The sequence below is a fragment of the Loxodonta africana genome, chromosome 9, assembly GCF_030014295.1.
Source record: "Loxodonta africana isolate mLoxAfr1 chromosome 9, mLoxAfr1.hap2, whole genome shotgun sequence".
NCBI lineage: Eukaryota > Metazoa > Chordata > Mammalia > Proboscidea > Elephantidae > Loxodonta > Loxodonta africana.
This window is the reverse complement of record NC_087350.1, coordinates 25,460,554-25,604,732: the sequence shown is the minus strand read 5'-3', so window position 1 is coordinate 25,604,732 and position 144,179 is coordinate 25,460,554. Positions and strand designations below refer to the sequence as shown.

Below are 144,179 nucleotides of genomic sequence, written 5' to 3'. Positions count from 1 at the left end.
ACGCAAATGTTTTGCTAATAAGTTCAAAGTCATTGACATTTCTTCCCTACTAGATCCAACCAGCATAAGGTTATCATACCAGCGTGATGTCTTCTGGAAGGGAAAGGCAGTTGAGGTCCCTGAAGATTAAATTACAATATATATATATATTTTTAAAAAAGGGCTGGTGAATTGATGTATATCTTAGGTAGGACATTAAGGTGCATGGCTGGCCTTGCCAGCTGAAGGAAAACTGCATGTGATGAGCTTTTGAAACTGGAATCAAGAAAAAAGCATTGGCCAGATCAATAGCTGCATACAAGGTCAGGAGGTTTATTAATTTGCTCAAGCAATGAAACCACATCTGGAACAGTAGCTGCAATTGGAGTCACCACTTGGTTAAGTTTACGATAATCCATTATCATTCCAATTTCCATCTCTTTTTTATGCAGGCCAAATAGGTGAGTTGAATGGGAATGTGGTGGAAATCACCACCCCTGCATCCTTCAAGACCTTGATGGTGGCAGTAATCTCTGCAATCCCTTCAGGAATGCAGTATTGCTTTTGGTTTACTATTTTTCCTAGGTAGAGGCAGTTCTAATGGCTTCCGTTTGGCTTTTCCTACCACTTACTCCATTTGTGGGGGCTCTGTCAGTTGCTGAGTATATTTATTCCAATCGTGTATTGTGGAACTGAGGAAATCACTACAGGATGGGTCTGGGGACACACTGGGCCACCAGTGAAATGAAATCTGAGCTAAGACTCTAAAAATAACCTCATCTACATAAGCACCCACTCTGACTGGTGGGCCACAGCAATGTTTTGGGTCTTCTAGAATTAGTGTTAGTTAGGAGCTAATATCTAGTAAACCCGGAAAAGTCTGATTATTTCCTTTTCCCCAATGAAGAGTCGCCCTCATAAAAGACTGTAGATCCCTTTGGGGAAGGCTGGGAGAAATATTTACAGTATACATTTTTGGCAGTGCAGTGGGGTCTCTCCTCAAGGGGACCCAGACTCCCCTTCATTCAAGGTATTCTGGATCTATAAACTGGCTTAAGTCTGGGAATTAATTGAGGGGCTGTGACTCTCTATTCTGGCAATTCAAGTTAGACTTTCATTCACTTGACCTAGAATTCTTCTGCTTGTAGAGATCAAGCAATTATTTAGTAGATTTCACATCTATTTGACTCTAGGGATACCATGACTAAGTAGCAAACACCATAAGTCCATATTAGTCAAACTTTTCTGATTACAGCTTTGACTGTGCTGTCCATTAAGGTAATGACATCCACCTCGTCTTTCTCAACTGAGTGTTGCCACTCGGCCCCTACCACCACGGGATCCAATCAGCTCCATTGTAATTAGGCATCTTAATTCAGTTACTGCAGTTCTCACTGTCAAATCTGACTTACATAAAACAACAATCACAGCAGTCTCTAAGGATGCTGGAGCTCCCTTTACAGATTTGTTTCTCACCATTGTAGTAAAAGATTTGCTATTATCTGGGCACTCCATGTGTTGGTCTAACCTGTAAAATCCACTCTAACATACCAATTTCCCCAAGCTTTCAGATATCTTCTTCTAAAGTATACCAAGGCAGGTCTGCTACTTCAGCTTTATTTAGTGTAGGCCACTGTGTAATCCATGCTTCAGCAAACCAACCAAATAAAATCTTAGATCCTTTCCTAATTTCTCAAGACAAAACATTAAATTAAGAATCTGTGCTTTAGTGGAGCTATATCTATAAACTCACACTGATCCAATTTTGTGTTCCTTGCACCATTATTCCACAACTTTAGTAGTCATTCCCACACATATTCCCCAGAAAAGTCAAGCCATTTTTGAAGTGTAGCATACCTCCTCCTGAGTCACACTTTGCACTTCACCTTTTGGAGTTCACTGGAACTTGATTCTAGCTATAGGTTTAGAAGCAAATATGGGTGGTGAGGGTGCATCCTTGGAATATTCCATAATGTCTTTTAAGGCATCTACCTCAAGGTGATGTAGCAGGCAACACCCCAAGCGATATGCCAAACACTCTTCTGGCACAGCTGGTTTAATCTCATCAGATGGGGTCCAAGGGAAAATGGGGAGGGTGGCTTAGGAGACAAAGATGGAGTGATTTCAGATGACAGTAAGGGGGCTGGTTTTGTTGGCAGGAATGATTCAATGGAATTTAGGGGCTCAGTGTCCCCAGCTTCCTGACTATCTTCTCATATCTACCCATCTCAAGTTTTAGGATCCTGTTTCTTCCCAATCAATGCCCTCACTTTAACTTCAGACACCATTCAAATTTGGAAATTCAGTTGGCATTTTAATTCATCCACCTTTATGATAAGACTCTATGTTTGGTGTTCAGCATATCAGATTTGATACTACAAGAGATAAGGCTTTCTTTCAGGGCACAAGTGGCAACTTGCAGGTCTTTTATATGGTGCTTGAGCTGTGACTCTGAAGCCTGAGCTTATCTCTTTCTTTCACTACTTTGTCTAGCAAAAGTAGGCCAACCAACCAGCTTCCCTATATTTCTCATTCTGACAATATTATAAAAAGTGTCAGATGTGATCACTCAGAGCCTAGTTTTTACACCAGTACTTTATCTATTGGTGGTGATATTTTGTGTATTAATATTGTCATCTCACATCATGGATTAGCAGTGCCCTCTTTACTACTGGAGACAGAGTCATCAGTGCCTTTACGACTAGTCAGACTTGAGAACCAATTTAGAAAACACATCCTTATTGTCTTGTTTCTGTAGAACTACTCTCAGTACCTAATGTCTTAGGCTGGGTTCTATAGAGAAGCAAAAACAGTGAAGCGTATATATAGAGGAAGAGAGAGAGATTTAGCTCAAGGAAGTGGCTTGTGTGGTGGTAGAGGCTGGCAAGTTTGAAGTCTGTGGTCAGGCGTCAGGCTGGAGGTTTTCCTGACTCATGCAGCTGCAGGGGCTGACAAACCCAAAATCAGCAGGTCAGATGGCAGGCCACTGGCTCGCAGGCTGCAGGGGCTGACAAATCCAAGATTAGCAGATCAGACAGCAGGCTGCCCCTTAAGTCCCAAGAATTAGAGGTTAGAAGATGACAAGCTAGATATAGGATCCATGTGAGTGAGCTTTGCTGAGCGTCCATATATATTGGATGCAGGCCACTCCCCAAGGAAACTCCCTTTTCAACTGATTGTCTGCTCACATCAGGTCACATCATGGAGGATAACTACATCATTACATAACTGCCAAATTATATCATTATGTAAGTGCCAAACTACATCATTATATAACTGCCAAGCCACTGAGAATCATGGTATAGCCAAGGTGACACACAACCTTAACCATCACAACTCCTGGGTCAGAAACAAAGGACGTTATTACTCACAGCACAGGGTGATGTAAAGCAGGCCAAGTGATGTCTCCACATTGCATTACAGGGGAGAAATCTCAAGCTTGGGGAATCTGTATCTCTTATAACCCTACCTGCCCTTTACTCTGGAAGAAGACACAATTTCTGTTGAACAAGCCCACTCACTATATAAACATCCTTGAAAAGACAGGCCAAAACAATGGCAGTGTATTATTTTCCAATCACTGCCATGAAAACAGTACACAATTTTAGGAGTTTAAGACAACACAAATTTATTATCTTACAGTTCTGGAGTTCAGAAGTCCAATATGGGTCTTATGGGGCTAAAGTCAAAGGCTGTATTGCTTTTGAAAGTACTAGGGGGGAGGATCTATTCCTTGATTTTTCCAGCTTCCAGAGGAAGCACACATTTCTTGGCTTGTGCCTGCATCACTCCAACTTCTGCTTTCCCTTGTAAGGACCCTCGTGATGTCTCTGGGAACACCTAGATAATACAGGATAATTTTCTCAACTTAATCGCATCTGCAGAGTCCCTTCTGCCATGTAAGGTAACATATTCACAGGTTCTGGGGATTAGAAAGTGGACATCTTTGGATGGTCATTATTTAGCTTACCAAAGCAGTCAGTGCCTCTGTTCACAAGATGTGCAGAAAAATGACAGACCCATGAAGAACTGTCTGCCAATAATATCTGCTCATTTTTTCTACACTGCTTTGGCTTCTGGCAAATTTTCCCATAATCACGCCACTTTGTTGATCACTGTGATTAATCTAACCACCAAAGGTTGGGACCAAGTCAGTTCAATTTGTTTCACATAGCGTTTAATTAAGGCTACACTGTACAGGATTCCAAGTAGTAGGATGAAGCCAACAGGCAGTATTGACCTCAGCCACATTTCCCAGGGTGTGGGATCCCACATATCATTAGGGTCTCCTCTAGCCATTTCTTAAGTATTGTTTCCATATTGACCTTTCTGCTTAGCCTGTCTTGGATTGAATTGTGTCCCCCTGAAGTATGTGTCAACTTGGCTAGGCCATGATTCCCACTATTGTGTTGTTGTCCTCCATTTTGTGTTCTGATCTAATTATCCTACGTGTTGTAAATCCTAACCTCTATGATGTTAATGGGCAGGATTAGAGGCAGTTACGTTAATGAGATAGGATACAATCAACAGGATTAGGTTGAGTCAATCTCTTTTGAGATATAAAAGAGAGAAGTAAGCAGAGAGGAGAGGGACTTCCTACCACCAAGAAAAAAGAACTGGGAGCAGAGCACTTCCTTTGGACCCAGGGTTCCTGTGCCAAGAAGCTCCCAGACCAGGGGAAGACTGATGGCCAGGACCTTCCCCCAGATCCAACAGAGAAAGAAAGCCTTCCCCTGGAGCTGGCCCCCTGAATTCAGATTTCTAGCCACCTAAACTGTCAGAGAATAAATTTCTGTTTGTTAACGCCATCCATTTTTGGTATTTCTTTTATAGCAGTACTGGATAACTAAGACATGGTCCAAGGCATTAATTCAGGCACAGCAAGATATATAAGAAATTGCACAGATTTTTGCCACAGCCTGCAAGGAGGAAATTTAGGCAATTATATAGGTAATGAGTTGAGGCTGACTTATATGACTTCAAAGGCCTATGTTACATCATTGGTCACTTTGGCTAAAGTCAGGACAAATTTTGTTCTACCTCTTATAACTGGATTATTCTCTTTGCAGGGATAACTTCCCACAGGGTGCATATAAATAGTAACACTTATCCCTTTGAGAAGCATCTCCAAGTAATCAAGAGTAGCCTCATTTTGGATAGTTCTCTGCAGTTATATGAGGGTTACATGATCTATGTGTGGTTTTTCCTTAAACACTGGAAGATGTCTATCCCCTGAAATCTTAAAACCAAACAATACATTAGCTTAACTAGTAAAAAAGCCTGCCTTGAGCATTATGCTCTTTTAAGATTTATCTACAGGGGATCAAAATGATAACAGCAATTAGAAAGATTAGATAGGCACCTTAGGGGGCAGTGAGTTTATATTAATGGGGGAGAAACAATTCAGAGGAGGAGGGTGAGAATGGTTGCACAACTCGAAAAATGTCATCAATGTCAATGAATTGTACATGTAGAAGCTGTTGAACTGGTATATGTTTCGCTGTATATATTCTCCACAACAACAACAAAGTAAATAAAATTATTTTAAAAAGAGAATTCATAGAGCATTCACCAAAAAAAAAAAAAAAAAACCATTTTTGTAAAGAGAAAACTGTTGAAATTTTTCTAAAAAGAATTCATAGAGAGGATGGTCAGGAGAAAGCAGGCTCAAAACGAAGATCAAGGTCCTTTAACGTTCATCTTTAAACTAAAAACAGTTGAGCTAAATTAATAAAGAATGTTCCTCTTGAGCACTGTGCTGTATTAAAGAATTAACTACGTGAGATCTAAAGCATAGATGAGAAGTTTAGGGGTTGGTAAATCTAAGTCAGTGATGGTGAGACAACAATACAGGAAGAGAGCGAGAATGATGATACAACATGAAGAATGTAACCAGTGTTATTGAACCGTACATGTAGAAATTGTTGAATGGGTGTATGTTCTGCTGTGTATATTTTCACCAAAAATGAAATAAATTAAAAAAAAAAAACAAACACTTGAGGGTATCTTATGACTGCCCCTAAGATATAAGTCACTGTGTTTTCAAGAAGGAGGTAAGTTAATGCCTGGCTCTCATGCTATGAACTAGAGTTCTAGGGTGCAGATGGTGCACCTCATGACATAGTGTCTCCTTCTAGAGCGAAGGGAAGGTGTGCAGAACTCCATCAGGTCTCAGCTTCGCCAAGCCCTCAATGAATCAGGCCCAGGTGTGTAGGTGAAACTCTGTGGATTGAGAGCCCCATTGAGCCAGAGGCTTTCCTTCAGGCAGAAAGGCCACGGGGTGAGGGTGGGAGGAGGATAAAGTTTTTTCCAGATGGGTAGCTCCCACTTTTTAATATAAAGCCAAGATGCCACCAGGGCCAGAGTAGTGGCATTCCTGAATATACCTTTTCCATCAAGAATATATCTGTTCTTGAATATACCGAGTGAGGCTTATTAGGCTTGGTCACCTTGTTAGTCATTGAGTACGAGTTGATTCACCCTAAAATGGGAATACCAGGCTGGGAGTCACAAGGCCTTTATCAGTCAGGTATTCAGTTTTAATAAGAGCCCAGTAGCAAATTCATACCTGCTTTTCAAACCATATGTACCTGGTAGCCATGTCAGTGAGACAACTAGTCAAAACCCCATAGGTTGCCTCCAGGTGAAGACTGCCTCCCTCTGTCAGAGGCTCCAATGGGCAGAATCATCAGTCACACAGACTTGTAGCTCAAAGTGTTCGTTAGAATTGTGGGGCCTCAAAGGCACGAGCACTTCTCTATCTGCAACTCTTCCCAGTCAGGAGAATTCCTTCTAGCATTATGGGATGAGGAAACACAAGCACAGAACACATCAATGCCTACTATACATTCAGACGTTGAAGCAGCTACAACAATACATTGAATTGGCCCAAACAGCCCTACCATGGTATCTGCTTTCCCAAATGAACCCTGCCCAAACCCCATTATCTGAATCTGAGTGCTAATTCCTCCTACAGACTGGGCAGAATGGTGACTTGGACACCTGTATCCAGCAGAGCTATTAGAGTCTCTCCCCTCCTGGAAGTTCTCCCACATATCTAACAGGTGGGTATGGCCTTTGGGCTCCCTTGATGACAGGGAGACCTTGGACCCTCCCCAAATCATCTTTCACTTAAATCAGCTGAGGCTGGGGTTCAGTGGGAGGGAGAAATCAATGAAAGGAGAGAGTGAGTATGTGCCAGTAAACAAGGTGTGTTTACTTTGTTTCAAGCAGTGCAATGTGTGACCACCGTTTACTCAAACTTCCAATGTTTTCAGTCCACCCAAAGCCCTAAAAAAAAAAAAAAAAAAAATTTTTTTTTTTTTTTAAAGCCCTATGTTAGGCAACAAAGTCATTATTTACTGATTATTTTGGCCTCCAAACCCATTGCCATAGAATCGATTCTGACTCACAGTGATCCTATAAGATAGAGCAGAGCTGCTCCATAGGGTTTCCAAGAAGTGGCTGGTAGATTCGAACTGCCGACCTTTTGGTTAGCAGCCAAACTCTTAACCAGTGTGCCACCAGGGCTCCATTTCAGCCTCAGGAACTGAAAAAAGTGCTAAACTCAAACAAGTGCAAATAAATAAATAAATGATGGGACATGTCAAAAGGACACAAAAGTCAGCTTGAAGAGGCTCCCGATGGCTACTCTGGGGACAATTTGCGCAACAAAATAAATACTGAAAATAATAGATTATGATTTACTGAATAAAATAGAAACCATAAAGGTATAAACGAATGAATGAATGAATTGAAATTTTGATAAAGAACAGTATATTTACATGGTTTTAAAGCATCCCCACCTTTCCAAAAAAAGTATTAATTACAAAGGGAAAACAAGTAACTTTACATTGGAGAAGCCTTGCAGACACCGTCTTAATCAAGTGATCAAAGTGATCACCATCAGGAATGGGACAAATCCATAGCATGCATTGCCTGATGGGAACACAGCATCACTTCTGTGATTTCCCAGCCCAAGGTAAGTAATTTTAATCTAATCATAAGGAAACATCAGACAAACCCAAAATGGAGACATTTTATTAAATAAATCAAAAGTGTTAAGGTTATGAAAGTCAAGGAAAGCTGAAAAAGTATTCTAGACAGAAGACAACCAAGGAGACATGGCAACCAAGTACAACATGTGATTCTAGACTGAATCTTTTTTAGCTATGAAGAACATTGAGACAATTTGAACAACTTGAATAGGGTGGGGATTGGGTGGTGCAGTTAACATGGAGGTTTGAGTCTTCCCAAAGGTGTCTTGGAAGAAAGGCCTGGAGATCTACTTCTGAAAAATCAGCCATTGAAAACCCTATGGAGCACAGGTCTACTGTGACACACGTGGGGTTGCCATGAGTGGGAGTTTACTCTACAGCCATTAGTGGTTTTTTAATGTAACAATCCATGAATCATCTGTCAGTTTGTCATACTGAGGGGGCTTGCATGTTACTATGATGCTGGAAGCTATGCCACTGGTATACCAGCAGGGTCACCCATGATGGGCAGGTTTCAGTAGAGCTTCTGTACTAAGACAGACTAGGAAGAATGGCTTGGCAATTTACTTCCAAAGGTTAGTCAGTGAAAACCTTATGGATCACAACAGAATACAGGTAGTCCCCAACTTAAAACAGGGTCCCCTTCCAATGACTCTGTCATAAGTTAAGTTCTGACATAAGTCAAATACTATCTAATTTTTTTTTTTTTGTAGTTTTCGTTTTACTGCCTTTCATTATCAGTAGCTTTATAAATCTAATCTTTATTTGTCTTCGGGGGTTGTAAACATACAGATATATTTTGATACATATATACATAGATATTACTAATGATAAGACGAACAACAACAACAACAAAAGATGGCTGTAAGTGCAGTTTGTCCTTAACTCGAAAATGTCATAAGTCAGGGACTACTTGTCTGTTATCATGCTAAAAGGTGAGCCCCCTAGGTTGGGGGAAAAAAAAGAATCCATTGCCTTGGAGTCAATCCTGATTCATAGCAACCTTGTAGGACAGAGTAGAACTGCCCCACAGGGTTTCCAAGGCTATAATCTTTATGGAAGCAGCCACATCTTCCTCCCTTGAAGTGGCTGGTGAGTCCGAACTGCCGACCTTTCAGTTACCAGCCAACCCCTTAACCACTGCGCCACCAGGGCTCCTCTTAGGTTGGAAGGCACTCAAAATGCACAGTGCCCACAATAATGGACTCAGAGTATACCAACGATGGTGAAGATGGCATAGGACCAGGCAACATTTCATTCTGTTGTATAATGGGGTCCCCATGAGTCAACAGAACACCAGCTGAACAGCAACTGACAACAACAACCATGTAACAATGTCATATTCCCAACTTTGACCGTTGTATTGTGCCTTTGGAAACCCTAGTGACATAGTGGTTAAGAGCTATGGCTGCTAACCAAAATGCTGGCAGTTGGCATCCACCATGCCCTCCTTGGAAGCCCTATGGGGCAGTTCTACTTTGACCTATAGGGTCGCTATGAGTCAGAATATACTCGAAGGCAGCAGGTTTGGTTTTTTGGTTTTATTTTGCTTCTGACAGGAGCCCTGGTGGTGCACTGTATGTGCTTGGTTGCTAACTGAAATGTCAGCAGTTCGAACCCACGAGTCTCTCTCTTCATGAGAAAGACGTGGCACTCTGCTTCCATAAAGATTTACAGCCTTGGATACTCTATGGGGCAGTTCTATTCTGTTCTACAGTGTCACTATGAGTCAGAATGGACTGGATGGCAACAGGTCAAGTTGATCGTGGTTCTCTAGGAGAATGTCCTCACCTGTAGGAAATACACACTAAGGTATTCTGGAATAACAGTGGAAAAGAAAGTTTGTTGTATTGCATTTGCAGATTTTTTGTTATTTTGTGATAGTTTCAAAAACATTTTTTTTCTTTTCTTTATTGTGCTTTAGGTCCAAAGTTTACAGCTTAAGTTAAAATTTCTCAGAAAAATTTATACACATATTGTTATGTGACATTAGTTGCAATCCCTGCAATGTGACAGCACACTCCCCCTTTCCACTCTGGGTTTTTTGTGTCCTTTCAACCAGTTCCTGTCCCTTCCTGCCTTCTCATCCTGCCTCCTAACAGGAGCCACCCTTTTGGTCTTGTATATCTGGTTGAACTAGGTAGCACATTCTTCACGAGTATTGTTTTATGTTTTATAGTTCAGTCTAATCTTTGTCTGAAGACTGTGCTTTGGGAATGGTTTTAATTCTGGGTTAACAGACTGTCCAGGGGCCATAGTTTTGGGGGTTCCTCCAGTCTATGTCAGACCATTAAGTCTGGTCTTTTTACATGAATTTGAATCCTGCACTGCACTTTTCTCCTGCTCCATCCGGGACTCTCTGTTGTGTTCCCTGTCAGGGCGGTCATTGGTGGTAGCCGGGCACCACTAGTTCTTCTGGTCTCAGGCTGATGGAGTCTCTGGTTTATGTGGACCTGTTTTCTCTTAGGCTAATATTTTCCTTGTGTCTTTGGTAGTCTTCATTCTCCTTTGTTTGAAGCGGGTTGGGACAAACCGATGCATCTTAGATGGCCACTCGCAAGCTTTTCAGACCCCAGGTGCCACTCACCAAAGTGGGATGCAGAACATTTTCTTAATAAACTTTGTTATGTCAATTGACCTACATGTCCCCCGAAACTATGGTCCCCAGGCTCTAGTCCCAGCTACTCTGTCCCTCAAAATGTTTGGTTGTGTTCAGGAAAATTCTTAGCTCAAAAAAATATATATATATTTTTTAAATCACTAAAGCGAAACAAAATGAAGTGGTTGATCACTAGAAGACAAACAGATTTGGTGAGAATACTGTGCAGGAGTAACTTTATTTACATTCTTTGATAGAATTACTGAGCTGATATTTGGGCATGTAAACGTAGTAACCTTTCAGTAAGACATTTGACAAAAACCTTATACAATACTACCTTTGTAAATAAAATGAAAAATGTGTGCTGGGAACTAGAAAAGGTAGGCGGATTCACACCTGGTTGAATATTTGTAACAAAATAATACTGATTTTTTTTTTTTTTTTGAGTCAGCCTGAAAGGGAATTTCCAGCAAGCAGCATGCCACAGGACTTTGTATTTCGACCTATTCTGTCCAACACTTTTGTCAACATGGAAGGTTTGAGTCATGCTCATCAAATGTACCAAGGATAATACTTAGGAAACTGGTAAATATACTGGACGACAGAATCATAGTTCAAAAATTCTGTAATGACAGGCCAAAGTGACTTAAGAACATTTAATACGAGTATATATAAAAGTCCTTCACTTACATATACAAAATTAATTAAATTTAAATTCGATCTAAGAAAGACCTGGCTTAATAGTAGTTTAAATAAAAAAAGACTTCCAGGTTTTAGGTGATGACAAACATAAGTGGCTTAGCTGCCAAAATAATAACAACAACAGTAATAATTTAAGCTTGTTGCTGTTGTTAGGCGCTGTGGAGCTGGTTTTTATTTCATAGTGACCTCATGTGACAGAGAAACTCCACAGGAGCAGATCACCAGGTCTTCCTCTTGCAGAGCTGCTGGGTCGGTTCAAACTGCCAACCTTTTGGTTAGCAGCCAAGCACTTAACTATTGCATGCAAACAGGGCCCCTTCAAACTCCTTCAAACTCGGGGCTCCTTTAAACGTAGGCTGCATTAAAAGAAATATACTGCCCAAAGTTTATTTTTTTTTTTTAGGGGTAGGTGGAAGGGAGGGGAAAAGGTGGACTCATTGCTTAGGGGACACTGAGCTTCTGTTAAGGGTGATGGGAAAATTTCGGATAGTGGTAATGGCTGGAAAACATAACTAATGTCGCTGAATTGTACACATTAAAGAATGTGGATATGGCAAACAATTTGTTACGTATAAATTTACCACACACAATAAAAAAAAAAAGTTTACTGCCTATAATAAGAGAGTTTTTTTGTTGTTGTTCTATGAACTATTCAGACTACATTAAAAGGACTATGTTAAGTTCTAGATACCACTTATGAAGGGGGTCAGTGATAAGCCAGAGTGTATCCAGAGGAAAGTGATTTCAGTGAAAGATCTATAAACCACATGAAAGACAATACAAATAGCTTTTTTTTCTTTAGTGCTTATTATGTACTAGGCCCTATGTTAAGTGCTTTACATGCATTATCTGATTTTATCTCCACACAAAGGCCATATGAGGGCTTTGTTAGGTCCATTTTACAGATTAGAAAGTTGAGGCTTGGAGAAGTTAGGTATCTTTTGTCAACAAGAAACAATAAAATGACTTTCATCATAATTATTTCTTTGATTTTGTTTTTATCGCCTGTATCAATATGCAATTAATTTTGCCTTTCAAATTTTATATGTATAAAGTCATACTATTTGCATTCTTTTGTGTTTTTCTGCTTTCGTTTAGTATTATGTTTATGAGACCCATCCAAGTTGTTCTGTATAGGTGGGGCTTGCTCATCTGTTTTAGGCTGACTTTTTTTTGCCAGTTATCTCCTATTAAAAAGAATGTTTGTACACATATACACATATCCTCACACACACAAACATAAGATTCTGCAAAGCATATATACTTAGAGGTGGAATTGCTCGGTTACGGAGTCTGTGACTCTCTGGCTTTACAAGGTAATGCCAAAATATTTTCCAAAATGGCTTAACAATTTATATTCCCATCAGCTCTGTATTAGAATTTTTTAAAAGTATACTTTAGATGAAGGTTTACAGAGCAAACTAGTTTCTCATTAAGCAATTAATACACATATTGTTTTATGACGTTGGTTGCTAATCCCATAACATCAACATCCTCTCCTTTTCGACCTTGGGTTCCCCATTACCAGCTTTCCCATCCCCTCCTGACGTCTCGTCCTTGCCCCTGAGCTGCTATGGCCATTTAGTCTTTTTTTTGGGGGGGGGGTGTCTGTCTAATCTTTGGCTGAAGAGTGAAACTCAAGAGTGACATCATTACTGAGCTAAAAGGGTGTCCAGGGCCATACTTTTGGGGTTTCTCCAGTCACTGTCAGGCCAGTAAGTCTGGTCTTTTTTTTTTTTTTACTGTATTTTAGATGAAGGTTTACAGAATGAACTAGCTTCTCATTAAACAGTTGTTGTTGTTGTTGTTAGGCGCCATCAAGTTGGTTCCGACTCATAGCGGCCTCATGCACAACGGAACTAAACAGTGCCCAGTCCTGTGCCACCCTCACAATCGTTGTTATGCTTAAGCCCATTGTTGCAGCCACTGTGTCAATCCATCTCATTGAGAGTCTTCCTCTTTTTCACTGACTGTTTTTGCTACCAAGCATGATGTCCTTTTCCAGGGACTAATCGCTCCTGACAACATGTCCAAAGTATGTGAGATGTAGTCTCGCCATCCTTGCTTCTAAGGAGCATTCTGGCTGTACTTCTTCCAAGACAGATTTGTTCATTAGTACACACATTATTTTATGACCTTGGTTAACAACCCCATGACGTGTCAACACTCTCCCTTCTCGACCTTGGGTTCCCTATTACCAGCTTTTCTGTCCCCTCCTGCTTTCTAGTCCTTGCCCCTGGGCTGGTGTGCCCCTTTAGTCTCGTTTTGTTTTATGGGTCTGTCTAATCTTTGGATGAAGGGTGAACCTCAGGAGTGACTTCATTACTGATCTAAAAGGGTGTCCAGGGTCCATACTCTCAGGGTTTCTTCAGTCTCTGTCAGGCCAGTAAGTCTGGTCTTTTTTTGTGAGTTAGAATTTTGTTCTACATTTTTCTCCAGCTCTGTCTGGGAGTTTCTATTGTGGCCCCTGTCAGCAGTTGGTGGTAGTATTTGGGCACTATCTAGTTGTGCTGGACTCAGTCTACTGGATGCCGTGGTAGTTGTGATCTATTAGCTCTTTGGACTAATCTTTCCCTAGTGTCTTTGATTTTCTTCATTCTGCCTTGCTCCAGACAGTGTGAAACCAGTATGGTGTCTTAGATGGCTACTCACAAGCTTTTCAGACCCCAGACACTAATCACCAAAGTGGAATGTCGAACATTTTCTTTATAAACTGTTATGCCAATTGAACTAAACGTTCCCTGAGGCCATGGTCACCACAGCCTCAGCCCAGCAATTTTGTCCCTCAGGGAGTTTGGATGTGTCTATGGAGCTTCCATGGCCTTGCCTTCAGCAAGTTATGCTGGTTTCCCCAGTATTGTGTATTGTCTTACTCTTCGTGAAAGTTACCACTTCTCTGTTTCTCTAGGATGTATTCCTAGGAGTGGGATTGCTGGTTCATATGCTATTTCTATTTCTAACTTCTTAAGGAAGCACTATATCGTTTTCCAAAATGGTCGTACATTTGGCATTCCCACCAGCAGTACATAAGGGTTCCAAGCTTCCTACAGCCTCTCCAATATTTGTTATTTTCTGTTTTTTTGATTCATGCCAGTAACGTCAGGGGCAAGATGGTATCTCATTGTAGATTCGATTTGCATTTCTCTAATGGCTAGTGATCGAGAGCATTTCCTCATGTATCTGTTAGCCGCTTGAATGTCTTCTTTGATGAAGCGTCTGTTCATGTCCTTTGTCCATTTTTTAATTGGATTATTTGTCTTTTTGTTGTTGAGGTGTTGGATTTTCCTGTAGATTTTGGAGATTAAACCTTTGTTGGATTTGTCATAGCTAATTTTTTTTCCCCAGTCTATAGATTCTCTTTTACCCTTTTGGTGAAGTCTTTTGATGAGCACAAGTGTTTAATTTTTAGGAGATCCCAGTTATCTAGCTTATCTTCTGGTATTTGTGTATTGTTAGTTATGATTTGTATCCTATTTATGCTGTCTGTGTATTAGGGCCTCTAGCACTGACCCTATTTTTAATTCTATGATCTTTATAGTTTTTGGTTTTATATTTAGGTCTTTGATCCATTTTGAGTTAGTTTTTGTGTACGGTGTGAGATATGGGTCCTGCTTTATTTTTTTGCAGATGGGCATCTGGTTTTGCCAGCACCATTTGTTAGAAAGACTGACTTTTCCCCATTCGACGAACTTTGAGACTTTGTCGAAGATCAGGTGACCATAGGTGGATGGATTTACATCTGGGTTCTCAATTCTATTCCATTGGTCAATGTGTCTGTTGCTGTACCAGTACCAGGCTGTTTTGACTTCTGCAGCTGTAGAGTAGGTTCTGAGGTCAGGTAGTGCGAGTCCTCCTACTTTATTCTTCTTCTTCAATAGCGCTTTACTTATCCAGGGCTTCTTCGCTTTCCATATAAAGTTAATGATTCGTTTTTCCATCTCTTTAAAGAATGCTGTTGGTATTTGGATCAGGATTGCATTGTATCTGTACACTGCTCTGGGTAGAATTAACATTTTCAGGATGTTAACTGTACCTATCCATGAGCATGGTATATTTTTCCACTTATGTAGGTCTCATTTGGTTTCTTAAAGTTGTGTTTTGTAGTTTTCATTGTACTGGTCTTTTACATCTCTGGTTAGATTTATTCCTAAGCATTTTATCTTTTTAGGAGATATTATAAATAGTATCGTTTTCCTGATTTCCTTTTCATAGTTCTCTTTATGGGTGTATAGAAACCCAACTGACTTTCGTTTATCTTGTATCCTACTACTCTGCTGAATCTATTAGTTCCAGGAGTTTTCCCATGGAGTCTTCTGGGTTTTCTATATATAGTATCGTAAAATCATCCACAAATAGGGACAGTTTTACTTCTTTCTTACCAATTTGGATGCCCTTTATTTCTTTTTCTTGCCTTACTGCTCTAGCTAGGACTTTCAGCACAATGTTAAATAGGAGTGGTGATAAAGGTCATCCTTGTCTTGTTCCTGTTCCCAAGGGGACTGTTTTCAGCCTCTCTCCATTACGAATGATGTTGGTGGTTGGTTTTGTATAGATGCCCTTTATTAGATTGAGGAATTTCCTGTCTATACCTATTTTATTGAGAGTTTTTATTAGGAATGAGTTTTGGACTTTGTCGAATGTCTTTTCTGTGTCAGTTGAGATAATCATGTGATTCCTTTATTTCATTTATGTGCTGGCTTACATTGATCAATTTTCTAATGTTGAACTATCCTTGCATACCTGTTATGAATCTCACTTGATCATGGTGCTTTTTTTTTGGCTAGAATTTTGTTGAGAATTTTTGCATCTATATTCATGAGAGATATTGGTCTGTAATTTTCTTTTTTTGTGGTATCTTTGCCTGGTTGTGGTATATCAGTGTTATGCTGGCTTCATAGAATGAATTTGTCAGTATCCCTTCCTTTTCTATGTTCTGAAATAGTTTGAGTAGTACTGGTGTAAGCTCTTCTCAGAATATTTGGTAGAATTCTCCAGTGAAGCTATCTGGGCCAGAGTTTTGTTTAGGTTTTTAAGGGAGGAGTTTTTTTTTTTTTAATTACCTTTTCAATCTCTTTTCTTACTTTGGGTCTGTTAAGATTTTCTACTTCAGTTTGTGTTAGTTTGGGTAGGTAGTGTGTTTCTAGAAATTTGTCAATTTCCCCTAGGTTTTCAAATTTGTTGGAGTATAGTTTTTCACAGTACTCTGTTGTGATCCTTTTTATTTCAGTTGGGTCTGTTGTAATGTCCTCCATTACATTTCTTATTTGGGTTATTTGCGTTCTCTCCTGTTCTCCTTTTGTCAATTTGGCCAATGGTTTGTTGATTTTGTTGATCCTTTCAAAGAAGCAACTTTTGGTTTTGTTGATTCTTTCTATTGTTTTTCTATTCTCTATTTCTGCTCTGATCTTTATTATGTCCTTTCTTCTGGTGGCTATGGGCTTCTTTTGTTGTTCTTTTTCTATTTGTTCGAGTTGTATAGCTAGTGTTTTGATTTTTTTCATTTCTTTTTTGATGTGTGCATCTATTGCTATACATTGATCTCTGAGCACTGCCTTTGCTGTGTCCCAAAGGTTTTGGTATGATGTGTTTTTATCCTCGTTTCATTCTAGGAATTTTTTTATTCCATCTTTGATTTCTTCTATTACCCAGTGGTTTTTAAGCACAGTGTTATTTATTTTCCATGTATTTGGATTTTTTTCTCCTTGCTCTTCCTGTTATTAATTTCTACTTTCAAGGCATTGTGATCAGAGAAGATACTTTGTATTATTTCAATGTTTTGGATATTTTTGAGGGTTGCTTTGTGGCCACTGACATGGTGTATTCTGGAGAATGTTCCATGTGCATTGGAAAAGAATGTGTACTTTGCTGCTGTTGGGTAGAGTGTTCTATATATGTCTACGAGGTCAAGTTGGTTGACTCTGGTCTTTAGATCTTCTGTATCTTTGTTGAGTTTCTTCCTAGATGTTCTGTCCTTTTACTGAGAGTGGTGTGTTGAAATCTGCTACTATTATTGTGGAACTATCAATTTCTCTTTTCAGTGCTGTTAGAGTTTGTTTTATATATTTGGGAGATATATCATTGTTGTTGTGTGTAGATATTTATTATGGTTATGTCTTTAAGACGGATTGCCTCTTTAACCATTATATAATGCCTTTCTTTGTCTTTTAAAGTCTATTTTATCTGAGATTAGTATTGCCGTTCCTGTTCTTTTTTGGTAGCTGTTTGCTTGATACATTTTCTCCCATGCTTTGATTTTTAAAAATTTGTCTTTGTTTCTAAGGTGTGTCTCTTGTAGACAGCATATTGATGGGTCCTGTTTTTTATCCATTCAGTCATTTTCCATTTCTTTATGGGCACATTTAAGCTGTTTACATTCAGTGTGATTATTGATAGGTGTGAGTTTATTGATGTCATTTTGTAGTGCTTTTTTGTGGTGCTGACATTTTCTTTGTTACTCTTCCGTGAATTCCTTTTGTTTGTGAATTTTTGTTTGTTTCTGTCATTTTTGTAGATTTTGTGTTTACTGAGACTTTTTTTTCTTTATTTTGATGAATAGGTTCGTTAACTTTCTTTGTGGTTACCTTGCAATTTACCCTTATCTTCCTAAATTTAAACCAGTCTTTTAGTACTTGAGAACACCATGACTTCCTCTCCATTTGAAAGTTCCATACCTACACTGTTTGTTCTTTCTTTTATTGTTCTGACACTGTTGTCATTTACAGATGGACCTCTCTGGTATCCTGTTGTAAATTTTTTAGTTTTGTTTTATCTTTGAGAGTTCATTATCCAGATTGGTATCTGGCTGATGCTGTCTTATGTGCTAGATGCAGGTTGTTGTCTGATGTTGTTGACTCTCTAACTGAAGGACTCCCTTTAATAATCTTGTAAGTTTGGTTTGTTTTTTTACAAATTCCACTAATTTCTCTTTATCTGGAAATGTCCTAATTTTGTTATCATATTTGAGCAACAGTTCTGCAGGATATATTTTTCTTGGTTGGCAGTTTTTTTCCTTTCAAGATTTTATGTATGTCATCCCCATTGCCTTCTTGCCTGCATGGTTTCTGCTGAGTAATTAGAGTTTAGACTTATTGTTTCCGTGGTGTATGTGACTTCATTTTTCTCGAGCTGCTCTCAGGATTCTTTGTCTTTGGTTGTAGCAAGTGTGATTATGATATGTCCTGGTATTTTTCTTTTGTGGTCTATTTTATATGGGGTTTGTTGAGCTTCTTGAATGGTTGACTTTTCGTCTTTCATGATATTAGGGAAGTTTTCTGTCAGTAAATCTTCAATGATCCTCTCAGTGTTTTCTGTTCCCCCACCCCTACCCTCCCACCCCCCACCGTTCTGGAACTCTGATCACATGCAAATTTTTGCTTTTGATTGTATCCCACATCATTCTCAGGGTTTCTTCATTCTTTTCTCTGATTTTTCCTCAAAGAGAGATCCAAGAATTTGTTTTCAATTTCACTGATCCTGTCTTTCATTGTTTAAAATTTTCTCCTAAAGCTTTCTATTGCACTGTCCATTTCTGAAATCTCATTTTTTATCTTTTGGATTTCTAATTGCTGTTTTTTGTTTGATTCCTAGTTATTTATTTTGACATTCTGTTCCTGTATTATTTTCCTGAATTCTTCCATTGCTTTTGCTTTGTCTGTCTTTTCCATTATTATGTTAATTTTTTTCCTTATTTTTGTCTGCATTTTCCTTCACCTATTGGCGAACCCTGAATATTAGGCAGTTTTGAATTCCCTATTGGGTAGTTCCAGTGCCTTTTCTTCTAGCAGAAAGTCGTCTGGTGTTTTATTTTGGTCGCTTTCTGAAGTCATCCTCTCCTATTTTTTCATGTTTTGATATTGTCTTCTGTGTCCAGGACATTCAGGAGTTATTTTCTTTGTTTATTGAATGTAGATTTGATTGTTTCATCCTGCTTTTTAATTTTTTTTGTTATGTCTGGGCAGGTGGACTGGATGTGTTTTGTTGCTTGCTTGCCTGTGGGCATGATACTTCTCGCCACCTTGTCCAGGTAGGCATGGCCAGTCACTCAGTTACAGTGCAGCAGAGTGGCTCCAGTGGGGGTTGAGAGGCAGGGACGAGTAGTTTGCAGCACAAATTGGGGGCAATGGGGTGGGGCTGGGGGCTGTGCAAGGTGGGGTCTGGCAATGGGGTGGGTCTGGGGTCATTACTGCACCGTGGCACTTGGCACACTGTGCACTGAAGAGGCCAACTTGTGGGGACAGGACGGATCCTGGCAGCAGTGAGCTAGTGTCTCTCCAGCTGAGCAACTGTGGCCCATTGAAAAGTGGCAGAGGCCACGTAGAGGGAAGAAGGATCAGGGTGCGAAAGCATGTATCCCTGGTTACTGGGTGCTCTGTCTCCTGCTGGGAGCTCCGTGCAGTTGCCTTCCCATACTCCCTGTCCACAGTCCTTGGTAGCTGAGGTCCAAGATGACAAATTTGGGCAGCAGTGAGCTGGTATCTCTCTGGGAGCGACCATGGCCCATTGGCAAGTGGTGGAGGTCTCGTACAGGGAAGAAGGGAGGGGCGGGAAAACACATATTGCTGGTTACCCATTGGGAGCTCCATAAAGCTGGCTTCCTGTTCTCCCTGTATGCAGTCTTTGGTTGCTATAGTCCAAGATGGCAAATTTGGCTACATTAGGTGGTAGTGGACCTCCACTCTATAGCTCTCCTTGTTCTCTGTTCTCTTTAAGTTTCATATTCCATTTGGTGCTTGATCAAGTTTTTTATTCCTTCATTTTTGGTACTTAGGGTTCCAGGACTAACGTGTGTATCTGTTCTACTTAGGTTTTTGGGTCTTTACTGCAGAAGGATGGCATGGTGCTTCTGTCTATTGTGCCATGTTGACTCTGCCTCTCTGTATTAGAATTTTGATTGACCCAAAATTTCACCAACCCTTGGTATTCCCAGGCTTTTCATTTTTTTCTGATTTTGGTAGGGGTATAGTTTCTCATTGTGGTTTGTATTTAAATGAGGCTGAGCACATTTTCATATGTTTACTTTCGTTGTTCTTGTTAGGTGCCATCAAGTGGGCTCCATCTCATAGCAACCTTATGGTAATAGAACAAACTGTTGCCCATTTCTGTGCCTTTTTGATGATTGTTGCTATGTTTGAGCCCATTGCTTTAGCTATTGTGTCAATCTATCTCTCATTTTCACTGACCCCTCTACTTTACCAACCATAGTGTCTTTTTCTAGCAACCAGTTTTTCCTGATGACATGTCCAAAGTAAGTGAGCCGAAGTCTTCTCACTTCTAAGGAGCATTCTGGTTGTACTTTTTCTAAAACTGATATTTCCCTCTTTCTGGCAGTCCATAGTATCAATTTAAACTAGGTTGCCATAAATTTGGAAACCCTGGTGGCATAGCAGTTAAGAGCTACAGCTGCTAATAAAAAGGTCAGCAGTTCGCTCAGGCACTCCTTGGAAACTATATGTGGCAGTTCTACTCTGTCTTATAGGGTCGTTAGAAGTTGGAATCGACTCTACAGCAATAGGTTTGGTTCTTTTTTTTTTTGTTTTGTTTGGTTATAAATTTAAGATGTTAAACGTAACCCTCATGGCAACCACAAAGAAAATATCTAAAAATATACACAAAAGAAAAGGGTAAGGGAATCAAGATGATTGACTATAAAAACTCAACTAATACAAATGATGGCAGTATTGAAGGAAATGAGGGACAAAGGAAGTATAAGACACTCAAAAACAAAACAGCAAAATGGAGAATTTGCTCCTTATCAGTAATTGCCTTAAATATAAATGGATTAAACACTCCAATCAAAAGGCAGAGAGTGGCAGAATGGATTAAAAAACAAAACAAAACAAAAACCCATGATCCATCTATATGCTGTGTACTAGAGGCACAACTTAGGCCCAAAGACACAAATGGGTTGGAAGTGAATGGATGGAAAAAAAATAAACCATGCAAATAGTAACCAAAGAGAGTTGGGGTGGCTATATTGATAACAGACAAAACAGATTGTAAGTCAAAATCTAAGAGACAAAGAAGAGTATTATATAACAATAGAAGGGCCAATTCATCTTTTTGTTCCCTTTTTTCTCCCTCCCCTTTTTGCCTTCTTTTGAATTTACTAAATATTTTTATTCCATTTTTATCTCTTGTGTTGACTTTATTAAACACAATGCTTTGTTATTTTAGTGGTTGCTTTGAAGTTTATAGTATACATCTTCTATCAGTCTACCATGTAATGATTTTGAACTAGTTCATGTACAGTATAAGAATCTCCCAATAATATACTTCCATTTCTCACTGTTGACTTTGTGAAATTGTCATACACTTTGCTTTTACAAATGCTATAAACCCACACCAAAACTACTTTTAAAGAGATTTACATAGCAAGAAAAAAATCAAATATATTTACCCATTGTCTTAGTCTGGGTTCTTTAGAGGAGCAAAACCAGTAAAACTAACAGAAATGTGTAGAGCGAGATTTACTTCAAGGAAATGGCTCACACTTTAAAAATAATTCCCCCGAAGGCATCTTCAACTAAACAACGGTTTAGCTGAGTTAGTAAAATATGTTCACCTTGAGCATTGTGCTCTTTTAAAGAATTATCTGTATCGGATATATTGACGACAGTAGCTCTAAAGCATAGATGAGTAGTTTATGGGATAATGAGTCTAAGTCAATGGTGATGAAATAATACATGGAGAGATAGAATAGTTAACACAACATGAAGAATGCAACCAATATCACTGAACTGTACATATACAAATTGCTGAATGGGCATATGATCTGTGTATATTTTCACCAAAAATAAAATATTTTGAAAACACTGAAAAAAAAAAAAAAAGACAGGCTATAATGGACTAAAGGCATACACACATTCTTTGCTACCTCTTCCATTGAGAAGAGTTGAATTCCCCTCTTCTTGAATCTAGCGACTTGCTTCACCAAGAGAATGTAATGGAAATAGCTTTCTAGGATTTCTGAGCCCAGGTCACAAAAAGCCTTGTAGCTTCTGCCTGCGTCTTCTGAATGCTCGTTTTTAGGATGCTCCCTTGGGAATACACACATTTAGGGCCGAGTAACCAGGATGTGACAAACCCCCAGCAGTTCCTAAAGGGGCCCATATGGTGAGGAACCAGAGCCTCCAGTTGACAACCTAAACTTGATTCCCAGTCAACAACCTGCTTTGTGAGCAGTCTTGGAAACCAATCATCCAGCTTCAGTGAAATTGTCCTGGCTGAAGCCACATGAAACAGAGACAAGCACTGCCCAAATTGTGGACTGAGCAAAATAAATGATTGTTGTTGCTGAAGTCTCTAATTTGGGGGTATTTTTTATGCAGCAATAGAGAAAACATCGATGACACAGCAATTTGAACAAGCCTGTGCTAGACTTAAATCTTACTACAAATACAAGGAAAATGTTAGTGAATACTTACATGCTTGCTTCCATTACATTCTGAGTTAAAACTGTACTTTCTCTGAATCCTTGTCAACATAAAGTTGAATATCTGTTTGATAAGCATGGCAAAATGATTTCTCATGATATTAAAATATTTAATACTTCCAATGACTGTTGTCGAATTGTAACTTGAGATTAATATGTTTGTTACAGAAAAATATACTGTTTGGAATGTTACTGGAAAAATACACTTGCTGGGATGTTTGCTGTTAAAGAAAAAAAAAAAAAAATACCCCTTTACCTTCCCTCCCACCTGCCCCTGGTAACTTTGGTTTCTATGTATTTCTCTATTCTAGATACGTCATATAAGTGGAATCATAAACCTTAAAAAAGCTTTTTTATTATGGTTTAGGTGAAAGTTTACAGAGCAAATTATTTTCTTGCTCCATAGTTTGTACATTAAGTGTTCCATGACATTGGTTGCATTCCCCACAATGTCTCGGTACGGTACTCTCCCTATTTCTGCCCTGTGTTCCCAGTTTCCTTTCCTCCAGATTTTCTACCCCTTTCTGCCTTTTCATCTTTGCTTTTGGGCAAATACTGTCCTTTTGATCTCGTATAATTGACTGTTATAATGAAAACGTTCCTCTTGGGTGTTATTATTTATTTTATGGGCCTACTGTTTGGCTGAAAGGTGGTCTCCGGGGATGGCTTCAGTTCCAGGTCAGACGGGTGTCTTAGGGCCATGGTCTCAGGGGTTCCGACAGTCTCTGTCAGACCAGTAAGCCCGGCCTTTTTTGTGAATTTGAGTTTTTGTTCTACATTTTTATCCTGCTCTGTCTGCGACCATCTGTTGTGATCCCAGTCAGAGCAGTTGGTAGTGGTAGCCGGGCACCATAGTTCTTCTGGTCTCAGGGTCATGTAGGCTGTGGTTCATGTGGTCCGTCAGTCCTTTGGACTAATTGCTCCCTTGAGTCTTTGGTTTTCTTCACTCTTCTTTGCCCTGGATGGGAAGAGACTAATAGTTGTATCTCAGACGGCTACTCACAAGCTTTAAAGATTCCAGACACTACTTGCCAAAGTAGTCATAAACTTCTTATTGGAAGGTGTCTTAGTCTGGGTTTTCTAGAGAAGCAAAGCCACTAAAGAGTATGAAGAGAGAGAGAAAAAGAGAGAGAGAGAGTTATCAAGGAAGTAGTTCATGTGGTTTTTAGAGGCTGAATGTGCCAAGTCCACTGGGCTGGAAAGAGGATTCTCTTGATACACATAGTAGCAGGGACAGCAAACCCAAGACTGGCAGGCTGGAAAGCAGGGTTGTTGCAGACTTCTGCTGATTTATGTAGTCACAGGAGTTGGTGAACCCAAGATCAGCAGGCTGGAGAGAAAGGGTGTTACAGGCTGCGAAGACTGATGAATCTCAAGATCCGCAGGCAAAACCGTAGGTAAACTCAAGCTCAAGTCTCAAGAATCAGAGGTCAGATGAACAGGAGCCAGCCGTAGAATTTAAAATAAGCAAAAGCCCTGGCAAGGCAAGCAGAAAGAGCCAGGCGGCAGAGGGTGGAGGACGAAGGTTGGGGAGGGGGGTGGATGGCAGTCAGCAGCCAGAGTCCCCACCCCCACTGGTACCACAGCAGATCCCATCATGAGGGTGATCATGTATCAAATCTCAACAGGGAAGTGATCACAACTGCCAAAACACTGAGAATCATTGCCCACGCAAGTTGATACATAATCTTAATCATCACAGTCCACCCCTTGTCAACCTGGCACCTGAACACATCTCCTTAAATCATACATAATCTCTGAATAAAGACAATTATAAAGTCATACTTGGGCCTTAAATGATACAACAAACACACATACAACTGAAAATGCAATAGCTTTGTTTACATCCTGTAAGTGAAGAAAACAAAAATATTTAATGCACATAAAAGAGAAATACTCATAACAATTACAGTCCTGGTTTCTGCAACTGGTCATGTGGCCATAACTGGTATTTAAAACCACATTCTTCCACCACTCATTCCGTATTTCCTTTGCCCTCTGCAAGCATCTCAGCTGGTTGTGGTCCTTTGTCTGCTGGGGTGACCCAAACCTTCATTTCTGAAGGGTCTGGGCCATTAGTAGTCATGTCAGAATTTGATTGCTATAGTTTTCCATTGACTTTAATCACAGGGCATGGTAGTACCAAGAGACACCCTAAGGGATCTCCTGCATTCCAGGCACTCTTCTTTACCTCCATTATGTAGTATCAATCACACCAGCCAGTACGGTAACTCCCTTATTTGCCCATTGATCCAGAGGCATAAGGAGCCGAAAGTGGCCAGGTGGTAATCTTAGCTTCCAGTTCAATGGAACCAATGATGTGTCTCCAGGTGGGAGCATTCCTCTCTTTGGAACTAAGACTTATATACCTGCAGAGCATAAGGTTGTGGCGACAGGAAGCAAATATCTTGTGAGTGAGTCACTAGGGGTAATAGTGTGTGGTGCCACTCCCATTTCCATCCCTTGATTCCTGAACCCATGAATCCTGGCTAAGGGAGATAAAGTACTATATCCTAGATGCTGGTTTAGAGCATATACAGCCTCCGGGAGAATACTGCCTCAACCTTGCAAGGTATTTCCACCTAGGTGGTGCCATAATTGTGTCTTTAGGAGGTCATTCCATCATTCTATCAAGCCAGCTGCTTCAGGATGGGAAACATGGTAAGACCAGTGAATTCCATGATGGAATGAAATTTGCTGTGAAGTGAGTCCCTTGATCCAAGGCAATGCTGTGTGGGATACCATGATGGTATATAAGGCATTTTATAAGTCCAAGGATGGTAGTTTTGGCAGAAGCATGGCGTGCAGGGAAGGCAAATCCATATCCAGAGTAAGTGTCTATCCAGTAAGAACAAAACATTGCCCTTTCCATGACGGAAGTGCTCCAATGTAATCAACTTGCTATCAGGTTGCTGGCCAATGACTTCAAGGGATGGTGCCATATCAAGGACTCAGAAGTGTTGGTCTCTGCTGCTGGCAGATTGGACACTCTGGAGTGACTGTAGCAAAGTCGGCCTTGGTGAGTGGAAATTCATGTTGCTGGGCCCATGCATAACATACATCACTGCAACCATGGCCATTTTGTCCATGAGCCCATTGAGCAATGATAAGAGTACCTGGTGAAAGAGGATGAGTGGTTTTCACAGAACGCTTCATCCTATCCACTTGATTGTTAAAATCCTCCTCTGCTGAGGTCACCCTTTGGTGAGAATTTACATGACACACAAATATCTTCACTTTTTTGGCTCATTCAATCATGTTCCAATCGTGTTCCTTCCAAGTCCCTGACCATTCAGCCAAACTATTGGCCACAGCCCATGAATCAGTATACAATCACACATCTGGCCATTTCTTCTTCCAAGGAGAGTGAACGACCAGGTGCACTGCTTGAAGTTCTGGCTAATGGGAAGATTTCCCTTCACCACTGTCCTTCTGGGAGGTCCACAGAAAGAGGCTGTAGTGCTGCCACTGGTGAATGGAAATTCATGTTGCTGGGCCCATGCATAACCTGTATATTGTGTAGAATCATCTGTAAAACAGGCACGAGTTTTCTCTTCTTCAGCCAACCGATCATAAGGAACTCCCCATGAAGCCATACGTGCAGGCTGGGAGATGGAAGGTAATGTGACAGAAGTGAAGGCCATGGGCATTTGGGCTACTTCCTCATGCAACTTACTTGTGCCTTCAGGTCCTGCTCAGGCCCGATCTCATACATATCACTTCCATTTAATGATGGAGTTCCGATGTGTACGTCTGAGTTCATGACTCTTTGGGTCAGACAACAAGCAGTTCATGATGGGCAGCTCAGGCTGCATGGTGACTTGGTGTCCCATGCTTAGGCAATTAAGTCTCTACTAAGGCCCAGTTACAAGCCAAAAGCTGTTTCTCAAAAGGAGAGTAGTTATCTGCAGCAGATGGCATGGCTTTGCTCCAAAATCCTAAGGGTCTGTGCTATGATTCATCAATAGGGGCCTGCCAAAGGCTCCAAACAGCATCTCTACCTGCCACGGACACTTCAAGCACCGTCAGATCAGCTGGATCATATGGCCCAAGTGGCGGAGCAGTTTGCGCAGCAGCCTGAACCTGTTGCAGAGCCTTCTCTTGTTCTGGGGCCCAAACTAGCAGCTTTTCGAGTTACTTGATAAATAGGCCAGGGTAGCACACCCAAATGAGGAAAGTGCTCCCTCCAAAATCCAAAAAAGACCCACTACGTTTTGTGCCTCCTTTTTAGTTGTGGGAGGAGCCAGGTGCAATAACTTTTTCTTCGTTTTAGAAGGAATATCTTGACATGCCCCACAGCACTGGACCCCTAGAAATTTCAGAGGTTGAAGGTGCCTGAATTTTTGTGGGATTAATTTTCCACCCTCTAGTATGCAATATGCTTTACCAGTAAGTCCAGAGTAATTGACACTTCTTCCTTACTAGGTCCAATCAGTATAATGTCATCCATGTAATGGACCAGTGTGACTTCTTTGGAAGGGAAAGGCGATCAAGGTTCCTGTGGACTAAATTACGACGTAGGGCTGGAGAGCTGATGTAGTTCTGAGGTAGGTAACTGAAGGTGTATTGCTGGCCTTGCCAGCTGAAGGCAAATTGCTTCTGATGGTCCTTCGAAACAGGTAGGAGAAAAAGGCAGTACTCAGATCAATAGCTGCATACTAGGTAACAGATTAATTTGCTCAAGCAATGAGACTACATTTGGAACAGAAGCTGCAATCGGAGTCACCTCCTGGTTAAGTTTTCGATAATGCACTGTCATTCTCCAAGATCCCTCTGTTTTTTGCACAGGCCAAATAGGTAAGTTGAATGGGGGTGTGGTGTGAATCATCATCCCTGCATCCTTCAAGCCTTAATGGTGGCAATAATCTCTGCAGTCCTTCCAGGAATAAGATAGTGCTTTTGGTTCACTATTTTCCTAGTAATGGCTTCCACTTGGCTTTTCCTACCATAATAGCCCTCACCCCATTTGTCAGAGATCCAATGTGGGGATTCTACAAGTTGCTGAGTATATCTATTTCAATTATGCTTTCTGGAACTGGGGAAATCATTACATGATGGGTTCAGGAACCCACTGAACCTACTATGAGAATAACATGAGCTAAGACTCCATTAATAACCTGACCTCGATATGCCCCCCCACTGACTGGTGGGCCACAGTGATGTTTTGGGTTTCCTGGAATTAGTGTCAGTTCAGAGCCAGTATCCAGTAATCCCCCAAAAGTCTGATTATTTCCTTTTCCTCAACAGTCACTCTTGTAAAAAGCTGTAGATCCCTTTGGGGAAGGCTGGGAGAAAGATTAACAGTGTCAGTTTTTGCCAGTTACTGGAGTTCTTCCTCAATGTCTCCCTTTCAATCAAGGGGTTGTGGATCTGTAAACTCGCTCAATTCTGGGAACTGATTGAGGGGCCGTGACTCTATTCTGGCAGTTTGAGTTAGACTGCTGTTCACTTCACCTAGAATTCAACTGCTTGTATAGGTCAAGTAAATATTTAGTAGATTTCCTATCTGTTTGACTCCTAGGGACACCATGACTAAGCAGCCAACACCGTAAGTCCGTATGAGTCAGATTATTGTGATTTCTGCTTTGATTCTAACTGTCCATTACGGTAACCACATCCACCTTGTCTTTGTTGAAGGAGTGCTGCCACTTGGCCCCTACCACCATGGGCTCTAATCAGCCCTGTTGTAGTTAGATGTCTTAATTCAGTCAGGGCAGTTCCCACTGTCAAATCTGATTTACATAAACTAGCAATCACAGCTGTCTTCCAGGATGCTGGGGCTCCCTTCACAAATTTGTTCCTCACTATTGTGGTAAAAGGTGTGTCCTCTGGGCACTCCATGTGTGGGTCTGTGGGTCTAATCCGATAAACCCACTCAATCATGCCAATTTCCCTAAGACTTTGGATATCTTCTACAGTATACCAAGGCAGTTATGGTACTCCAACTTGATTTAGTGTAGGCAATGGCATAATCCATGCCTCAGCAACCCAACTAATTAGATCCTTTCCTAACTTCTCGAGCTGGAACATTTAATGCAGAATCTGTGCTTAGTGAGCCCGTATCAATGAACTCAGACTGATTCAGCTTTGTTCCTTGCACCATTAACCCATACCCTTAATAGCCATTCCCACACATATTTCCAGGTTTCTGTGTGTACATATTAGAAAAGTCAAGCAGTTCTTTCGGAATGTAGCGTACCTCCTCCTGGATTACAGTTTGTACTTCACCTTTTGGGGCTCGCTGGGACTGAAGTCTATTTATAGGTCTAGAAGCCAAAATCAGTGGGAAAATGTTTTGACAACATTCAGCATTGTCTTGTAAAGCATCTGCCTCAGGCGATGTACCAGGCAATGACTCAGACAAGGGCCCTTTAGATGCAGCTGGGTTAATCTCATTAGATGGGACTGGAAGGGCTAATGGTTCTGTTGGCAGGAGCGAGTCAATAGAATTTAGGGGCTCAGTGTCTCCAGCTTCCCGATTATCTGTCCGTATGTCTCCATCCCAGGTTGCAGGATTCCAATTGTTCTCAATCAATGCCCTCATTTTAACTTCAGACACCTCTTAAGGTTGGCAGTTGAGCGGACGTAACTCAGCCACTCTTACAATAAGACTCTGGGTTTGGTTTTCGGCAACATCAGCTCTGTTACTACGAGAAATAAAGCTTTCTTTCAATGCACAAGTGGAAACTTTGAGGTCACTTACGTAGCACTTGAGCTTTGGCTCTGAGGCTGAGTGCATCCTTTCTTTCACCCGTTTGTCCAGCAAAAGTAGGACCAACCAACCAGCTTCTTTATACTTCTCATTATGACAAAATTGTAGAAAGGTATCATCCATGCAATCACCCAGAGCTTTGTCTTTCAGCAATGCCTGCTCTATTGGTGGTGGTATTTTGCATATTTGAATTGCCACCTCACGACATGGATTAGCAGTGCCCTCTTTACTACTGGAAGCAGAGTCGTCAATATCTTTAAGACAACTAGACCTGAGAACCAATTTAGAAAATTCATCCTTACAATTTTGTTCCTCTAGAACCACTCTCAGTATCAACTGTCTTAGGTTGAGTTCTCTAAAGAAGCAAAACCAGTAAAGCGTGTATCTGTATCTATCTATCTATATATAGATATTTATATCAAGGAAATGGCTCATGTGATTTTTAGAGGGTGTAATGTCCAAGTCTGTGGGGCAGGAAAGAGGATTCTCCTGATTCACGCAGCCATAGATGCTGGCGAATCCAAGATTGGCAGGCTGGAAAGCAGGGCTGTTACAGAATTCTGCTGATTCACATAGCCACAGGGGCTGGTAAACCCAAGATCAGAGGCTGGAGAGCAGGGCTGTTGCAGGCTGTGATGATCAATGAATCTCAAGATTGGCAGGCAAGACCACAGTTAAGCTGCTAGCTCAAGTCCCAAGAACCAGACGTCAGACAAACAGGGGCCACCTGCAGGATCCAGAATGAGCAAAAGCTCCAGCAAGGCGAGCATAAGAGCCAGGCCGTGGAGGACGGACAGATAAAGGCTCAGGGGGCGGCAAGCCACCACAGGTCCTGCCCCCACCGGTACCACAGCAGATCCCATCATGGGGGTGATCATGTATCAGATCTCAACAGGGAAGTGAGCACATAATCATAAAACTGCCAAAACACTGAGAATCATGGTCCAGCCAAGTTGACACACAGTCCTAACCATCACAGAAGGAATGTCAAAGAATTCATAACCAAATTAGAGGAGGGGGCAGTTAAGAATATTTGGGTGTGACTTATTTATGCACACATGCACACACACTTGTATTTCTTTTCAGATAGGTATGGCAAAAGTTTTACCTAATTCTCTTTACTTGGTTTTTCTATGTTTTGCATTTCAGCCCAGTGGTTTTCGACTTGGCTGGTTACAGTTTTTCAAATCATAGGGAGAACTAGTTGACTATATGATTCCATGATAATTTCATTTGCTACCATACAAGAAGGAACGCAAAATCTGCCAAACTGGGATACAAAAATGTAATGTGCACAAGCAACCCATTTCAAATATAAGGACACAGAAGGAATTACGATAAAAGGATGGCACCAAATAAGCCATGGAGACACTAAGTGTAAGGAAGCTAGTGTAGCAATAATAATATTGGATGAAATAAGCTTTTGAAGCAAAAACATACTAGTGATAGTTGCTTCATAAAAATAAAGTTCATCTTTCACTAGGAAGATAGAACAATTTTAAATTTGTGTGTGCCTCAAAAACAAAACTGACAGAACCATTAAGTAGACAAATCAACAATCACTATGAAATTTTAACATCTCTCTCAGCTAAAAGAAAATCATTAAGGATATATTACATTTGAACAAACTAAATCTAACTGGACATATATAGAACACTGTAGCCAACAACTACAAAATGTACATTCATTTCAAGCCCACACATAACTAACTAGATCATATACTGGCAAACCTCAACAAATTTCAAAGAACTGAAATCACAGAGCATGTTCACCAATCCCAGTATGTTAAGTTTAAAAATAATAAAAAATTATTTTTTTTGTATGTTAATTATACCTCAATAAAGCTGTTTTTAAAAACCTAATTTAAGATTGTATAATCAGTATCCATTACAGATAAATTGAAACCTGTGAGAGCTGGAAGTCAACAGGACTGCCTTGTTTTTCCAGGTCTCGCCAAGTTTTCTGCCTTTGACAGGGTGCAGGTTGCCACTTTTATATTGCTCTCTACAGTGGAAAATATTTCGTTCTCTAACAGGTTTCCTTCTTATGCAGGTTCCGGCTTTTGCAGGTTTTAGTGTATTAAGGTATTGAGAATATGGGAGCATAATGCATTTAATGATAAAATTTATAAACTTATTCAAATCTTCCCCCACGTGTCTGTCAGTTTGTAGCACTGTGGGGGCTTGCGTGTTGCTGTGATGCTGGAAGCTATGCCACTGGTATTCAGACACCAGCAGTGTCACCCATGGAGGACAGGTTTCAGCTGAGCTTCCAGACTAAGACAGACTAGAAAGGACCCAGCAGTCTACTTCTGAAAAGAATTAGCCAGTGAAAACCTTATGCATAGCAGCGAAAATGCAAAGGCATTCCATTATGTGGATCATAACAAACTATGGATAACACTGCGGCGAACAATGGGAATTCCGGAACACTTAATTGTGCTCACGAGGAACCTTTACATAGATCAAGAGGCAGTTGTTTGGACAGAACAAGGAGATACTGATTGGTTTAAAGTCAGGAAAGGTGTGCGTCTGGGTTGTATTCTTTCACCGTACCTATTCAATCTGTATGCGGAGCAAGTGATACAAGAAGCTGGACTATATGCAGAATGGGGCATCAGGACCGGAGGAAGACTCATTAACAACCTGTGTTATGCAGATGACACAACCTTGCTTGCTGAAAGTGAAGAGGACTTGAAGCACTTACTAATGAAGATCAAAGACCACAGCCTTCAGTTTGGATTGCACCTCAACATAAAGAAAACAAAAATCCTCACACAATTGGACCAATGAGTAACATCATGACAAATGGAGAAAAGACTGAAGTTGTCAAGGATTTCATTTTACTTGGATCCACAATCAACAGCCATGGAAGCAGCAGTCAAGAAATCAAAAGACGCATTGCATTGGGTAAATCTGCTGCAAAGGACCTCTTTAAAGTGTTGAAGAGCAAAGATGTCACCTTGAAGACTAAGATGCGCTGGACCCAAGCCATGGTTATTTTCAATCACATCATATCCATGTGAAAGCTGGACGATGAATACGACGACCGAAGAAGAATTGACGCGTTTGAATTGTGGTGTTGGCGAAGAATACTGAATATACCATGGACTGCCAAAAGAACGAACAAATCTGTCTTAGAAGTACAACCAGAATGCTCCTTAGAGGCAAGGATGGCGAGACTGCGTCTTACATACTTTGGACATGTTGTCAGGAGGGATCAGTCCCTGGAGAAGGACATCATATTTGGCAGAGTACAGGGTCAGGGGAAAAGAGAAAGACCCTCAACGAGGTGGATCGACACAGTGGTTGCAACAATGAGCTCAAGCATAACAAGGATTGTAAGGATGGATCAGGACCGGGCAGTGTTTCATTTTATTGTACATAGGGTCGCTATGAGTCGGAACCGACTTGACAGCACCTAAAAATAACAACATTCAAATCTTATTTTGAAATATATCAAAAAAGTTAATATTGAGTAGATTTCACCAGAACAATATTAGTAGTTACTGGTAGCGAAATTTCTAAAGGTCTGAAATTTTAAAAATGGGAAGCAAAAGAAGTAAAACATCAAGTTGGCTGATTAAAACTTTACACCTTTTCTTGTAGCCATATGGTGATTTTGATTGCCAATGCTACTTGCCTAGTTCGGTTCTATCATAGTGAAATGTTCTGTATTAAAAATAAAACTTCCGTGTCTTGGAGATGTCCCATAATTATAAACACTTAATTCATTTGAATCTCAATGAGTTATTTAATCCCCTAACAACAAATTACCTTCTGTGTGTACATATACATATATATGTGCATGTGTATATATAGATAGTCCATACTTAACACAAATCCAAGCAGTACTATTTTTCCCTTTTTTTAATTGCAAAAAACAGAAGAATATTAGATAAAATTTTGGAAATAACCCATAATCTCTCACAATCCCACTATCCCACAACAAGCATTTTAATTTTTGAATTACCACTTTCCAGTTTCTGCCCACATACATTGATATTTACAAACAGCTGTATTTTGTTTTGATATTTAAACTTCAACATATTCCATGTTTTTAAACAGTCATCCTAACTATACCCTTCAGGAGTTGCACTGTAACAGTTTCCACTGGTGTTATTTGTCATGCAAGTTGGATATCTGGGTTAGTATTATATTAACTGGACATTGCAGGTGAATATCTGTGTTATTTCCTTGTTTCCCTGTTACAGTTACCATATCTTATATTTTAAATTTATTCTTCTCTCGAATTATCTTCTTAAATTATCCAATGTTGGGATTACTGTGTATAAACAATTGTCTGGCTCTTGAAACACTGCCATAGTGCTTTTCCAAAAGGCTGAAATCAAAGTACAAGGCCACTAAAGAACATACGGGTAACCACTTCATAACAACCACACAAGCAGTGGATGTAACTTTTCCTTTAAGTAACATTTTAAATTCAGTTAAAACTTTACCCCAGAACAATTTGATGACTTTCAGTTTTTGGAGGGTCTTTCACTTGCCTATCTTGTCTATTGTTTCAGGAACTTTTCCTTCACATAGTGTATAATAGCTAAATGATGGAAATTTACCAACATCTGAGTAGTGAAACCGTTATTTCTTTTTAAAATCCTTACGTTCTGTTTAAACATTCTTAAAATTATTATATAGGAAGCGTATAGTGCCATTAACAGCGAATAGCTTAATTTGGAGTTAAACCATGAGTTAGAGATGGTTGATCAGGCAACTAAAACATATAATGGCAAGTAAATACCTAATTGGTGGGCTCTGAAGTCAATCTCTCATTCCTCCCATACTTCGTTTCCTTGACTGGCTCCTTCCTCTCTGCTTATTAATATTTTAAAGTCCTCTGTCCTAAATAAAAACCAACCCTCATCCAATCCCAAAGCCCCTCAACGTACCTCAGGGCCAAAAGTCTTCAACTTCTTCCTCCTTAACACCTTGCTCTGTGCCAACCACTGAAAAAGCTTTTCTGAAGGTCATAAATGTGTCTCTAACTGTTAAATCGAATAGTCTTTTTCCTTGGGCTTGAAACCCGAGATCTCTCTACAACATTTATCACTATGCCTCCCACCTTTCTGCCAGCTCTGTTTCCTATCATTCCCAAAGCAATACTTCTCTACAAATACTTTTTCATTTGGGAATGTAAACTACTCATAAAACTTAATTGTAGATGAATCCCAAATCCCTAACTCCAGCCTTTCCTCAGGGAAACGGATCTCTTATTTCCAACTTGATTGACTCTTACTTTTAGATGATCTTTGGGCAAATCCAATTTAATATGGCAAAATCATTTCCAATTATCTCCCCACATTAACTCTTTAATCAGTCTATCCTATTAGTGAGACCATCATTCTCATTCTGATCCAGGCTTGGTCTTGTTTTCATCTCTGAAATTTTTTTTTTTTTCCCTTACCCTTCACAAGTTTGTTAGGAACCGCCCCTCTTCCCCATGGAACATTTTTTTTATCCCATTTTCTGAATTTCACTGCCACCTCCCTAGTTCAGATCCTCATTACCTTCTACTTTTACTATTATAAAAGTCACCTCAATATTGTCTTCCAACTGACTTTCTTCAGTAATTTTCTATATTTCAGTCTTCTTGCAAGATCACTGATTACACGACTCCTTTGTCCATAAAATTTTTAACGTTTTCCCCATAGCCCACCGAATTATGTACAGACTTCTTAATCTGAAATACAAGATGGGTGATGGCTATGCCCAAATTACCTTTGTGGCTCTCTTATTAGTGTCTGTCATGGATTGAATTGTGTCCCCCCAAAATATGTTAACCTGGCTGGGCTATGATTCCCAGTATTGTGTGACTGTCCACTATTTTGTCAACTGATGTGATCTTCCTATGTGCTGTAAATCCTCTATGATGTCCATGAGGTGGGATTAGAAGCAGTTATGTTAATAAGGCAGGGCTCAACCTACAAGATTAGGGTGTATCTTAAGATAATTTCTTTTGAGATATACAAGAAAGAAACAAGAGTCAAGAGAACAGCTTGTCCTTTGGCCCCAGGGTCCCTGTGGTGAGACGCTCCTCAGCCAAGGAAGACTGATGACAAGGACCTTCCTCCAGAGCCGAAAGAGAGAGAAAGCTGTCCCCTGGAGCTGTCACCCTGAAATTGGACTTCTACGCTACTAGACTGAGAGAGAATAAATTTCTCTTTGTTAAAGCCACCCGCTTGTGGTTATTTCTGTTACAGCAGCACTAGATGACTAAGACACTGTCCTATATGAACGCATGCTCCAGCCAAAGTGAAGGCACTCCCTCCCCAGAAAACATTCTTTGCATTGTATTTCTGTTCCCTGAATGGATCCATTTCTTTTCCTCCTTCTCGATCTTTATTTTCCTTGCCTTGAATGCCTTCTACCCTTAAAAACTCTGTGAGAAAGCTGCCTACCCTTTAAGAACTATTGCAAAAATGGTATCTCTTATATGAGTAACATCAGGCTTTCCTGAACTCTCTTATCACTGTAAAATTCTTGTGAAATTCACTGTATCCTATCTTGATTGTTAATTGCTGATGTGCTATGTTCATTTTATTCCTATTAGAGTGAAAATCAATTGAAGGCAGAGATAGCCTTATTTAGTTTTTATCAAATACTTTCAGCCATCTGTTCTCATTTGATACCCAAATTCACTCTGTTCAATTATTTACTGAGTACTTACTATGAGTCACAGAACTAGTAAGTACCAGAACTGGGACTTGAACATGGCTCTATCTCCTCTAGCCTTACTAACACACTATGGGAGATATCAAAAATCCCACAGATGTTGAGAATATTTGATTTTATTTAACTTGGCAATATTGCATAATCACTTTTTAAATAAGATATTAATGGAACTTGAAATAATTAAAGTTATGTCTAAGATACCTCTTTAAAATAATAAAATTTTTTTTCTATATTCCAACAGGAATGTGAATATATCAGTATTATTACTTATGGTATTATCTTTTTACATTTGTTTTTTCCCAATTGACTGTGGATGCCTTGAGTACAAGGAAATCTCGTATTTACAACTCCAGTACTTAGCACAACGAATGGCACGAAATTGCCTATCAAAAATTTCTCTGAATACTCAAAAAGCTGAAAACAAGCTAAGTACTGATGTTTATTAAAGCAGAATGCCTGAGAAAGCAATTTTAACAGAAATCACCAGACTGATCACCACTAATTGTCTTTTCTATCTCCTCCCTGCTAAAACTGTTATATTAACCTACAAAAGATAGGAGTAGATACATAAATCAAGAAAAGGGAATTCAGGTGGTGTAACCTGACCCTACACATGCCAGTAAATTTCCATTAGTCTTTAAACTAGCCCATGCTAGATTTGGCCCACACTGTGTGTGCAGAAGGGCCAGCTGTGACCGCTTAACTGACCTCGACAGACAACGCAGCAACAAGTAGAATGATCAGAAGAAAAATCATCACCCGGATCCTATTCCAAAGCAAGAGGTCCTACAAGAACCACGTCACCTCCTCTTTCCTGGCTGCCTTACACCTGCATGGCCATGATCTTGCTACCCAAAATCACATATAAGCCTTGCTTCTCATAGCTCGGGGAGTCAGATCCTTGCTCTATGCATTGCAATAAAGTTACTTTCTCAAAGACCAGTGCCCAGATTATTGGCAAATCTGAGCACGCTGGACAGAGCTCACCTTCTAGGGTTGGGGAAGGGGAAGGGGGAAGGAGCTACAAATATCGTAATCTAGAAAATACCCAACACACACAAAAAATGATTAGTTAAGTGTTCTATGTGTCTAGGAAATTTTTAATTAACATATACACTAGTGAAAAAACAGCTTATATGTTGAGTGCCGTGTGCCAAGCCCTGTGTAAGATCCTAGGTACTATACTGTACCAAATAACGTGGTCAATTATCAAAAAAAAAAAAAAAAAAGCAGATGATAATATAGTATGCTTTGGCAATTCAGTTTATTAAACTCCTTGGACAATTCAATTATAATTGAAACTATTCTAATTCAAGTTCTGTCTAGCTTGTTCGTGTGAGACAGCACTAGAAATCTGATTTTGTTCATCACTGGGTTGAGAAGTATGTCATCACAGAATATTGCCACACGTTTAACAAATTAATTAGGTATACTGATGGTGTCTCATCTTAATCAAATGTAAAATTAGGAAATATTTTTAAAAGTTTTGGCACTTAATTAAACAAACCTTTCTTTAATGCTTACTCTGAGCCACATAGCACGCTAAGTACTGGGAATAGAGGGAGAGAAAAGGCACAATTCTCTGCAAGATTCAGATAACATCATGGAGGAAGCCAGACATATAAGCAATCAAAGACTATCATGAAGTAGAATCCTTTATATAATGCTGGTTTTAAAGGCCAAGACCAATATTTATGTGTTCATCTTTGTTATTAGGAAAAATATTTATTTTAATGATTATACCTCACTGGCTACGCTAAAACAAGGAATTCTATAAGTAAGTAGTTATTGTAGTAATTGTATCCATGAAAAATCTCTCATTCATCCCTCCCACACATACATTTGCTTTCACTTCCCAGTGTCATGTTTACCGTGCTCAAGTCACACTGTTCTATACACAAATCTTTCAGCTCAGATTTTGTTCCTTTTTCCTGCAATGCCTCTCACTACAGAAATAGTATCTACCTTCCAAAAACTCCCTCATCAAAAACCAAAAACCCAGTGCCGTCGAGTCAATTCCGACTTATAGCGACCCTATAGGACAGAGTAGAACGGTCCTGTAGAGCTCCCAAGGAATGCTGGCGGATTTGAACTGCCAACCATTTGGTTAGCAGCTGTAGCACTTAACCACTACACCACCAGGGTTTCTCATTAAAGCATTCTCAATTTCCAAATAATGTGATATCACACTCTAATATGTATGGTAATTATTTTTGCTCTTTATCAATCCCCACACTCTATTTCCTCTGAGCATAAGCTACTTGACAGCAACCATATTTTACTCACCTTGTATTTCTATAGAGTTTAGCATGAAGAAAAGTGCTGAATAAATGTTCACTGAAATGAAATGATCCAATTAACTGACTGTGCTATAAGCAAAACTAATACTTTCACATTATTTCTGAAACTTAAAAAAAAAAAAATCAAACATATTTGTGGAAGAGTAAATTTTATTGATGGATGAAAAACTAAAGTGATAAGAAGTATAGACAGTAAACAATAATCACTGAGTTCTGCTGAAGTTCTATTTTTCTTCTTTTCACTTTAAGCCAAAAGAACATGAAATTATAGATTGTTAGTGAGCTAGTCATTTTTAGTTTCAACAAAAACTGCATATTTTAGCAGTTGCACAGCATTAAATATATACATTTTTGTAAAACCTGAACATTTTAACTTTTGTGTTGACCTCAAAGGTTAATCACCTACACTGGTCAGATTCAGAGTTTCTTTTCCCTTTTCTGCCACCCTGTAAAGAAAAATAAAGCAAACTGTTTAGAAAATACTATTTTGGGGTCTTCTTCATATTAAGAATATATGACACAAGAGGCACTTTTGAATATAAGAAGGAAGCATTTTTTTTTTAGCTTGTAAATTTAAGTGTGCGTATCACTAAATTATTTTTATGCGGCTATTTTTACAAATTGTTAGAAGAAATCGCAAAATATTATGTCTACTTGAATTAGTCCCTTAGTAAGATGACATCTTATTTTTCAAAGCTCATTGTGACTGTCCCAGACTTGCTGAAAATAAAATTTTTGATCAATACTAAAATAAACTACACACAATTTGGTCTATATGATCAGCAAATTTGCCAATTCAGTTCATTATCTCTTAGGTAATTCAATTTATAATTCACGCTCTGTCTTTCCAGTCTTGTTTATATTAGACATCATTAGAAAACTGATTTTGTTCATCACTGAGTTGAAAAGTAGGTTATACTTTTTACGGTTCTCAGTGGTATATACAAATCTGTATTTAACACGTTCCATATGAAGCTCCATCTATGGTATTTGACTTGAGTCAAGGAAAGAGAAAGGCTGCTTAAAAGACAAGAAGTATTTCATATTAATTATTTTAACATAGATTTTTTTGCCCTAATCTGATTTAAAAAGCAAACACTCATTGTAGAAATCTGGAAAGTACAAAGGTACAAAGAAGAAAATTAAAATCATCCATAACTAATCCCACCCCCAAATCAACCATAAATAATGGTTTGATGTATTTATTTTACAGTAGTTTTATGGCTTTTCTCCCATTTTTATAAACTACGGCAATGGTATTCAAACACAGTTTATCATTAGAGTCACCTAAGCAGCAATATTTTTAGAAATTCTGATTTCTAGGTTTGTCCCAAAACTTGATTAGGGTTGCTAGAAGTGGCCAAAAGAATCTGTAACTCAAAAAGTTCCCCAAGTGAGTCTGATGATCAGTCAAGTTTGGGAACTATTTGTCTGTGGAAATGCATTTCTTAAAGTGTTACATCAGGGACACATGGAGCCCAGAGTCATTTGATAAGGGTGTCAGTTTTTCTTTATTTTTTCATCCTTTTTCTGTTTACAGGTCCCCTCTTGGTGGTCAAAACATTTTTGCGTCAACCTTCTTAAACAAATCAAAATGCTGTTGTTATTCATTCCTGAACACAAAGAAGTTCAACCAAGATTCATTCAGAGAAAACAAGTATGAGAATAGGTTATGTGGAACTTGAAATGTATACTGACATATATTAAAAACAAAATTTATTTCCTGTTAGGCAGTAGGAAAATAAATTTACCAAAATTTTTCAGTAAATACCCATATTATATAGTACCAAGATTATATAGCTTAAAACACTTACCTTGCTTCTCAACTAGAATTAAAATAAAAACCAACCAACCAAACAAAAAAATCCCATAAAACATAGCAAGATCCTTTACAAAAGCCTCCCAGGCAAAATGGGTCCTCCTTCCTGAACTGATTAGGTTTCAAAGCCAGGGCTAAACTATTTTTGTGTTCTTCAGTTCATCAGTGGCTTTCCAACTGTTTCGACTTTTATCCCACATTAATGCATTCCACATCATGATTTAGACATATATACATACAAATATTTAAAAATACATAAATTGTATACATATACACATTGAAACAAAGCACTGATTTTACTGCTTCATCCAGAAAAAAAAATGCTGAATGTAAGCTGAATGCATTCTGTGAAGGAATGACAAAATTAGAAAATGACGATTTTGCAACCACCAAAGTAATAACTGAAACAAAGATCATCAATGGATGCTAAAACCATTGGATGAGAAGGTGCTGGGGAAAAGGATATTCACACAATCTCAAAGTATCACCCCACATTTTAATTATTAATTAAAAAGGGAAATGGACACCTTTTTATGGAGAATCTATCTAGGAGATACTACCTTACCCAAGCAATCAAATTTATTGTTATCAATGAGTCCAATATCATGTGTCTTCCCTTGATGATTCAGTGGCATGTATGATATAACATCTATGTGGTACCAACGATTTTCCTGAATTATTTTAATTATTGTTGTATATACAAATATCTAGGATAGCCTTAACGTTATCTAAAACAAAGTTACATTTGACCAACAATAACAAAATTATTAATATTATTTACTGAATAAATTTTGAACTAAGAATAAAATACTGCAATTGCTTCTTATAAAGTATCTACTCCAAATACATTTTTTGTGATGAAATCACTTAGACTTATAAAAGCATACCTGGTATTTGGCTAATTCTGCTTGTAACACTTTCACTTTAGATCTTTCTTGTTCTAATGCAGCATGAAGTGAAGTCACCTATAACCAAATATTCAATGAGAAAAAATTTTTTTTTGTCTTTTTAGGCATATAGTTTAATTCTTAACACTTATTCGCACTGATTTTTTTTTTAAATTGTGCTTTAAGTGAAAGTTTACAGAACAAATTAGTTTCTCATCCAACAAATCAAACACGAATTGTTTTGTGACAATAGCTGAAATCCTTGCAATGTGTCAACGTTCTCCTTTCCCCATCCCATTTGGTCTCGTCTACACAAACGAACAAAGAAGTATGTTTCTCATGTGTTGTTGTTTGTTTTATAGACTTGTTTAATCTTGGCTGAAAGGTGGATTTTGGAAGTGTCTTCGGTTCTGAGTTAAAAGGGTGTCCAGGACTTCTCCAGTCTCTGCCAGACCAGTAAGTCCGGTCTTTTTGTTTGAGAATTTGAATTTTGTTCTACATTTTTCTCCCGCTCTGTCTGGGACCCTCTATTGTGGTTCCTATCAGAGAGGTTGGTGGTGGTACTCGGACACCCTCTAGTTCTTCTGGGCTCAGGCTGGTCGAGGCTGTGGTACTTCGGACTAATATTTTCTTTGTGTCTTCGGTTATCTTCATTTTCCTTTGTTTCAAACATGATGGGATCAACAGATGTATTTTAGATGGCCGCTTGCAAGCTTTTAAGACCCCAGGCGCTACTCATCAAAGTTGGATGTAGAGTATTTTCTTTATGAACTGTATTATAGGCCATTTGACCTATGTAACTACTACGACCCTGGTCCCCAGCGCTTAGCCCCAGTAACTCAGTCCCCTCAGGGTGTTTAGAAGTGTCTATGAAATGTCTATCACTTTGCCTTGGTAGAGTTGTGCTGACTTCCCCTCTATTGTGTACTGTCTTTCCCTTCACCAAAATTAACACTTGTCTACTATCTAGTGATTTTCACTCCCCAACCCGCCTCTCCCTCGTAACCATCAAAGACTGTTTCTTTCTGCGTGTAAACCTTTTCTTGAGTTTTTACAGTAAGAGTCAATGATGATTTTTTTTGACCACAAGATGAACAAGTTATCATAGGAGGAAAAATCCCCACAATTTCAATTAGAAATACTATACAGCTAATAGCTAGAACAAGCCCACTGTTCTAAAAGAAGAGAAGACAAAATAAGGATGTGAAGGAAAGACAATCAAGTCTGTGAAAAGGGTAAGTTCTCTCTGCCATCTCTATCTCATAATCCACATCAGGTAAAACGTAACCTTATCTGCCCCCATTCTCCAAGACATATCTACATCCCACAGCAATAAACAGAATCTTCCCTTATTTGCTATAATAAGAAGTATAATTTATACCACTTTCTTGCAATGTTGATCGGCTATATTTTTGTTTAGTCAAGGTTAGTAATTCAGGACTAAAGAATACCTTAAGAAAACCACTCCTCAATTTCTACAGTTTTCCTTACCTGTACAGTTAGCTCGTTCTTGATACTCTGTGACTCATCAACTTGGAGAAGTATTTCTGCTTTATCTTTCACTGACAAAACAGAGAAACGGCACTGTAATACCCTTTCCAATCATTCAAATACTTCATACGTTAGTGGACTAAGACACAGCAGTGCAGTCAGAATAATGATTTACTGTCCTCACATTTAACCAATGTATTTCTTGTCTCTTACTTTTGACAGGTAAATTCTTACTATTATCATCACAGCAGTTTTTCTTGAAAATTTTATATTTTTTGTGGTGTTAAAATATTAATTGTACAGATAATGATGAAAGATTAATTTTTCCATCAACACTAAAGAGGGGAAAGACACAAAGAAATAAATTTCACATAGGGAAAAAACTTTAAATACCCTGACTAACCGTAAAACAAGATTTTGAAAACAAGGTAGAATGTTTTTTCTTTAAATTATTGGGGGGAACATACTATAAGGCCAACAAAACTATTTTTACCTGACTTTGCATACCAGTAAAGCACTGTCAAATATATGTGCCTCATGACTAATCATATAACCTCTGTGGTCTCTGAAAATTATTAAAAGTTTTTGAGTGTTGTGTACCTAACCTCGTTTTTCCCATAGACTTTGTACAATTTTTGGAGAGTGCAGTGATTTTTAGGAACATATATGTCGTATTATAATATTATAAAGAATGTTATAAATAATTTTCATGTCATGAGCCTATATAAAGTTCTTCTACTTGGATTATTTGTAGTGTAGAATACAGGCACTGATGTTATTTACTGGTAGCCAATTTTAATCTATTTTTGAGAGTAAACTTTTATCAGTTAACTTTCTTATTTTTAACAAATGGTTTATTTGTGAGGAATATTTTATTTTTATATATTTAAAAATTATACATCCAATGCCCAATGATATCCTTCATTTCTTCCATTAGAAATATATCCTCTAAGCAATTTTTTTATTCTCATAATTTTGTTCATTAAATTAAACGTTCATCAAATTAAAATAAAGTAAATGACCCATATGGAATTCAATCACATGTAAAGATCTAAATAAACCCTAGGATGTTGATCTCCGACTGTCCAAACAATGCCTTAACTCATTGTTCTTTAACTTCTATTATGTCATAATTAAGTTACATAATAGCTTAAATCTACTTCAAAACTATACATTCCGTAAAACTGGTCACAATTTCTGGTTCTTTTTGATAACTTGCTTCGTAACATAGTTTAAATTTTATTTGGGCAATTCCATTTCCAGTATTTTCACATTTGAAAACAACGTTTGTTATCTTATTAACTTACTCTTCAAGGTGAGCTTCATAGTTTCTTAACTGCTACACAGTACTCATAGAAAGCAATATTTGGGATTTCATTAACATTTATTAATACAAAAGTTGTTTATTATACTTAATCTTGTCTATTCAGAAGATTTTCCCCATTTATTCTTGTCTTTCTCTATATCTCTTTTATGGTTTATAAAAAAAAAATTTTTTTTTTAATTTCCTTTGCATAAATGTCATATTAAAAATTTAAATTAATACACACTTCCTCTTATGTTGTGAATAGAAATTTTTCACAGAACTTTCAAGTTAAGTGTCACTGGGTATATATATTCAGGAATGCAACCTATTTGGGAGAATTTCATGGAATGCCTGGGGTGGTGCCGACGGTTAACATGCTGGGCTGCTAACCAAAAGGCCGGCAGTTCAAGTCCATCCAGAGGCATCTCAGAGGGAAGGTCTGGCAATTTACTTCCAACAAAGCAGCCACTGAAAACCCTGTGGAGCACAGTTCTACTCTGACACACACTGGGTCACCATAAGTCAGAATCCACTTGGGAGCAGGTTTTTTTCCCCCATATAACACACAAATTTTTTATTCTTATTTATTACCTCTAACCATTTGTTATTGATATCTTTGGCTTCCTGCTGGTGAACTATTGCCAAAAGTTAGAGTGGCAGCAAAGATATGGAAGTGGGGAAAGAAGGAGAGAAATGAGAAGGAAAACATAAAGTGATGACAGGTCCTTCTCCTCTAATAATTAAAAAGCAGAGTCCTAAGCAAATGTTTTATTTTCAAGCTAAATGAAGTCTAGTAATTTATAAGAATTGACATTTTGAGGGTCTTTCTTGCCTGAATAGTCTTAAGCTTGTATAACACTGAAATTATCAGCAACCATTCAGTCTCTATCACTCTGGGAAACCTTTTTATTGTGTGGAGTTGGTAAGTCATATATCTTGAAACATCTTCAAATATTATTTAAGATAAATTTTTAAATTCCAAAAACACACAAATCACTTACTTTCACCTTCCTGAAGCATTTTCAGTAACTGTGCATTTCTTGCCTTTACTTCTTTATACTTTCCCTAACAGTAAAAAAAAAAAAAAAGTTTAATTTTTTAAAAACAAATGATACAATTAATGATTTATTATCAATTTGTGGAGCTGTAAATTCAAGGCTTGTTCAAAGACAAATTACTTTAGAATAAAACAGGACAGTATAAAATGTATTCAGAGCTGTCTACTATTTAATCAAATCTATAGGCACTGGGTTTTTTTTTGTATAGCACAATAATAGATATTAGTATCATAAGTAATTGAAAATTAAAGAAGAGGGGATAAAAGTGGAGAAAACTCAAAATAATATTAAATTTTCCTGAAGTCTTTTCTTCCTCAAATATACTCCATATACAATTCAAAATAATTTAGATGAAAAACTGGAAAATGAACAAACACCATCCAGCACTATACTAGAACCTTCCGTATCTGCTACTGACCAATATGTGCATATACACTTGAAATCCGGCAAGTGCAACTGAGAAACGGTTTTCATTTTTATTTAGCTTTAAGTTTAGACGGACATATGAAGTGCTTATTAGCCTGTAAAGCACAGTTCTATACCTTCTCAGTTAATACAGGCCTTATTAATTTCTCATTATTTCATTGACTATTCTTGTAGTAATTATCTGGCTGATATGAATTAGCAATTTACTGAAATATCTTTCAACTCTTTTTCTATTGCTCTTTCCAAACGGCTTAGCTTTTTCTCACACTATATAAATGACACAATTATACATTTATAGACAAGAGGAATTGTGTTCCCACGTTAACACCCATATTCTAGGGCATTTTCCCTACACCACCCTTCAAGTCTTGTAACAGTCTGAATTATTTAGAGAGATTTAATACATTAATACATTAGAGAAAAACAATACATTTAATACATCACAGAAAAACAAGAGCCTAAAGGAAACAGATCAGTATAAGAAACTTATCATTTCTTCTCGCAACATGTATACAAATATGTATAGAAGTTAATCAGATTCAAAAAGCTCTTCTGTAAAACAGATTTAAATGTATTTCATTTAAGTCCAATATAATAGATAGCTTTAACTAAATAGTACCCTGCCCATTAAATTGGTGATGATAAACCAATAATATTTACTGAGTAATACTGCAGATAATACACTGAATAAGTACATAAAAATAGTAAATATAAAGTAGATATAAAGAGTAAAAATTAATAGTAGTAAATGTAAATCTTTCTGAGAAACTTAGAAATGGATGAGGAAGCCAATTCAAATGGAAACATTCAAATATGATGGGGATAAACATATACAGTTCACTACAACTATATTCACTCTGAAATTTCCACTCTCAGGGCTTCAACCTATGTTAATAGTTCACCAAACTCTATCTCTAGCCTTCTTCCAAGGCCCAGATTAGTATGTGTACATGGAGGCATTTCTTAGGCAAGCCTTAAGGTCTAAAGTTAGCTTAAAAAACAAAAATTGCCACAGGCCTTTGTCCTGAGCCAGCACTTGACACAGCTACCCCGGTGATGTCAGCTCCCGGCAGAGACAGGGGAGCACGGGGCTGGAGAGCACTTTCCAGAGGCCCCCAGAACACGACAGGAGAAAGGCCTATCTCTATGTTGGAATCAAGGAGTATTCACAGGATGGTTATAGCCACCAACTACACTTGTCTCAAAACACTCTAGATTTTTGTTTCACTTTATTTTCATTAAAAAAAAGAAAGCAAACACACACACAAAACTGCAAATGAGAAAAATTACCCTTGAGAATTCCTTTTATCACCAATAAAAATTTAGCATAATACATAGTTTTGTATATACAACCCTGACTAGTAAATGTATATGTAAGGCCAAAAATGTACAAAATGCTAGTAGCATACAACATATGATAAAGAGCATATATGAAATCTACAACACCCTTATTAGGATTTTTAATTTTATGAAAAAGCATACAAAGGTAATTAAGTTAAATGCCCATGTTATGACTCCACCGTATCCAACTGCATTCTAAACATCTATGCCTGCATGCACCCCAGCCATTTCAACACGGCCAAGATGAAATCCATTAGTTACTATTCCCAAACTAGTTAAAAAAGTACCCTTCCTCTTACGCTTAATACCTCTTGTTTTATCAAACTATCATCACTGTAGGTCTCAGTTATGTGATTTTCCCACAAAAAATTCTCATGTATTTCCCTTCTAAAGACCTCTACTGCCCTCTCTTTGTCTAAAATTCAAATGCCTTCAAATTCTGATCCCAACGAACATCTCCAAACTGAACTTCTATAACTTCCTATTACCCTCAATTTCAAAAAAAAAAATCAATTTCAGCAACACTGTACTTCCTACCATTCCCTGTACGTGACTATTCAAGCATTGAAACGTTTGTATATATTATTCTCTCTACCTGGAAACAACAAAACATCTTTTCTTTGAAATCCTCACCAATTACTGATGGCAGTAACGCATTCATTCCTTTCTCTATGCTTCTGCAGTACCCTGCCCAATCTCAAATTATAAATCCTACATTGTGCTGTAACTATTTACACGTCTGTCTTCCCCACTAGGCTATGAGCTTCTTGCTAACTCACCTTTCAATTTCTTGTGCCAAGCACGTGCTAAGTGCCCAACAAAAGCTACGGAAAATATAAATTAACAAAAAGCTAAGGGAGATTGGTTGGTGGAGTCTGAAAAGATTTTAGCAGCGATGGTTCTTAAAAGCATGAGTACAGAAGGAAGGGAAACGTAAGAACCATCAGGGATGAAACTTGAACAAATACTAGTCAAAAAAGAATGACACTTTAGAGGCTTAAGAGATTTTAGAAAAGCCTAAATGAGGAAGTAAGAGTAATAGGTAGGTTTGTGGTTAAAAATAAACTGTATTATCATTCAAATATTATAATACTAATTAAAGCATTCGAAAACATAATAAAAAGTATTAACCAATATATTAAACATATTTACACATAAGAAAAACAGAAAATAGCCAAATTAACAGAATATTTTATTTTGCAACAGTAAATAAATACAGACCTCCCACTGAGTGATCACATTTTTCAGCTTCTGGATTTCAGCATCTTTCCTTTCCAGTTCCAACTTTAGTCTTTCAATTCTTCCATCTTTCAGAACCACTTCCTAAAAAAGAGAAAAATATTATTTTAAGACTTATATTATTCTGCCAATTCTGGTTTAGAATAATTCCTTGCGAGAAGTTTAAGAGGGAAAACCCTAATTCTAATTCATTTTCTAAAATGACCATAAATGGTTAAACTCTATTTCCATATATCTAAACTTTTAATCAAGCGTAAAATCCTAATTATGCACACTGTAGGCAGGTAAGATATTCACAATTAACTGCAAACTACCAACATAACCCAGAACAACATCAGGGCTCTGAAATGATATATTCTATCCTGGAAGAAACATATTAAAAGTGCTATGTAAGAGGTTCTTACTATTAATCTATCTTGAAAATTCAAAAGAAAATTTTTAGAAACTTAAAAAATACAAAGTAAACAATAAATACAAAGTACAAAAATAAAGAGCTTTACGCTACGTCTAAATAAGTACCAGTTAGAAGACATAACTGGAAAAAACAATTTCCTCCTGACAGCAATTAAAAAAAAAAATCCGTAAGAAAAAACTTAGGAAATGTTTAGGATCTATACTAAGAAAACTACAAATTTTAGAAAAGAACACAGAATAAAGTATGTTTGTAGTTGCGACGATCAAAGAATCACATTGTAAGTTCAATAAAATTTCAACAAATTTTAATAGGATTTTGTTCTTTGGAACTTAGTTAGATAGCCAAAACTTCATCTGGTAAAACAAATGATGGAAACAAATGACAAGTTAAACTGATGAAGAGTGATCTGCCCCACCAAATAATTGTGCATTACAAAGCAAAAATAATTAAAATAGTGTGATCATGGTACCTAGGTCGACACAGAACAATGTACCAGAAAATAAAGTCCAGAAAGAGACTTAAAAAGATGTAAGAATTTACTGTATTTTAAAGAAATGTGAAAAGGCTGGATTACAGAAATACGGTAGGTTACAGGACAAAGCTAACTGGGAAAAATCAAGTTAAATCCCTGTCATCTTATACCATATACCAAAATAAATACATTTAAATATAAAAAAATCAACCCAAAGTCATACTTTTGATGAGTATAAATTGATTTTATTTATCTAAAGAGTAACGTGGCAATGTTAACTTATTCCACAAATACTCACTGAGCATCTAACTGCTAAGTGGTGGGTGTACAATGGTGAATAGAACAGAAAAGATTCTCACCCTCATAGGACTTGTCTGGTGGAAGAGACAGATACCATATAAATACTGTAATTACAAACCAACATATAAGCTAGGAAGGAAGAAACATGGCGTTATAACAGGAATAATGTGGTTTATTTCCCTGTGGACCAGAGAAGTGCTCTCTGAGGTAGTAACACTTTCAGATAAACCTTGAGTGGTGCGTAGGAACTGGATAATTCAAAAGCAGAGTTAAGAGCTTTCCAGGAACAAAAAACAGCATGTTTAAAGACCCCGAGGCAGCAAAGAGCCAGGAAAGTTCATGAAAAAAGGAGGCCAGTGTGGCTGGAATACGGCGAGGGAGAAGATGGTACAAAATGACTTTGGAGAGATAGAGGTCTGATCTTGGAGGGCCTTTGAAGCCGTAAGTAAAAGTCTTCATATTACTCCAAGTAAAACAGAAAGCCAGTGAAGGATTCTGAGCAGGACTGTTGTATGGTTAGATGTATGTTTTTTTAAAGGATCACCCTGGCTGCTGTGTGGAAAATATACTGGAGGGGGATTAAGACAGAGGTAGAAAGGCCGTTTAGTTTAATTGTTACTCCAAGTCCAGGTCAGAGATGACTATGCCTTTGATTAGGGTGAAAGCAATTCAAATGGAGAGAAGTGTATTTATTTGAGAAATAGTTAGGAGGCAGAATCAACAGGTTTTGTTGAGAGATTTAACATGGCAGGTGAGGAAGACAGACACTTAATGCAAGTTTCTATTTTAAGGAAAATGGTGAACAGATCAAAATCAGAAATACATATACTATTACGCCTAGGACTCTGACTTCTAGTAATTTATTCTAAAGTAAAGAGGAGTTAAGTGACTGGACGAAAGTATCCATAGGGGTGTTCAGTGCAGATCTGTTTATTACAACAAAGTATTTGGTATCAATTTAAATGTCTAACAGGATATAGGTTAAATACATGGTAAATTCACAAACCTGAAAACTCTATGATCATTAAAAATGATGATACAGAACTATATTTTCACACAATTTCAAAATAGTAATAACAGATGCAAAACCATTCTGACAGGATGTACACCAAAATTTTAACAATAAAATTTTTGATTTATTGGTTAAAAATTTCCTCTTTTATCAAAATTATTTTATATTCTGTACATAATCACTAGAGCTCTAATGACACAGTGGTTAAGAGTTCAGCTGCTAAGCAAAAGGTCGACAGTTCGAATCCACCAGCTGCAACCTGGAAAACCTATGGGGCAGTTCTACTCTCCCCTGTAGGGTTGCTATGAGTCAAAATCAACTCAATGGCAACGGGTTTGGTTTTTTTATTTAATCATTAATATAAAATACTATTTTAATTTTGGAAAAAAATAAACCACATAGTTACTGAAATAAAATCTACATGAATATGAGTATTATCTTTGTGAATGTCCTTCTGAACATGACAATAAAAACAGACAACAAAAAGGAAAAGATTCATAGATTTAACTTAATGGAAATACAAAAAAAAGATACCATAAACAAAATCAAAAGGCAAATAAAAAATATTGCAAAAAATAATCACAACTTACATGACAGGTATAAGGTCAATAATTGAAAAAAAAATACAATCTCACTAGTAAGCAAAGAAATATTTTATCAAACCTGTACATTAAAATTCTTTAAAAAATGTTTTGTCAACAGCCTGGTACTGGTACAAGAGACACACAGACCAATGGAAGAAAACTGAGAACCCATATGCAAATCCACCCACCTATGGTCATGTGATCTTTGACAAAGGACTAAAGTCCATTAAATAGGGAAAAGTTTTTGGGTTTTTTTTAGTCTTTTTAACTAACAGTGCTGGCAAAACTGGACATCGGCCTGTAAAGAAATGAAACAGGACCGATACCTCATACCATACACACAAACTAACTTAAAATGGATCAAAGACCTAAATATAAAACCTAAAACGATAAAGATCATGGAAGAAAAAATAGGGATAACACTAGGGGCCCTAATACATGGCAGAAATACAATACAAACCATAACTAACAATGTACAAATACCAGAAGAAAAACTAGCTAACTGGGGGCTTCTAAAAATTAACATTTCTGCTAATCAAAAGACTACACCAAAAGACTAAAATATTTTCAGCTACTACATATGTGACATCCCCACACATCTATCAGTTTGTTGTATTGTGGGGGCTTGCATGTTGCTGTGATGCTGGAAGCTATGCCACTGGTATTCAAATACCAGCATGGTCACCCACAGTGGACAGGTTTCAGCCAAGCTTCCAGACTAAGACAGACTAGGAAGAAGAACCTGGTGGTCTACTTCTGAAAAGAATCGGCCAGTGAAAACCTTACAAATAGCAACAGAATATTGTCTGATACAGTGCCAGAAGACGAGTCCCCCAGGTTGGAAGGTACTCAAAATAAGACTGGGGAAGAGCTGCCTTCTCAAGGTAGAGTCGACGTTAATCATGTGGACGGAGTCAAGCTTTTGGGACCTTCATTTGCTGATGTGGCACAACTTAAAAGAAGAAGAAATAGCTATAAACATCCATTAATAATCGGAACATAGAATGTATGAAGCATGAATCTAGGAGACTGGAAACTGTCAAAAATGAAATGGAACACATAAACATTCACATCCTAGGTATCAGTCAGCTGATATTGTCCGGTATTGGCCATACTGAATTGAACAATCATAATGTATACTATGCCGGGAATGATAACTGAAGAGGAATGGCGCTGCACTCATTGTCAAAAAGAACATTTCAGGATCTATCCTCAAGTACAACAATTCCAGTGATAGGATAATATCCATACGCCTACAAGGAAGACCAGTTAATATAACTGTTATTCAAATTTACGCACCAACTGCTAAGGCTAAAGATGAATAAACTGAAGATTTTTACCAACTTCTCAAGTCTGAAATTGATCAAACATCAATCGGGATGCATTGATAATTACTCATGATTGGAATTTGAAAGCTGGAAGCGAAGAAGAAGGATTGGTAGTTGGAAAACATGGCCTTGGTGACAGAAACGATGCTGGAGACTGCACAATAGAATTTTGCAAGACCAACGACATCTTCATTGCAAATACCTTTTTCCGCCAACATAAATGCCAACTATACACGTGGACTTTGCCAGATGGAATACGCAAGAATCAAATCAACTACATCTGTGGAAACAGATGTTGGAAAAGCTTAATATCATCAGTCAGAACAAGGCCGGGGACAACTGTGGAACAGACTATCAATTGCTCACATGCAAGTTCAAGTTGAAGCCTAAGAAAATTAGAACAAGTCCATGACAGCCAAAGAAAAACCTTGAGCATATCCCACCTGAATTTAGACACCATCTCAAGAATAGATTTGACACTTGGAACACTAATGACCAAAGGTCAGACAAGCTGAGGAAGGACATCAAGGATATCATACATGAAGAAAGTCAGAGGCCATTAAAAAGAAAGACCAAAACTGATGTCAGAAGAGACTCTGAAGCTTGTCCTTGAACGTCGAGTATAAAAGTGAAAGTAAGAAATGATAAAGTAAAAGAGCTGAACAGAAGATTTCAAAGTGCTGCTCAAGAAGACTAAAGTATTATAATGACTTGTGCAAAGACCTAGAGACAGAAAACCAAAAGGGAAGAACACTCTCGGCATTTCTCAAGCTGAAAGAACAGAAGAAAAATTCAAGCCTCAAGTTGCAATACTGAGGGATTCTACGGGAAAATATTAAACAACACAAGAAGCATCAAAAGAATATAGAAGGAATACACAGAGTCACTATGCCAAAAAGAATTGGTTGACATTCAACCATTTCAAGAGGTAGCATATGAGGAACTGATGGTACTGAAGGAAGAAGTCCAAGCTGCACTGAAGCCACTGGCAAAAAACAAGGCTCCAGGAATTGACTGAACACCAACTGAAATGTTTCAACAAACGGGTGCAGCACTGAAGTGCTCACTCATCTATGCCAAGAAATTTGGAAGACAGCTACCTGGCCAACTGAATGAAGAGATCCATATTTATGCCTAGGCCCAAGAAAGGTGATCCGACTGAATGCAGAAATTACTGAACGATATCATTAATATCACATGCAAGTAAAATTTTGCTGAAGATCATCCAAAAGCAGCTGCTGCAGTACACTCTCAGGGGACTGCCAGAAATTCAAGCCGGATTTAGAAGAGGATGTGGAATGAGGGATGTCACTGCTGACATCTGATGGATCCTGGCTGAAAGCAGAGAATACCTGAAAGATGTTTACCTGTTTGACTATGCAAAGGTATTCGACTGTGTGGATCATAATAAATTATGGATAACACCGTGAAGAACAGGAACTCCGGAACACTTAGCTGTGCTTAAGAGGAACCTGTACACAGATCAAGAGGCAGTTGTTCGGACAGAACAAGGGAATACTGCATGGTTTAAAGTCAGGAAAGATGTATGTCAGCGTTGTGTCCTTTCACCATACCTATTCAATCTGTATGCTAAGCAAATAATCCAAGAAGCTGGACTATATGAAGAAGAACGTGGCATCAGAATTGGAGGAAGACTCATTAACAGCCTGTATGAAGATGACACAATCCTGCTTGCTGAAACTGAAGAGGACTTGAGGCACTTACTGATAAAGATCAAAGACTACAGCCTTCAGTATGATTATACCTCAACATAAAGGAAACAAAAATCCTCACAATGGGACCAATAAGCAATATCATGATAAACGGAGAAAAGACTGATGTTGTCAAGGATTTCATTTTACTTGGATCCACAATCAACACCCATGGAAGCAGCAATTAAGAAATCAAAAGATACAATGCACCGGGCAAATGTACTGCAAAAGACCTCTTAAAAAATGTTGAAAAGCAAAGATGTCACCTTGAGGACTAAGGTGCCCCTGACTCAAGCCATGGTGTTTCCATCACCTCATATGCATGAGAAAGCTGGCCAATGAATAAGGAAGGTTGAAGAAGAATTGACGCCTTTGAATTATGACGTTGGTGAAGAATACTGAATATATCACAGACTGCCAGAATAATGAACAAACCTGTGTTGGAGAAAGTACAGCCAGAATGCTCCTTGGAAGCAAGGATGGCAAGACTACATCTCACATACTTTGGACATGTTATGAAGAGGGACCAGTCCCTGGAGAAGGACATCATGCTTGGTAAAATAGAGGGTCAGCGAAAAAGAGGAAGACCCTCAAGGAGATGGACTGACACAGTGGCTGCAACAATGGGCTCAAGTGTAACAACTGCGAAGATGGCACAGGACTTGGTACGGTTTCCTTCTGTCGTACATAGGGTTGCTATGAGTCGGCACAGGCCTGTCGGTGCCTAACAAAAGCACACTGTTTTTTTTAGTATAATGCTATTTCACATTTAATAGACCACAGTATAGTGTAAACGTAACTTTTATATGCACTGAGAAACAAAAAAATTCGTGTGATTCACTTTATTGCGATACTCACTTTATTTCAGTTGCCTAGAACCGAACCTACAATATTGCTGAGGTATGCCTCTATCTCCTATCTCTTAGAAGCCCGAGTGCTGCAACGCTTAAGTGTTTGGCTGCTAACACTTGGTGGTCGGTGGTTTAAACCACCAGCCACTCTGCAGGAATCCCTATAGTGCAGTTCTACTCTGTCACACAATTCCTATCTCTAGTCTATACCTTCTTTTAAGTTTTCCTAGGCACTTCAGTGAAATTAATATTCCTATATAAAGCTTTGCTGTCAGCTCCAAACCTTCAAAAATTCTTCACTGTCTATTGACAACATTCTGAATCAGGAGCTTAAGATCCTCCACAATCTTTTCCAACTTACCGAACTTATGATCCTCTACGAAGTATCTGTTTTAATTAAACTGGTTTACACGGCATTCCAGTCTCCTCCTTCACCTCTGCAGCATGTTAAAATGCTACTGTCTAAAATTCCAATTCAATGCTCTTTTCTCCTCACAAAGTCATCTCGCTTCAATTCCTGTGAATTACTATGGTCTTTATCACTACCATCCTTTTATGGACTTAACATTTTCTACCCTGCATAAAAACTTACTGAATGCATACTGTGTGCAACATGCTTTGCTGAACATTTTAAATCACAATTGCTAATTTTCCTAATAATCCAAGAAAGACAAGTAATTCCATCCAAAGTAACATAGCTGCTGAGCTGTAGAGCTATGTTTTCTTACTAGGTTTGTTTGACTTCAAAAGTCTGCTCTTTTTCCACCATACCATACCACCCAACGCTTTGATTATATCATTAATATTACTAAATCATTTAATTAAAATTACATATACACAACTTGGAAACCCTGGTGGCGTAGTGGTTAAGTGCTACGGATGCTAACCAAAGGGTCGGCAGTTCATATCCGCCAGGTGCTCCTTGGAAACCCTCTGAGGCAGCTGTACTCTGTCCTATAGGGTCTTTATGAATTGGAATCGACTCGACAGCACTGGGTTTGGTTTTGGTTTATACACAACTGGGTCCCCTGGTGGCACAGCGGTTAAAAGCTTGGCTGCTAATCAAAAGAGCGAAAGTTCAAATCCACCAGCCGCTTGCTGGAAACCCTATGAGGCAGCTCTACTCTGCCATACTGAGTTGCCATGAGTCAGAACTGACTCGACGGAAACAGGTTTGGTTTTTATACACAACTTTGTCCCACAAAGGGTCTGAGGCAGCTAAGTATTTGCTGAAATACATTAATATTCTTCCTTCTGTTCAAAATGGTCTGAGATGGCAGAAAAAAAACAAACATATGGACTACCAAGGAAAAAAATCATACTCAATAAACGAGGAAGCAAATACATGAACCACAAATGTTAACATAGTTGCTTGCACTGTACATAAAATTTGGCCGTCAAGGCAATCTAAGAAAATAATAAATTTGTCTCAATACCTGAAAGGAAGAATCTCACAAGTACCTCAGAGGAGGCAAGAATTTTCTGCTACTAAATTGAAAATACATCTTCATGTGGAATAATATTATTTATAAGCCAATCTTACTGCTGCATTAGGATAAGGAGTTCTCAACAGCCTAAATTCTCGTGTCTTGTATAACACAACACAGTAGGTGTTTAATCTGTTGAATTATTTACCAGTCTTCTTAGTAAACAAAGGAATAACATCTACTAAAGACAGTGAAAGAACAAAAAAAAAGCTTTTAGGATTTACAATAGCCAGCAGAAATCTGTCAGTTGGGAACAGATGAAATGAAAGGACTGCTCAGTAGAAATTAGAATATGGCAAAACTTACAGCCTTTTCTCTTTTCAGAAAAGGAAATTAGTGCTATTTAAAAAAGTTTTTTTTCAGCTTGCAAGCAGCCATCCAAGGCACAATTGGTCTCTTATTTGCCTGGAGCAACAGAGGAAGAAGGAGAGTCAGGAATAGGAAGAGGATGTAAAACGTGTGGCCAATTTTCTCCCTGATCAACTGCCTCCTTTGCCGTAAGACCAGAAGAACTGGATGGTGTGTGGCCACCATTACTACACATTTTGATCAAGACTTCATAGAAGAATCCTGATCAAAAGGTGAAAAATACAGTACAGAATTTCAAATTCTCAGGGACTTCAGACTTTATGGAGCCATGGAGGCTGGATAAGCCCCTGAAACTACTGGCCTGAGATAATCTTTAAATCTTAAACCAAAAATATTCCCTGAAGCCCTCTTTAAAGCAAACAACAATACTTCAGCTTAATTAGTAAAGAATGTCTATGTTGAGCATTGTGCTATTTTAAGGCCTACTACATGGGATCAAACTGACAATAGCAACCAGAAAGATTAGATAAGAACCTAAGGGGGCAGTGAGTTTATGTTAATGGAAGAACAACTCAGAAAAGGAGGGTGAAAATAGTTCCACAACTCAGAGAACGTAATCAGTGTCACTAAATTGTACATGTAGAAACTTGAATTGGTGTTTTTTTGCTGTGTGTATTCTTAACAAAAACAAATTATTAAAAAAATATATGTGTGTGTGTATGTGTGTGTGTGTGTGTGTATATTTTTTTCAGCAACATCTGGCAGCCCAGAGATTAAATCAGAATACTGAGAGCCAATGCTGCATATGGCAAGAAGGAAGTTAACAGAGAATTAAGGAAGCGACAGGGACATTACGTTCATGGTGACATTATTGAATATACTTACTACAAGTTTCAGGTTGAAGGAACAGTTATTGATGGATTGGAAGTCAATGTAAGGTAAAGAATAGCTTCATTGTTAAGAGGAAGTAAGACAGAAGAGTAGAGGCTGTGATGAGAAAACTAAATGCAGACTTCGGGGTCTGAGAGGTAGAACACTTTTTTAATACGATGAGATCTAAGATGTGGCATCGAGAAACAGGTAGTAGGTCATACCTCTTCCTGACTCCATGAATCCAGGAGTGAGGAATGAGGAAAGGAAGCATCCTTTCTCCTTAGATAAATCTTTTGGGTAACACTGGTCTGTAGCAAGGGCTGGCAAACTTCTTCCATAAAGGGGCCGACAGTAAATATTTCAGCCTTTGTGGGCTATGTAGAGTATCTGTCACATTTTTAAAAAACAATCCTTTAGAAATGTGAATACCACTCTTAGTTAGTGGGCTTTACAAAAAGACTGCTGACCAGATTCGATCCATGGGTCAGAGTTTGCAAACCCTGGTCTACGGGATAAAATTCTAACTTCTTAGTTTCACAGGGGAGGATATTAATAATCTAAATCCAATCTATCGCTCCAGTCATGACATCCCACACTCACTCACTCTACATTTCTTGGATGCAGAATTTTGTATTTTCCTGTCTAAGGCCTTTCATAACTCTGGGCCTTTGTTCTTGGGGTTCCCTTAGGCAGCAAAGTCTGTCTCCATTTCTTAGCTTATGTAGCTTGTCATCATTCAAAATCCAACTCATATGTCACTTCTTCATATGCCCTTCATAATTCACCCAAGCAGTCATCTACTAACTTTTCTATTCAAACCTCTTTCTACTGTTCAAATCTCTCTTAAAAGCCTTCATGGTGATGCACAATAATCTCCCTCCTCACAGCCCCACTATTCTGAGTGTCTAAGGGAAGGAATGTCATATCCACCTTGGTATTCCCACTCTCCACACCAGTGCCTAACAGATCCTAGCAAATAGTACATACTCAATAAATATTAATCAATGAACACACTACATTATTCACACATTTTAATATAAATATTTGTGTGATAATGACTGTTACTTTATACGATCAGAACTGGATTCCACAGCTTACTTTTTAAAAAATTTCCATTTTAATTTCGGTGTGACTTTAAGAGAATTTTCTACTTTACATGCCTGGTTGTGTTCATGAGTTGTACAATTATCTGTTCCATTATATTCTGTTAGCTGTTCTCTTCTTTTTTCTCTAATAAGAATTTTATGAACATCATCTTCCAGTCTATTGAAGAATCCTCCATCATGTGATAAAGTCTGAGAAGAACTCAATTCCTGTCAAAAATGAATTATGATTTACTATCATTCAACACAAAAGTCTACGCATTTAATAAACCTAGGTAACCACTATAGAGAATGAAAGAAAAATGAAAACTAAGAGACAATCTACCATGTGATCTCTGTTTCCCAAAGACAGAGAAACAAACAGTAGACACATTTTAGCAGTCATTTCCCATTCCCTCTCAATAGCTTCCCAGAGGCCTAGGCAACACTCATCTACTTTTTGTCTCTATGTGTTTTCCTATTCTGGACATTTGCTATAAATTAAATCATACAAAATGTGGTCTTTTGTGATTGGCTACTTTCACTTAGCATAATGTTTTCAAGGTTCATCCATGTTGTATCATGCGTCAGTACTTCATTTCTTCTTATTACTGAATAATATTCCATTGTTTATCCATTCATCAGCTGATGTACATTTGAGTTGTTTCTACTTTTTGGCTATAATGAATAATGCTACTACGGACATTCATTTACAAGTTTTTGTGTGGACATGTTTTCAATTCTTTTAGGTACATACCTAGGAGAGCCGTTGGATCATATGGTAGCTAAGTTCAACCTTTAGAAGAACTGCCAGGTGGTTTTCCAAAGCAGCTGCACTATTTTATGATCTCACCCTCATAAACTGTATGAGGGTTCTTATTTCTCCATATCCTCACCAATACTTCCTGTTATCTATCTTTTTGATTATAACCATCCTAAAGGGTGAGAAGTGGTACTATGGTTTTGATTTGTATTTCCCTGATGGCTAAAAGTATTCAGCATCTTTCCATGTGCTTATTGGCCACCATATGCCTTCTCTGTAGAAATGTCTATTCAGATGCTCTGCCTATTTTTTAACTGGGTTACTTGTCTTTTTGTTACTGAGCAGTAAGAGTTCTTTATATATTTAAGTTCCTTATCAGATATATAGTTTTCAAAAAATTTTTCCCATTCTGTGGATTCTTTTCATTTTCTTGATGCTCTTTGCATCACAATTTTTTTTAGTTTGTTGGAGTCACATTTATCTATTATTTCTTTCATTGATCGTGCTTTTGATATCATATTCAAGAAACCATTGTCGGACCAAAGGTCACAAAGATTTCCTCCTATATATTTTCTGAAAGTTCATAGTTTTCACTCTAATATTTAGGCGTGTGGTTCATTTTGAGTTAATTTTTTATATGGTGTGAGGAAGGGGTCCACATTAATAATTTCACATGTAGGAATGCAGCAACATTTGTTACAAAGACTATTCTTTCCCTTTGTGCCCTTGTCAAAAATCAAGTGAATGTAAGTGTAGGGGCTTACTTCTGGACTCTCAATTCTATTTGAGTGATCTCTCTGACTAGCCTTACACCACTACCACAATGTCTTGATTGCTGTAGCTTTGTATTGTTTAATCTTTTAGATTATACTGCGAAATAATTTTTAGATAAATTATACACAGTTATGGTAAGTAGATAAGATTTTATCATTATTTATTCAACCATGTAAAATTAGAAATTTTACACATTCTCCAAGAAAGAGTAGCATTTCCTCTCCAGTTTCTTGTTGTGAAGACAGACTGAAGAAAATGTTCCTCTCACTGGCTTTACATGTCCTATATTCTTGAGCTATAATACTCCTGATTTACACAATTTAATTGTATTCATAAGCAAATGACCCAGAAGTTCAATGACTGCTAATTCTTTTCACGTATTTTACAAAGTAACGTGCAGAGAAAAAACTTGTATACCAGTGCTTAATATACCAGTAACTTTAAAAGTGTTTGCATAGCACTTTACATTTTTCAGAACATTTACAAAAACATCCCTTTATTTGATTTTAATAAACACTATGAGAGGTTGATAAACCAAAAAAAACCAACCCATTGCCATTGAATTGATTCAGACTCATGAGGTTCACAGAGAAAGCTTTATTTCTCCACAAGGTAATCATGGCCTCAGAAAAGTTAAATGACTCACACATGGATTATTCTATTAAGTGACACATATAAAGCCTAGTGTTTCATAAAATACTTCTAATTATATTCTGGTAAAATTTCATTTTAAAGTAATAAATACAAAAATACGTAAAACACTGCTGAGCTCCTATGGAAGGAACGACCTGCTTTTGGCAACTAATCAGCTTCTGGGTTTCACCTCAATAAAGACTGCAGTTCTACCAAGTATCCTCTGTTTTTGATAGCTTCTACCATTACCAGCAATCTATCTCAAGGGGCATACTATCTCAAGGGGCACTATGCCCCTTGAGTGTTTTTTGAGTGAGGCCCAAAATTTATTTTCAGCCTATAAAAGAAATTTTCCAAACAGTACACTGATAAGAAGCTAAAAGAAAAAAAAAGCAAAAATAAACCACAATCACACTTACACAAAAGACAAAACTGTAGCAAATATAAGACCACAGATCCGTTAAGTTAATAAGAAAAGTCTGTTATCGTTAGCTGTCACTGAGTCCATTCTGACTCAGGGCAACCCCAAGTGTGCAGAGTAGACCTGCTCCATATGATCTTCAGGGCTGAGACCTCTTGGAACTAGATCAGCAGGCAGGTCTTTCGAGGAGCATCTGGGTGGGTTTGAACCACCAACTTTTTGGCTAGTAGTCAAGTGCTTAATTGTTTCCGCCACCGAGGAACTCCTCAGAAAGGTCTAGTCAATTCAACTTCTATTTAACTCAACTTTTGAGAATTTAGTATACGCCAAGCATATAATAAATAAGACAGTGTGGTTCTGGGGTAAGTATACCACATAGATCAATGGAACAGAATTCAGAATTTAGATATAAATCCTTACATTTATGGTCACTTTATTTTTGACTAAGGAGTCAAGGCATTTCACTAAGAAGAGTGTTTCAAGAAATGGTGCTGGAACAATTGGATATCCACATGCCAAAAGGTGAATTTAGACTCTTTCTTTAGATCGTACACAAAAATTTACTCAAAATGGATCACAGACTTTCAAGGAAGAACTAAAGCTATAAAGCTTCTAGAAGAAATCATAATGACCTTGGTTAGGCAAAGATTTATTAAGTGAACATCAAAAGCATGATCCATAAATGAAAAAACTGATAAACTGGACTTCATCAAAATTTAAAAATTTTGTGCTTCAAAAGGCACATTAAAAAAATAAAAAGGCAAACAAAACCTGAGAAAAAATATTTGCAAATCACGTATCTGATGTAAAACCTGTATCCAAAATGTATTAAGAAAACCTATGACTCAATAAGACAACACACTTAAAAATAGGCAAGAGATGTGAATAAACATTTCACCAAAGATACAAGAATACCACATTTTTATGCAAATAAGACACACCTCGTTTATTTGCCAACCGCACCTCTGCCCCACGAGGTATTTTCATAAATGCACTGCACTTTTTTTTTTTTTTTTTACAGCAACATGCAAAAGAAAAAAAAAAATTGGCATACTGAGCTTACAAAAATACCTCCCGGGGGAGAGGGCAGTTGGCAAAATATAGAAGATGTGCGTTATCTGTGTAAAAACACGACAGCTGATAAGCACATGAAAAATACTCTAAATCATTAGTTATCAGAGAAATTTACATTAAAATCATGATGAGATAACACTACATAATCACTAGAATGGTTATAATCAAAACAGACAATATTAAGTATTGGTGAGGATATGGAGAAACTCCAACTCTCAAACTTTGCTAATGGGAATGATAAATGGTACAGTCACTTTGGAAAATAGGTTGGCAGTTTCTAAAAAGTTAAACATTAATTTATCGTATGAACCAGCAACTGCATTCGTAGGTATCCACCTAAGAGAAATGAAAACATATCTATACAAATGTTCATAGTAGCATTATTCCTAATGGCCAAAAAGTGGAAGCAACCCAAATGCTCAACTAGCGAATTGAAAACATTTATACTGTGGAATACTATTCAATAATAAAATAGAATGAACTACTGATACAGGCTATAACATCTATTAATCTCAAAAATATTACGCTAAGTGAAAGTGAGACACAGAAGACTACATGTTGTATGACTCTATGCATATTAGATGGCCAAAAAAGACAAACTCTACAGAGACAGAAAGATCAGTGGTTGCCTGTGGGGAGGAGTAGGGATTGACCGCAAATGGATACAAGGGAACTTTTTGGGATGACAGAAATGTTCTAAAACTAGATAGCAGTGACAGTTGCTAACTCTTTAAATATATTAAAAATATTGAGTTGTACACTTACAATGGGTGAATTTTTTATGTGTAAATTATACGTTAATAACCTGTTGCCGTCAAGTGGATTTCATAGTGACTCTGTAGGAGAGTAGAACTGCCCCATACAGTTTCCAAGGAGCACCTGGTAGATCCAAACTGTTGATCTTTTGGTTAGCAAATGTAGCTCTTAACCACTGTGCCACCAGGGTTTCCACACATCAATAAAGCAGTTTAGAAATAAAGAGGACATCAACAACAATCCAGTTTAAAAAATGGGCAAAGCACTTGAATAGATATATCTCAAAGAAAATACACAAATGGCCAAGAAAAGATGTTCGACACCGCCATTAGGGAAATCTAAATCAAAACCAACTGCCATTAGGGAAATCCAAATCAAAACCACGATGACTTCACACCCACCAGAGTGGCTACTATCAGAAAAACTAAATAACAAGTGTTGGGGAGGATGTGGAGAAGCTGGTGGGAATGTGAAATGGCACAGCCACTGTGGAAAGCTGCTTGGTGAGCCCTCAAAAAGTTAAAAATAGAGTTATCACATAACTTAGTAATTCTACTCTTGGTATTTCCTCAAAACACTTGAAAGCAGGGACTTAAACAGATACTCGGTACACCAATGTTCATTGCAGAATTATTCACAATAGCCAAAAGGTGGAAACAACCAAGTGTCCATCAACAACAGATAAATGGATAAACAAAATGTGGTATGCCCATACAAGAAAATATTATCCAGTCATAAAGAGAAATGAATTTCTGATATATGCTCAGAGAAATGAAGTTCTGATATATGCTACAACATGGATAAACTAAAAACATTATGCCAAGTGAAATATATCAGGCACAAGAAAATATTTGCCTTTTGTGTCTAACACATATCTTCATATATGTGTCCCACATGAAGTATCTAGAAAAAGCAAATGCATAGAGATAAAAGTCAGGAGAAAATGGGAAATTATTGTTCTTAAGGGTACTGAGTTTCTTTTGAGCAATGAAAAACTACTGAAAAGTGTGATGATGGTTATACAATATGGTGAAATGTAATTAATGTCACTGAATTGTACAATTAAAAATGGTTAAAATGGCAAATGTTTTGTTATACATATTATTATTACCACAATAAAATTAAAAAATAAAGAAGCTGTCTGTGATCCCACCGTTTTCCTGAAAAACTACCTTTTGCCCATCTATGTACTCTCACCCTATTCTCATCCCTCTGCCTCCAGGGGAGGTAACCATTATCCCAAATTTAGTATTTATCACCAACACCCTTTTTTTGTTGTTTTACAGATGTGTCACTAAATATTATTTTGACTGCTTTTTATTTTTACTTATGAACACTTTTACCCATATACTCTATAATATACCTAGATTAAATAATTGTTAAGGCTTTCTTATATTCACTCCTCTCCCTTTTTATTTGCTTAGGTATTTTAAAGTATAAATATAAATATCATGAAATTTCATATAAAAATTCTCCCATATGCAGCCATGAAAAATAAAATTTCCAATTTAACCACAATATCATCACACCTAATAAAAATTATATTCCTTATTAATATTCTCATTATCTAGTTCATATTTAAATTTCATCAATTGGGTCAAAGTGTCATTGCTAATTAGGGTCCACAGATGAAACTGGTCCTATCTCTTAAATCAACTTTAATCCACAACGCTCCCCCACTCCCCGCCTTTCTTCTCCATGACACTTTCTTGTTGAAGAGACCAGGTCAGTTGTCCTACAGAGATCTGCCTGGTCACTTCCTTTACGTATCATTTATCTTGCACTTCTATGTAATCCCTATAAAAAATACTTCCTGTAAAATGGAAGTCAGATCTTAAGGCCTGATTTACAAATAGGTTAAACACTTTTGACAAGAACACTTAACTTTGCCTGGTTTTAAGTTTTATAAAATAGGTGTCACACTGATGTGGTCTTGAGAAACTTGTTTTTCACTCAACATTCTCTTACGGATTCATCCATGTTACTGCCTGGAGATATAAATTCCCTGATTTTTCACTACTGCATAAACCATTCTGTGGTTATAATAAAACTCATTTATTCTACTGAAGATGAACATTTGATTCTTTCCAGTTTCTTTTGGGCGGGGCGGGGGAAGGGCTACTACAAACTTATAAACATTCCTAAACGTGGCCCTTAGGCCACCCATGCACCGTTCTCCACTCCTACCTACAAGTGGACCGAGGAGTAATAAATTTTACCAACTGTCAGTAAACTACGGTCCAAAAGGGCCTACTGCATTTTCTGCATGTAAACTTTTACTGCTCGTTCATCTACATGCTGTCCATGTGCTTTCATGCCTAACCTCTATCACTTGATATTTTCAAATGTCACACTTTACTACCTCAACCAAAAAACCCAAACCCATTCCCATCAGGTTGACTCTGACTCATAGTTACCCTACAGGACAGGGTAGAATTGCCCCACAGTGTTTCCAAGGAGCGGCCGGTGGATCTGAACTGCCAACCTTTTGGTAAGCAGTCAAACACTTAACCACTGCATCACCAGGGCCCCTTCTAGCCACCTGGAAGGTGGAAAAAATGCTATCTCAGCATGGTCTTAATTTGCATTTCTCCAATTAGTGGCAAGGTTGGGCATTTTAAATTTTTTTGCAGTTCATATTTCCTGTAGTGTGAAATACCTGATGTCTCCTGCCTATTTTTTCCTATTTCTATCCTGTGAGACAGTGAGAAGAAAACAAGACTTTTTTTTTTAACCATCTATAATCTGGATATAAACCCTTTTTCAGTTTGGTATTGAAAATACCCACTCCCAACATGGGCCTTGCCTTTTTACATTATGGCATTCTGGTGGAAAATAAGTTAGTTATTTATTTTAAATAAAGTCTAACTTATCAACCTTTCATTTTAAATTTAGTGCTTTTTGTTTCTTAGGTTGCTTCCCACCCTTAGGTCATTACATTAGAACTAGAAATATTCTATATTTTCAGTTCTAACTAGAAATATTCTCCTGTATTTTCTAGTTCTAATGTAAAATTTGCCTTTCTCATGTAAATATTTAATCTATGTTGAATTGATTTTAGTGTGTGATGAATGGTAGAGATCAACTTGATTTTTTTCCCCATATGCTTAACAACTGCCCCTTGCTTTTCCACGTGTATTATCATGTTAGAGTAACAGTGTGGTATTAGCACAGAAATAAATTAACCAGTGGAATGGAACAGAGAACTCAAAAACAGACCCATGTCATGTGTGGAATCTTGATAATATGGAAACCCCGATGAGTGATAGTCACTGCATTGTGAATAATTCTTTTTTTAGGAGTTCTTGGCTATTTTTTGGCCTTTGCTGTCTCATATTATTATGTCGAGTTCTTAAAAAATCCCTAAGATTTTGATTAGAATTGCAAATACTCTATAAATCAATTTTGGGAAAATTGGTACTTTCATTATAGTAAAGCTTCTTATCCAAAAAGACAATTCTTTCCATTTATGTAGGTCTTTCAATAAATTTTATAATTGGTTTTGCATAATTGTTGTTAGATTATTAATTACCTTATTCTTTGTTGTTGCAACTGTACAATACTTTTTTTGCTACTGGCATACAGAAACGCAATTTTAAGCTTATAAACAACATTTAAAGCATATGTAGAGTTTGAAAGAATAATTATAAAGTGACATACCTATAGTCGCCATCGGGTAATTCCCATTAACGGTTTGACTATTCTAACTTTCATGATAGTATCTCTTTGATTTTCTTACTGCTTGTCAACCTATTTATGTATTCCTCAGCAATATAATTTTGCTTTTGAACTTTACTATATAGAATCACTATTATTTTATAACTTTGCTTCACTTGCTTAACATTATATCATCACAATATTGTTCCTTATTGCTATAATTTATTCCTGATGCTGATTAGTATTCCACTGAATAAATCTGCTACAACTGGTTTATTCATTTCTCTCTTGATGGGCGTTTACATTCTTTACAGTTCTGGTTTTAATGAACATTGATGCTTTAAAGTCCTGGTTCACATAGGCACCCATTACAATACAGCATGTATTTAGGAGGAAAGTTGCTGGGTGGTGGGTCATGGACATCTTCAACATTACAGTCTGAAACCTTCAACTGTTAGTTCTTCACAAGCAGTGTACCATATTACATACCCACACCAATACTTCAAATCATCAGACTTTCTGATTTTTGCCAATCTGGAAAATAAGTAATAAGTTCACTGTGGTTTTATTTGCATCCTCCTAATTACTAACAGGGTTGGGCATCTTTCTGCATTTTTTTAGGCCACATGGATATCCTCATTGTTATTAAGTACTTGTTTTCCACCATTCTTCAATGGAGCTGTCTTTTTTGGAAAAAAACTTTCCCTACTCTGATGAGCATAATTTCACTTTCCTAATATATTCTGATGAAAAGAAGCCCTTAATTTTCATATATACCTTTAAAGCTAGTGTTTTTCCTACCCTGAAGTCATAAAAATATTCTCCAAATATTAGCACCTAAAAGCTTTATAATATTGCTTTTGACATTCAGGTCTTCGATTCACCGTAGATGAATTTTTGTGTATGATGTAAGAATCCAGTCCTTTTTTCCATATAGATACTGAACTGCTGAAAGCCATTTATTAAAAAGGTACTTAGTTTTATAAGAAAGCTTGATCTCCAGTTGGGCAAATCCTCCTACCCTGTTCTTCCTCAAGACTGTTTTAGCTATTTTTGGCCCCTTCCACTTCCATATTCCTATTTTAGAAGTGCTTGTCAATAGAAAGGAAAACCTGGTGGTGTACTGGTTAAGTGCTACAGCTGCTAACCAAAAGGTCAGCAGTTTGAATCTGCCAGGCGCTCCTTGGAAACTCTACAGGGCAGTTCTACTCTGCCCTACAGGGTCGCTATGAGTCAGAATCGACTCGACAGCAGTGCGTTTGGCTTTTGGCTTTTGTTGATAGAAAAACAAAATTGTGATTTTGATTGATATCACACTGATTCTACAGATCAATTTAGGGGAAAATGACACCTTTCTGATAAATCTTACAATACATGAATATGGTATATTCCACCACTTATTTAGGTCTTTACCATCTTTCAATAAAGTTTTGTAATTTTCCCAATACGGGTCTTGTACATCATTTATTAGATTCATTCACATGTATTTTTAAAATTTTTAATTATCGTAAAAGGCATTTTTGCTTTAATGCCACTTTCTGCTTGCTACATAATATTATTGTTGGGTGCCATCAAGTGGATTCCGACTCACAGTGATCCCATGTGACACAGCAGAACTTCCCATAAGGTTTTCTTGGCTGTAATCTTAACAGAAGCAGATAACCAGGTCTTTCTCCTCCAGAGCCGCTGGGTGGGTTTGAAACAACCTTTCAGTTAGAAGCCGAGTGCTTAACCATTGCACCCCCCTCCCCCCGCCAAAAATCAGAGTAAAACTGCCCCATAGGGTTTCCAAGATGCGGTTGGTAGATTCAAACTGCTCACCTTTTGGTTAGCAGTTGAGCTCTTAACCACTGCTCCACCAGGGTTCCTGTGTTACCACAGCAGATAAAAATACAAAAAATTATTGAAGCTTCATGTACAGCTTTAGGGTTAGGAACTGGGTTTAGCATGAAAAACCTTTTGTCAGCCTCCCTGCCAGGAAAGCAAAACATAGTATTTCTTATTTCAGAAACTTCTACACTTCTATTAGTATAAGTGGCACAGTGTCTTATGGTTAAACACACATCTGTTCTGTGACACAGCAATTTCATTCTTAGGTTTCTACCCAAGAAAAATTACACATATATTTACAAAAGGACTTATACAAGAATATTTAGGGCAGCATTATTCATAATAGCCCCAAATTGGAAACCACCCAGATGTCCACCAACTGATAAATGGATAAACATGTGGCATACCCATATAATGAAATACTATTAGCAATAAAAAGGGATGAAGTACTGATACAAGCTACAATATGTATGAACCTCAAAAACACCATGCTAAGTGGAAGAACGACTCTGGGTGGTGCAAATGGTTAACGCACTTGGCTGCTAACAAAAAGGCTGGAGGTTCTAGTCCATCCAGAGGCACCTGGGAAGAAACACCTGGTGATATACTTCCGAAAAATCAACGACTGAAAACCCTATGGATCACAGTTCTACTCTACCACACATGGGGTCAACAGGAGTTGGAGTTGACCCAATAGCAACCGGCTAAGTAAAAGTCGTCAGCCACAAAAGACTACATATCATATGACTTTATACAAAATGTCCAGAATAGGCAAATCTACAGAGACAGAATGTAGACTGGCAGCTACCTAGACCTGAGGCGGCTGGGCTCATGCTAATGAGCATGAGGTTTCTTTTTAGGGTGACAGAAATGCTCTAAAAGTAGATTACAGTGATGGCTACACAACTCAGTAAATATACTAAAATCTACTGAATAGTATACTTAAAATGGGTGTATTTTATAGGATGTTAATTATCTCTCAAAGAACCTGTTCAAAATGTTATAAAGACTTTACTCTAATGGGCAATGGAAACAATCCAAACGTCCACCAAGAAAGAATAAATGCATTTTTTAACATTCACACCATGAAATACAATTTAGCAATGAAAAGGAACAAACTACTGATACAAATAAGCACATGGATAAATCTTCAAACATTCTGCTAAGAGAAAGAAGTCAGACCAAAAGAATAACAGACTGTATGCTTTAATTTAAATAAAGAGGAAAAACTAATACATGGTAGTAGAAATCACAACAATGCTTACTTCTGTGGGAAAGCAAATGACCTGATGGGGCATGAGAGAACTTTCCGGTGTGATGAAAATTTTCTTTACTTTGATAGGGATCTGGGTAATCTAAGTATATGAATGTTTCAGAACGCATCAAATGATACACTTAAGACCCATGTATTTTACTGTGTGAAAATTATACCTAAATTAAAAATTTTGAAAAACAAAAACAATCCAGCTTTCTACTAGGTAGTTATTTCCTAACTGAAGAACATACCATTTACACAGAAGAATTAACTGATAAATACGAATGCTTAGATCAACAACTACTTTATTTCCACAGGCTCTAAGTTACCTCCCAGGAGAATAGTTCTCCCGGCTTTACAGTTTTAAGGTACCTGAAATATGAAGTTACACACAAACCTCAATATGGCCCATCTACATGAATTATTTCTCTTTTGCCACACTTGAGCGCTTTTAACTTATTCTAACAGGAAACCTAAATAATGGTATTCTTCAAATGAGCTATTATATAGAGGACAATGTTTTATATCACCACGCATCTGTCAATTTGTTGTACTGTAGGGGACTGTGTGTTGCTGTGATGCCGGAAGCTATGCCACCGGTATTCAAATACCGGCAGGGTCAGCCATGGAGGACAGTTTTCAGGTGAGCTTCCAGACTAAGACAGGCTAGTAAGAATGACCTGGCAGTCTACTTCTGAAATGAAGTAGCAGTGAGAAACTTATGAATAGCAGCAGAACGTTGCCTGATATAGTGCCGGAAGATGAGGCCCTCAGGTTGGAAGGCACGCAAAAGACGACTGGGGAAGAGCAGCTTCCTCAAAGTAGAGTTGACTTTAATGACGTGCATGGACTCAAGCTTTCAGAAGCTTCATTTGCTGATGTGGCAGAACTCAAAATGAGAAGAAACAGCTGTAAACATCCACTAATAATCTGAATGTGGAATGTACTAAGTACGAATCTAGGAAAATTGGAAATTGCCAAAAATGAAATGGGATGCATAAAGGTTGATATCCTAGGCATCAGTGAGCTGAAACGGATTGGTATTGGTCATTCCAAATTGGACAATCGCATGGTTTACTATGCCGGGAATGACAACTTGAAAAGTAATGGCAATGTACTCATCATCAAAAAGAACATTTCAAGATCCTCCAATACAATGCTGTCAGCGATAGAATAATATCCATATGCCTACAAGGAAGATAAGTTAATACAGCTATTATGCAAATTTACGCACCAACCACTAAGGCCAAAGATGAAGAAACTGAAGATTTTTACCAATTCCTGCAGTCTGAAATTAATCAAACATGCAACCAAGGTGCACTGATAATTACTGGCGATTGGAATTCAAAAGTTGGAAACAAAGAAGGATTGGTAGTTGGAAAATATGGCCTTGGTGACAGAAATGATGCTGGAGACTGCATGACAGAATTTTGCAATACCAACAACTCTTCGTTGCAAATGCTTTTTTCAACAACAACGGCGACTGTACACACGGACCTTGACAGATGGAATACACAGAAATCAAATCAACTACATCTGTAGAGACAATGGAGAAGCTCAATATGTCCAGATAGAACAAGGTCAGGGGCTTACTACTGACCATCAATTACTCATATGCAAGCTCAGGCTGAAGCTGACGAAAAGTCCATGAGAGGAAGGACAATACTCAATATAGGGAAGGTCAGCTCAACTGGACTGGACCAAAAGCAAAGAAGTTTCTGGGATAAACTGAATGCTTCAAAGGTCAGCGGAGCAAGGGTGGGGGTTTGGGGACTATGGCTTAAGGGGACTTCTAAGTCAATTGGCAAAATAAATTCTATTATGAAAACATTCTGCATCCCACTTTGAAGTGTGGCGTCTGGGGTCTTAAATGCTAACACGTGGCCATCTAAGATGCATCAATTGGTCTCAACCCACCTGGATCAAAGGAGAATGAAGAACACCAAGGTCACATGATAACTATGAGCCCAAGAGACAGAAAGGGCCACGTGAACTAGAGACTTACATCATCCTGAGACCAGAAGAACTACATGGTGCCTGGCCACAACCGATAACTGCTCTGACAGGGAGCACAACAGAGAATCCCTGAGGGAGGAGAACAGTGGGATGCAGACCCCAAATTCTCATAAAAAGACCAGACTTAATGGTCTGACTGAAACTAGAAGAATCCCAGCGGTCATGGTCCCCAAACCTTCTGTTGGCCCAGGACAGGAACCATTCCTGAAGACAACTCATCAGACATGGAAGGGACTGGACAATGGGCTGGAAAGAGATGCTGATGAAGAGTGAGCTACTTGTATCAGGTGGACACTTGAGACTGTGTTGGCATCTCCTGTCTGGAGGGGAGATGGGAGGGTAGAGAGGGTTAGAAACTGGCAAAACCGTCACGAAAGGAGAGACTGGAAGGAGGGAGTGGGCTGACTCATCGGGGGAGAGTAAGTGGGAGTATGTAGTAAGGTGTATATAAGCTTATATGTGAGAGACTGACTTGATTTGTAAACTTTCACTTAAAGCACAATAAAAATTATATATAAAAAAAAAAAGTCCATGAGAGCCAAAGTACAACCTTGAGTATATCCCACCTGAATTTAGAGGTCATCTCAAGAAGAGCTCTGACGCCTTGAACACTCATGACCGAAACCAGACGAGTTGTGCGATGACATCAAGGACATCACACATGGACAAAGTAAAAGGTCTTTAAAGACAGGAAAGAAAAAAAAGACCAAAACGGATACCAGAAAAGACTCTGAAACTTGCTCTTGAATGAGGGGTAGCCAAAGCGAAAGAAAAAAATGATGAAGTAAAAGAAGTAAACAGAAGATTTCAAAGGGTGGCTCAAAAAGACAATGTAAAGTATTATGATGGCATGAGCAAACAGCTGATAGAAAACCAAAAGGGAAGAACATTCTCAGCATTTCTCAAGCTGAAAGAACTGAAGAAAAAAATTCAAGCCTCGAATTGCAATACTGAAAGATTCTACGGGAAAATATTAAACGATACAGGAAGCATCAAGAGAAAATGGAAGGAATACACAGTCACTGTACCATTTCAGAAGGCAGCATATGATCAGGACCGAATGGTAGTGAAGGAAGAAGACCAAACTGCACTGAAGGCACTGGTGAAAAACAAGGCTCTGGGAACTGACAGAATACCAATTGAGATGTTTCAACAAACAGATGCAGTGCTGGAAGTGCTTACTCATCTATGCCAAGAAATATGGAAGACAGCTACCTGGCAAACCAACTGGAAGAGATTCATATTTACGGCTATTCCCAGGAAAGCTGATCCAACCAAATGCAGAAATTATCAAACAATATCATTAATATCACATGCAAGCAAACTTTTGCTGAAAATCATTCAAAAGCAGCTGCAGCAGTATATTGACAGTGAACTGCCAGAAGTTCAAGCTAGATTCAGAAGAGGACGTGGAACCAGGGATATCACTGCTGATGCCAGACAGATCATGGCTGAAAGCAGAGAATACCAAAAAGATGTTTACCTGTGTTTTATTGACTGTTATGGCATTCAACTGTGTGGATCATAAGAAATTACAGATAACATTGCAGAGAATGGGAATTCCAGAACACTCAATTGTGCTCACAAGGAATCTGTACATGCATCAGGAGACAGTGGTTTGAATAGAACAAGGGAACACTGCACGGTTTAAAGTCAGAAAAGGTGTGCATCAGGGTTATATCCTTTCACCACATCTACTCAATCTGTATGCTGAGCAAATAATCCAAGAAGCTGGAATACATGCAGAAGAACAGGGCATCAGGGTTGAAGGAAGACTCATTAACAACCTGCGTTATGCAGATGACACAACCTTGATTGCTAAAATTGAAGAGGACTTGAAGCACTTACTGATGAAGATCAAAGACCACAGCCTTCAGTGTGGATTACACCTCAACATAAAGAAAACAAAAACCCTCACAACTGGACCAATAAGTAACATCATGATAAACAGAGAAAAGGCTGAGGTTGTCAACGATTTCATTTTACTTGGATCCACAATCGACACATGTGGAAGCAGCAGTCAAGAAATCAAAATACACATTTCACTGGCAATATCGGCTGCAAAAGACCTCTTTAAAGTGCTGAAAAGCAAAGATGTTACCTTGAGGACTAAGGTGGGCTTGACCCAAGCCATGGTGTTTTCGATCACCTCATATGTATGCAAAAGCTGGACAATGAATACGGAAGATGGAAGAAGAACTACTGACGCCTTTAGATTTTGGTGTTGGAGAAGAATACTGAATATACTGTGGACTACCAAAAGAACGAACAAATGTGTCTTGGAAGAAGTGCAACCACAACGCTCCTTAGAAGCAAGGATGGCAAGACTGCGTCTCACGTACTTTGGACATGTTGTCAGGAGGGATCAGTCCCTGGAGAAAGTCATCATGTTTGGTAGATGGTCAGCGAAAAAGAGGAAGACGCTCAAAGAGATGGACTGACACAGCGGCTGCAACAATGGGCTCAAGTATAGCAACAACAGTGAGGAAACCGTGCAACTGTGCAGTATTTCGTTCTGTTGTGCATAGGGTTGCTACGAGGCAAAACTGGCTCGATGGCACCTAACAACAAGTCTACTTTCTTCTATCTCCTAGGGTAGACCCTGATGGGCTCAAGTTTTGAACTTATTTGAAATAATTAAGTATTATTAACCTCTTACTATGCAATTTATTACTATGCTATTTTTTTTTATGCATGGGCTACTCTCATGGATCTTGAAATCTTCTGAGAAAGACGGAAACTAATACATGAAACATAAACACAATAATTAAATGTTCTTAGCATGTCAAGGACTGCAAATACCTGTAAAGCATGCAGCCTCTTTTATAAATGGCAAACACCTTTAATTGATACTGGAACTTTTTCTTGCTGAGCAGGATGCAGTCTCAGGGTTATTCTTAATGCAGAGCTCCATGAAGGCCCTATCATATGTACTAGAAGTGGCAGAGGAAATGAAACCTATGTGTCTCCCTGTTGTAAGTGTTATAGAAAATATACAAGAGAAGCAGACCAAGAAAGGCTACAGGTCAGGGAATTGTTTACTGAGAAGGCAGAGCATTCATTCTTCAACCAATATTCATTTATGTTACCTACTACGGGCCAGAAATTAGGGCTACTGGAGAAACAAAGGAAACTCTGGTAGCATGGTTACGCATGGTTAAGCGTTTGGGTGCTAACCAAAAGGTCAGTAGTTCAAATCTACCAGGTGCTCCTTGGAAACTCTATGGGGCAGTTCTACTCTGTCCTATAGGGTCGCTATGAGTCGGGATCCACTTAAGAGCAATGTGTTTGTTTGAGGAAACAAAATCAACAAGACATGGTCTCAGACTTCCAAGAAGTCCAATTATAGTGATAAAGTAAAACAGTGATAAGACAGGGTGTTGAGTGCTATGAGGTATACACAGGGTGTTCTGAGCATCTAAACAAGGCCATGACCAGGGAAAGCTTCCAGGAAAAAGTGACCACTTGGCCAAGTTTTGAACTATATGTAGAAGTGAGGCAAGTAAAGGATAATGGAAGGGGATAAAAATACATGGGCAGATAATGTAGTATGAAAAAACAGTGTTCAGAAAAACTCAAATAATTTTACATGGCTTAGCAAAAAAATCAATCTTAAAATATGAGAGATTTTTAAAAGTAGTAAGGGAAGGGCAAGGGCTGGGGTGGAAGACTACTGGTTTTCATCATAAACTCTACCATTCATTTTATTACTATATGCATATATTCCCTAAATAAAAATTTAATGAAGAACAAACTCTAATGAAATCATGGATCTAGGAAATAATCATTAATCACTGTTAAAAGCTTTGGGTGAAAGGCTGATAGGAAGCTTTATAATGCTGACAACACTTGGACACACTGATTAACTTCTTATTTTAGAATAATTTTAGATTTACCGAAATTATATAAAGACAGCACAGAGAGTTAAGTATAACCCTCACCCAGTTTCCTCTGCTGTTAACGTTTTACATTACCATAGTACATTTGTTACAACTAAGAAATAGTGGTACATTACTATTAACTAGACTCCAGATTTTATTCAAATTTTACTAGTTTTCCCCTAATGTTCTTTATGTTCCAGGATCTCATCCATGACGGCACGTTACATTTAGTCTTCAAGTGTCCTTAGCCTACTTTGGTCCGTAAGTTTCTCAGCCTTTGTTTATTATGACCTTAACAGTTTTGAGGAATACCGGTCAGGTATTTTCTAGAATGCCACTCAATTTGGATTTGTCTGATGTTTTTCTCATGCTTAGAATGGAGTTACGGGCTTTGCAAAAAGACCAGAGGTGTGGTGCTATTTTCAATAAATCACATTAAGGGTACAGGTCATCACCATGACCTATAACTGAATATGTAGACACTGATCACCTGCTCAAGGTTGTGTTCACCATGTTTCTCCACTGTAAAGTTACTTTCCCTCCCTTTCCATACTGTACTCTATGGAAACGAGTCATTAATTGTAGCTCATGCTGGGGAAGTACAGGAAGGATAAGAGCAGTAAGGTCTACCTCCTAAAGGGGAAATAGCTACATAAATTATTTTGAATTCTTCTGTATAGGAGATTTGTCTCTTCTCCCCCATCCATCTATTTACCTATTCAATAACTTATTTGTATTAGTAGTGACTCCTGGGATTTACTTTATACTTTAGGTACCAATATTATGTTATTTACTTCGATGCTCAAACTGTTCCAGCTCTGGCTATAGGGAGCTCTTTCATTCTATTTTTTAAACACCTCCTCACTTTATGGCACTACAAAATGCTTCAGGCTCATCTTGCATATTCCCTGTTGCAGTCCCAGAAGTAGCCATTTCTCCAAGGAGCCCTGGCTCCTTTTATTGGAGACTGTTATTAGAACCACTGATCAATTTCAACATCATAAAAATGACTATTCTATAACTCCTGATTTGATATGATAAAGAGTACATCATACTATCTAGGAAGTATTCTTGCCTCAAAAAATTGAACTTGAATCTATTAAGATTCTAAAACTAATGAATGGTTTATAGGAAATACACGGAACACTACGAACACAGTAAACTACATACTGGGGATTCGATCAACAAAACCCAGAATGTTGGAAATGCAACAGACCAAAAAACCTATCAATTAAAACAGACATCAGATTGCAAGGAGCCAACCAAGGTAGAACAAGTGGTTTCTATTCTCCTGGAGCAAGAGAGGAAGGAGAATCAGGAATAGGAGGAAAAATTGGAATGTGTGGCTAATTGCCTCCATGAACAAATGGCTCCTTTGCCTTGAGATCGTAACTTGATGGTGCCCGGCTACTACAACTGAATGTTTTGATAAAAAAAATTCTATAGCAGAATCTTGATCAAAAGGGGGAAAATGCAGGACAGAATTTCAAATTTTCATGGACTCCAGAATTTCTGAAGCCATTGAGGCTGGATAAACCCAAGAAACTACTGCCCTGAAATAACCTTTAAACTTCAAACCTTAAACCGAAACTATCCCCTGAAGTCCTCTTTGTACCAAAAAACAGCTTATCTTAATTAGTGAAGTATGTCTGATTTGAGCATTGTGCTCTCCTAAAGAATTATCTATGTGAGAACAAACTGACAACAGCAACTGGAAAGGTTGGGTGGGAAGCTTAGGGGGCAGTGAATTTAAGATAACGATGTGAAACAATTTGGAAAAGTGCAGCAAGAATGGTAGTACAACTTGAAGAATGTAATCAATGTCACTGAATTGTACATACGGAAATTGCTAAGATGGTGTATGTTTTGCTGTGTATACTATATTTTTATGCAAATAGTGTATGCCTTCTACACTTGTCTGCCAACTGCACCCTTCCCCTCCCTGTGAGATATTTTCCTAAGTGCTGCTATACCAATCTTTTTACATGTTGCTGTAAAAATAAAATTAGCATAGTGAGCTTATAAAAATACTTCACAGGGAGAGGGTGAGGTTAGCAAACAAATGTAGAAGGAGTGTGTTACTGGTGTAAAGATATGGTATTTTCAACAAAAAATTTATTTTAAATTTTAAATGACATAAGAAACAAACAAAAAGGTATCAAACAAATGCAATTAGTGGACCTTGTTGCTATCTAAATACAACAAATCAACTAGAAAAGTTTTTTTACATAATTCGGGAAATTTGAAAACAGGCTGGATATTTGGTATTAAAACATCCATTGTTAAATGTTTTACGTGTAATAGTGGCACTATGTTAAAAACAAAGAAAACATCTTACCTTTAAAATACACATACTGAAATATTTATTGGTGAAATTAAGATGTCTGGGATTTGCTTTGAAATAATACAGTTATGGGAGACTAGTGGAAATACAGACAAAACAAGATTGGTCATGTGTTGTGAGCTGTTAAAGTTGAGTGAGGAGTACATGGGGGGGGTCATTGTTTTATTTTTGGATTCTTTTTTTTTTTTTAATCTCTAATAATTTGGAATAGTGTACCAAGAAATAAAAGAGAAGGGCTCTCTGGGTACATTAAACTAGTTAGAAATATTTGTTTTATTACTGGCCTCCCCACCCCTTTTCTTCTAGTGACAGCTCCTACTTCATATGGGGAATTATTTGCCACCATGACATACAATTCTGGAATAACTAGCAATCACATTATCATTACATCTTCCTAATCTCTCATTCTGCCCTTTGCTAATTCTCCCTGGTATTTCCAAGCTGGAAGTGGAAGAATGGCTCTCTTTTCCTTTGGATCTCTAATTGCAAGGATGTAATCCAAGATCCCCCAGTAATCACGTCCTGAGGTGAAGCCACAGACAGCAACTGAGCAGGGGAAGAGAGAGAGAGAGAAATGGAAAGTCCCAAAGTTGCCTAATCCCTGAATACAGTCAACTCTGAGACCAGCTCTCTTCCTTTTCTTCCACGTTTGGGTATAGGAACCAAGTAAGCGCCCCTTTTTTGCTTATGCTGGATTGAGCTGGACTTCAGTTACTTACAACCAAGGACAGCTAACAAATACAAATAAGCAAAGGCGTGGTAACAAGAAATAAGCTCAGCACCATCAAGAGGAGTGGGAAATAGGAGAACTAATTGGGTAAAGCCATATTTTAGGTGAGTTTTTTTTTTTTTTTTTTTTAACTTTTATTGTGCTTTAAGTGTAAGTTTACAAATCAAGTCAGTCTCATACAATTTAGGTGAGTTTTCTAAAAGCTAGGTGAAATTTGTTTTTAAAATTAAATAGTCTATTACTGGAGTCCCTGGATGGCACAAATGGTAAAGCGCTTGACTGCCAGCCAAAAGGTTGGTGGTTCAAACTCACTCGGTGGGGCATCAGAAGACAGGCCTGGCCACCTGCTTCCGAAAGGTCACAGCCTTGAAAACCCTATGGAACAGTTCTCTGCACACACGGGGTTGCAATGTGCTGGAATTGACTTGACGGCAACTAATAACGACAACTTATTTATCGCTACTCTCCTGTGTTTTGGTACTATTAATACTGATAGGGTTCCTTTTTTACTGTATATTTTATTATTTATTTCAATCATAGATCATTTATCATAATTTTAGAAATCAACAAATCCAACCTTACTTTTCAGCTAGTAAGTTGTTGTTAGGTGCTGTCGAGTCAGTTTCAACTCATAGTGACCCCATGTACAACAGAACAGAAACACTGCTCAGTCCTGTGCCATCCTCATGATCACTGTTATGCTTGAGCCCACTGTTGCAGCCACCGTGTCAATCCATCTCATCAAGGGTCTCCCTCTTTTTCACTGACCCCTCTACTTCATGAAGCATGACGTCCTTCTCCAGGGACTGTTCCTTCCTGATAACATGTCCAAGGTGTGCAATGAATTAGTCATCTAGTGCTGCCATAACAGAAATACCACAAGTGGATGGCTTTAAAAAAGAGAAATTTATTTTCTTACAGTCTAGTAGGTTACAAATCCAAATTCAAGGTGTTGGCTCCAGGGAAAGGCTTCTTCTCTCTGTTGGCTCTGGAGGAAGGCTTCCCCCTGGTTGAGGAGCTTCTCAGGTACAGGGACTCCTTGTCCTGAGGACACGCTCTGCCCCTGGTGCTGCTTTCTTGGTGGTATGAAATCCCCAACTCTCTGCTTGCTTCCCTTTCCTTTTATCTCTTGATAAAGGCCACAACCCACAGAAACTCCCTTTACCTTGAGATCAGAGAGGCGACCTGAGTCAGGGTGGTGGTACAATGCCACCCTAATCCTTTCAACATAAAATTACAATCACAAAATGAAGGACAACCACACAATACTGGAAATCATGGCCTAACCAAGTTGATACACACATTTTTGGGGGGAGAGAGGCAAAGTCTCACCATTCTCGCTTCCAAGGAACACCCTGGCTGTACTTCTTCCAAGAAAGACTTGTTCGTTCTTCTGGCAGTCCATGGTATATTCAATATTCTTCCCCAATATTGTAATTCAAAGGCAGTGATTCTTCTTCAGTCCTACTTAGTCACTATCCAGCTTTCCCATGTATATAAGATGAATTAAAATATCATGGCTTGGGTCAGGTAAACCTTAGTCCTCAAAGTGCCATCTTTGCTTTTCAACACTTTAAAGAGGTCTTTTGCACCAGATCTGCCCAATATAATATGTTATTTGATTTCTGGACTGCTGCTTCCATGGGCGCTGACTGTGGACTCAAGTAAAGTGAAATCCTTCACAGCTTAAGTATTTTCTCCATTTATTATGATGTTGCTTACTGGTCCGGTTGTAAGGACTTTTGTTTTATGCTGCGGTGTAATCCAGGCTGTGATCTTTGATCTTCATCAGTAAGAGCTCCAAGTCCTCTTTGCTTTCTGCAAACAAGGTTGTGTTATCTGCGTATCACAGGTTGTTAACTAGTCTTCCTCCAGTCTTGATACTGCATTCTTCTTCATACTGTCCAGCTTCTCGGATTATTTGCTCAGCATACAGACTGAATAAGCATGGTGAAAGGAAACAACTCTGACCCACATTTTTTTATTTTAAACCATGCAGTATCCCCTTGTTCTGTTCCAATGACTGCCTCCTGGTCTATGTACAGGTTCCCATGAACACGATGAAATGTTCTGGAATTCCCATTCCTCACAATCTTAGCCATAATGTGTTATAATCCACACAGTTGAATGCCTCTGCATAGTCAATACAACACAGGTAAACATATTTCTGGTATTTTCTGCTTTCAGCCAAGATCCACCTGACATCAGCAATGATATTCCTCGTTACACATTCTCTTCTGAATGCAGCTTAAATTCCTGGCAGTTTCCTGTTGATGTATCGCTGCCACCGTTTTTTAATTATCGTCAGCAAAATTTTACTTGTGTGTGATATTGTTCGATAATTTCCTCATTCTGTCAGATCATCTTTCCTTGGAATGGGCACAAATACTGATCTCTTCCAGTTGGCTGGCCAGATAGCTGTCTTCCAAATTTCTTGGTATGGAAGAGTACCTCCAGCACTGCATCCGTTTTTTGAAACATCCATCAATTCCTAGAGCCTTGTTTTTCACCAGTATCTTCAGTGTAGCTGAAGATGGTATATTCAATATTCTTCAATATCATTGGCTCCTGATCATATGCTACTCCCTGAAATGGCTAAACGTTGATCTACACTTTTTGGTACAGTGGCTCTCTGTATTCCTTCCATCTCGTTTTGATGCTTCCTGCATCATTCAATGTTTTGCCCATAAACAAAAAAACCAAACCCACTGCTGTTGGGTTGATCCCGGTTCACAGCTACCCTATAGACAGAGTAGAACTGCCCACAGGGTTTCCAAGGAGTGCCTGCTGGATTCTAACTGCTGACCTTTTGACTGGCAGCCAAGCTCTTAACACTATACCAGCAGGGTTTCCATTTTGCCCACAGAATCCTTCAAACTTACAACTTGAGGCTTGAATTTTTCTTCAGTTGTTTCAGCTTGAGAAATGCTAAGTGTGTTCTTCCCTTTTCGTTTTCTGACTCCAGGTCTTTGCATATTTCTTCTTAAGCAGTCCTTTGAAATTGTGTGTTCAGCTCCTTTACATGATCATTTCTTCCATTTGTTTTAGCTACTCTACACTCAAGAGCAAGTTTCAGAGTCTCTTCTGACATTCATTTTGTCTTTCTTTCCTTTTTTTTCTTCATGTATGATGATCTTGGTGTCATCCAACAACTTGTCTGGTGTTCCATTATTAGTGTTCAATGCACAAATCTATTCTTGAGATGGTCTCTAAATTCAAGTGGATATACTCAAGGTCGTACTCTGGCTCTCATGGACTTGTTTAAATTTCAACTTCAACCTGAACTTGCCTATGAGAAACTGATCGTCTGTTTCGCAGTTGGCCCAGTTCTGACTGATGATATCGAGCCTTCCCATTGTCTATTTCCAGAGGTGTAGCTGATTTGATTTTCCATCTGGTGAGGTCCACATACATAGTTGCTGTTTATGTTGCTGAAAAAAGGTATTTGCGATGAAGAAGTCGTTGGTCTTGCAAAATTCTATCCTGCAATCTCTGGTGTTGTTTCTATCACCAAGGCCATATTTTCCAACTACCGATCTTTCTTCTTTGTTCTCAACTTTTGCATTCCAATCACCAATAATTTATCAGTGCATCCTGACTGCATGTTTGATCAATTTCAGTCTGCAGAAGTTGGTAAAAATCTTCAATTTCGTCATCTTTGGCCTTAGTGGTTGGTTCATAAATTTGAATAATAATCATATTAACTGGTCTTCCTTGTTGGTGTATAGACATTATCCTATCACTGACAGCACTGCACTTCAGGATACGTCTTGAAATGTTCCTTCAGACGATGAATGCAATGCATTCCTGTTCAATTTGTCATTCTTGGCACAGTAGACCACACGACTGTCTGATTCAAAACGGCCAACAGCAGTCCATTTCAGCTCACTAATGCTTAGGATATTGATTTTTATGCATTCCATTTCATTTTTGACTTCCAGTTTTCCCACATTTATACTTTGTACATTCCATGTTCTGATTATTAATGGGTGATGCAGCTGTTTCTTCTCATTTTGAGTCATGCCACATCAGCAATGAAGGTCCTGAAATCCTGACCCCATCCAGGTCATCAAGGTCAACACTACCGTGAAGAGGCAGCTCTTCCCAGGCATGTTCTGAGTGCCTCCCGACCTGCGGGCTCGTGTTCTGGCCCCGTATCAGACAACGTTCCGCTGCTGTTCGTAAGGTTCTTGCTGGCCGATTTTCTCAGAAGTAGACCACCAGGACCTTCTGCTTAGTCTGTTTTAGTCTGGAAGCTCCGCTGAAACCTCCCACCATTGGTGGCCCTGCTGGTATCTGACATACCTGTGGCATAGCTTCCAGGATCACAGCAACATGCAAGCCACCACAGTAGGACAAACTAACAGATGCGTGGTAGAAATATTACTAAAATACTACATAAATCAGGTTTTTATCCTATACAAACAAAAATCTAATGATTATTTTCTATTTTCCTCCTTATTCCTTTGAGTTTACTTTTAAAAATAAAGGCAAATATAACGAGGGCCTAAAGTGAATAAATTACTTATTCAAGCTCATTTAACCACCTAAAGGTAAACATGGTGAAGATAAACTGCAATAAAAAAGGAGAAGGCTGTGGAGCCAGATAGGACTGGTTTTGTTCTCCAGCTCCCTCCCTCACCCAAGGGCATTCTATTGTAATATAATTTTTAAATTAGTAGTACACAGACATTACAGAAAATTCAAAAGTTTATACAGTGAAAAGTAAGCCCTTCTTTTATGTCTGTCTCAGTAATCCCCTCTTCCCTACCTTTGGCAACTACTGTCATAATTCTTACATACCCTTCCAGAGATGGTCTATTCAAGCATACTGAAGACTTGATCTTTCAGGCCTCAAGACATATGATGATCACTAAAATTTTAAAGCTATAGGACATATTAGAAGGACTGGCATCATGAAGGCTGGATAAAAATGGGACTAAGAGAAACGGGTACATATGCTATACTCTTCCCACCAGTACAGGTACTTAAAAAGACAACATATTAAGATGAAAAAACAAACAAAAAAGTAACTTTAAAGATCATACAATGCTCCTTACAAGTTATTATAAGCTAAGGTTTTACAAAGAGGTATGTACAAGAACCTACTCTCTTATTCATTCTACTTATCTCGAATTCTCTTGGGATGTTCTTGACTACACTGTAGTGAAGGGGTCTGGGTAGCAGTGGTAGCCAATATCTCTCAGACATCTAACGGAGAAAAGCTAATTGTCTCCCTTTCTCCATTCTAGCAAGTGTCATTTCTATTCTAATTGTTGCAGCGTGAGAGAGATTACAAAGAATTGGGTCGAAAAGGAAGCACTGAAAAAAAAACATGAAAGATACCAACAAAACCAGGCATGTATGTAGGCTTTGCACAATCCTCTAACAGTGAATGGTAAGAGATGTAACTATCCAGGTTAACCTCACCAATGGGTAAAACTACATAATCACAGGTCACTTCGCAATTTCTTTAATTCCAAAATACCTTGAGAGACAGTCTCAGGGTAAGTTTTTAGCGAAGATTAAAATACAGTCTTAAGACTGTTTCGCCACTTTCCTCTGAAATTTTAAGTTTGGCACTCAAGTAGCAGGCCTTCTGATCCACAAAAAAATTCAGAATAATAAAGCCAAATTATATTATACTTCACATACATTATTTATTTTTATTCTACTATGATGTATCTTATACCCTTATAATATTCAGAAGCATGATTAGGTTCACTCAAAAAAACCTATGGGTTATCCTTTCAATGGCCATAAGTTGTAAAAGACTTACTGCTAAGCATTAAGAGTATTATTCTTAAAATGATCAAGTATTTTCTAGAATGAAGATGGTTAAATTAAGACTTACCTCAGACTTTTTACTAACGTGATCTGTAAATGAAAAAAAAAAAAAAAACAAATGGTGCAACTTCACTGAAGGAAATCAACACACAGAATTCTTTAACATATAAAAAATTCCAAGTATCTGAAAATAATTTCAAAATTACAGTAAGAGTTTTAGAAGTCATCTAGGGGTTTTCTAGAACTCAGGTCTGATTTATTTTTCTAGGGATTAGAGTCTACCATTAATTTGCTCAGCCTAGGGATCAGGCCTTACTAGTGTTACAAGAACTCAGTAAACACCACCCACACCAAAGGGTATTATTTTTAAACAATTGAATTCCACATAGTTCACTTTTATGGTTTCCATAATTTGGGGGCCAGAGGGCAGACTGAGGGAGGACAAGTATGTCCAAAATTCAAATCACCAGGTACTAATAACTACAAAAAAACGTTCAGACCATGCCTTGTAGAATGAAATCAAAGGTAAAATAATAATTTGTGACCTTTAAAACTGCTAGCTTTTTTTTTATTTTAAAAAATATACATCATAGTAATCTGATACTATAAAAATTTAAAAAATTGATGTATATATATAGAACGAATACAAAAAAAGAACCCGTGATAATTAAATATATCTAGACAAAACAAATTGCTGACTTAGTAACAACAAGCATTACTAAAAAGGGATTACTGAGGGCAGGATAAACACAAGGAAAACATCAGGGAATCTACACATATCCAAGGATGACCTAAAGCACAAATAAGAGGCAAGTGCTCATATTTAAATGGGAAATGATCGGGGTATCTAATGCTTCTTGTGTACAACAGAAATTTCCCACTCTTAAAGACTAAAAATAATGCCAAAATCACAAGTTGTGTAGCTTCCCTTTAACAGTTATCACATTGATATCTTTCTCAGTGTATCCAATCAATTTACATAGTACTTAATAAATTAAACATATGGAAAATAGTTTTAAAAAGCATTCTTTCCATGGTTATTTCTGCCTAGTCTTTAATGAAATAAATTTCTCAAATAAAATCTTTCTTACTAACCTTGAAAATTTTATTTTAACATGCATATATTCTTTTAATCCCAAAGCAAAACAACTTAATAAGAGAGGCAGATTATAGGAGAAACTCTTGACTCTCAAATGAAAGCAACATAACCCTCTAAATGCATTCCTCACTTCACCAAATGGTGTGTTTCTGAAAACAAAAGTATTTAGATTTTTTTAAGATTACTGCTGTGGTATTATTAATCCTCACAGAACAAATGCCCAATGTAAGGCTAAATTCATATGAATCAAACATATTGCTTTGTCAATGAACAGATAGCTCTTCATTTGGTCAGCAATTATTCTGATGGTATAGGTGCAATGCTGTTGAATAAAATTTTCTGTGATCATCACAATGTTCTATGTGCTGGAGTATATGGAAGCTACTTGTCATATGTGGCTACGGAGCACTTGAAAGGTGGCTAATGCAACTGAGGAACTAAATTGTTTATTTTAGCCAATTTTAATTAACTTATATTTAAATTGTCACACGAGACACACATGAATAGTGGTTATCATATTAGACACCGGAGGTTTAGGGTTTTTACCATTTCCTGCATTAAACAGTAACATGTCTTAAAAATAATAATAATGTGCTTTGGTCTGTCTTCAAAAGTTTGATGGATGATATAATTTCTTTGTCTTCTCTGTTCAATTAAAAACACAAATGATATTATAAACAGTTTTCCAGTAATATGCTTCATTCTAAAATTTATATTTTAATTTTCTAAGATGAAATTGCAAATAACCTGAAGAGGATGACCAACAACAGATGAAATCTGAAGATACTATCCTTGGACTAGTGTAAGTGAAATCACTTCATGTATAAGGACAATAGTGTGTTTCAAGATAACTCCAAAACTATGAATGTCAGTTTTTACTTTCAGTGAGTTTTAGAAAAGAAACTCCGAATACAAAAAGATAAATTCTTACTCAAGTTTTATGGGCTTCTAATTACTGATTTTTAAATTACTTTAATCCTCAAATGGTTTATTTCCAAACAAGTTCACATTTTTTTATATTCTAAATAACATATCAATGAAACAACTTTCCCTTATTTTTAAAAATTAGAAAGGTTACTTACGACTTAAATCATAGAACAAATACAGAGCCTTAGAATACGTCTAGCATAATATATTTCACACATACATTACCTTCAGATTGAAAATCTTTTAGTGATACTGTGAGAGGTTTGTCTTTTCCCTGCTGATTCTTTTTTTTATCTTTTTTATTCATACCCTTTGACTGAGCTGAAGCATATTCAGAATTTTCATATTCCTGAAAGGAATTACCAACAATAATTAAGCTTAGTTTACATTAGTAACATCAGTCCATTAACAGCTAATACATTTCTTAAAGTTCTGTTTTTTTAAGAATAAAAAGTAAATACTAAAAAATCTAAAACCTTAAGCTAGCCAAAGTATACCTGTTTGTTTATACACTCAATCCCATGCATATTATACATTATAATAAAAACAAAAATTCATACCTTGGCCTATAACCCCCTTCTAGTGACCACCTTTTTTTTTCTTCTCCTTCCTTTCCGGACCAAACTTAAGACAATAACCTACAGCCAATTTCTTCTCTCATTTAATTTCTCATCCTACTGAAATCTGGCTTCTGCCATTCTCTTGACACTAAAGTCAAGGTCAACCTCCTCCAAATTGCCAAATGTTATAGGTATTAAAGCATCACCTGATTTTGTCATTCATTTCTGACTACTTCTCTGTCTCCTGCACTGGCTTCTCTTCCCTAATCCTCTTCTTAAAAATGTAGTTGATGTTAGCCATTATTCCTTTTTTAACTTATTTTTCTTAATGCTTTATACCTACCTATATCTGGATGACTTCTGTATGTATGGACGACTCATCTGGAATGTTTAATAAGCATCTCCAAGCTAACTATGATATCCTTCCATCTCACCCACTCTGCCTTCCCCACTTAACTCTATAGTAATTACCTTGTTTATTGCCACTATCATTTACACAAATGCCCCCACTAAAAACTTTACAGTCATCTTTGCCTATTCTTGCTACACACTCTATATCCAAATTAGTCACTAAGTCCTGTTGATTTTATCTCCTAAAGATCTCTTCAATCTATTCTCTTTTCTTTGTATCCTCTGTAATTTCTCTAGCTTCTTTTGCTTGGACACTGCAACAGTTTCTAATTTTAGCCCCTCAATCCATCTTCTACACTGCTACAGCACAAGTTCCTAAAATGAAAATCTGAAATCAATGTAAAAGTTAAAAATACTCAGTAGCTGTCTGACAACAGATATGTAAAACTCAATCTCTTTAGCCTGGTGTATATATATTAAAAAAAAAAAACCAAACCCATTGCCGTAGTCAATTCCGACTCATAGCGAACCTAACAGACAGAATACAACTACCCCTTAAGGTTTCCAAGGAGCGCCTGGTGGATTCAAACTGCTGACCTTTTGGTTAGGAACCACAGCTAGTATACAAAATTCTTTATATCCTATCCTTCTGACTATTACCTCCAGTGACTCTAGGTTCCTAAATTGTAGTTTTTCAAATACACTATACTTTCATATGTACATGTTTTGAACACTTGCTAGTCCTTGCCTGGGAATGTCTGCTCTCCTATTGTCTACCTGGTGAACTTGTAACTGATCTATTAAGACTTCTCTTTAACAATTCTTTTCTAAAACCCACTGCCATCAAAGGCACAGAAAATGCTATTTTTCTGTAATCCCAACTGCACCGAGGACATTCATCTCTCAAGAATACATATGTATGTCTCCCTCCTCTAAACTCTTGGGATGGGACCATGTCTTTATCTTTGTATTCTGTGTGCCTAGCATATTTTGGTTATTCAAATATATTTGATGAACGAGTTTTAGAACAGAATAGAAAATGCCATCCCAAACTTTAGTTAGCAATTATAAAATTCTTTAGGTTAGAAAATAAAGGTTATTTTACCAGACTACTGATTTAACTCAATGACTGTATCAAACTAGCTATAGCATACAAGGAATCCCTCAGTTCTCTGACAGTCTTTATTGCCTGATAAAACCAGTATTTTGGGGTACCAGGCCTATAACTCTGCTAAGAAAACTGGCTGGGAGCATGATATCCTTTTTTTTTTTTTTAAATAACATTTTATCGTGTTTTCAGTAAAGGTTTGTTACACAGAAAATTAGTTTCCCGTTTAATACTTTCTACACAAATTTGCTCAGTGACACTGGTTACATTTTCACAATGTGTTAACACTCTTATTATTTCTGTTCTGGTTGTTCCATTTCGAAAACCACAGGGTTTTCTTTTAATAATTTATTTTTTGTTGTTGTTGCTGTTGAGAATATACACAGCAAAAACATACACCTTCAAGTTTCTACATGGACAATTCAGTGACACTGATTACACTCTTCAAGTTGTGCAACTATTTTCACCTACCTTTTCTGAGTTGTTTCTCCCCATTAATATAAACTCACTGCCCCCTAAGGTTCCTATCTAATCTTCTGAGTTGCTGTTGTCAATTTGATCCTACACAGACAGATCTTAAAAGAACATAATGCTCAAGGGAGACATTGTTTAATACCTACAACATTTGGCAATTTGGAGGAGGCTGACCTTAACTTTAGTGCCAAGAGACTGGCAGAAGCCAGATTTCAGTAGGATGAGACTGAGAGAAGAAATTGGCTGTAGGTTATTGTCTTAAGTTTGGTCCGGAAAGGAAGGAGAAGAAAAAGAAGGTGGTCACTAGAAGGGGGTTACAGGCCAAGGCATGAATTTTTGTTTTTATTATAGTTATAATATGCATGGTATTGAGTGTATAAACACTTTATACACTAGAAAGAAAAAAATTTTTTTTTTTTTACACTAGTTGAGCTAAATTATTTGGTTTTAAGAAGACTTCGAGGGATATTTTTGGTTTAAGGTTTAAAGATTATCTCAGGGCAACAGTTTTGAGGGTTTATCCAGCCTCCATGGCTTCGTAAAGTCTACAGTACATGAGAATTTTAAATTCAGTTCTGCATTTACCCCCTTTTTGATCAAAATTCTTCTATGGAGTCTTCGATCAAAATGTTCAGTAACAGTTGCCAGACACCATCCAGTTCCGGTCTTATAGCAAAGGAGGCAGTTGTTCATGGAGGCAATTAGGCACATATTCCATTTTATCTTCCCATTCCTGACTCTTCTCCTTCCTCTGTTGGGAGTATGTTATTTTATCAACCTCATCTACTCTATTCCTCCTTTATGGATAAGGCTAATCTTTTTAACTTTATTATCTACACATACACCTCACACAACACATCATTATTGCAACATAATATTCCATTTGCTAAATTTTATCTACTATTTGAGCAAGACAGGAGCTTTCCAGTGTAACCTGAAAGTCTGTTTAAATGATTAAATCATAGCAAAGCTAGATGTATCCATTTTTGTAACTGCCTGACGGGTGTCTAAAGGGGTAAGCAACATGCCTGATCATTTAGAATAACAGATAATAGGGATGTGGAAAATAGAAATAACATATACAATACACAAAGTTCATTTTGCCTGCAACTTTTGTCCTTTTCCCAAACTTTAATTAAGTATCAAAATCATCTACTGTGAGTTTTATTTCCTCTTTTCCTTTCATCTTGAATGAAGGAGCTAAAGGCCCTTAACTGTGACCAGTGACCACAATCAATCAATCACTGAGTCATCACAAGCAAGAATAAATTTTACAGGCAAAACATCTCATTAAGTGTAAAGGGCTACATTTTTAAATGATAAGAAAATAATAAATGCTCACACAATTTAAATACAGAAACCAACACTAGGTTTTACTTAAATGTTCCTACGGCCGCAAACTACAGAATGCCATTTCAGCACACAGTCCAATATTGAGGCTCAGTGACAAATACTGAATTTTACTGGGCCAAAATATTAGAAACGGCCTCCCATTTACTTTAGCTAAGTGCTGTGGTCTCTTGACCACAGGGTCTCTTGAGGAATGTTCCTAGGCTACAACACCCATACTTACTTAAATTTTTAAATCTAGTTATTTCCTATGTTCATTGAAAGTAAGTTAAAATAAATCGTCTGCTGTGAATTTCATTTCCTCTCCTTCCATTCGTTTTGGGTGGAAGAATTTCTTAATTAAACACTCCAAATTACCAGACAAAACTTAGTCCACGTGCTCCTGTTGTCTCTCAAAATTTGAGGACTCTTATTTTAAAAACATTTTGATATTATTTTATTAAAATGATGAGTTTTTAGGACAAACTTTAAAACTTTTATCTAAAATTCAGGAAAAACCTAACCTTTGACTACTTAAACTTCTAAAATGTCCAATCAATAAATGTGTAAATACCTTTTTGTGCTCTTCATATTCTAGTTTACTCAGCAACAATGCCTTCTCAAGATCTGCTTCAAACATTTCAGATGTCAGCTAAAAAAAAACAAAAAAGTTTCACAATAAACAGATAATAACATTAATTATACCGCACAAGCAAAATAACCATGACAATATATACAGGAAAAGGAAACAAATACATTAAAAAATAACATCGGTAATCTCTAAAGTTATCTATCTACGCCAAACTAGAGAACCCTGTATATTATAGAAGATACCAAATGAAAAACTTCCAATTTTGAGATTTCAATTTCTCCCTTCATTGTCAATTATTTGTTATATATTACATAACCTTGCTTTTTCACTTTAATAAAAGAAAAAACCTTGCATTTAAATAAAAAGATACTCTAGGAGATGTCAGAGACAGCATCCAGTTTTATAACAGTGATTATTACTCAAAAAATGCAAGAACAATGGAAAAGAATAATAAGCATTATTAAATATGTTATACCATTTCCATAATACATAATAAACCATAGGTATGGAACCTTTAAATATGATGACCAAACTTCCTGGTTTATACCTGATGTTACAACATAATTACTTACAATGTGTCCTTTTACCCTCAAAACGATAAACTATATGGTTGCCCTATTTTTAAATAATCTAGTTCTATTAAAAAACTGCATTTTTGAAACCCATATCTATTGGTTCCTCTTTCTCATCACCCACCTCATTTTAACTTATTCCAATATAGCTTCCACCACCCTCCAATCAAATTACTCTCCAAGAATTACATTTCCTAACCACCAAATAAAATTGCTGCAGTAGTTGGATAGGACTTTGGGTTGTCTATTATTGGGGATAAGGTTAGTAGTTTACTTGCAGCTGAATACAGAACACTGATAACATGACAGGAATAAACATTCTGGAATTGTGTACATTTATGTGTCCACCTATATGTACCAGATGACAAAAATATAAATTTAGTGGACATCTGTTTTTGTCTATTCAGAATCCTTCATTTATTTATTTATTTATTTTTTCAATGCCTAGGATTTTTTTTTTTTTTCAAGTGTCCACCTGATTTAATTAGCTCACTCTTCTCATTTATTCTTTTGAGTAACTACATTTTATTTCAATGTTCTAGGATTCTGGCAGGACTGCCAACATATAACACTGTACCCCATTCACCACTGTACCCAGACATGCATCCAAGCTACCATCATCAACAACAAGGTGTGGGGCAAGTGAGCCAACTTTTTTTTGCTCTCCCAAGAATTAAATTTAGAAAGAAAACACAAAGGAGTACTCAATCGCCTGATGATACCTCTGCAAAAGTGAAGTCTACTAGTTCTGGCCTCTGTGCCCCAGAAGTGCCTAGTCCCTATCTCTCCCAAGGCCTAGTTGTTTAGTTCTGAATTCTAAGCTGTGAATCACTCAGTATCCTTCCAACAAATGATTTTTGCCTAAATTTCTTGAGCTCAGTTTCTGTTGCTTAACTACGACAAAAACCAACTCCAAAAATGGGTGATCTACTTCAAAGCGATACCTTGAAAACTAGAAAAATGTTAGTACTGGACACCATAAACTAAACTTTATTCCTAACCAAAGTCATTTCTCTGGAACCATCTCGTCTAATTCTATATTGACATAGTAGCAAAAGAGAAAAAAAGATAAAGTTTACCACAGAAAAACATCAGTTTAACTCAGAGAAAAACTAAAACTAGAATTAAAATAGTAAATAGTGCAGCAAACTAGGGTATATAACACTTGAAAATCTGATTAACCCCAGAGTAAACTGTACATATTTCATAAATAATTGAAAAGAGTTAAAAAATTAATCCAATCTGAATTAGTAATGAGCAGGAAAAAATAATAAACCTTTTAGATAATTAAGCTTTTAGATAATTTACTATATAAATGAGTATTCAAAAACAGGCAATATACAGTTATAAGGTTAAAAAAATTGAAATCATGTCAGTGTTACACAAAAAGAAAGTTTAAGTCACCAATTTCCCTACCTAAACTCAAAGCAAACTGAGTCCAATGTTTCTTTATAATTAAAAACTAGTCATCCTAACACAGGGAAAGTCAACAAAACTACTTAAACTTATTCTGAACAAAGTTCAGTATACCACTAAACTTTTAATTCACATTAATGACAATTTAATATTTGTGGAAAGGGCATTTTAAATTATTGCCAATATGTCACATATTCTGACTGATGTTCCGAAAAGAAGTTACTGGGCAAGAGAATTGGTTACGAAGTTGAGTCTTGCAAAATGTCATTATTCTTCTTTATGCTGTTACAGAACTTGAATATTAAGGTAGCTAATTTTAATTTTAATAGCATGATAAAAATTGAATGAAATGAAACTTCTAAGGTAAAAATTATGGCTCTCCTCAGCATTTCATTTTTCTAACTATAGCAGTTTAGAACATATCTATCTTTGAAATATTAATACAAGCTAGTATACAAGGAAATACAAAGAGACAAAGATGACTTAAGTTTCAATTTAAACCTTCGAAAACTAGAAAAAAACCTTCCCCAAAATGTCACTATATGATCAACCTATCAAGAAAGATTTGTTGGGAGCCTTCTATGTGCTGTGCCCTGCCTGTGGGGTTTAAAGAAGCAGCTTTTTTCCTCAAAGAATTTCTACTCCAGCTGGGGACACAAGACTAACACATATGAGCTACAGGAATAGAATAAGACATAAAAGTTGAGGAAAAAAAAGACAAACAGAATTCAGAGAGGCATACAGAAAGAAATGAATTTAAGCTGATCCCAAGGTATGGATATGAGGAACAGAAGAATTCCAGAAAAAAGAGCCATATGAATAAGGATACGGTATTAAGAATACATATATTATGGGATACCAAGGAAAGCCAGCCTAATAAAAGGTGAATTTTACACAAGAAGGAGATTTGGAAAAAACATTGGCTTTGGGAGATCATGGAAATGGATAATTTAAATTCCTATTCCATGCATGCTAGCTGTGACCTTGGGCAACTTAAGTAACTTCTGCATGCCTTGGTTTCCTCACATATGTAAAAAGAAAACAGGAATGCCAACATTGCATGTAGGTCTGAGGACTTAAAAAGCACATGTAAAATACCTAGGACAGTCTCTGCCTGGCAAAACAGCAGTAATGAGACACAGAGTAAATGAGAACTCCCTTCCACTACGTTAGAGAACAGTGGAAAATAAGCTTGTTTAGGTAGGGTAGAAATAGTGTCTACTCCTTAAAAATTAGGAACTTGGGGCAGCTGAAAAAGGAATAACGATTTATGTGTAAGAAATAAATTGGAATATTAGAATAATGAGAAACTAGAACCCACATGACTGGCTAAGCCACTGTAATCTCAGTCAGGAACCTGGACCAGAAAGTAGCAGTGCATAAAATAATGAAGGCTACATCTTATAAAACACTGGTCAAGCTTTGAAACACTGACTGAATATGAGGTATGAAAGAAGAATGAACCAAAGATAAGATTTTTGACCCTAGATAAAGGGAGAATGGTAGCACAGAGACTAAAACGTCAGGAAAGAGAAAGGAAACATGATTCTGAATTCTCTAAACATATCTTAGGACTGCTATAAATACAGTATATATATTCAGAGTTCCTCACAGTCATTTTCCTTGGACCTACAGGTGAAGGAAAGGAAAAAAAGAAGTAGTTGGCACTCAAAAATGCCTACAGAATTGAAGAAGATACTTACATGTACCCAAGATGGAGTACTTCAGACCCACTTTCTACTGGCTTCCTTCATTGCCTCCTACTCCCCAACTATCAGTAAAACATTTTTTTTTTCTACTTAAGCAAACCTATAGCTCAAGAGTTTGTGATCAATTAAGGACTATGATGGACTAATGAAAAACCTGTAAGGGTAGTAAATATTTTGGAACTAGACATAAAAAATTTTAGTAACTAGGTAGCATAACGATTTTATTCATCCTAAATCCAAGCAAAGCAAATTCCAAATGAAAAGAGTTTGGCATCATGGAAACATGGGTATTGTAAAACAACAGAGTACCACTCTGAAGACATCTGTCCAAACACTCGCAGCCAACCGATTAGCCACAGCAGTGTCTTGCGATCTACTAACCCAGTGTTTTTCAAAGAATGTACCATATATCTTTCGCTAATTTGGAAGGCATAATTATTTTGCCAAAAATCCTGATATTCTTATTGAACATTATGATTTTAAAGGTTGTTAAAGCTCTACAAAAATTGCATCTATGTGTTCACACTAATCATTGGTTCAGTTCATCTCAGCTAATATATTTTCATATCTTTTGAGTATTGTTTACACTTATTAACTCCGCATTTTTGTTACGTATTTTATTTATCTCCAAGTAATAAATATGATTCAATTGTTCACTAAAGAATTTAAAGTAGTAATGAGAATAGAACTAGGAATGTGACTCATAAAAACATCATAAACTTAAAAATGAACAGAACTCTAACACAGTGAATATAGAATGTAAGTCTATGTTTAAGATAAATGTGATCCCACATACATCTGGGGTCTTAAAAGCTGATAAGCAGCCATCTAAGATGCATCAAATGATCCCAACCCACCTGGAGCAAAGAAGAATGAAGAACACCAAAGAGTCAAGGAAAAAATTAGCCTAAGAGACAGAAAGAGCCCCATAAACCAGAGACTCCATCAGTCTGAGGCCAGAACTAGACAGTGCCTGGCTACCACCAATGGCTGCCCTGACAGGGAACACAAAAGACAGTCCCTGACAGAGCAGGCGAGAAGTAAGGCGCAGAACCCAAATTCTAGTAAAAAGATCAGACTTAATGGTCTGAGACTAGAGGAACCCCAGAAGACATGGCCCCCGGACTTTTAACCCAGAACTAAAACGATTCCTGAAGCCAACTCTTCAGACAAAGATTAGACTGTAAGATATAGAACGATCCTTGTGAAGAGTGTGCTTCTTCAAGTAGATACACGGGACTAAATGGGCAGCTCCTGTCCGGAGAGGAGGTGAGAAGGCAAAAGGACAGGAGCTGGTTGAGTGGACACAGGAAATCCAGGTTGAAAAGGAGGAGCCTGCTGTCACATTACAGAGAGAGCAACTAGGGTCACTTAGCAATCTATGTATAAATTTTTGTATGAGAAACTAACTTGAGCTGTAAACTTTCACCTAAAGCACGATAAAAAAAAAAAAAAAAAGTGATGCCACGTAAGCCGCTGAAAAGAAAAAAATTTAAGTAGAAAATTAAAATAGGTATTTCAAATTCTGATTTATGGAGTCACCATTTATCTGTTTGCTCCTAGCTTCATCTGCTATGAAACCTTGTTGGACCAGTGGCCTAAGGACGTGACAGTTTTTATATCACTTCCATACAAAGCACAGTGACCTTTTTTAAGTCTTTCAAGAACAAGTACTAAGGAATGCTTTCCAGCACAAAACAGATGAATTTTGTTGCTAAAGAAAGTAAAGAGCCAAAAATCACAGAGGTTTTATTCGAATTTTCACTCCTTATAGGGAAACAAGGTAGAAGTCAATCTATTGCCAAAGGACTTACTGTATCGGTCACAAAGTTAATGACAAACATCATACTCACAAAAGCAGCATAACGTGCTACTGGCAAAGTTTCTTTATCAAATGGACTTGAGGATGCCAAATGAAAGAACAATTAATATCATGCATCCGCTAGCAGATATTTCACTTCAAAGTTGCACAAAACCAGTGATGTGTGGAGTATGAATCAATACAGTAAGAGGAAGAAATACATAATAAAATTTAGTCTGTTTTTCACCGAAAACCCATGAAAAGAGATTTTTCTATTCAGTTAATTATTTTTGAATCAAGATGTACATTTAAAAAAGGTTCACTGGAATGAGTAACATCAATGCGTAGTGAAGAGAAGAGGCTACACCTGAACATCTGCCCAGAGATTTACTCATAGGCAGCAGCTGCTGACGAGCAGTATGTCTCTTGGTCTTAATTCAGTATTAACAGAAATAGTAAATTATGACTACAGTCAAATCGCAGCCACGACCTACAAAGCTTTTTTAAAAACAGCTTTACTGAGATATAATTCACATACCACAAAATTCACCCACTTAAAGTATAAAACATCTTTTGGTGTTGTCTTAGTTATCTAGGGCTGCTATAGCAGAAACACCACAAATGGATGGCTTTAACAAACAGAAAATTATTTTCTCACACTTTAGGAGGCTAGGAGTCCAAATTCAGGGTGCCAGCTCTAAGGGAAGGTTTTCTACACTGTCGGTTCTGGAGGAAGGTCCTTGTCTCTTGCTTCTGCTTCCTGGTCCCCTGGCGATCTCCACGTATCATGGCATTATGTTACCCCACGTCTCTCTCTGCTCGCTTGTTTAATCTCTTTTCTATCTCAAGAGAGACTGACTCAAGATATACCCTACACTAATCTTGTTTCATTAACATAACAAAGACAAGCCCTTCCCAAATGGGATTATAACCATAGACATAGAGGTTAGGATTTACAATACATTTTTGGGGGGACATAATTCAATCCATAACATTCTACCCTTTGGCCCTTGAAAATTCATGTCCTTGCCATCACATCATCCCAGAAGTCTTAAATCGACTCCAAATCCAAAATCTCATCTTGTGAATCATCTAAATCAAATATGGGTGAGACTTTAGGCATATTCCATCCTGGGGCAAGATTCCTCTTCATCTGCCAATCTGTAAAATCTAGACTACAAATGATCTGTTTCCAAAGTACAATGATGCGACAAGCACAAGGTAGACATTTCCATTACAACTAGGAGAAACTGGAGAGAAAAGAAGAGGTAAAGGGCACCAAACAAGTCCAAATCCCAGCAGAACAATTTACATTAGCTCTTAAGGCTTGACAATAATCCTCTGTTCTCTGAGACCACCTGGTCAACAGCCCCAATCTTCAGACTTTGGGTGTTTGCCATGCCCTCTGAATTCTGGGTAGAGGACCCTAGGCCCTGGGCTTCAGTCACGCCTTCCAGGCCCTCTGGGATGGCAACTCTGCTTCCTTGGCTTCAGGTGGCCCCATTCTTCTAGTCCATCCGAGTGGTAACCTCACTTCCTCTGCCCTGGCAGGCCCCATTCTTCTGCCTCTTGGACACGGCAGAACCATCCCCCAGCACACTTGAACAGCAGCCCCACACTCCAGGATCAAGTTGAAACCTAGGAGACCATGAACCCACCCTTTGAAGCCAAGAAGGCTCTGCTTCCTGTGCTCCTTCCAAAGTTCTGATAATCTCCAAGCTGCTCCAGGGACGGCCCTTTTCTTTTCTTGAAGGACAACAACTGTAGCTCCTTTGGCCTGTTTCCCGCCTGTGGAATTTCAAGTGGCAGACAACATTCCTTCCTTTCTTTCTCTGTCCCCTTCAGTCTACGCTGATGGGTTTTCTGTCATGGTACGTGGTTAGATCCATCAGTCACAGGCTTAATCTCTTTAACAAAAGATAGTATAGCCACATCCTTGGTGAACATTCTAGAACACATGTCCTTAGTTTGTAAAACAGAAATTTTCAAGATCTTTAAGTTCTATTTTCATTATGCACCATTCATTTTTAAGTCCATCTCTCTCCTATTCACATTCTACTATAAGCGAAAAGGAGAAATCACACGGCCCCTTTAAGGTCTTGCTTAGAAATCTCCTCAGCTGGATATCCAAGCTCATCACTTACAAGTTCTTCCTTCCACTAAACATTTGAACATAATTCAGACAAGTTCTCTGCCACTGCATAAAAAGCCTTGCCCTTCCTCCACTGTCCAATCACAAATTCATCATTGTCTTTTGAAGCCTCAGCAGAAGCATACTTAACGTCCACATTTCTAGTAACATTCTTTTGCTGGAACATAGGTATCCTCTAAGACAATAAAGACTTTCTCTGTAGCTTTCCTCACTTCCTTCTGAGCCCTGACTAGAATTGCCTCTGACATCCATAACTCTACCAACAGTCTCTTCAAGGAAATCTAGGGTTTTACTACTAGGCACCTTAAAACACTTTCAACCTCCACCCATTACCCAATTTCAAAACTCCTTCCACATTTTAGGTATCTGTTAAAGCAGTACCCCACTCTGCCGGTAGCAAATTCTGTTTTTGTTATCTAGTGCTCCTATAGCAGAAACACCACAGGTGTGGCTTCAACAAGCAGAAATTTATTTTCTCACAGTTTAGGAGGCTCAGAGTCCAAATTCAGGGTGTCAGCTCTAGGGAAAAGCTTTTTTCTCTATCAGCTCTGGAGAAAGGTCCTTGCCTCTTTTGCTTCTGCTTCCTGGTTCCTTGGAGATCTCCACGGGTCTTGGCATCTACCTTACCTCATCTCTCTCTTTGCCCCGCTAATTTAATCTCCTTTGTATTTCAATAAGAGAGTGACTCAAGATACACCCTACACTAACCCTGCCACATTAACATAACAAAGACAATCCATTTCCAAATGGGATTATAGCCACAGGCATGTTTGTTGTTAGGTGCCTTAGAGTTGGTTCTAACTCACAGTGACCCTATATACAACAGAACAGAAACACTGCCCGGTCCTGCGCCATCCTCACAATTGTTGTTATGCTTGAGCCCATTGTTGCAGCTACTGTGTCAGTCCATCTCTTTGAGGGTCTTCCTCTTTTTCACTGACCCTCTACCAAGCATGATGTCCTTCTCCAGGGACCGGCTGTACTTCTTCCAAGACAAATTTGTTTGTTCTGGCAGTCCATGGTATATTCAATATTCTTCGTCAACACCATAATTCAAATGCATCAATTCCTCTTTGGTCTTCCTTATTAATTGTCCCACTTTTGCATGTATATGAGACAACTGAAAATACTATGGCTCGGGCCAGGTACACCTTAGTCCTTAAAGTGACGCCTTTGCTTTTTTACCTCTCTAAAGAAAGAGGTCTTTAGCAGCATATTTGCCCAATGCAATTCGCTGAGTTCTTGACTGCTGCTTCCACAGGTAGGTGTAGGTTGTGGATCCAAGCAAAACGAAATTCTTTATGTCAACCTTTTTTCTGTTTACTGCGGTGTTGCTTACTGGTCCAGTTTTAAGGATTTTTGCTTTCTTTATGTTGAGGCATAAATGATACTGAAGGCTGTGGTCTTTCATCTTCATAGGCAAGTGCTTCAAGTCCTCTTCACGTTCAGCAAGGAAGGTTGTGTCATCTGCATACTGAAGGTTACTGAGTCTTCCTCCAATCCTGATGCCACGTTCTTCTTCACATAGCCCAGCTTCTCAGATTATTTGTTCAGCATACAGACTAAATAAGAATGGTGAAAGGATACAACAACCCCGATGCACACCGCTTCTGATTTTAAATCATGCAGTATATCTCCTTGTTGTTTGAAGGACTGCTTCTTGGTCTATGTACAGGTTCCTCATGCCCACAATTAAGTCTTCTAGAATTTCCCCACAGGCATAGAGGTTGGGATTTACAATACATGTTTAAAAGGGGGGACATAATTCAATCCGTAACAGATGTATATATCTATACAAAGAAATGGGCCAGAGTATAACGCTACTTTTCCACAATTAGGTATGCTGGGATAGATACAAGCTTTTAAAATGAAAAATAAGATAAAAATATTTTTTAAGACACTAATAATGCAGTAGAAAACCCTGGTGGCGCAGTAGTTAAGCACTTCAGCTGCTAACGAAAAGTTCAGCAGTTCAAATCCACCAGATGCTCCCTGGAAACTCTACTGGGCAGTTCTACTATGTCGTATAGGGTAGCTATGAGTCAGAATCGGCTCGACGGCAGTGGGTTTGATTTTTTTGGTTTGGTAATAATGCAGTAAATATCATCTCTATAATTTCTGGTAGCTTAGGTGGCACAGGAAACTCTGGTGGTGCAGTGGTTAAGAGCTACAGCTGCTAACCAAAAGATTGGCAGTTTGAATCGACCAGGCGCTCCTTGGAAACTCTATGGGGCAGTTCTACTCTGTCCTATAGGGTCGCCATGAGTTGGAATTGACTCCACGTCAGTGGGTTTTTTGGTTTAGGTGGCTAATTCAGCAAAATATATAGTATCGCTAAGAGTTGAACCTATCTTTTCAGGATCAACGTATCCGTTAATGTTGAGTAAAAAATTACAAGATCAAACTATTGTTCAGAAAGATTGCCCCAACTGGTCTTTATCTTTTAATGAATAAGTCCAACTATTTGTATTTATTGACAAAACAAATTATTTGTCTATTACCCTTTTCTATACCTTGTTTCAAAGGCTTCCTTGCAATTTCCTTTGCTTTTTATCTTTTGCTATATGAAGTCATTTCTATTAAGTAGTTATCTTTAAATTTTTTTAAATTGTACTTAGAACTATTCTATCAACATGAAAATTTTAAAAATACTTAGTACTCCTCTGATTTATTCCCTTCTTCCTAATTTTTGTATTCATAGATAGGGATTTCATTTCAGATTCAATTCTTCAAATGGGTTATGTTCTCTTTAATAACTACATGTACAAACACTAGTTAATTCTATACTGAACTAGCTTCAAGGCTCACCACTAGTACCTTCCAATCACTGTGCTCTTTATTTGGATTTACCTTTTGTGATGGTTAGTTTTATGTGTTAAGTTGGGCTGGCTACAATTCCCAGTGGTTTGGCCAGACACCGGACTAGTTGCTGTTCCGTAGTGTAGTGTAGTGTAGTATAATATAATCAATCACCTCCCACAATGTGATCTGATGTGATCAACCTATCAACTGAAAGGGGAGTTTTCTTAGCAGTGTAGTCTGCCTTCAGAATATAAATAGACATTCTGGCAGGGCTCTCTCTTTTGACCCTGCACTCTCGTTACCTGATCTATGGATCTTGGGACTTAAGCCTGCAGAAGTCTCTGACATGCTGCCTAGAATTTGAACCTGGCAGCCACACAACTGTGTGAGCCAATCCTTTGAAGTAAATCAATCTCAATCTCCATTCACATCTATCTGTGGATCTCTCCCTCTCTCTCTCTCCATATATATATATATATATACTCATGTGTGTGTACGTGTGTGTATGTATATACATGGAAACCCTGGTAGCATAATGGTTAAGTGCTACGGCCGCTAATCAAAAGGTCAGCAGTTTAAATCCACCAGGCACTCCTTGGAAACACTATGGGGCAGTTCTACAGGGTCACTATGAGTTGGAATTGACTTGACAGCAATGGGTTTGGTTTTTGGTTTTACGTATATATATAAGCATATACGTATCACTGGTTCTGTTCCTCTAAAGAACCCAAACTAAGACACTGGCAGGAACACATCTCAGAAAATTTGTAGAAAGCGTAATGTTGTTATGCTTTCTAAGACCTCATATTTCTAAGAACGTGTTTCTCTCACAAATGCTTGGGTGTGGAATTCTGGCATTTCAAGTGGCTAGCCTGAGTTTGGCTGCTAACCGAAAGGCTGGCGGTCCAAACCCACCAGCCAATCAACAGGAGAAAGATGTGGTAGTCTACTTCAGTAAACATTTACAGCCTTAGAAACGCTATGGGGCACTTTTACTCTGTCCACAGGGTCACCATGAGTCAGAATCAATTGGATGGCAACAGATTTTGGTTTTTTTTGTTTGTTTGTTTCATAGGCAACCTGTTTTCTTCTGTGCATACATTCACAGTATTACTTCCTTACTCCTTACTAAAATTAAAAACTTTTAAAAACAGTTAAAGCTGGCTTCAATTCTTTCAAGCTCAGATGCCAATCTTTAGTTTAGGAAAAATTTTATCAACATTATCTTTGCTAGTTGCCTCTGTTCTATTTGTCTCAGAGACATGAATTACGCTTCTGTTGGATTTCAGTTCAGTGTTTCATATCTACCATGTAGATTTTATCTGCAAAATTTATATCAAATTTTCCTTCAAACAAGCGACTCAATTTTCTTCAGGATATATACTGCTCTTTGGTCCTTCTAATGAAGTTTTTTAAAATTCTGCTAAGATTTTTTTTCCTTATTATTCTTTAAATTCATCCAGCTCCCTCTTAATTTCAGTCTCTCAGCCACTTTTCCACCTCAGTCTATTGTCTAATTTCACCTTGACATATAACATTACTATCCCCTTGACTTTTACAAAATGTTCTAGCCCCTTAATTTTTATTAAAGCACAAAGTAGATGCTGCTTAAAATTAAATTCCGCTCCCCGTGGCAAACCTTGCCTCTTGTCTATTTTTTTTTTCAAATTTCGCTTTTACGCTGGATACTGCGATGTTCTTTTTCTTGTATATGGCAGAAACCCCTTCAGCTAATATGAGATCAAGTAAGGTCCCGTGTTTGCTTGTAAGTAGGTGAAGTGGATGCAGCACTGAAAGTGCTCACTCATCTATGCCAAGAAATCCAGAAGACAGCTACCTGGCCAACCAACTGGAAGAGATCCATATTTACGCCTATTCTGAAGAAAGGTGACCCAACCAAATGCAGTCATTATTGAACAATACCAATATCACACGCAAGTAAAATTTTGCTGAAGATCATTCAAAAGCGGCTGTAGCAGTGTATCAACAGAGAACTGCCAGACGTTCAAGGCAGATTTAGACGAGGACGTGGAATGAGGGATATCACTGCTGATGTCAGGTGGCGCCTGGCTGAAAGCAGAGGATACCAGAAGGATGTTTACCTGCGTTTTATTGGCTATGAAAAGGCATTTGACTGTGTGGATCATAACAAATTATGGATAACATTGCAAAGAATGAGAATTCTAGAATACTTCATTATACTCATGAGGAACCTGTACACAGATCAAGAGGTAGTTGTGTGAACAAGGGGATACTGCATGGTTTGAAGTCAGGAAGTATCCTTTCACCATACTTATTCAATCTGTATGCTGAGCAAATAACCTGAGAAGGTAGACAATATGAAGAAGAATGGGATAGGCATCAGGACTGGAGGAAGGCTCATTAACAACCTGTGTTATGCAGATGATACAACGTTGCTTGCTGAAAACAAAGAGGACTTGAAGCACTTACTGAAGGACGATCAGACCACAGCCTTCAGTATGGATTATACCTCAACATAAAGAAAACAAAAATCTTCACAACTGGACCAATAAGCAACATCATGATAAATGAGGAAAAGACTGAAGTTGTCAAGGATTTCCTTTTACTCGAGTCCACAATCAATAACCCATGAAAGCGGCAGACAAGAAATCAAAAGATACACTGGGCCAATCTGCTCCAAGGGACCTCTTTAAAGTGTTTAAAAAAAAAAAAAAGGCAAACGTGTCCCACTGAAGACTAAGGCGTGCCTGACCCAAGCTATGGTGAAAGCTCAATGACAAATAAGGCAGATCGAAGAAGAATTGATGCCTTTGAATCGTGGTGTTGGCGAAAAATGATGAATACACTGTGGACTGCCAAAAGAACGAACAAATCTGTCTTGGAAGAAGTGCAACCAGAAAGCTCCTTAGAAGGATGGCAAGACTATGTCTCACATACTTTGGACAAACTATCAGGAGGGGTCAGTCCCTGGAGAAGGACATCAGGCTTGGTGAAGTAGGGGGTCAGCAGAAAAGAGGAAGACTCTCAGTGAGACAGACTGACACAGTGCCTGCGACAATGCACTCGGGTGTAACAACGATTGTGAGGATGGCACAGGACAGGGCAGTGTTTCCTTCTCTTGTACATAGGGTTGTTATGAGTCAGAACCAACTCCATGGTGCCTAAAAACAACAACAGGTGAAGTGGATGCATCTGGTTGCTACTCAATGCTGGCACCCAGATTTCAGGCTGAGGCATAGGTTGAGTAAATTTCTATTATCAATTTGGTGATTTAGGAATAGAAAACTTTGTTTTAGCATGATTTCTCTTATGTTTGAAATAAGCTGCCAAATAACAGGCAAACTTTCTATATCCAGCTTTTTGCCTGGGTCAGCCTCCGTACCTGGACTTGCTCATATTGCTGTTTCCCTACACTGTCAGGGGGAACACCCACCACACTGGGGGCTTTCTGCCTAGTAGAGTCTAACTACTTGAAATTATAAAAATGGCATGGTGGGGGATCTCTGCCCTCCTCTAACTTCACGGTGGCAGGGAGAGAGAATCATTATCGGCATCAACAGCCCAACGCTGACTGCGATGAGGTGGAAGTCCCGCATACCTCCACCCTCCAATCTTTTTACAAATCCTGACACCACCGTATTTTCTGCTGGGTTTGATAATTCGTTGCAATGGCCACACAGAACTCACAGACCATAATCAGAGTTATGGGTTTATTAAGGAAGTAACAGGGTACAACTCAGGATCAGAAACAACTCAGGATACAGTTCCTTGATCAGGACAGCCTCTTCTCAGCTATGTCAACAGACAGGCCGGTCCCTGGTTCTCATCCCCTCGGCCTGGCCTCTGCCCTGGTCAGGCAAGTGTTGCAAAGCTCTTCAGCTCTGCCAGTAAGTGCCTAGAAGAACCCCAATCCACCACTAAGCCTCAGCCCAAAGGCGCTTAGATCTCTTCTCCACGGGTTGGCAAGCCGAGTTCTACCAACAAGTGCCTGGAGGCATTCTACTCTGCCAGGAAGCCTCTGCACACACACAGCTCTCTCGCTCCATGGGTCAACACACCCACTGTAGCTACCCTGCTCCATGTGCTAGGAAGCTCAGTGGATCATCTCCTGCTGGTTTCCTAGTTCTGCTGCCTCCATTTCCCTGCTGCTGCTTCTTGCTGTCTCCAGGGATACAGCTCTCTCTCCTGGGTCTAGGAGGTTCTCAGTGCAAGGACCCTAGGTCCAAAGGATGCACTCCCCCTTCTCGCCTCTAGGATGGCTCATTTCAAGCTGACCAATCCCCTCGTTAGGATTCCATATACCTTATTTGCATGGTCCCACCTGCTCAAGGGTACCACCCACCTTATTTGCATTATTAGCAAGCTGTCCAATCCCCTTAGTGGGCCACAGTCACCGTATTTCCTTAGTCTTACTCAATCATTTGTTGAGAGTTACAAGACCACAGAGAGAGAGGCCATACAAAAGTGATTCATTACACCACAGGATTCTAATATTCCACACAGTAGTGGATTTCAAGTGGCATACTGTCGCTCTGTCCCAAGGTTTGCCCTTATCTCTTCCTTACCCTTCAGTGTGATTATCCCAGGAACTATTCTACATCCTCTAACCTGGATTATTTTCCTGGAAGTGGGACTTCCAAACAAGGCACAGCTTCATAAGTGATCTATCAATAGTATATCCAGCAAAATTTCTCAAAGTTCCTGGATCTTGGATGGCATCCTTATGTAGGTCAGGGCTAAGTCACATATTTCCTTTTCATAATCACGTAGTCATTTTGATAGCAATCAGTGGGGATAGAAGGACTGGTAATCAGGTATCTGTGCTCAAGTCCCATGAAATTTATTTTGGTGCAAATTTTAGTGTTTATTAGTTTTCCAATGCTCTTAGGGTCACTGGGAGAAAATGTCTCTGGTGAAGACACTGGTAAATTCTCTCACTGTCTGAACAGTATAACATTTAGACTTGTAAAAGACCAACATCACTTCAAACCAGAAGAATTCATCATAATAAATGCTGTAGAAGGAAAAAGAGTCAAACTCTCCCAGAAATAGAACAAAATGACTTAACCATGTTTCAGCACCTGGATTTCTGTATGGCTCTAGTGATAATTGGCACTCACATAATGGTGAGCCTGAGACACTGAAAAATCCTGAAGAAAAGTTTTAAGTAGTATAGTATAAGTATGTAGTTTAGTATAGTCCAACTCTTTGAAAATTGTGAAATAAGCCTGATAGGGGTAACCACTCTAGCAGACTAAACATCTGCCAGAACAATACCCATTCCAGATAGATCGAATGATAGTTTGATATGCCAACAAATAAATAACTATTCAATTCCTATACATTCAGCATCTTCTAGAGTACATTCTAGGCTCAGTATGTTATTTTCCTGGATACTATCAAAAAAAAAATTGATTGCTCTTAATAAATTATGTATTTCGGTTGGTTATTTATTTAATAGAGGTAGAGAAGAACAAGTCATCAAGTAAGTAAGCTAAAGAGACAAATGCCATAAACTATTTTACACCAAGGTTGAAAAATTTCCCCTTGTCTTTCTTTTTTAAGCAAACCTATTTCTGGGTATTTTTAATAAGAGCCCTCTGGCCTCACAAATGTGTTTGTTTGTTTTAACTTGAAATAATTGAATTCTGTTCCTCTACCTTCCCTAGCTTTTCCTCATTGTAAAAGGGCAAATGAATTAAAAACCTAAAAATAAATGCTTTCAATTACCAAAACTAATGTGCAATCTTCTTTCCTAGTAGACGAAAAAACAGAGCCTCTTGTTAAAAGCAGCAAATACATGTGCCTTAAGCCAATAAAAACTCCTCTGCAGAAACGGTGGTGACAAGGATTCTGATGCACTGCCATCTTAAAAATGCATAAACTCAATGAAAAACAAAACAAAATAATTTTATTTACTTAGCTGTACCTGCTCATCTCTTTGTCTCCACTCCTGCCAATTTTCTTCTCGTGAATCCTTCTGTACTGGGTTGGATGATGACAGCTCATGCTGAGTGTTACAAATGGCATGAGAGGATTTCTGGGGAATTTTCTTAAAAGCAAGATTTCTAAGCTAAAAAACAAACAAAAAATATGTATTAAATTTGGTTTACCATTTCTGTGATGATAATAATGATTTTTAGAAGTTAAAAAAATCCATAAATATTTTTATACTTTTGAATACTATTCCAAACATCTTTACGCTAACTCAAACAACTGAAATGAAGTTGGTGTTTGTGTTTTGTAATCCTTGTAGATTATTAATTTTTCCAGCATTTGAGATACTGTTGGTGGATGAATAGATGAAATGATTAATAAAGTGAGAATGGGTTATGCTGTATTATGCAACATTTTAATGATTCTTCTTGTCTAAAGGGGAGTTTACAGGAATAGAAAACAGAAAAACAACTGTGCATTTTAAAATGTAAAATATAGTCAAAAAGATTAAAGTTTAATTATTTAAAAATTAAAAATTTTAAGTACAACCTAAACAATTCTGGCAACTGCTATGTTAGTCCTGAAAAATACAGAGCCTAGTCCGCAAAACATAAAGGACTAAAACTCTACTGGCTGATCTACTGCCAACAATAAGAATAACCTGAAACAGTAGTTGAAACAACGGAGAAAAGTACAGAGAGGCCTGAAAATAAGGAGCAACAATTTTGACTGATAATCACAACGTTGTTCCAAAAAAATAGGAGTGATGAGATATAAACCACTTTCAGCAGCTGGAGTGTTGTAAATCCTAACCTCTATGTCTGTGGTTATGATCCCAACTGGGAATGAGTTGTCTTTGTCATGTTAATGAAACAGGATTAGTGGAGAGTGTGTCTTGAGTCAATCAATCTCTTTTGAGACTTAAGAAAGTTTAAGCAAGCAAGAGGCAGAGATGGGGGAAGAGAGATGCCAAATCACAGGAAGATCACCCAACAGCAGCAGCTCAAAGAGACAAGGACTTTCCTCCAGAGCTGACAGAGAAAGAAAGCCTTGCCCTTGAGCCAGCATCCTGAATTCAGACTTTTAGCCTCCTAAACGGTGAGAAAATAAATGTTTGTTAAAGCCACCCACTTGTTGTATTTGTCATAGTGAAAAAAAAAAAAAAAAAAAACTCACTGCCATGGAGTCGATTTTGACTCACAGTGACCCTGCAGGACAGAGCAGAACTGCCCCATGGAGTTTCCATGGAGTGCCTGATGGATTCCAACCACCAACCTTTTGGTTACCAGCCATAACACTTACCCACTAAACCACTAGGGTTTCCTCTGTCATAGTGGCACTATGATAACTAACACAGCAACCCTATAGGACAGACAGAACTACCCCACATGGTCTCCTACAGTTTGACTGAACTGCCAACCATTTGACTGGCAGCTGGGCACTTAACCACTTTGCCATCAGCAATAGACCATCAAATTCATAAAAATGTATGTTCAAGGCCAGTCACAGATTCTCCATAATAGTAAAAAATGAGACACAACCTAAATGTTTATCAATGGTTCAATTAAATAAAGTACAATATATCCATATAATTAAATACTGTATATTCGTTTAAAACGGAGCCCTGGTGGTGCAGTGGTTAAGAGCTCAGCTGCCAACCAAAAGGTCATCAGTTCAAATCTACCAGCTACTTCTTGGAAACCCTAAATGGCAGTTCTGCTCTGTCCTATATGGTCACTATGAGTCGGAATCAACTTGACAACAACAGGTTTGGTTTTTTGGTTATTCACTTAAAATAATGCAGATCTTTAGTTTACTGTTAGGGAAAACTGGTCATGGCTAATTCAAAAAAAAAAAAAACAGTTGTAAAATGGTCTAGGATATAATCCCATTTTTGTTAAATAAGATATGAATACACTTTTTAATATTTTGGTAGGTGTTTTCTTTATAGCTACGTAAGTTTATTCATGTAACTTATGCAGATGTAAAGAAAACACATACCAACTATAATTGGTTATATCTTTAAGTAGATCTACAAATGACCTTTGTTTCCTTTTAATACTTCTCTATTTTTCAGAAACTTTTTGGAATGAGCACTGTAAACTTTCACAGTAAAAAAAAAGGCTTTTAAAAATATTTATTACATTTGATTTTAAATACACACAAATTTTCATCCATTTGTTTGAATAATATTTACTGAGTACCTACGGACCAGGTACTATGGATATATGGGTGAACAAGATAGTGCCTGTCATGATACTTAACAGTCTACTGGGAAAGCAGACATTTAACAAGTAATTATAATTGTTACCTCATTTGCTTCACTCTGTTGCTGTTCTTTCTTCTTTCTTCTTTTCTCTCTCTTTTTCTCATTTGTAGCTGATTTACTTCCCAAAGCTTGAGACTTCCCAGTATTCCGACCTTTTCCTTTTCCAGGCTCAGAATCGGAACCACTGCCACTATCCACTTGTAACAGGGCAAAACGAGAAGCAGTAGTGGGAACAGAACTAAGTACTGCTGAGGCCATTGTAAAAATTGTTCTTTTAAAATACTTCTGTCAAGAATAATTCCTGCGGATAGGAGAAAGAGGAGGCAAATGAATAAGAATGTTCAATAAAATCTATTCTAGATTCGAAAACCACCACTTATATAGAAAACATTTCTCCTGACACCGGACTTGATACATTTGGATTCATACCCACAGTCCTCTTGGTAATAACATACTTTTTAAATGTACAATGTAAAATAAATGATAAATTGAGATTTCATAGATAGTAAGTATTATAAGACCACCAATATAATGTATTTGTTTTTCCATATATGGTCTTCAAAAATTCATTATTTTTCTTTCCCTTAAATATTTCTGTAATATATACATATTTTATGGACAGCACCTGAAATTAATATGGTTTACAATGAAAAATCTTCACAATACTTAAGTAGGAATATCATTTTTCACTGTGCACATCAAAGGGAGACCCTTAGTCCAACTACATGTTTACCTCCAACTTCCAAAAAGGATAAAAAGGAGTAGGAAAGAACATTCTTATCACATACAAAATGATACCTGAAGTCTGAGTCTAGAGACTGCTACTAAAGCACAGAACTGACAGTAAAATAGAGAACTTACGCTCCCTCAACCAAAGGAAACTTCAAAATCACTTTCCACATTTTCTTTAGTTCACTAGTCTCTGTGTACCCTACCATTCCCAGCATAGTTGGGAGTGGGTTCATTTAGTGCTTGGACAGCTTTTTTTAGAATATTTTAGACTTAGAAAGTATCTTAAAGATACTCTACTAATTTCTAAATTGTTTTACAAAAGAGGTAACTGGAGCTTAGACTGGTTAAGTGACTTGCCTAAGGTGATTCTGCAAGTTAGTGGCAGAGTCAGGATCTCAACCTAGATTTGCTGAACTTTACTCTGCAATTCGAAAGAAGCCCAGCAACCACTAGGAGGCTATTCTTTCAATTCCGAAGAAATGGATTTTCTTAACAAATTGTGCAACTCATAAATGTTTAATTTTTATTTTGAAATATATCAGGTACACAAAAACTGAATAAAATATTCAGTTTAAAAAATAAAATGAACACCGCAAGTACCCAAGCTAAGATTAAGGGAACATTATCACACCGCTGTGTAAGTCTCCCCAGTAGCATTCCCTGATCCAGAGATAACCACTTTTTAAAAAATTTTTTTATTATCCTTTAAGTTTACAAATCAAGTTGGACTCTCATATAAAAATTTATAAACACCTTGCTATCTACTCCTAATTGCTCTCCCCATAATGAGACAGCACACTCCTTCCCTCCTCTGTTTCTTTTCGTGTCCATTCAGCCAGCTTCTGACCCTCTCTACCCTCTCATCTCCCCTTCAGACAGAAGATGCCAACAGAGTCTCATGTGTCTACTTGGTCCAAGAAGCTCACTCTTCACCAGTATGATTGTCTATTCCATAGTCCAGTCCAATCCCTGTCAGAAGAGTTAGCTTTAGGAATGGTTCCTGTCTTGGGCTAACAGGTCTGGGGACCATGACCTCCGAGGTCATTCTAGTTTCAATGAGACCATTAAGTCTGGTCTTTTTATGGGAATTTGGGGTCTGCATCCCACTGCTCTCCTGCTCCCTCAGGGGTTCTTTGTTGTGTTCCCTGTCAGGGTAGTCGTCGGTTGTAGCTGGGCACCATCTAGTTCTTCTGGTTTCAGGCTGATGTAGAAGAGACAACCACTTTTATGTTACTCATCCTTCGTTTTTCTTTATGGTGTTATCATGTCTGTCTCTTGAGTCGGAAACCCTGGTGGCATAGTGGTTAAGTTGCACGGCTGCTAACCAAAGGGTCGGCAGTTCGAATCCGCCAGTCACTATGGGGCAGTTCTACTCTGTTCTATAGGGTCACTATGAGTCGGAATCGACTCGATAGCACTGGGTTTGGTTTGGGTTTTTGGTCTCGAGTCACAGTGCTCGTATCTGAACTAAACCAAAAAAACCAAACCCACAGCCAACAAGTCGATTCTGATTCATACCAACCCTATAGGACAGAGAACTGCCCTACAGGGTTTCCAAAGCTGTTTAAGTCTTTACGGAAGCAAACTGCCACTTCCCTCTCCTGTGGCATGACTGGTGAGTTTGAACCACCAACCTTTTAGCTAGCATTCAAGCACTTTCGCCACTGTGCCACCAGGGCTCCTCACATCTGAACTAGCTATGGTCATTTCCTATTGGTTACATAGGTCTACCCCTATTCAGCATTGGAGGGAGTACGCAGAAGTGTGAATACTAAAAGGTGAGAATCATTGGGGTCCACTATGTAAAGTAACCATATACTACAGTTTAAGTACGTTTTTGGGAGGGAACAAGAATGAGAAGCACGTATTCAATCTTCTACCTTAACCTAACAATCCAGAAAAATATTTGGAAACCTTTCAATTTTTTTTGTTAAACAATGAAGAAAAATCAAAATAAGAGCAGATATTTGAAGATGTCATCTAGCAGCTATTAAATCAAAGTATTTTTTATTACAACACCACGTTAGAACTCACTGCTATGACTAAAAAAATGACTAGAAGTATGCAAATCAAATACCACTACATATAGAAATGACAACATACTGATAAATTATGACATATTTTTAAGTTTAAATCTTTCCTGCAAGCATGAGAATTAAGGCTTCATAAGTTGTTTTACAAGACAAAAAATATTACAAAATTAGAACTGGGTGGTGCCTATCACTACTGAACATTTTGATCAAAGATTCCATAGAAAGAATCCTGAAAAAAGGGGGAAAATGCAGAACAGAACTTAAAATTCTCACAGGCTCCAGACTTTCTGGAACCACAGAGGCTGGAAGAACCCTCAAAACTACTGACCTGAGATAATCTTTGAACCTCACGCCAAAAATACCCCAAAGTCGTCTTAAAACCAAACAACAGTTTAGCTTAACTAGTAAGAGCATTACGTTCTTTAATATCTGTATGACATCAAATTGATAATAGCAACTCAAAAGACTAGACAGGAACCTTAGAGGACAGTGAGTTTATGTTAATGGGGGAGTGTTGCGGATTGAACTGTGTCCCTCCAAAATATCTGTCAACCTGTCTAGGCCATGACTCCCAGTATTGTGATTGTCCACCACTGTGCCATCTGAGATGATTTCCCAATGTGCTGTAAATCCTATCTCTATGATGTTAATGAGGTGGGATTAGTAGCAGTAATGTTAACGAGGCAAGACTCAATCTATAAGATTAGGTTGTGTCTTAAGTCAATTTCTTTTCAGATATGAAAGAAGAGAAGTGATCAGAGAAACATGGGGACCTTATACCACAAAGAAAGCAGCATCCAGAGCAGAGTGCATCCTTTGGACCCGGGGTTCCTGTGCGAAGAAGTTCCTAAACCAAGGGAAGATTGGTAACAAGGACCTTACTCCAGAGCTGACAGTGAGAGAAAGCCTTCCCCTGGAGTTGGCACCCTGAATTCGGACCTGTAGTCTACTAGACCATGAGAGAATAAATTTCTCTTTGTTAAAGCCATTCACTTCTGGTATTCCTGTTATAGTAGCACTAGATGACTAAGACAGAATTTGAGAGTGGAGTGCTGCTCTACCAGATACCTAAAATGTAGAAGTGGTTTTGAAACCGTGAATGGATAGAGGACTCAGAAGGAAATGCAGAGAGCTGTAACACCAGAGAAGGTACAGATGGCGAGAAGCAGCAGCTGAGAAACGGCAGCAGCAGAACCAGGAGACTAGTGTGAGACAGCCCTGGAGCCAATCCATGGAGTGAGATAGCTAAGTGCCTTTGGCAGGGGGCTTCCTGGTGGAGTGAGGTGCCTCTGGGCACTTACTGGTGGAGCTAGGCTTGCCCACCCATGGAGCAAAAGAGCCTAGTGCCTTCTGGCCAAAATTTACTGGTGGAGTGGGATACCTCCCAGGCACTTATTGCTGGAGCTACAGAGCTTTGGAACCACAACTGGATGGCTTTAACAAAGCGAAATTTATTCTCTCACTGTCTACTAGGCTAGAAGTCAGAATTCAGGGCACCAACTCCTGGGGAAGGCTTTTGATCTCTGTTTGCTCTGGAGGAAGGTCCTTGTCATCAATCTTCCCTTGGTCTAGGAGGTTCTCCACGCAGAAACCCCAGGTCCAAAGGATAAGCACTCTTCTCCGGGTGCTGCTTTCTTGGCGGTATGAGGTCCTCATGTCTCACTGATTACTTCATTCTTTTGTGTCTCAAGAGAGACTGACTTAAGACACAACCTGATCTTGTAGATTGAGTCCTGCCTCATTAACGTAACTGCTGCTAACCCCACTTTGTTAACATCATAGAGACAGGATTTACAGCACATAGGAAAATCACATCAGATGACACAAAATACTGGCCAAAGCAAGTCTAATAATCAGGCCTACATTCAACAGGGGAGCGATATATAATTCTGCTTTAAGCTGTTATGAGTTTCAGGTTTTTACTGCGGTACAACTTAGCCTTATCATGACTGATATCATACACAAATTTCTTTTCCCTTCTACTACTGATATCAACATGGTGAAAATCACATTTGGATTGTCCTCCAAGAGTTAAATGTTCATAAATGTCTGTTCTAAAACCTCTCTCCAGGGCTCAGAGAAATTTTCTCTGTGGCATAGGGCAAAGCTTCCTTTGTACTCCCAGGTGAAGATTCCCTTCCCTAGGCCTTAGGGCAACCCTGGAGAACCCTGGAGAAGTCAGAACCCCTGGGCAGTTACCTCCTGAGCAAGGAGACTTATCTGGTGCTCCTCAGAGGATAGCTCCAGCGCATGCTCTACAGTTAAGTGTCAGCTATGACGAAGGACGTGCTCTACCCCCTGGAAATCTACTTCATCAGCCAGCTGCAGAATGTACTCTGCCCATCATGGTAGACAGACCCAAGGAATTATTGAAAGAGTCTGTGTTCCAGGTGCCCGAAGAGCAAGGCATGCAGTACAAGCCACAGCAGGTCAGGAGTCTCCTACTGAGCAAGGTTCAAAGCAATGGCCTTAAATCTCTACATTCACAGACAGCAGATATTTCTCCCCCTTTGCCAGTGACATGCCCTTTTGCTGTTGTTGTTAGGTGCCATCGAGTCAGTTCCAACTCATAGCAACCCTAGGTACAAGAGAACAAAACACTGCCTGATCCTGCGTCATCCTCATGATCATTGTTATGACAAGCTTTTTATGGGTATAAAATCTAGCTGCAGGGTGACAGATACAACAATGCATATGCTTTTTGCAAATGAGAGCTTCATCATTATTTTAAAACACTTGGAGTTAAAAAGTCCAACTGGATTTGAAATCCTTTCAGTTTATCACAAGAAATTTCAGTATTACATTTTTGATAAAAAGAGCTTTTAGCTTCTTTAAAAATAATTTCAACTGCTGTACTTTTATTTAAAAATTTATGTTCACAAAAGAAAAATTTTCTCATTAGAAACTCTGAAAAGATTCTGAGGTTTTAAACAAATTCAACATTTGGTAACTTCCCTAATACTTTGTGTTTTGTCGTAGGTATCCATAAAGAACACGTAACACATCTTTTTCCATGCAGCTCAATACAGACACTCCTTGATAGCTCCCAATTTCAGGACAATGAGCTGCCTCTGGTCCTTTATGTTAGTAATGGAGAAGTTAGTTGGCAGAGAACACTGCTGCACGAGGGCTAACGTGGCACCAGAATACCTGGTCAAACCCAGTTTGCTGCTGACTGTGAACCCCTGAGCAGTGAAAACAGGGGTAAGGGTGCCTATCTTACCAAGATGGTATAATGAATAAATAATACATGTTAAGCGCTCAGAACAGCGGCCAGCAAAAAATAAACGCTTGAATGTAAGCATCTACTGGAATTCTTACTATTATTATTAGGCTGAAATATATCTTGAGATCTTAAGGGAGCTTTGGTGGCACAGTGGTTAAGAGCTCATCTGTTAACCAAAAGGTCAACAGTTTGAATCCACCAGCTACTCCTTGGAAACCCTATGGTTCTACTCTGTCCTACAGAATCACTATAGGATAACTGAGAAGCTATTTAACAATTTGACCACTAAGCACATCTGACTCCACTGCAAAAAAAAGTGTTTTGATGTAGCAAAAAAAAAAAAGGGAATCAATTCAACATCTGGACCTTCTAGAAGCTAAGGCTTTAATCTCTGAAGTAAAAGGAAAAAGAGTAGGCACTGAGAAGTAGTGGTTGAGGAGTCAGCCACTGAAAAGAGTCAAAGAACTAAAGGTTAACACCTAACATACTGGAGAAGGAACGCACTGATCTACCTGAAACCCAAGAATTGCATCAATTCATTAGTAAGCATGTGAAGGCAGTACAGACTGTGTCTTAAACAGTAGGTACACAGAAAATAATGTTTCCTGAATGAGTAAAAAGAAGTAATAGAAAAGACAGAAAGACAAAGTCAAAACAAAGCATTGAGAACAAATAACAACTGAAAAAAGAACCAATGATAAATAAAAGAGAAAATAATTATTTTCTGGCTATGCTATACCACCTCAGCAGCCCACGTGTTGAAATACTTTTTTAACTTAGGAAGGGGCAGAATGGAAAGAGGGATATGCTTACTTATAATTATTTGTTCCCTGTCTGGGTAGGGAACAAAAAGGAGAACAAGAGAGCGACAACCACTTGCACTGTATTTTCACGTAACAGTAAATACTAAAGGAAAATATAGCTCTACTTAGTCTGCAGCTGAGGGGGTAAGGAGATGGGACAACTGGAGGGGTTCAATCATTTGTGCTCCATTCTGTACCTTTTAAAGAAGGTGGTAAGTAGCCAACACACCACTGACCTCAATAACCATGGGAAAAATCTACTTACTCTAACAAAAGGTACACTGACCAGTACTTCAGACTGAAGAAACGAAACGTAAATTTTAAATGAAAAGAGAATTTAAACTTTATATAACATACAATCCTCAATTTGCGGATATGTGTGTTTTTTATATGCACACCAAAAAGTACGTGAGGTTACTCGTGTTTATTTTCCTTTTAAAAGTTTTCATTATTTCCCTATAAGAAAAAAAAAAACTCATCTCAAAGAGGAAAACTCTCATCTACATCCAAATAGAAAAAATTAAACATAATGTGTCAGTGCAATACCAATTTTTCTTAACTGTGTCAAAGCTTAGAAAGGACAATTACAGGTTAGAATTGACAATGAGGTGTCTCTGGTCCTTCATGTTAGTAATGCAAAAGTCAGAGAGTCACAGATGACAGAAAATCACATCAAAGACTGCTTAAGTTGCATACTTTTAAGAAAACATTTCCTTCATTAACCAATCTTCCAGAATTTACGAAAAGGCTGTCATGTTATACAATCCAGAAGATCATTAACTTTAAAAAAAACTTGAAAAGAAAAAGGGCAAGGAAAAACAACCAGACCATGCAAACATCAGGGTTTTTAAAGATACTATTTCAAAGCATGTCTAGGGCTCATACACCCACAGTCTTGTGCCTGAACTTCTGCATCTCCACCTCCATTCACATCCAAGGGCCATCAGGATAAACAGATTCAAACACAGCTCTTTCCTCTCTCCCATTTTCCCTTTCAAACACATATGCTTTAAAATCCAGACACTTACATGCTCAGACATTTATACACACTTAAATTCTGACGTGCTCACACAGCATGAAATGCAGACAAATCGAAGGCATATGATGCAAAAGTATAATGGGCATCCACTAAGCTGCATTATGTTGATCACTCTATGAAAATGGTCGCTGATGCCGTGTATTAAACAGACGTTTAGATTTACTAAACCCCAAAACAAAATCCATTGCCGTCGAGGAGATTCCAACTCAAAGCAACCCTAAAGGACAGAGTAGAGTAAAACTGTCCCATAGGGCTTCCAAGGCTGCAACCTATAAGGAAGCAGACGGATGCCACATCTTTCTCCTGTGGAGTGGCTGGTGGGTTTGAACCGCTGAACTTTCGGTTAGCAGCCAAGTGTTTTAACTGCTGTGCCACCAGGGCTCCTTAGATATTACTAAACACACTGCCATCAAGTACATTTCGATTCATAGTGACCCCATACAGTTTCCAAGGCTGTAAATCCTTACGGAAGCAGACTGCCTCATCTTTTTCCCATGGAGCCACTGGTGGTTTTGAACCATCAACCTTTCGGTTAGTAGTCAATCGCTTTAATCAGATATTACTAAAAACTAAAAAAAAAAAAAACTAAAGTACTACATAAATCCAGTTTAGCCTATACGAACAGAAATCAAATGATTATTGTATTTTCCCCCCATTTCTTTTAAAAATAAGGGCTAATGCAAGTCATTGAAGGCAGGCAAAGGAAAATTCGTAAGATAAAAAACACAAGAAATGTTTCACCTCAAAATGCAAAAGAAACACAAAAAAGTTCACAAATAAGCAAGCAGCCCATCTTATGAATGTAGTCTATAATTTAACAACTATTCTTAGTAAAAACTAGTAATTCTTCTATACTTGAGATAATGGCAAAGTCCAAATTACAGTCAAGTCTCCATTATCTATACACTCAATACTCAAAAAGCCATTTGTCTTATAAAATACGACAGTACACTTTAGGACTTTCTACAGCAACTCTGCTTGCTCCAATCTTGTACCCCGCCAAAACCAAACTACTCAGAATTTCCTGAACACACAATTAGTTTTACTTGTTGGTACATTTAGCTATGCTGTTCCCTTTGCCTAGAATGCCTTCCATCTCTTCCATTTGAAACTTCTATTTATTCCTCAAAATCCCGCTCAGGTGACGACAGCATCTCTGTGAAGCTTTTCTAATCCCCCAACCAAACCCAACCCATTGCCGTCGAGTCGACTCTGACTCTCTTACCTGCTCCTCTATTAATCATTCCCTCCTCTGTAGCATTTCTGTGCTTTATATTAATTTCTTTTATTGTAACGACTCCATTAAAACTGTCTGTTTATTGTTGTACCTAGTTCCCTACAGTCGTAATTTCAAGTTCCTGAAGGGCAAATCTTTCTGTCCCTAACAAATACCACAGGACCTGGCACAGATGATAAATGTATTGAATTTTTTTTTTTTTTAAATGCTGTTTACACTCTCCAAGTACACAGTATTTACGCATTTAAAGATGTGCTCAACAAATAGGATAAACAGTCAAAGAGCAGTGTACTATAGAAATCTACAGTTTGCATGATGCAAATATGCATTAACAATGATTAATCTACAAAGCTGTTTCAAAAATATTTCATTATGGTAAGTGCATTCTACTTACTTACCATCACAACTAGTTTAGTTTAGGAAACATATTTGGTTTTACAGTAGTCATTAAAGAAAATGGGGACAGAATTCTACGAAGATAGAGGCATAAACAAACCATCATTCAGACCCTCCCCCACAAATACAATACAAGGAGGAAACAGTGTATTTGAAAGACTGAATTGGGGAGCAGAGGAAAGCAGTGGGAAACTGTATATAGGCAAGATCAAATCAACGAGTCACATAAGGTAGGAAAATCACTTCTTCCACCACCCCTACCCCTCACCCAGCTATGTGCTGTGAACTGGGTAGTAGCCCCAGAAAAAGAGCCTGCTTTCCTAACTGCCATAGCCCCTGCCTGTACAAAGAGACAGGACCCCAAGCTTTCACTCTGAAATCAACAAGGCGGACCTCCCCAGGGGTCCATTTGGTGTGCGCAAGCACCTCCCCTACCCAGACACTGTTAGCTGCAAGCCTACTGCAAATTGCTACAGAAGGCCTGAGCTGTGCAGTCTGCTCCCAAAGTAAAGACTCTACCAGCTTCCCTGCACACCCCATGTCTTAGGCCTCTGAAACCAACAGGACAGACTTTCTAAGAAGTCAATTCAGGTCTGTTCTCCCTTTCAGTTGGTGCTGAGGACTGCTAACTGGGGCTGCTGTGTGCTAAGAAGCAGGCATCTTTAGTGAAAGCTATACCCAGGGCCAACATACAACACAGAGGGCTCTGACCACAAGGCAGACCCCCTTGGAGGTTCATACAGAATGTGACAGCCCCTCCCCCGCCTGAACAGTGTCACCTACAAGCCTGATGTTATGGATTGAATTGTGTCCCCTCAAAATGTGTGACCCTGGCTAGGCCATGATTCCCAGTATTGTGTGGCTGTCCACCATTTGTGATCTGATGTGGTTTTCCTATGGGTTGTAAATCCTACCTCTATGATGTTAATGAGGCAGGATTAGAGGCAGTAATGTCAACAAGGCAGGACTCAATCTACAGGTTTAGGTTTCATGTTGTGTCAATCTCTTTTGAAATAGGAGAGAATTGAGCAGAAAGGAGAGAGACCTCCTAACACCAAAAAGCAGAGTAGAGTGGACCTGGAACTGTTGGACCTGGGATCCCTGTGCTGAGAAGCTCCTCAACGAGGGGAAGACCGACGACAATGACCTTTCCCCAGAGCTGACAAGAGATAGAAAGCCTTCCCCTGGAGCTGGTGCCCTGAATGCAGCCTCCTAAATGGTAAGAGAATAAGTTTCTCTTTGTTAAAACGATTCACTTGTGGTATTCCTGTTACAGCAACACTAGATAACTAAGACACCTGATGTAAATTGCTACAGAAGGGCCCTGCAGTGGAGTCTGCTCCTGTAGTCAGCACTCTACCTGCCTGCCTCCACACCCCATAGCTCTGGCATCTGACACCAGCAGGACAAACCTCCCTGGGGGCCAATTAGGGTTAGTCTGCCCCCACCTCCAGCTGGCACTGAGGTCTGCTGACTGAGGCTGCTGTGTGTAGGAAGCAGAAATCTTGAGTGGAGGCTGTACTCACAGCCAACAATCTACCAAGGGGATTCTGACAGTAACAAGGCAGACCTCCATGGGGATCTGATCAGAGCATGACACCCCCACACTTGGTAACTGTTGGTTTCCAGGCTGTTGCAAACTACTACAGAAGGCCCCCACAGTTGAGTCTGCTCCCATGGTCAGTACTCTTCCTGCCTCCCTGTGCACCGCATAGTTCAGGCCTCTAAAATCAATAGGAAAGACGTCCCTGGGGATCAATTTGAATCTGTTGGCTTCCTCTTTCAGTCAGTGCTGAGGACTGCTGACTGGGGCTCCTGTATTTTAGGAAGCAGGCACCTTGAGTGGAGGCTACACAGACAGCCAACATACTACTGGGCAATACGGCAGACCTTCCTGGGGGTCCATTCAGAATGTGACTACCCCTCCCCCAACCAGTAAATGCTGGCTGCTGGACTGATACGAACTCCTGCGGGAGGTTTCCTACAGTGGAGTCAGGAGGTACGCTACCTAAGCCCCCAAAGGGCAAGGAAAGATATCTTTTCCAAAATCGGAGGCTGACACGCAGCCCTGAAGGGGGCTTGCTGGGTGTGGAGCTTCCAACTAAAAACGTGACTGCAAAAAGACCCAAGGGAAGGGGGTAATAACCAGAGAGAGGAGACTGTGCTCCCTGGTGGACAGACTGATTTGTACAAGGTATTCCACCTGAGTGGCAGAACCTGCTGGTGGACAAACTGACCTCAGCGTGTTCTCTGGTGTTTTGGGGAGAGACTGAAAGTTGACAAACGAGATCTGGAAACTTTCGAATCCCAGTTAAACCAGGCAGGGAGAAGGAGCTATCATAGAGAGGGAACGGAAACTGTAAGCGAAAGCCAAATGCTCTGCCCACCTAAGAGTTTCTAACAGAAAGTAGAGCAGGCAAGAACACCAAACACTAGGGGAAACTGAGAAAGTTAACACCCTATAAACTTCCAATGCCCCAACAAAATATTCACAAGACACACAAAGAACAGAGAAACAACGGCCCATCCAAGTGACCAAATAATGAAAAAAATGAAGAATGTAATACAACATTAAACACAATTAAAGGACTAAAGGGAAACATAGACAAAGAGCTAACAGAAATAAAGAAAACAATGCACAAACAAAAAGAGGATCTAAAAAAAGATACTGCAACTGAAAGGGACAATAACTGAAATGAGAAACACAACAGAAGGACTTACACCAGAGTTAGTCAGGCAGAAGAAATAATAGGTGAATTAGAGAATAAAATAGTTAAAATTATAGACATGAAGAGTAACAAGAAGGCTAAGCTCAGTTTAATGGAATTACGGGACAACAAGAGACTTAATATACACATTACAGGAATTCCAGAAAAAAATGAGAAAGGGACAGAAGGGATATCTGAAAAAATAACGACACATAATCCCCCTAATTTAAGGAAAGACATGAATCCGTAAATCCAAGAAGCTCAAAGAATCCCAACCAAAGTGATCTACACCAAGACACTTCATAGTTAGGCTCTCAGAAACTAAAGATAAAGAGAGAATCCTGAAAGCACTGAGCGAGAAGCAAACAGTCACATACAAAAGATCCCCAATAAGATTAACTGCCAATTTTTCCTTGGAAACATTGGAGGCCAGAAGGCAACGGAATGATATATTTATTAAAGTGCTGAAAGAATAAAACTCAGCCAGGAATACTATACCCAGCAAAACATTTAAGAATAAGAGTAAAATTAAAACATTTCTAGATGAACAAAAGCTGAGAGAGTTCATATCCACTAGACCAGCCTTACAAAAGAAATACTAAAGGGAGTTCTGTAGATGGAAGGGAAAGACAACAGAAAGTAATTCAAAGCTATATATAAAAAGAAAGATCCCTAAGAAAGGGAAATGCATGAACAAGAGCAGGTATTAATGCTTGATAATTCTAAATGTTTTGTCCTTTATGTTTTTAATAACAAATATATGAATGGCAAGGATAAAATTAGGTTATACGGGCAAAAAACATGAATAGACACTTCACTAAAGAAGCCATTCAGGTAGCTAACAGATATATGAGGAAATGCTCACAATCGTTAGCCATCAGAGAAATGCAGATCAAAACTACAATGAGATTTCATTTCACTCCAACAAGGCTGGCATTAATCCAAAAAACACAAAATAATAAATATTGGAGAGACTGTGGAGAGACTTGAACACTTATACACTGCTGGTGGGAATATAAAACGGTACAACCACTTTGGAAATTGATTTGCTGCTTCCTTAAAAAGCTAGAAATAGAACTACCATACGATCCAGCAATCCCACTCCTTGGAATATATCCTAGAGAAATAAGAGCCTTTACATGAACAGATATATGCACAACCATGTTTACTGCAGCACTGTTTACAACAGCAAAAAGATGGAAGCAATCAAGGTGCCCATCAACGGATGAATGGATTAATAAATTTTGGTATATTCACACAATGGAATACTACGCATCGATAAAGAACAGTGAGGAATCTATGAAACATTTCATAACATGGAGGAACCTGGAAGGCATCATGCTGAGTGAAATTTTAAAAAATCAAAAGGACAAATATTGTACTACTATTATTAAGAAGTTGAGAAATAGTTTAAACTGAGAAGAAAACATGCTTTTGTGGTTATAAGGCAGGGGGAGGGAGAAGGGTGGGAGAGGGGCATTCACTAATTAGATAGTAGATAGGAACTACTTTAGGTGAAGGGAAAGACAGCACACAATACAGGGGAGGTCAGCACAACTGGACTAAACCAAAAGCAAAGAAGTTTCATGAACAAACTGAATGCTTCGATGGCCAGCATAGCAGGGGCAGCGGTCTGAGGACCATGGTCTCAGGGGACATCTAAGTCAATTGGCATAATAAAATCTATTAAGAAAACATTCTGTATCCCTCTTTGAAGAGTGGCATCTGGGGTCTTAAACACTAGCAAGCAGCCATCTAAGATGCATCAACTGGTCTCAACCCACCTGGATCAAAGGAGAATGAAGAACACCAAGGACACAAGGTGATTACGAGCCCAAGAGACAGAAAGGGCCACATGAACCAGAGACTACATCATCTTGAGACCAGAAGAACTAGATGGTGCCCGGCTACAACTGATGACTGCCCTAACAGGGAATATAACAGAGAACCCCTGAGGGAGCAGGAGAGCAGTGGGATGCAGATTCCAAATTCTCCTAAGACCAGACTTAATGGTCTGACTGAGACTAGAAGGACCCCAGTGGTCATGGCCTCCACACCGTCTGTTGGCCCAAGACAGGAACCATTCTCAAAGCCAACTCTTCAGACATGGATTGGACTGGACAATGGGTTGGAGAGGGATGCTGGTGAGGAGTGAGCTTCTTGGATCAGGTGGACGCTTGAGACTATATTGGTATCTCCTGCCTGGAGGGGAAATGAGAGGGTGGAGGGGGTTAGAAGATGGCAAAATGGACAGGAAAAGAGAGAGTGGAGGGAGAGAGTGGGCTGTCTCATTAGGGGGAGAGTAACTGGGAGTGTGTAGCGAGGTGTATATGGGTTTTTGTGTGAGAGACTGACCTGATTTGTAAACTTTCACTTAAAGCACAATAAAAATTATTAAAAAAAAAAAACTAGGTTATATGGCACATGAAATATAAAGACGTGATTAATAAACAATAACAAAAGGATGGGAGAGGAACGGTATAAAGAATTTCCTGCATGTTACTAAAGTTATGTTTTAAATTTTTATTAATACAAGCTCTTAAGTATAATATTCATGGCAACCACTAATACATAGAACCCATACACAAAGGAAAAGAGAAGGGAACCAAAAAGCCTCACTACAATGAAGTAACAAAAGACAAAAGCAACTAGTACTCAACAACAAAGAAAAAGAAGGCTTAAGACACACAAAAAACAAATAAAATGGAAGAAGTCATTTCCTAACAGTAATTACAAGGAATGTAAAAGAATGTAAATGGACTAAATGTTCCAATCAAAAGGCAGAAAGTGGCAGAATGGATTAAAAAAAAAACAAAACCATGATTCACCTACATGCTGTTTACAAGAGACACACTTTAAACCAAGGACACTAATAAGTTGATAGTAAAAGAACGTAAAAAATATTTCATGTAAATAACAACCAAAAGAGCTCAAGTGACAATTTTAATATCAAAGTAGACTTTAAAACAAAATCTGTCAGAAGACATAAAGACTGACATTACACAGTGATAAAAGGGTCAGCTAATGAAGAAGATTTAGTTAATGAAGAAGATTTAACAATCATAAATATAGACGCACCCAACGTCAGGGCACCTAAATACAGAAAGCAAATACTGAGAGCGCTGAAGTGAAAAATAGATTACCCTAAAACAACGGTTGGAAACTTCAATATACCACTTTTAATACTGGACAGAACATCTAGGGAAGATCAACAAGGGAACGGGACCTGAATGACACTATAAACCAACCAGACTTAACATATATAAAACATTTCACCCCAAAACAGCATAATATACATTCTACTCCAGTACACATGGATCATTCCCCAGGATAGACCAATTTTAGGTCACAAGGCAAGTCTTGAGAAATTTAAAAAGACTGAAATCATACAAAATATTTTCTCTGACCACAATGGAGTGAAGCTAGAAATCAGTAACAGGAAAAAAAAAAAAAACTGGGAAATACACAAACATATGGAAATTCAACAACACACTATTAAACTACCAATGGGTCAAGGAAGAAATCAAAAGAGAAATCACAAATTTCTTAAGAGTCAAATGAAAACGAAAGCACAACATACTAAAACTTATGGAATGCATCAAAGGCAGTACTCAGAGGGAAACAGCAATAAATCCATAAATAAAACAAGAAGAAAGATCTCGAATTAACAGCTTAACTTGACAAGTCCAGGAACTAGAAAGAGAAGAGCAAACTAAGCCTAAACCTAAAATAACAAAGATCGGAGCAGAAATAAATAAAACTGAAAACAGAAAAACAATACAATCAGTAAAACCAGAAGTTGATTCTTTGAACAGATCAATGAAATTGCCAAGCCTTTAGCTAGACTGACAAAGCAAAGATACAAATAACCAAAATTAAAAAATGAAAGAAGGGACATTACGACTGACATGATAGGAACAAAGAGCATTATGAACAACTATATGGTAACAAACTGGACATCAACCTAGACGAAATGGACAAATTCTTAGAAGCACACACCCTACCCAAGCTGACTCAAGAGCGAACAGAAAATCTCGACAGACCCATGACAAATGAAGAGATCAAATCAGTGATCAAAAACTCTCCCCCCACCCCCAAAAAAGTCGTGAACCAGATGCCTTCACTAGGGAATTGTACCAAACATTTAGTGAAAAATTGACATCAACCCTGTTTAAACTCTCCCAAAAAACAAAGACAGAAGGTATATTCCCTAATTCATTCTATGACACAAACACAACCCTGATACCAGAGCCAGAAAAAGACATCCACAAGAAAATGAAACTATAGAGACCAAAATGAAAAAATCCTCAACAAAATACAAGTGAACAGAATCCAACAGCATATTAAAAGAGTCATACACCATGACCAATGGGAATTTATTCCAGGAACACAGGGATGGTTCAACATTAGAAAATCAATCAATGTAATATACCACATCAGTAGAACAAAAAAAAAGAACCACATTGTCACCCTTATGGATGCAGAAAAACCATGTCATAAAATCCAACACCTTTTCTTGATGAAAATCCTACAGAAGACTGTAATAGAAAGGAAATTTCTCAATATGATTCAGGACATACATGAAAAGCCAACAGCCAACATTATATTTAATGGCGAAAGACAGAGCTTTCCCCTTGAAACTGGGGACAAGGGTTCCTGCTCTTACCACTTATAGTTAAAATTGTACTAGAAACCCTAGCCAGAGAAAAAGAAATAAAGGATGTCCAGATTGGGAGGGAAAAAAAAAAAGAAGTAAAATTATCTGTATTTGCCGATGATATAATCTTACATAAAGAAAATCCCAAAGAGTCTAGAAGAAAACTTTCAGAGTTAATACAGGAATTTAACAGAGTTGCAGGGTACAAGGCTGAAAAACAAAAATCAACTGGGTTTCTACACAACAGCAATGAAGAATCTGAAAGAGAAATTAGGTAAACAATTCCATTTACACTAGGATCTAAGAGAATAAAATACCTGAAAATAAATCCAAGCAGTGACATAAAGGACATACACAAAAAACTATAAAACTTACAGAAAGAGATTAAGGAAGACTTAAACAAATGGAAAGATGTTCCATGTTCATGGACTGGAGAATTCAATATTCTTAAAATATCGATACTACCCAAAGTAGTCTATAGATTCAACACAATCCCAACCAAAATTCCAACAGCCTTCTTTACAGAAATGGAAAAACCGATTCTCAGCTTTATAGGAATGACAAGAGGATCCAAATAGCTAAAACTGTTGAAAGAGAAGAACAAAGTAGGAGGACTCACACTTCGTGATTTTAAAACACACTATACAGCTACAGTAACCAAAACAGCCTAGTACTGGTATAACAATGGGCATATACACCAATGGAATAGAATTGAGAATCTAGAAATAAATCCACCCATCTAAGGTCATGTGACTTTTGACAAGGGTGTTACATCTATTAAAGGGGGGAAAGAAAAGTCTCTTCAATAAATGGTGCTGGGAAAACTGGATTTCCACAAGCAGAAAAATGAAACAAGATCCACACCTCACAGCATACACAAAAACAAATTCGGAATGGATTCAGGACCTAAACGTACAAACTTAAACCATAAAATTCTTAGAAGAACAAGCAGCAACAATGCTGTCAGGCCTAGCTTTCAACAGTGAATTATCTAATATAATGACACATACACAAACAGCAAAAGATAAAATAAGTAAATGGGATCTCATAAAAACTTAAAACTTTTTGTTCATCAAAAGACTTAACCAAAAAAGTGAAAAGACAAGCTACCGACTGGGAAAATATCTTCGGAATCCATATATCTGACAACGATCTGATAATAAAAAAATACATATAACTTTGACAACTTAAAAACAAAAAGATAAATAACTCAATCATAAAATGGGCAAGGAACGTGAACAGACATTTCACCAAAGAGGACGTTGAAATGGCCACCAAACACAGGAAAAGATGCTCAGCATCATCATTTTTTTTATCATTAGCTATCAGAGAGATGCAAATCAAAACCATAATGAGATATCATTTCACTCCCACTAGGATGGCTAAGATTTAAAAAAAAAAAAAAGAACAAATTTTGGTAAGGATGTGGGCAAACTGGAACCCCTATCCATTGCTGGTGGGAATGCAAAATAGTACAGGTGTTGTGGAAAACAGTGTAGTGGTTCCTCAAAAAAACTAAAAGTAGAACTACTATATGATCCACCAATTCCACTCCTAGGTACAGACTTGAAAGCAGAGACTCGAAAAGAGACTTGTACACCAATGTTCACTGCAGCACTATTCGCCATAGCCAAAAGGTAGAAACAACCAAAATGTCCATCAACAGATGAATGGATGAACAAAATATGGTATATACATAAAATACTACTCAGCCAATAAGAGAAATGAAGTCTTGATACATGCTACGGTATGAATGGAGCTTTAACACATTATGCTGAGCAAAATAAACCAATCACAAAAGGATAAACATCGCATGACCTCGGTTATATAAAAAACAAGGAAAGGCAAATGTATAGAGACCGAAGTTTATTAGTGGTTACCAGGGGTGGTGGTGTTGTTAGATGCTGACCAGTCAGTTCCAACTCACAGTGACCCTACGTACAACAGAACAAAACACTGCCCAGTCCTGAGCCATACTCACAATCATTGTTATGCTTGAGCCCACTGTTGCAGCCACTGTATCAATCCATCTCCTTGTCTTCCTCTTTTTTGCTGACCCTCTACTTTACCAGGCATGATGTCTTTCTCCAGGGACTGACTCCTCCTGATAATGTGTCCAAAGTATGTGTGACACAGTCTCACCATTCTAGCTTCTAAGGTGCTTTCCTGTTGTACCTCTTCCAAGACAGATTTGTTTCTTCTTTTGGCAGTCCATGGTATATTCAATATTCTTCGCCAACACCACAATTTGAAGGCATCAATTCTTCTTTGGTCTTCGTTATTCATTGTCCAGCTTTCACATGCATATGAAGCGATTGAAAACATCACGGTTTGGGTCAGGTGCACCTTCATCTTCGAGGTGACATCGTTGCTCTTTTTTTTTTTAAACACTTTAAAGAGGTCTTCTGTAGCAGGTTTGCCCAACGTAATGCGTCTTTTGATTTCCTGACTGTTGCTTCCATGGGTGTTGACTGCCGATCTAAGTAGAATGAAATCCTTGACAACTTCAATCTTTCCTCTGTTTATCATGATGTTTTGCTGGTCCAGTTGTGAGAATTTCTTTTTTCTTTATGTTGAGGTGTAATGCATAATGAAAGCTGTGGTCCCGTGGTCTCTGATCTTCATCAAAGACCACAGAGGTGGTAGCGATGGGGAAAAGGTGGCATTAACAGCAACAGAAAAATTGTATTGATTAAGGGTATGGTTGTACAGGCAACTAAAGTAATTGCTATCAGTAAGTTAGATACCTATAAAAAGTTGTACTGGCAAAAGTTGTGTGATAGATATATTTACAACAAAGACAAAAAAAAAAAAAAAAAAAGAGTAGCTGCTGAGGCTGCTTATGTACAACCAAACACCTTATGGGATTTGGTTCCATAGTTTGGAGGGTTAGGGTCATGGTTTCACGGGACATTCCAGTTCACAGGCCCAATGAATTATTTAGTGCTTCTGTTCTACTTCCTAGTTTGTTGCATAAGTGCCTGAGATTTTAAAAGTTTGCAAGTAGCCATCTAAGGCACAAAAATTGGTCTCTATTCACCTGGAACAACAGAGAAAGGAGAGTCAGGGCTACAAGGAGGAAATGGAATGTGTGACTAATTGCCTCCATTAACAACTGCCTCCTGTGCCATGAAGACCAGAAGAACTGGCTGGTGCCTGGCTACCAATACTGCACATTTTGAAAAAACATTCCACACACAAGAATCTTGATCAAAAGGGGTAAATTGCAGAACATAATTTAAAATTCTCATGGACTCAAAAGATTCTGGAGCTATAGAGGGTGGTTGAACCCCTGAAACTACTGCCCTGAGATAATCTTTAAACCTTAAACCAAAAATATCCTGGTATCTTCTTAAAACCAAACAACAGTTTAGCTCAACTAGTAAAACAAATCTGCCTTAAACATTATGCTTTTTTAAGAACTCTCTCTATGGGATCAAACTGACAGCAACTCAAAAGATTAGATAGGAACCTTAGGGGGCAGTGAATTTATGTTAGTAAGGAAGGAACAACTCAGAAAAAGAGGGTGAGAATGGCTGCACAACTTGAAAAATGTAATCAGTGCCACTAAATTATACATGAAGAAACTGTTGAATTGTCATTATGTTGTGCTGTGCATAGTCTCAACAAACACAAAAACAAAATAAAATTAAAAAAATATATATATATACAGAAAAAACAAGCAAAGAAAGAACTAGGATACATCGGATGCTTAAGTAAACTATTTCTAATACATGAACAGCCTACACTGCAAGCAGCAGGATTTCTAAATGGCTGGTATTCCTGTGCTGCTTGTGCTCTATCAAGGTTCTAAGGACCACTGCCATTATGACCTCATTATTCCTCTAGCCTATGACCTCACAGGGGCTAGGAAAGATGTAGCCATAACCAGCCATGTCTCAGTCTGAAAAAACCAAACCCACTGCTGTCAAGTCAATTCTGACTCATGGCAACCCTACAGGACAGAGCAGAACTGCCCCATATGGTTTCCAAGGCTGTAAATCTTTACGGAAGCAGGCTGCCACGTCTTTCTCCCATATCTCAGTCCCAAACCAAATTCATTGCCGTCGAGTTGATTCTGATTCATAGTGACACTATAGGACAGAGTAAAACTGCCCCATAGGGTTTCCAAGGAGTGGCTAGTGGATTTGAACTGCTGACCTTTTGGTTAGAGTCGTACCTCTTAACCCACTGGGGACCAGAATTAGGGCACTTCAAATTCAAGAGCAACCATATACATCACTTTTTATAAAATGAATGATAGTCATCTCTCATTAACACCAGTTAGCATACTTTAAAAAAATTAATGCAATATAGATGCCAATTCTACCACCCACGTGTCAGTCTGCCATACTGTGGTGGTTTGTGTGTTGATATGATGCTAGAAGCTATGCCACTGGTATTTCAAATACCGGCAGGGTTACCCATGATGGACAAGTTTCAGCGGAGCTTCCAGGCTAAGACAGGCTAGGAAGAAAGGCCTGGTGAGCTACTTCCAAAAATTAGCGCAAATGAAAACCTAGGATCACAACAGAACATTGTCTGGTTCACTTCCTTTGGACACGTCATACTCAAAAAAAAACTTTTTTTTTTTTTTTAAAGGACAGATCAATCCAAGACATTAGGTTTGGTGAAGCAGAGAGCCAGCGAGGGGATGTGGGAGACCCCTGGTGAGGTGGATTGGCACAACAGCTGCAACGATGGACTGGAACATGCTGGCGATTGTATACTTCATCTTCATCCTGCTGTACATGGGGCTGCCATGAGTTGGAGTTGGCTAGGCAGCAGCTATACAGCTAGCTAGCTAATTATATGTCCTATCTCTCTATAGATACCAATTAAAATGGCCTCGTTGACATGTAAAATTTTTAAAAGTGAAAAAGTGCCCTAAAAATGAAATGACACTGAATATCAGTAATTCAACACCTGATAAAAATTTAAAATTGTACTATTTCATGCTCTGTTCCCCAAATAACTCAAGTAAACAGTACTGTTCACTTTGATTTCTTAAAAGTTAAAGTTTACAACCACCAAGTTTCACAACCACCAGCGCCAAGCATGTATCAAAACTTTGCCTAGTACACGTTTACTGCAAACTAACGGGTATGCCCTAAATTCCATTTTCCTCACAGTTAGGTACTGCCTCCTCTCTCCAATTCATAGCCCCTAATATCTATTTTTTAATATCTGTAGGCTGAGACATCTAACCAAAAAACACAAGCAGGTACTGATTGAGGACTAAAGGATTCTCCTGAGTCTCCACATCTATTTTCATTTCCTCAGTGTTCTTTTCATTTCCTTCTCTGCTCTTGCTTTTACTTCAGAGAGTTGAAGCTACTAGGTTGGTATCTTACAAATAAATTTGTTATAACCATTTACAGCATTTTAAAAATCCTTTCCATTAATTAGAATTTGATTCATACCAACTACAGTGTTAAACACTTGTTGAGAAAAAACCTAGGATTTCTACAGATTAAAGATTTTTAGTATTTCAGTCTGCCATAAAGTTTCTCAAAATGTAACTTCACGTCCATTTTTCGAACTGATAATACAGGTTAAAATCAGAAACAAATTTATACAGAGACAATGTCGAGTGATGATTCAATGACTTTTCCACGTAAGAAAGATGATCTTTCATTAGTGCTTGTAACGAAAACCTGTAGCACCTACTCAATTGTAAAACCTGGCTAAAGTGAGAATGAAAAAAACGTATAAGGGCCTGGGAAAGAAGGCCATCAGACGATTTTAATAAACCATTTTTGCCATTACTATTTAACATTTACTTAAACGTTAAGGATCTAACAAAAAGTCTGAAAAGCTATTTTTTCCAAACACTAACAGAAAAAAATAAGTAAAAAATCTTGCTCGCTTACTTTTCAATACATGGCAGGGAAGGTGGAAGCGCGATACTCAAAGAGTAATATACTATACCTCATTCATGAGTGAAAGCCAAATTTCACCCATAAGCGGTTAACCGATGTTCCAAAACTTACTCGCACAAAGTACACAGAGAAAGAAACAGGACTGGGTGAGACCTAGTAACTCCGGCAGAAAAGCGGCTTCAAAACCTGAAAGGGAAAAAACAGCGAGTCAGGTCGTCGCTCCAGAAATTTCCGAGCGCCCGGCGGCCCGGGAGGGAGCGCGGGAGGCGGCGGCCCTCGCAGAGCTAAACTGCGGATGCGGACGGCGGGGAGGGGACGGTGGCACCTGTCACTTGGGCGGCCCTGGTCCCCGCGGGGCCTCCGGAGTCGCGGCCACAGACCGGGAGCCAAGGCCTGGGGTCGGGCGCAGGTCCCACCCCGCCGCCCCCGAGCCCTCCGCCGAGCGTCGGGACCCTTCCCCGAGAGCGGCCCTCCCGCGCTCTCTACCCAGCGGCTCCGGCCGGCAGTGCCCGTCGCCTCAGGCCAGGCCCCTAACCGCCGAGCCCGCGGCGCGGAGGGAGCGCGGCCGAGGCGCCACAACCGCCTGAGGGGCGCCAGCGCGGGCACCCGCGGGGCGGGCCCGCCCTCCTGGTACTCACCGGGCCTCCCCTGCCGCCGGTACGGCCCACCTCTCCCTCCTCCCCCCGCCGCCACCGCCGCTCCCGCGGCTCTCCGGGCGGCCGCACGGGCGTTGGGACTAGGCTGGGTCAAGTGTCGAGAGGGGAGGGGGCGGGCTCGCGCCGCGCGGGGATCGCGCGTCGGCCGCGCGGGCAGGACGCCGGGCACTAACGGGTTCGCGGGCGCCGGGGCCAGGCCGGCTGGGCGGACCGCGGCGACGGCGGTGAGCGCGGCTGCTGGCTGCGGTGAGGGGCGGGGAGAGCGCGGCTGCCAGCGGGGGGCGGGAGGAAAGTCCCGGCGGAGGGGGCGGCGTGAGAGCCGCGGGGCGGGAGCGGGGGCGGGGCCTGGCGCGCCAGCCGCCGCGCGCGGGGGTTTGTTTATTTTCGCGGTTGGTTGCGGCGCTGGCGCGTGGGCAGAGGTTCGCCGGTGACGTGAGCACTCAGAGTTGGGGGAGACGTCCAGAACCACCTGCTGGCAGGGGAGCTACGGGGGCCGGGCAGGGTCCAAACGTTTTACGTAGGCGGTGGCGCCCGGTCTTCGGAGCTACGGGGAAGAGAAGGGCTTGTCCAGAGCGGCCCTTCCTGGGGTATCTCGAGCTAATAAGACCGTGGGCCATTCTTCCTCAATTCAGAGAGATCACCTGCATCGCGGACCACAGAGGGCTCAGGAGTGGGAAAGGACTGTGGGACCAGGTGGCCCGGGTTCCCAGCAAATCGAGGTTGCACTTCCACTTAGTGAAGTGGTGATGGTCCTGCAGATCAAGATTTGCGTAGCAAAACTGCATTTGGTCTCTGTAACGGAAAGAACTAACATTCTTTGCAGAGTTACACAGCGCTTTCACGTCACCTCCTTTGATGCTCCATCAGGTAGCAGTATCCTTATTTTACAAGCGAAGTTAAGTGACTTACCGAAAGCCTCACAGCTAATAAAAAACAGAGCCAGAACTCAGCTGTACTGACTTCAAATTCTGTGCGCTTACCATTGCATTATATTATCTCCCTAAGTCAGTTTGATTGATCTATCAGACACACACAGGTAAGATGCTGCATGGTTACAGAAGGGAGTTGAAGATGCTATCCTTACCTCAATGAGTAAGGAATAAGACAAAGATAAAACAGTTATAATAAAAGACAGATCATGACAGGTGCCATTTGAGAAGTACAAAGAGGTTACCGTTGTGGATCAAAGAACAGCTCACATCTGGCTGGGGGATCACTAAAGAAAAGCAACACTTAGGACTGACCTTGAAGGAGATGGGCAATGGGTTTACAGCAAGAGGTGATGTATTTAGTTGCCTTCCAGGCAATTCTAACTCCTGACTACCCCATGTGTGTCAGAGAAGAGCCGTGTTTGTAAGGTTTTCAGTGGCTGATTTTTCAGAAGCAGATCGCTAGGCCTGTTTTCCGAGAAGCCTCTGGGTGGGTTCAAACTGCCAACCTTTTGGCTAGTAGTTGAGGTCTTAACCATTTGCACCACCCAGGGACTCAAAAGGGAATCTAACCCACTGCTTTGGGGTCTATTCCTACTCAGCACCCTATAGCAAGAGATAAAACTGCCCCATAGAGTTTCCAAGGCTGTAATCTTTATGGAAGCAAACTGCCACATCTTTCTCCTATGGAGCAGCTGGTGGGTTTGAACTGCTGACCTTTCAGTTAGCCTCCCAGCACTTAACCACAGCATCACCAGGGCTCCTTCAAGAGAGGATCCCACCCAGTGCCGTCGAGTTGATTCCAACTCATAGTTGATTCCAACTCCTAGCGACCCTATAGGACAGAGTAGAATTGGCCCATAGAGTTCCCAAGGAGTGCATGGTGGATTCAAACTGCCGACCCTTTGGTTAGCAGCTGTAGAACTTAACCACTACGCTACCAGGGTTTCCTCAAGAGCGGATAGCATGAAAAAATACATGAAGACAGATTGATGAAAGTTGTATTCAGGAAAGAGCAAATGGCAAGTCTCTAGGCATGTTGAGAAGTAGCAGAGTCAAAGGATAACAGGGCCTTGGATGCCAACTGGAAGAATTTGTGTTTAATTTCATATTTTGAGTTTTTGTGGTTTAAAAGTTTTTAAGGAAAAAAGCAAGGCTTTGTGTTTGTACTATTGACCTCTGCGTGATGGAATACAAAAATTAGAGGTGGGAAAACTGCCAGACAGACTTGCAGTACGCCAGAAAAAATGGTGAGTCTAAACTGGAGGCAGGCAGGAGGGATTAAAAGAGCGTAGTTGAGAGATGATGTGGAAGCAGAATACAGAATTTGGCAATTTATTTTGTGGGGAGAGTCAGAGAGAAAGATTGAATTTGTAGACCATTATAAGAAATAGAAAAGTTAGACAAAGGAGCTGCTTTTTGAGAGACCATCAGTTTAGATTTGGACATTTTGAAGGGTGTGAAGAGTTGGCAAGACAGTCAAATAGAAGTAGCCACTAAAAATTAGAAATAAAAGTTTTGAAATATGAGGAAGAGGTTTGAACTAGAAAGTAGATTGGGAAATTATCAGCCTAGCAGTGTTATAACTGAGAGAAAAGAAGAAAACAAAGGGCAGAACCTTGTAGAACTTCTTAGTTACTTGCTACTCAAAGTGTGGTCCACGGACCAGCAGCATTGGCAGCATCAGGGAGTTTGTTTGAAAGGCCGACTCTCAGGCCTCACTACCAAAATAACCAAACCCAGTGCCACTGAGTTGATTCCAACTAATAGCAATTCTATAGGACAGGGTAGAACTGCACCATAGAGTTTCCAAGGAGCTCCTGGTGGATTTGAACTGCCAACCCTTTGGCTAGCAGCTGTAGCACTTAACCACTACACCACTGGGGTTTCCTGGCCTCGCTACACATCAGTCAAATCAACATCTTTAACGTAACAAGAACCCCAGGTGATTTTTGTCATGTTAAAGTTTGAGACGTTCTTCTGATCTAAGTGAGAGAAGCCAGCAAAAAAAAAAAAAAAAGGAGGGGGGGAGGGTGATGAAAAAATAAATAAATAGAAAAAAAAGAAGGGATAAGAGAGATGGGAGGGGAACCAGCGTGATGCAGAATTGCCAAAGCAAGGTAAATGGGAATTTTGCAAAGGCAGGGCAGAAGGAGGTATTGGCCAACAATATCCAAAACCACAGAGGTTGGAAAACGCAAGGATGTAAGATGTTTTTGGATTTTGTGATTAGGTGGGATGGTATTAATGACAATGTTGCTCTAATTGAAAGCTTGGAGACTGCCCCCTTGTGACGAGGGACAGCGTAGATCTCTAATCCCTCCAATTCCCAGATATATGGGACATATGGTTGGTGGATTTGCTGGTGGAAGAAAGTAGAAGTTTTCTTTTTCTTTTTTATACTTCAGGTAGAAGTTTACAGAGCAAATTAGTTTTTCATTAAACAGCTAATACACAAATTGTTTTGTGGTATGGGTTGCCAGCCGCACGATGTGTCAACACTCCGCTCTTCCACCCTAGGTTCTCCGTTTCCATTCATCCACTTTTCTTGTCCCTTCCTGCTTTCAAGTCTTTGTTTTTTGGGGCCAGTGTGTCCATGTAGTCTCATATACGTGATTGAACTATGAAGCACTTTTTTTTTTATTGTGCTTTAAGTGAAAGTTTACAAATCAAGTCAGTCTCTCGTACAAAATTTATATACACCTTGCTATATACGCCTAGCTGCTCTTCCCCTAATGTGACAGCACACTCCTCTCCACCCTGTATTTGCCTGTCCATTCAGCCAGCTTCTGTCCCCCTCTGCCTTCTCATCTCCCCTCCAGGCGGGAGATGCCCACACAGTCTCATTTGTCTACTTGATCCAAGAAGCTCACTCCTCACCAGTATCATTTTCTATCTTATAGTCCAGTCCAATCCCTGTCTGGAGTCCAACATTTATTATTTTGTGTTTTTTGGGTTAATGCCAGCCTTGTTGGAGTGAGATGGAATCTCGTTCTAGTTTTGGTTTGTGTTTCTCTGACGGCTAAGGATCATGAGCACTTCCTCATGTATCTGTTAGCTACCTGAATGTCTTCTTCAGTGAAGTGCCTGTTCATATCCTTTGCCTATTTTTTTAATGGGGTTATCTCCTTTTTTGTTGTTGAGTTTTTGTAGTATCATGTAGATTTTAGAGATCAGATGCTGATTGGAAATGTCATAGCTAAAAACTTTTTCCCAGCCTGTAGATAACGTTTTTCCTCTTTTGGTGAAGTCTTTGGATGAGCATGATGTTTGATTTTTAGGAGCTCCCAGTTATCTAGTTTCTCTTCTGGTATTTGTGGGTTGTTAGTAATTTTTTGTGTGTGTGTGTCTTAAGTCAATTTCTTTTTTTTTTAATTAATTTTTATTGTGCTTTAAGTGAAAGTTTACAAATCAAGTCAGTCTCTCACATATGAACTTATATACACCTTACTACAAACTCCCACTTACTCTCCCCCTAACGCATCAGCCCGCTCCCTCCTTCCAGTCTCTCCTTTCATGACCGTTTTGTCAGTTTCTAACCCTCTCTACCCTCCCATCTCCCTTCCAGACAGGAGATGCCAATGTAGTCTCAAGTGTCTACCTGATGCAAGTAGTTCACTCCTCATCAGCATCTCTTTCCAACCCATGGTCCAGTCCAATCCATGTCTGATGAGTTGGCTTCAGGAATGGTTCCTGTCTTGGGCCAACAGAAGGTTTGGGGACCATGACCACTGGGATTCTTCTAGTCTTAGTCACACCATTAAGTCTGGTCTTTTTATGAGAATTAGTAATGGTTTATATACTATTTATGCTATGTATTAGAGCTCCTAATGTCCCTATTTTTTTCTTCCATATTCTTTATCATTTTAGATTTTATATTTAGGTCTTTGATTCATTTTGAGTTAGTTTTTGTGCATGGTGTGAGGTATGGATCTTGCAAACCACGTCTTTCACATGTGTTATTGTTTGTTTTATAGACCTGTCTAATCTTTGGCTGGGAGCCTTGGTGGCATAGTGGTTAAGAACTTGGCTGCTAACAAAAGGTCGGCAGTTCAAATCCACCAGCTACTCCTTAGAAACCCTATGGGGCAGTTCTGCTCTGTCCTACAGAGTCACTATGAGTTGGAACAAACTTGATGGCACCAAACAACAACAACAACAACAATCTTTGGCTAAAGGATGAACTTCAAGAGTGACTTCAGTACTGCGTTAAAAGGGTGTCTGGGAGCCATACTCTTGGGATTTCTCCAGTCTATGTCAGACCAGTTAGTCTGATCTTTTTTGTGTGTGTGGATTTGAATTTTGTTCTATATTTTTCTCCAGCTCTATCTGGGACCTTCTATGGTGATCCCCGTCAGAGCAGTCAGTGGTGGTAGCCAGGTACCATCTAGTCATACTGGGCTTAGTCTGATAGAGGCTATGGTAGTTGTGGTCCATTAGTCCTTTGGACTAATCTTTCCCTTGTGTCTTTGGTTTTCTTCATTCTCGTTTGTTTCAACCAGGATGGGACCAGTAGATGTATCTTAGGTGGCCGTTCACAGGCTTTTAAAAAGACCCCAGACACTACTCACCACAGTCGGATGTAGAACATTTTCTTTATAAACTGTGTTATGCCAGTTGAGTTAGATGACCCCTACGACCATGGTCCCCAGCCCTTAGCCCAGTAACTTGGTCCCTGAGGGAGTTTGAATGTCTATGTAGCTTTTACAACTTTGCCTTGGTCAAGTTGTACTACCTTCCCCACTACTGTGTACTGTCTTCACCAGAGTTACCACTTATCTACTATCTAGTTAGTATTTTTCTTCCCACTCTTCCCCTCTGTCGTAACAGAAGTTATTTTCTAATTGCTTATATTTTCTCACTGAAATAAGAAGCAAGATCATTTTGGCAGACTGATGATTGCCCATCACAATTTATTCTCCTCTTCATCCTGGACACACAGAGTACTTTTCTTAGCCTCTGTTACAGTTAGATACAATCAATTCATAAGGTATTGCCAATAAAATATGAGCAGAAATGATCTCTACCACTTCCAGGCCAAGGCCTTTACTTGAAGAGAGTATGTGTGCTTCCTTCATGTCATTTCCATTTCTGCCAGGTAGACACTGGACATAGCAACCCTGCTTTTATAATGCTGATGACTACAAGCTCCTGGGATGGCAGATCCACAAAACAGAAGGTGCCTCAGTGAAAGAGAGCCTCCTGACTGTCCTGGAACACCCACTCTGGATTATTATGTGAGTAAGATACAAGTTACTGTTGAGTTGGAGTCATAACATTTTGGGTTCTATTTGTTATAGCACTTTAACCTACTTTAGCTAATGTAATTATTAACCAAAAGTGATGATGGGGGAGGAAGAGAGGTGAAATAGTAGTTTATGAGTATGGGAGAGTGAATGGACTAGGGAAACATAGTACAATTTCCAGGCAGCTACTAAGGCCCTTGATCCCTGGTGACATAGTGGTTAAGAGCTCAGCTGCTAACCAAAATTTGGCAGCTTGAATCCACCAGCTGCTCCTTGGAAACTCTGTAGGGCAGTTCTACTCTGTCTTACAGAGTCACTACGAGTCTGACTCAACTCCAATGGCTTTGGTATTTTGGATTTGCTAAGGGTTTATCGAGTTAGTGGTCATGAATTTATAGTGAGATTAGTCAATACGGTTGTACATTTTTCTTCAGCCATATTTAGTTGCTTCTGTGCAGGTGCTAAATAGGTAGTTTTGGATCAACTGGGACTAGGGTTTGGTCAGGGAAGTATGTGTCAGGAGAGAGGGGCAAACTAGTTGAGGATATAAGCAAAGGAGGCATTATAATTTTGGACCTGTAAAGAAGTAAGGCTGTGAAGAGGGTGGAGAAGAATGAAAAGATAGTAGGGTGAATGGAGTGGTGATTCTGATCAGATTGAAGAACTATGGGAGTTCAGGGACTGTAGGGAATGAACTGGAAAAATAGGACACTGGGGCTCGGGAGTAGAAGCTTGAAATTGAAATTAAGAGAGGCTGTAGTTATCAGTAACATCAACCAAACCAGTTGCCATGGAGTTGCTTCCAACTCATGGTGACCTCATGTGTCTCAGAGGAGAACTGTGATCCATGGACTTTTCAATGACTGATTTTTGGAAATAGATTGCCAGGCCTTTCTTCTGAGGTGCCTCTGAGTGGACTCAACCCCCTCCCTCACCTTTCAGCTAGCAGCCATGTGAGTTAACTATTTGCACCACCCAGGGACTCCTCCTTAATATCAAGGTGTAGGGTATGATCATGAGAGAAGGTAGCAGAGGGTCAGAGGGTACAAGGTCACTTGAAGAGAGGAAGTCAAAGAACTGAGAATCAGCGTATGTTATGAAAGGAAAATCTACGCAGTTACATAAGGAAATATCCAGGGAGTGATAATAGTGTTGGAGAGAACCTGGTATTCAAATCTTCAAAGACTGAGAGGTTGAATTCTTTGAGTAAGGGTGTTCAAGGCTATTAGTGGTTTAATGTGTTAAGCTTGTGCAGGTAACAAGTTTCATTTAAACAGGTACTTTTAAGTTTTATGTTACAAGTATAATATTTCTAATTATTTCTCTTTGACCTCTCAAATTATACTTGGTGACTACTTCCTTTCAGAGGAAATGCACATCTGTCTATATTATGAAACAAAGACACACCAAGCTTCCCAGCTTAAATGACTTGTGCTTGAAAATTTGTCATAGACTATCTGCTTGTTTCTTCCTCCACCATGTACTTCAGATAGATACATCAACAGTGGTGCTAGCTATGTCATATCAAATAATGCACAGCAAATGGTCAAAATCCACATTAAAAACCTCGGGTATAGCTTCAGTTAATAATACATAGGGATTAACTAGAGACCTAACAAATTGAAAATAACAAGATTACCTGTAGTCTAGAAAATTCAGTACCAGGTTATACAGCACAGGGGCTCTGGAGTTAGACTGCCAGGGGTTGAATCATATCACCCATGTCAGAGGCTATTGTGAGGGTAATACATGTAATATATATAATCATTTAAAAGATCGTCTGGGACATGTAAGCAATCAATAAATGTTTGTGGTGTTGTTAGGTGCCATTGAGTTGGTTTCAACTTATGGCAACTCCATGTACAACAGAATGAAACACTGCCCAGACCTATACCATCCTCACAATTGTTGCTTTGTTTGAGCCCATTGTTGTAGCCTCTGTGTCAGTCCATCTTATTCAGAGTCTTCCTATTTTTTGCTGACCCTCTGTATTACCAAGTATCTTAGTTACCTCATGCCGCTATAACAGCAACACCACATGTGGTTGGCTTTAACAAACAAATTGATTTTCTCACAGTTCAGGAAGCTACAGGTCCAAATTCAGGGTGCTGACAGGGAAGGCCTTCTCTCTATGTTGGCTCTGGAGGAAGATTCTTGTCTCTTCTGAGCTTCTGCTCCTGGGAGATCTTCATATGACTTGGCATTTCTTTTCCCCATCTCTGCTTCTTTCATTTGCTTATTTGTTGTTGTTACTGGGTGCCGTCAGGTCGGTTCCAACTCATAGCGACCCTATGTACAACAGAAAGAAACACTGCCCGCTTGTGCGCCATCTTCACAACCATTGTTATGCTTGAGCCCATTGATGCAGCAACTGTCAGTCCATCTCGTTAAGGGTCTTCCTCTTTTTCGCTGATGCTCTACTTTACCAAGCATGATGTCCTTCTCCAGGGACTGATCTGTCCTAATAACATATCCAAAGTGTGTGAGATGAAGTCTTGCCATCCTTGCTTCTAAGGAGCATTCTGGCTATACTTCTTCCAGACAGACTTGTTCATTCTTCTGGCAGTTCATGATGTATTCAGTATTCTTCACCAACACCATAATTCAAAAGCATGAATTTTTCTTTGGTCTTCCTTATTCATTGTCCAGCTTTTGCATGCACATGAGGCAATTGAAGATACCATGGCTTGGGTAAGGTGAACCTTAGTCCTCAGAATGACATCTTTGCTCTTCAATTTAAAGAAGTCTTTTGCAGCGGATTTGCTCAATGCAATACATTGTTTTGAAGCAGGCAGTCATGAAAGGGTTATTAAGCATCCCATAATAGTTGTTTTTCAGAAAAGTCTACTCTTGCTACATTTTTGTTACAACTCTTACAGCACTTCACCATGATTGGTGGAATCCCCAGGTTTCTTCTGTTCTGCTGGCAGGAGGCCGAGGCACAGGCTCACTGACTCCAGGTCTACCCGCTATATGACCTTCCTGGGTATAAGTGGCGAGCTGTCACCAGTTTTTTAGGGCTGTGGGCAGTATTTTTAGAGCCATGCGCAAAAACTCATTCACTAAAATTATGTGGACTGCACATGCATCACAAGACTGAAAATCCTCCCCTCACTGTTCATGCATATGTATGTCACTCCCTATAAAAGGAACAAATCTGCCCTGGTTCAGGGAACTGGCAGCCTTAGGTCATGAGACCCTGCCTGTCTCCCAGTTTGCAAACTGTGAATAAACCTTTCTGTTCTTCCAACCCTCTGTCTGGCTGACTTCCATTTGCTAGCCTGCTTGACGAGAACCTATTAGTTGATGGCATCAGTTTGATTTCTTGACTGCTGCTTCCGTGGGCATTGGAAGTGGATCCAAGTAAAGTGAAATTTCTTGACAACTTCAGTATTTTCTCCATTTACCATGATGTTGCTTATTGGTCCAGTTGTGAGGATTTTTGTTGTATGTTGAGGTATAATTCATACTGAAGACTGTAGTCTTTGATCTTCATTAGTAAGTGCTTCAAGTCCTCTTTGCTTTCAGCAAGCAAGGCTGTGTCATCTGCATATTTCAGGTTATTAATGAGTCTTCCTCCAATCCTGAGCCCTCATTCTTCTTCATATAGTCCAGCTTCTTGAATTGTTTGCTTAGCATACAGACTGAGTAAATACGGTGAAAGGATACAACACTGACGCTTACCTTTTCCAATATACGACCCTAAGTATATCCCACTTGAATTTAGAGACCATCTCAGGGAGAGACTGGACTCATTGAACAGTAATGACTGAAGACTAGACGACTTGTAGGGTGACATCAAGGACATCAGGCATGAAGAAAGCAAAAGGTCATTAAAAAGACAGGAAAGAAAGAAGACACCAAAATGGATGTCAGAAGAGACTTTGAAACTCGCTCTTGAACATAGAGTAGCTAAAGCAAACAGAAGAAATGACGAAATAAAAGAGCTAAACAGGAAGAGCTGAACAAAAGGCAGCTCGAGAAGACAGAGTAAAGTATTATATAATGAAATGTACAAAGATCTGGAGTTAAAAAACCAAAAGGAAAGTACACTATTGGCATTTCTCCAGCTGAAAGAACTGAAGAAAAAATTCAAGCCTTGAGTTGCAATGTTGAAGGATTCTGTGGTAGGGACCAGTCCCTGGAGATGGACATCATGTTTGTTAGAGAGTCAGCAAAAAAGAGGAAGACCCTCAACAAAATGGATTGACACAATGGCTGCAACAATGGGCTCAAACATAGCAATGATTGTGAGCATGGTGCAAGACTGTGCAGTGTTTTGTTCTGTTGTACATGGGGTCACTATGAGTCAGAACTGACTCGATGGCACAATAACATGGACAAAATATTGAATGATACAGGAAGCATCAAATGGAGATGGAAGGAATAAGAGTTATTGTACTAAGAAGAATTGGTTGATGTTCAACCATTTCAGGAGGTAGCATATGATCAAGAACTGATGGTACTGAAGGAAGAAGTCCAAGTATGACTGAAGGCATTCGTAAAATACAAAGCTCCATGAATTCATAGAATACCGATTGAGATGTTTCAACAAATGGATGCAATGCTGGAAATGCTCACTCATCTATGCCAAGAAATTTGGAAGACGGCCAACTGACTGGAAGAGGTCCATATATGTACTCCTTCCAAAGAAAGACGATCCAGCAGAATGTGGAAATTATTGAATTTAATTAATATCACACACGAGTAAAATTTTGCCGAAGATAATTCAAAAACAGTTGCAGCAGTACATTAACAGGGAACTGCCAGAAATTCAAGCTAGATTCAGAAGAGAATGTGGAATGCGGGATATTGTTGCTGATGTCAAATGAATGTTGGCTGGAAGCAGAGAATACCAGAAAAGTGTTTACCTGTGTTTTATTGACTATGTAGTCATTAAACTGTGTGGATCATAACAAATTATGGATAACATTGCAAAGAATGGGAATTGTAGAACACTTAATTGTGCTCATGCAAAATCTGTACATAGACCAAGAAGCAATCATTCAAACAATAAATATCAGGTATAGTTATTCTCCACCATCTGTCTGTCAGTTTGTCATAGTGTAATAGTTTGCATGTTGCTACGATGCTGGAAGCTCTGCCACCAGTATCTCAAATGCCAGCAGGTTCACCCATGTGATGGTTAAGGTTATGCCTCAGCCTGGCTAGGGCATGATTCTCAGTGGTTTGGCAGATACTATATAATCATCCTCTCTTTTGTGATCTGATG

At 38.7% G+C, this 144,179-nt stretch overlaps 1 protein-coding gene across 4 annotated transcripts; it reads right to left on the bottom strand.

The window, feature by feature from the left end:
• Window positions 1-38,541: 38,541 nt before the first annotated feature.
• On the bottom strand, window positions 38,542-132,800 carry GKAP1 (G kinase anchoring protein 1). Of its 4 annotated transcripts, none has more exons than XM_064291191.1 (13): window positions 132,754-132,800; window positions 132,107-132,301; window positions 109,445-109,703; window positions 107,126-107,269; window positions 90,745-90,822; window positions 86,574-86,697; window positions 84,390-84,412; window positions 58,476-58,632; window positions 47,959-48,056; window positions 44,914-44,977; window positions 42,607-42,677; window positions 41,116-41,193; window positions 38,542-38,855 (listed from the first exon to the last, which is right to left on the bottom strand). In XM_064291191.1, exons 3-13 carry the CDS (start codon window positions 109,658-109,660, stop codon window positions 38,808-38,810), a joined length of 1,101 nt encoding a protein of 366 aa, XP_064147261.1. In that variant the 5' UTR covers window positions 109,661-109,703; window positions 132,107-132,301; window positions 132,754-132,800; the 3' UTR covers window positions 38,542-38,807. The 4 variants fall into 4 exon arrangements, with proteins under 4 accessions (XP_064147261.1, XP_064147260.1, XP_010585789.1 ...); XM_064291190.1 differs by having other exon boundaries at window positions 132,165-132,301; XM_010587487.3 differs by lacking the exon at window positions 58,476-58,632 and having other exon boundaries at window positions 47,959-48,060; window positions 132,165-132,301.
• Between the last annotated feature and the right edge of the window lie 11,379 nt (window positions 132,801-144,179).

What these genes read in the sequence shown, in the direction of transcription:
- GKAP1 (XM_064291191.1), bottom strand. Translation starts at nt 109,660, where the DNA reads ATGGCCTCAGCAGTACTTAGTTCTGTTCCCACTACTGCTTCTCGTTTT. An exon ending in AACAGAGTGAAGCAAATGAG is followed by an intron (nt 107,270 to 109,444) that starts GTAACAATTATA and finishes TTTGTTTTTTAG; the next exon opens with CTTAGAAATCTTGCTTTTAA. An exon ending in CAGAATTAGCCAAATACCAG is followed by an intron (nt 38,856 to 41,115) that starts GTATGCTTTTAT and finishes TTTTCTTTACAG; the next exon opens with GGTGGCAGAAAAGGGAAAAG.